This window comes from Grus americana, chromosome 17 (genome assembly GCF_028858705.1).
Source record: "Grus americana isolate bGruAme1 chromosome 17, bGruAme1.mat, whole genome shotgun sequence".
Classification (NCBI taxonomy): Eukaryota; Metazoa; Chordata; class Aves; order Gruiformes; family Gruidae; genus Grus; species Grus americana.
In genome coordinates, this window is record NC_072868.1 from 10,698,665 (window position 1) to 10,842,023 (window position 143,359).

The 143,359-nt window shown below is 45.9% G+C and overlaps 2 protein-coding genes across 3 annotated transcripts in view; both read left to right on the top strand.

The window, feature by feature from the left end:
* Positions 1 to 1,631: 1,631 nt before the first annotated feature.
* KCNQ2 (potassium voltage-gated channel subfamily Q member 2) lies at positions 1,632 to 79,099 on the top strand. 2 transcript variants are annotated; one of them, XM_054845844.1, is made up of 17 exons: positions 1,632 to 1,927; positions 26,372 to 26,462; positions 27,700 to 27,826; positions 28,992 to 29,167; positions 30,331 to 30,456; positions 32,759 to 32,869; positions 33,536 to 33,631; positions 34,338 to 34,432; positions 37,788 to 37,817; positions 42,335 to 42,403; positions 44,367 to 44,396; positions 49,974 to 50,027; positions 57,302 to 57,525; positions 57,962 to 58,070; positions 58,606 to 58,737; positions 67,027 to 67,150; positions 67,834 to 79,099. In XM_054845844.1, the coding sequence occupies exons 1-17, from the start codon at positions 1,632 to 1,634 to the stop codon at positions 68,551 to 68,553; spliced, it is 2,610 nt and encodes an 869-aa protein (XP_054701819.1). In that variant the 3' UTR covers positions 68,554 to 79,099. The 2 variants fall into 2 exon arrangements, with proteins under 2 accessions (XP_054701819.1, XP_054701820.1); XM_054845845.1 differs by lacking the exon at positions 49,974 to 50,027.
* A 45,921-nt stretch (positions 79,100 to 125,020) lies between these two features.
* The window catches only part of CHRNA4 (cholinergic receptor nicotinic alpha 4 subunit), a 22,608-nt gene continuing 4,269 nt past the window's right edge, over positions 125,021 to 143,359 (top strand). The window contains exons 1-5 of the mRNA XM_054845357.1: positions 125,021 to 125,535; positions 126,807 to 126,958; positions 130,172 to 130,216; positions 130,308 to 130,417; positions 139,937 to 141,317. Coding sequence (XP_054701332.1) covers positions 125,475 to 125,535; positions 126,807 to 126,958; positions 130,172 to 130,216; positions 130,308 to 130,417; positions 139,937 to 141,317 — 1,749 coding nt within the window. The 5' untranslated portion in view covers positions 125,021 to 125,474. The remainder of the gene's footprint in view (positions 125,536 to 126,806; positions 126,959 to 130,171; positions 130,217 to 130,307; positions 130,418 to 139,936; positions 141,318 to 143,359) is intronic.

Consider the following 143,359-nt stretch of genomic DNA (forward strand, 5'->3'; position numbering starts at 1 on the left):
GATGACTTCTCTCTTAGCCATGCGTCGGAGAGAATATGGGTCACAGGAAACATACTGTTCAGAAAAATGTAGGGCTGCTCCATGCTGGCTCTTCTCTTAACATCCATGGTAGGATTTGGAGAGTAAGCAGCAACAATTTTAGTCTCAATGCTCCTGTTGTTCATTAGTTGTTGGGATTCTCCTGAGGCATAAAGAGAGGAACAAAAGGCCAGGATTTGGGAAATGCACTCTGGAAGGTTATGTTGATTTTTTCTTTTAAATATGAAATTCAGGAATAGCCTATCAATAATAGAGTGGCAGGACTGGCTTTCCAACTGCTGCCCCTCACAAGAGAGGGAATTGAAACACAGCCCTGCGTGGTTGCTGCACACCATGAAACTTTGGGCAACCATTTTGCTGATTCCCTACTAACAGCTTTTTTGTGACAAGGTACTTTGTGTTGAAAGCAGCAGCTCATCTGAGCTTGCAATTTTATTTACATACAAAAAGCCTTGCACTAAAGCATTGTTTACTCACAACAACAAGCAGAAGTGTGCAGTTCACAGATCATCCATGACTACTTGGGTTGTAAGGGATAGAAAATTCACTGCAGTAGCAGTTGATGGTCCTGGGCTTGATTTTGTTTGGTTGCAGGTCTTCCCATTGCACTACAATGACCCTTTTCTATGGAGAATAATCATGTGGGGCAGGTACCTCTGCCTTATCTCAGGCTTCTGCAGCCTACATGTCTTCTCCAGAGTCTTGTGAAGGTGTGTCAAGAGAAGCAGCCGCCGGCCATGGTCTGTGGGGGGAAATGGTAATGCTGGACCATAACCAATAGGGTGTGTTAAAGAGCTGATTTGAGTGAGCACATCTGGAGATGGACTGATGCTGAGACCTTGGTCTCCGTCCAGCTTGGTGACCATGTCATGGTGGAGTTTCAGTGTGTGAAGTAAGCTGCATTTGGGCTTCCAAGCCTTAAGAGGGCGGGTTGGACCTTGGGGAAGAGTGGACTAAGGGAATGGCTTTGCACAGGGGATCCGTGGTGAGGTTAAGCAGGTCTGGTGGCCGAGTGGACGTGTGGCAATGGAGCATGGACTTGGGTCCTTCCTGTGAACCTGTGGCACTGCCAGGGGGATCATGTCGAAGCCACAGGGATGGGCATCCCATTGCAGGCTGTTACCCTGCCCTTCTCATGGGGCCTTTGCAGAAGAAACCCACCCGTGGTGATTCTGTGAGGGGATGCCAGAGGGGACACTGGACCCTGACCTGGGGCCAGGGGCAAGATGCCAGACCTTGATTTTAGAGCAGGATGCTGGTGCCTTCTTGGGAGGGGATGATGCCAGATCCTGGGGTTTTTTGGGGGAAGAGGCCAGAGCCTGCTTTTTTTTTCTTTCGGATGTGGGGAGAGTGGCAAACCCGGCTTTTTCGGGGTGGGGGGAGTGAGACAGCCTGATGCTGGAGGGGGACGCCGAGGGAGGCCAAGGGTTAAGGGGGCGGGCGGCGGCGGGCGGGGCCGCGCTGGCGGAGCAGATTGCAGCCGGCTCCTGCGGCTTCGCCTGCGCCGGGCGCGGAGCAGCGGCGGGGAGCGCGGGCGGAGCCCCCCGCCGAGCCCCCGGCCCCGCCGCTCCCCCCCCTCCCCGGCCGCCACCATGGTGCAGAAATCCCGCAACGGAGGCGTCTACCCAGGGCCCGCAGCTGAGAAGAAGCTCAAGGTGGGCTTCGTGGGGCTGGACCCGGGCGCCCCGGACTCCAGCCGGGACGGGGCGCTCCTCATCGCCGGCTCCGAGAGCACCAAGCGGGGCAGCATCCTCAGCAAGCCCCGCTCCGGGGTCTCGGGCAGCGGGAAGCCCCCCAAAAGGAATGCTTTTTACCGCAAGCTGCAGAATTTCCTCTACAATGTACTGGAGAGACCGCGGGGCTGGGCTTTCATTTACCACGCATACGTGTGAGTAAAAGGGTGACGGGCAAACCCGACGGGAGAGACCCCCCACCCCCCAACTCGGTCCGGATCTGCCCTTGCTAGCACCCTCCTTCCACCCCCACCCCCCTTTCCCCATCCCTGCCCCCGAAATGCATGCCGAAGAGGAAGGATGCTCCAGCTGCAGAGCGGGTGCAGGGAGGGGGTGCCGGGTGCCAGGGCTGGCTGGGGACCCCCGGGAGGATGCTGCGGGGTGGCGAAGGCTGAGCCGCCCACCCCTCGGAGCAGCCGGGCCGCCGCTGCATCCTCGCCCTGGCCCAGTCGGTGCCCGGTGCAGGGCGGCACGGTGCCCAGGCACACCGCGCCCGGCGACGGGCTGTGTGGCGATGCCGGGCGGGGGTCGGTGGTGAAGGAATCCGGGGCGGGGGTTGGGGAGAGAGAAGCTGCCCCTGCAGAGGTGGAGAGTTCCCGCCGTCACCTTCCCCCCCCCCCCCCGGAGAGGTGCAATGCACCGGCCCCCTGTCCCCCCCTGCCCGCTCCTGCTTGCGGGGGAAGGGGATGCTCATGCGGTCGGTGCAGGGGGCTGGAGCAGCGGGAGTGATGGGTAGGGACTGCTCCTCCGTCTTGCTTGAAATCACCATAGCAATGCTGTGAGCAGAGGAACAAAAAGCTCAGCTCAGGCACTGTCTCTCCTTCCCTCCTCCCCTCCTCCCCCCCCACCCCCCCAGCTCTCCTTCTTCCCCGGCCCCATCTTTGACTGCTGTGTGGCTGCGAAGGGTTTGGGGCCAGTTTTGTGGCTCTGCATTGGGTTCTGGAGGTATTTCTTGTCCCCCTGTGGGAAGCGGCTGAATTGGAGATGTGTCTAGAAAGAAATGCTAATCAGTGTCTGGGGCTTCCTCACTGCACAGCAATGGAGCGGTAAACAAAGGAGCAGTCCCAGGGTGCGCATTTCCCCCCTGCCACCCTGTTTTTTTAGCCAGAAATTGCCACATCTGACCCGCCGTTTGGCAGAAAGATGTCCATATCTGAAGGCATTGCTGCACAGGGAGAGCAGATGACTTCCCGTTGTTCAGAGGATTGCAAAGGGAGGGTCAAGATAAATTGCTGTGTTACTGCAACTCCCTTCCCTCTGGGACTTTCCACAGTCCCACCAGGCTCTTCTGCAGGCCTGGGCTCAGGCTGGGGTGCTCATTGCCTTGGCGCCCATGGTTGGTTTTTTTTTTTTTTTTGTTTGTGTGTTTTTCATCATGGCTAGGGGTTCTGTGAGCCCCGACAAGAGGATTTTTTGGGCCTTTTGTGTTTGTTTTTTTCTTTCTTTCGTGTCCTTTTGTTGTTAATGCTATTCTCACATAAGGTGTTGGGATATGCTTTTTGGTCCTCAGCCATTTTGTACATTGAGGCCTTCTAGGGAGATGTTGGTGAGTCCAGTCGGAGAGTCGGTGAAATGCTGACTGGGTGGAAGGGGGAGCTTTACCATGCACTGCAGCTAGTTGGGGTCCTTGCGGGAAGTGGGAGAGGAGAAGAGGGAGCATCTGTGGAGCTCAGTTGCAGGTATGATGAGCAGCGTGAAGTCCAATGCTGGGAGTCCTGAGCATCCTCTGTGCTCAGGGCCATCCTCTGGAGTTGTAGGTGGTTTGTGTTGCAAAATCTTCCAGAATCGTGTGGAGGGTCCGAGCGTTCACGTTGTGAGCTGGGTGCTTGCCTGTGTGTGCGCCGAGGATGGGGGATGTTATGTGCAACGTGTACTGTATGCTATTAAATACAGGTGAGACCCCAGCTTGGGGGTGCTGGGGTGACAATGACAGAGTTGGAAGGGGCTGAAAGCCAAATGGCAAGTGGCAGGGGTAGCCCTGACTGCGAGGGCTTTATAAGCATCTTTGGCTTAAAGACCGCTGCTCTGTCTTAACTTCTGACTCGTTTGGCTGCGGTGGCATTTGCTTGGGCAACCCGTAATCCTCACAGGGCAGGAGTGGGGGCATCCCAGACGGACCTCCTGCCAGGGTTTGCTTTCCCACATCCCCAGTGTCAGACTGGGATGCCCCTTGTTCTCACCATGTAGCCGCATCCCCCCAGGCACCTCTCACCCCCCAGCCCAAGCAGCTGCATTTCTTGTGGGCTCATAACTCCACTTGTACCTGCCGTGACACCCGCATGGAGTCGTGCCCTCCGATGAGAAACTGCTGGCCTGGGATGTGCTGGGAGCTGGGCAGCCTCCCTGGCTCACCTTGGGGCAGATGCCTGAGCAGCTGGGAGATGGAACCACTGCAAAACCATCCTCTGACCCCCATCCATGCACCCATCAGGAAATGGAGGCTGAATTCAAGGCTGAGGTGGTAATTGCACCAATGTCTGTGAAGCATCATTGATATAATTAGTTTTTGACAGTATATTGGGAAGTTATATGGACTCCAGTCTTCTGAGCTATGTGTATGATGGGTTTAGCCTTGGCAGTCTGCTAATATATTACTTAAAGTGCTGAAGGATATGGTAAGCATCGTACAAAGTCACCAGGATAAGCCCATGCACCAGTTATTGCTCTTTGCTGCCCAGGTGAGCCTGGCATGGCCCGTGCCGGATCTGTATGTGTTTGGGGTGGGGAGGGGGTTTCCTGGGCTTCTGTACCTAGAAGTCTGTAATCCAGACAGACAGGACAGATAAAAAAGCTGAGTGGCTGCTTATTCAAAGATATGGGAGGATGAAGAGACTGGCTCAAGGTCATAAATTTTGTATGGGAGAGCTGGAACTACCCCTGATGTCCCGATGGCTGATGCAGTGCTGTACTCACGCTATTGGGGTCACACTGTCTCCTCCTACCCAAAACCCCATTTTGTGCCAAAGCCTTCTGCACAAAAGCACCTTTAGCCTTTGTACCGCAGGAGTGGGGGAGTGGGAACCCTGTCCTGCTGCTGTCTCAGGCTGTGCACTGCTCAGCCCCTCCACCCCGACCCCATCTGCCAGCACCCCTATTTCTCTGCTCCTGCTACTCGCAGGGACTTTGTTGCACAAAGATTTGGAACCTGTTTCCAGTGTGAATGAGTTTGTGACCCTGCAAGGTTGTATTTTAGCTTGTAGAGATGCTTATAGACCCAGTTGCATTTCAAGGTGTGGGGCTGCTCCAGGGCTGCTGTGTGGCTCAGGCAGCCTCCCTGCACCCAAATGCCAAGACACAAACTATAGAGACTCTTCCAGCATGGAGATGTTTTAATAAATATGAGAGGTGCCTCTGTGAAAGTACTTCTGATAAATGCCTTTCTGCAGAGGCCCATCTCCCAGGCTGGTATTGCACCAAGTGATTGATGCTCTGCCTTGAGATGCCCATGCAAGTTGCATTGATTTCCAATGCTGTATCCTAGATCCAATCCATCTGATTTCTTTCCCCACCTCTTCTTCCTGTTGTCACTTATTCCCCTTTGCAACATTTCATGCATAAGAAACCAGGGAAATTCAGAGCAACTCCCCTCTCCCCCCCAGCCCCAAACTCATTAATGTGGTCTCATCTCAGATGTTGCCTCTGTGAAAGTGCTATGACCTCTGTGAGCAAAAGCACTATTTCATATTTCTGTGTTGTGATTCATTTTTATACTTAATAGCTCTTCCTACACTGACACAACTGGGTGACCTGTTCATGGGAGCTGTGTGTGTATACAGGTTATATAGAATATATATATTTTGCACAGCCCCATAGGCAGCTGAGCCTGATGGGTCCCATTTTTGAGTGTGGCTGGAGGTGGAGTCTGGCTCCTGGACGTCTGAGCCTCCCCTATTTCTCATCTTCTCCCAGTTTTTCTCTTTGCATCTTTTCTATTTTCCCCCTTTTTCCTCTTCCTTTTTTCTTTCTTTTTTTTTTTTTTTTGACAGAGCCGTAGCAATGCAGCATGTGGCCTCATTCTGTTCAAGGTTGAGCTGAAACTTGAAAAGTTGAGCTGTGTCTAAATAGCAGGCCAGGCTTTTTGAGAGAGGCAGTAGCACTTTGATCTTGAGGTAGTTCTCTGCACAGGGAGGCATTTTCCTTCCAGAATTCTTCCATTTTATTTCTTTCAATAGTTTAAGTACCTCCGTTATTGTAACCTGTCCTGTGCTCTGTGGTGCTGAGTTTGAAGGGCTGTAATACTTGAAAGTGATTTTTGTCCCTACCTGCCATCTTATTTCAGCAGAGATCACTGTGTTCTGTGCCAGTGTAAGTAAGGTACTGGCACTGGGCACCCCCGTAGCCTGATGCGTCTGGAGACGCATTTGCTGATCCCCTGGGTGAGTTGCTCATGGTTTAGTCCCTGAGCTGAAGAGGCGGGGGCTGGATTTGGGGCCGGAGCAAGAAAACAGCCTGTATTCAGAGACTATTAAGGCTGTGTTCCCAGGGCCAACATAATTCTTGTATTTTCTACTTTGAATTTACAACCTCAATGCGTCTTTTTAATTGCGTTAGAAATAGTTTGGGTGCATTTTTCATCCGCATACTGTGCACCATACATTCAGTTAATTAAGCAAGTGCACGGACTTAAATTATAATAAAGAACATTTCCTCCCTGTCTAATTCTAATAAAATTTCCTTGTGTCATCCCCATCCCGTTTGTTCTTCCCTTTTAACCCCGCCAGAAGCCACCTCTTTCTCTGGAAAGTCTCCTCTCTGCACTGCCCGCATCCTGGCATGGCCACGGCTGGCACGCTGGGAGGATGGAGAGTTGATGGCAATTGCTTCCTGAAGGTCTAAGATTTCTCAGGTGGCCTCTTTCATGACTCCTTCCACTGATGGACTGGGACTGATGAAAACACAGTTATTTCATGTAGATCCTTTCCCAGATAATCTTTTGCATCAGATTGAACGACTTTGGGAACCCCCAGCAATGTTTCTGCTGCCTGCATTGGGTGTTTAGGCAGCTCTCGTGTTTTGCTTTGTTTCCTACTTACATTTTTTTTATACTTGTTTTATGGCATTTGTTAATTAGGCGTAAATTTAGTTTAACAGTCTCATTTATCCATCCCCAAGCACTGAAGGACGGTGGTTCATGGCAAACCCTCACCTGCAGTCAGGGATATTGCTGGCAGGTACGATGCCACCAAACTCAGCCCATCCACCTGTGACATGAAGGGAACTCCTGGGTTCTCCTCCCCATGTCCTAGTGAGTAAGTGGAATGAAGGGACCAATACAGATCTCCTGTAAGTGCCGAGTTTAATGGACCTGCTGGGCTTTGACCTCCTGCAGTGGTGCTCTCAGCTGCGTGGCTGTGTCTGTCCTGGGGACCAGGGAGACCTCCATGGTGTGATGTCTCACGAGCTGCTCTCCAGCTGCTTAGTCAGAGCTTGGTGGGAGCAACCTGATTTCAGTCGCTTTAATGTGTCACGTTCCAATCATCACGCTCGCCCCACACTGACATTAAGGAAATGAAAAACAAGCTGATCCTCCGGATGACCTCCTTTTTGTGCTGCAACGCACCCCAACCAGACGAGTCTTCCTATGGCTCCACTTTTTCTAAGAGGGAATAACCCCAAAAGCAAGCCCTAAATCCTATACTAAAGGGAAGATAGGCATTGCTTAAAGAGATGCAGTTAGCAAGAATCAGATTTCTTGATTTTTTTTTTTTTTGCATTGCAGCAGAGGGAGGGGATGCTAGCAGGGTGAGACACTGTGCAATTTGTTTGGTGGGGCAGGGTGAGCGGGCAGAGGGTTTGTCTGTCAGGCATCAGTGAGGCTTACCAGGATAAAAAGCACATAAGTTTGGTGTTTGGTTTCTGGGATTTAAGCAACAAATGCTTAGCCCTGCATAATCCCTTTTAAGGTAGCCCAAATGCTTAGCTGGTTTCTTAGTTTGTGAGGGACAGATTGCTCTTTAAATTGTGGTTGCAGGGAGATGTGCCAGGCCCCTTTCCTGCTATGTAATCTCCTGTAGAGTAGATATAGGAGAGCTGAGAAAGATGGAGACTGATTCCTACCAAGGATTAAGTTTTGTCCATGGTGTGCTTCTCAGGCGAACGTGAGCCTGTCCCTGTTTGTGTGAAACATCCCCAGTTCCCAATTCATCAAAGAGAGAGGAGGTCTCCAGCACTGACACAGACGTTTCTACAGGATGATGCAATGGTTTTTAGCCCCCAGTAGTCAAAAAGGAACCACATTTTAAAACGAGTTTATTGTGGTGGTTTAAACTGAGTTTCATGAATGTATTTAGATGGGAGCTGTCTTGCAAGGTGATTTGACGAGTGAGCACACGATGGCAAAACCAGGAAGTGCAGAAGGACACTGGGCACAGTGGTTTGGCTGGTGCAGCCGAGTCCTTCACTACCAGACGTTTCAGTGGCTCCTAATCGGGTTGCAAGCCAAAACCACTCTGGCTACTCTGCCACTCACTTATGGCAAAAGATGGCCCCACCAGGACTGCAGGAGTAGGTATTCAAATGTGGTCCCTTGGTGGGTGTGCCCATCCACCCAGATTAAAAGAAAAATGTCGTTTTTCTCCCGTAAGAATAAGTTGTGTGATATTTGATCTTACTCAGCTCACTGAAGCTGCGGGTGCCCTCAGTTCTCCTGGCCTTGTCCTGGATAAACTGCGAATGCAGCCTCCTATGGCACTTACATTGAAGGTGTTTTGGGGGGCGGGGGTCATGTGTGTTTATTCTAAAGCACTGAATTAATTACATATAGTGTTGTTTGGTACAGCGTATCTCACGCAAGTCACTGGCCGGGATGGCAAGAGCTGCTTTATTGCAGCCTTGGGGCTTCTTGACTGTCTAACTGCCAATAAAAGAGGGAAACTGGAGCGTTCCTCCCGATCTCTCTGATCTGTCTTTGGTATCACTCCAGCCTCTTAACATGCTTTTCAGATGTGTGGAAAGCTTTGGTGTCAGTAAACATCCATCCAGCGACTTTTTTTGAGTGGATTGGATGTCAGGGCAGCCTTTTCCAAGGCATGAGGAGCAGAAGGCCTGCAAGATCTTCTCGCCTCTTGCTCTTGCTGCTGTAGGGAGGTGATTTAAAGCTGCATCAGGGTCGCTGGGACTGCTGGGTGCAGGAGCAGCCTTGTCTGTGCAAGCCCTGTGACTGAGCAGTCACCTGATATTTTCAGGATGTGCAATGTCCAGACATTGCAGGTGGAGTGGGCTTTCAGCTCAAATTTGGTGATGCTCAGATAGCTGCTGGGTTCCTCGCAGAAATCCCGTAGGACACTCAGTGCAGACCTTAGGTGGGCAGGTCTGGCTTCTGGAGATGCCCGTTTCTCTCTGTTGATGCTAGAGGGACCTGAAATTCCCTTGCGTACCTTTGGTGAAAATTGGGTAGGATTAGTCCAGGCAATGAGGAGAGAAGACAGAGCCTGGCACAATTTGCAAACTGAAAACTGGAGTGAGTTGAGGCATCTCCCATCTCCTGACACAACCTATGAGAACTGTGATGTTCAGAACCAGAACTACCCTGTGGACATCCTGCCAGGTAAGGTCAAGATGAGAGATGGGGCTGATCCGCATTGAAATGGGATGACCAGGTTCTGAGATCCACATTTATTCAGTAATATTTGAGAAATGATTTTGAGAAAGGAACCTTTATAGCAAACCCTGATCGACTCATGGACTTGCAAACGAAGACACAGGGGAAATCAGAAGATAATCAAGCCTTATTAATACTGATTACAGTTCATCAGCAGCTACAGTTGTGTTTATGCCCAGTGGTCAGTATTCATTCAGAGATCCTCCTTTTTTAATGCCTCCCCTGGGAGGCAAAGAAACATGGGGACAGGCAAGGTGAGAAGGAACAACTGCCCAGCTTGGGTTAGAGGCAACCGCTCTCCATCTGAGGATCCCAGCAGTCCGTCGTGGCTGGCACTTGTCTCTTCAGGATGAGATTGAAAGAGGCAGAGATTTTTTTGCCTTCTGGAGGGTCTTTCCCAGGGATTCACAAATGCCTCATTAGTAAACAAACCTTGATCTGCCTGGAAGTCCTGCTTTCTCCTTTAGAGCTCTGCCAGCCTGGGGAGGTGACAGTGTCGAAGCAAAACACGGCTGGGGTGATAGCTGAGCTGCTGTAGCACGCTGCAAAGGATGAGCGCAGCAGGGCAGGCAATCCTAATGCAGCTTCCACAGGTATGCTGTCACTCTCTATAAAATTATTATGATGCCCAGCAAAAAAACCCAAAACAACCTAGGAGAAATCCTGACTCAAAGGTGACTCACATACATTCTTCTCTGTCTCTTATGTGAGTGCAGTAGCTTGTGTCTGGGTGCCTGCTGTGTGTGTGTGTTGCAACTTTGGTTTGGTATGGTGGGAAAGACTAATACGCGGTGCAAAAGAAAAACTTCAGTCAAATAGCAGTTAAAATGAATACCAAGGGGAAAACAATACTATATTAATATTAGAGCAGTGTGCAAGCACCCCTGGTGGAAATAGAAGTCTACAAGCTTCTGTTCTGTACGTTGAGCCAAAAAGAGCCAGTCGCTGCCGTAAGGACTTATTGTATTAAACAGACAAGACAGATGAAAGGCATAAAGTAGTTGTCGGGGGACTGCTGGTAAATGTTATCTTTGCTCCATTTTTCTTTTTACGATATTTGCCTGGTTTCTTTCTTGCTTTTGAATTAGTGGGTTGGTTTCCATTCGTGCTCCTTGAGCGTGCAAAAGAAAGCGGGGGGGTGGCTTTGGCTAGAGCAGGCTGTCAGAGACATGGGCCAGCCTGTCGTAGTGGGAAATCACACAGCCTGAGGAGCTCAGGAGAGTTAACTTTGGGCTGGGAGGATGAAGGCACATCTTCCCTGGGAGATGGATCGCCCATACTGGGGCAGTTTGTGGTGATCTTGCTGTGCACTACAAATGCAGCGCGTACGGGGCTGTGAATTGGGCTTATCGGCTTTCTCACTGTTCGAGTGTTATATGTGGCAGCAAAATGACAGCGCTGGGAGACTTTTTCTCCTGCATGTTTATGGGCTTTTGCACAATTCAGAGTCTCGAAGTGGCCATTAATTGAGTTTATGCTTGCCTAGAGATTCGTTACCTGATCTGAAGAATGTAATAAGGGATGTAAGAGCACTCCATTTCTCACTCAAGAGGAGAGCAAAGGAGTTAAATATAAATATCTGTATATTATAGCTGGACAAACAGGGAGTGAGGCCATGTTGCCTCCTGCCACTTCAAGCCATATGGTGGTTAAGCCTGAGTGCTTCCAGGAGGGGCAGTGACAAACAAACCCTGTCCCCAATAACAAGGACTACTCGTTGCTCTTGAAGCAGGTAGGCTGCGCGAAGGGCTTAGGCTGGTGCAGCTGTTGCTTCAGTGTTGGACATTGGTTTAATTCTGTGGTTATTCATCCTTCCTCTTCCTCTATGTCTGGCAAGGCTGGAAATACCATGTCTTGTCCAGTTAACCTCTTGCTAGGCCTTCCTCCAAGTTTTCTGGGGTTTATTAGCAATGATTCGTGCCTTAAGGACTAGTGAGATTCCTGAGTCATCTCCTTAGGCAGGGAGCTATTTATTTCAGTGTGTGTGTTACACTCCCTGGGAGTGGGTGTCTCTCTTCCGCTTTTGGATCCTGCCCTGACTCTATATAAAGACTCCAGGCTTGAATGAGCAGCAAAAGCAACCCTCAAACTGGCTCCATCGTTTGGAAGATTCGTGCTGCTGATCCCATCTCTCCTGGCTGAAGGAACATGGCTGTTTGGAGCATGGGTAGGAGTTTGCATGGGACGTTCGTCCGTCTCGGGATTGCCTAACAGCTAGAACAGCTCGTAGGGACACAGTGTACTGTGTCCATGTCCAGGAGCAAGTCTTGCTCTACAGTGGCTCATGACCAAGCGAGAAGCATGATTTGTACCTCTTTCTCCCCTGAGGTTCATTTGCTGATGCTGTTGGGTTTTTCGTCAGTGGGATTTTTCTTATTTAGGAGAGATGAGGTATTTCTGAGTGGCCGTAATTCTCCGTTGGTATCAGAGCAGGGACTGGAGGTGCCATGGGCAAATGCAGACGGGCTCCTCTGAGACATTGCCAGTGCAGGAGCTGCCAGGTTTGGAGGAATTTCACTGTGTCGTTTCTCCTGGAACGGCCCTTTTCAGACAAATCCCCTGCTTGCTTGGAGGCCTTGCAGAAAGCCGCCTTGCTGCATATGAGTTTGGGGATGCAAGGAGAACCCCTTGCATAACAGGTCTCTGGGGAGCTGCAAAGAAGCCAGCATGCTAATGGCAACGTTCATCCAAAAGCTGACTTCACGCCCAGTTAAGCGTCACCCTGAACCAGAGGGACAAGTCCTCATGTCGTTATGACTTGAACTAAATTGCTGGCACTTCATGAGGGCTCTGTCTCCGTAGCCTGAGGGACGGATGCGTTTAATCTGTATCAGCACTAAAGAAACTTTGTTAATGTGACCTCGTGGTTTGGTCCTTGTGGCCACTGGATGCACGTCGCTGTGGTTGTCTTTTTCTTAGTTATGGCTATTCCTGTAAGGAAGAAAAAAGACCTAGAGAAAGGAGAATTTACTGAGCTCTCTGTAATTTGTCAGGTATGACATGCAGTCACGGAATTTTGCGCTGAATTTTTCTTCATTTCCATGTTTTTCCCTTTAACATCGAGATGTTTTTAATGCTATTTTTATTTAGCAGCTTCTCTCTTACTGTACCAGCTAATGAGGTAGGAGGAATTTCTGCATTGACCTTTTGTTGCTGATGATATTTTTCTTTTCCGCAACAGAAATCAGATATAATTTGAAACCTTCTCTGAGCTGCCCCCCCAGGCCCTGAGCCTGCACTCCCCGTGATGCACGTTTGCGGGTGGTGGGAGCATCTCGAGTCGTGCTAAATGGCACAGGGCGAGCTGCTGAGGCTTAGTCTGTGAATCAGTAGATTTCACATCTGAGCCCGGGATAAATAACACAATGTAGGTCTGAAACTTGGGTTTAAGTTGGTGATGGATTAAACTGCCTTAGTATGGGGGGAGTGATTTGAGGTATTGAGTATAGGGAAAGGTAATGCATGTGCCTGAATAGGGCAAGTGAATGGGACTCTAAAGATGTCTGTCCCACTGTTTCTACCAGGAGATGGGGATGTAGACGTCTACAGGTAGGTGAGACATATCTCAACCTCTGGTCTCCACCCTGTGCTTTGGAATAGCCAAATCTGGGAGACCTGCTAGTAGGACAGGGCTTGACGTTGCCTGGGCTTGACCCATCCATATGCAAGAACTTGGGCACCTGGGGAGCACCTCCATTGAATTTGCCATTTTTGCCACCCCTCTTTGCAAACTCTGCAGAGCAAATAAGCCTGCCGTGGGTGTGTGCTTGGCATTGAGCACCTGCCCAAGCCCCAGCGGGGAAATGGGCTGAACCTCCAAAACAAATTCCAGTCCTACCTAGCCTTGCTCTTTTGGCCCTTCTCCACATGGGAGCCGATAGCTATTAAAAACCCCAGAGAAATTCATTAAGCTAATGGATTGCCATCCCCCCATCTGTGGCTGGGGAGGACCATCTACCCTGCAGCCACATCCCCATGGGACATAAGTTGGGAAGAGTGGCCAGAGCCAAGCCCAGCCGTACGACGACATTCCCTGCCGGCTGCAGTGGGCTGGTGGGATGTGCACCTGGTGTGTGAAACACAGGGTCTGGTAGAGAAGCCCAGGGAGGTATCACAGACCTGATGGAGTGGCTTACTTATTTTTCATTTGTTAAAAGCAGAGCAGAAATTAAATGAAGATTAATTAAACCATTAAACCTTTTTTTTTTTTCTCCTCTCTCCTGCTTCTTCTTGCTCTTTGCTGTTTCTAGGGAAGACTGAAAACATGTGATAGAGAGGAAGCTAAACTCTGAGCATCCTTTCATGAATGCAGCATACAGCTCCCATGGGACTGCAGGGAAAGGCCCTGTAATTATGGGGAACGTCCTGTGAGGTTGGGTTACACAACCAGGACAGACAGCTGCTCTTGCTTCACTTCAGCAGCAGGCTCATGATGCTGTAACTCAAAATACTACCTGGCTATTATCCATTCATTGCTTTTATCACTGTTGGTGTCCTCAACGCACAGCACAGACCACTCACGAGGCTCTGAGCCAAGGAGGTGGGAAGGAGCACGCAGGATCATAAAAGGGCCATTTGATATTTACAGTGCCGTGTGACATAATTCCCAGACAGCCCAAGCATATCTCAGAGCCGGCTGATGAGTCGCCGGAAAGATCTTGCTATGATGCCACCAAGTGAAGGTGACTCCTTCCCAGCTCTGGCAGGAGCAGGATGCCCTGATGGAGAAGTCGTGCTGCGGCGTCTGCTCGTGGGCTCCGCACCGGCTGCTGCCACCTGGGTCAAGAGCCAAGTTAGTGGCTGGGAAAGGGATTTAGGACGGTAGCAACTGCCTCGAGATGTCATATAGGGCAGGCCTAACACCTTGGCAGTGGTGCTGGGCATGTCCTGGTGTCATGTGCTGGAGGACGTTGCTCTTGGATGCGCCCGGGTGGCTTTGTGCTGTCACTTAAGATGCTGTTGTTGGCTCTGGTCCATGTGAGCCTTGGTTTCTGGTGTGCTTTGCAGTGTTTTTGTGCCAGGCTTTATTCTACTCTAGAAGGATTTATTGGTTACTGAGGGCCATGGGCATGTCTTGAGCTATGTGTGGGGTTAACGTCCACTGTGCCTGTATGCTGGGGCGGAATCACTACCCCCATTTTCCAGTTTGGGAGCTGAGGTATGGAGGAATTCAGTGACATGGGATGCCGGCGGTATAATCCAGCATCCCATGCTGTAACCATAGCCTCTCCCTCCTCCAGCAGTAATAAACATTTCCCATACAGACAAGGAGACTTCAGCATGTATACTTGTCCCGTCAGGCCTTCCTAGGCTTTGAATTATTAAATATTGTCTCTGATCTCCATTATAAAGGTTGTTAGAGCACAGCTACTTATCAGAATAGAAAATATTGCGTTTCCGCACTTTTAACAGTTGGCTTCATCTGCTTGTGGGATTTACAATAAATGAGAAGAGTTAAAAAAAAAAAAGGGGGGGGCAAAAAAATCATGAGAGGCTGAGGTTGGAAGTAAACACAGAGAAGTAATATCTTTGCAAGAGGATGTCCAGTTTTCTGTCCTAGTACCCATGTGGTCGCTGGTCTGTATATCTTCAGTCTAGAGCAAAGTCACATGCAAATTCATTAGCATTGATAGGCTGGATTGCCTATCAATTGCTGTGATTTCCACGATGCTGGACTACAGATTGCGCTCTGGGGGTGCCCCTTCCCACACCCCCATCGCCTTCTCCTCCATCATCTGGCAGAGACCCCAGCACACACCGACCTGGCCTGTTTCTGAGCAATGAGACTGTACATTCGGCATAGAGGGAGCAACAAGAAGGGGCAGATGCAAAGGAGGAGACCTGGGGCCAGCTGCAGACTCCAGCCAGCTGCCGAGCTCGGCGATGGGTTTATCCTTGTTTCTGAGAGACTGAAGCCCTGGCTGCTGTTTGCTGTACTTTCCAAGGTCAGACTTTTGCTTGCTACTGCTAAGGAATTGGGTGGTACCTGCTGCTTTGCAAAAGGCTGAGTTTGAGCAGCAGTGACCCAGGCTGTGGTCCTGCTGTTTGTTATTCTCTTGCTCTAGAAGTGTCTTGCCCCACAGCTGGGTACATCCGTGCCCAGCCAGGCACTGCCTGTACTGTGCATCTGCAGCATCCCTGAGCAGAGCTGCTTGATGTGACCCAGGCAGGTGATCCCCTGTATCTCCCAGGGAATGAAACATGGAAACTGGCTTGAGAGTGAGCTGGAAATTGGAAGCAGGGTCAAGGTGCTGTCAGGCTGGGTCTGGTTTCCTCCACACCCCGTGGGAGAGGCACCGTCCCCTCGTCACGCTCCTGAGTTAAGGTGCGACAGCTCTCCCAGGCAGCAGCCAGGCAGCAGTACTGCACGATGCCGCGGGGCTGGGGGACTTGCCAGGGGACTTGGATCGTGCATGAGAAAAGGGGGTTAAAAGCAGGTTTTTGCAAGCCTTTGCCTGCCATTTTAAACGGGAGGGATGTTTCCCTGGCAACGAGATGGATGCTTCCCAGCAGAGCATATGGCTTCCATCGACTTTGATTTACCGGCGTGTTGAAATGGCAGCTAGATAATCTCTTTTCAGCTTTAATGTGTCCATGCTCTGTGTCCCTGTTACTTGTGAGCTTTAAAAGGCCGTGGGTCTGGCCCTTGTGGTGCTGGCCTTGTTCCCAGCCCGTCCCAGGGCTGGAGCTGGCAGGGTCCCATGTCAGCGCTGGGTCTGGGGACCTTCGCAAAGACAGACCCACAAAGAGGACCTGAGCATCACCCAGAGCAAGGAGCTGCAGGGTGGTCAGGAAAAAAGCCTTCCCTGCCTCTGCTGCCTTTCACCAGCCGAACAGCTCCTCCTCCTTGGAGAATATAATCCGCAGCCCTCTCTTCCTATTCTCCTCCCTGCTTTAAATCATTTTTAGATGTTTTCCACCTTTCACCACACAATCATCTGCCTCCTGCAGCTTGCTATTTATTGTTGTGTTTACTGGCGCGGGGAAATAAGGAGAGGGAACAAACCTGTCATTTGCTGAGCGGGGGAGCTGGTTTCTGCGAGCTCGTGGCTCTCCCAGGCTCAGCTGACCCCCCCTGAGCTCACACGGCAGCCTCCTCCGAGGGGCAAAACCAGGGTGTTCTCCTCCTCGTTGCTGCCCATCGCCGACTCTCTGTGTTGTGGCAGATTTGATTAAAATTGGCCAACAGGTCTGAATATTAGGTAGGGACAGTGAGGCAGCCAGACAGGGCAATCGCATGAGCCTCATTGCCTTAGGAACCCGGAGAGCCGGAGGGGTTCATCACGCACCCGAGCGGTGCTGGGGCTGGTTCCCAGCTGCCCGTGCCTGGCCGGTTCGTAGCTGTGAGCACAGGGAACCGGCTGGGTAGCGTGGCCTTAAAGGAGATTAAAGTGTGGTGCTGGCCTGCGAATGGCGGGACTGCAGGGACTGCGGGGACACTCATCATTCCTCCCCTCTTCCACTGATGGAGGTTTTTGGGGACCTGTGGATGAGGCAGTGCCTCCTTCTTTGCAAGTATCCAGGTGTGCTGGCTCTCACACCGCAGCCTTGACTGCAACAAGCCCCCCGAAGCTGCCCAGCCTGAAAGGCTTTAAAAAGGAGGCCCCCTTGTAACAGAGGCTGCTTTTATTTCTTCCAGCAGGACCATCGCTTTCCCCTCCCCTCCGGGCAGCCTCTCCCCTCGCAAAGGGCTCTCGATGATGGGGGGCTGCCCCCTGCTTCCCCCGGTGCTCGGGGCTGAGCCGTGCTCAGCTGCTCTCCCATCTGCACCTGGCCACCCGCTTGCTGCATTCGAGTTACGCAGTAAGATATAATAGAAATAATAGCAAGAGATAATAGAAATGATTAATTGCCTGTTGGTGCTGGGGATTAATTTATCAGGTGCAAGGAGAGGCTGCACCCTGGCAGACCTGGTGCTGTCTGTGCTGGTGGGGCTGCCCTGCTCCCATCGGGGCTGGTGTCATGAGCTGGCTGTTCTCTGCCAGGAGCAAAGGAGACACCGACGTGGGTGGTGGCAGGAGGATCTCCCCATTGCTCCTGGGGAGCAGCATGGCTGGGGCAAATCTGGCTACAGCTCAGGGAAACTTTACTGCTGTAGAGGAGAGATTGGTAGAAAAGGACTTTGAATTCAGAGTTGCAGCTCCTGGAAGACCCAAAATAGTTATTTCAGTGGTGAAGTTAAACGGAGCTTGACTGGAAGCTGTTGTGATGCTCTCTCCTCCCTGTGGCATAACTGGCTGTTTCAGCAAATTTTGAGGGCTAAAGAGCACTGCCTTTTTAAGCCTGAGCTCTGTGGAGATCTGGGCTTGTTTTGCATCCCTTCACCCTGAGCAGCTCCTCTGGGCCTGCCTGTCCGCATGGCCACGGCGCTGTTCCCAGCAGAAATGTTCCCATCCCAACAGGAGCAGCTTCACAGACATGAAAAGCCTCAGGGTTGTATTCTGCCACCCTTGCTGTGGAGGAGCATGCTGTCCTACTGATGTGGGGAAGGGATGCAGGGCTCTAAAACCAGCCACTGGCCTTTTATTTCTTGTTGTTGGACCTTTTCCTGCGTTTTGCTCCGTGCCAGACTGGGGTGTCCCTCAGGCACCACGGGGTTCGGACTTTGCTGAGCCGGACCCTTTCTCATGGCAGTGCAGCCCCCTTGGCTTTCGGGAGGTTATTCCTGATTTGCACCAGCATGAGTGGGGGACAGTTGCAGAGAGGGAACGTGGTCCTGCTGATTGCAGCAATCCTGGTACTCCACTGGGTGCACTTTTTTACCCATTTTGGGGGTCATCATCTTCTGGGGACTAAAATGAGAAGGCTGTGAACCAGCTCTCCTGCTACGTGGCTCTGAGCTCCTTCCTAATCACTAGCAGTGACAAGAGAAGTAAAATTAAACAGATGGTGAAATTACCAACTCTAAGACATATTATATGGGCAGTTTGCAAATACTTCTTTCTTTTCCCTGAGACTCAGTTAATTAAACTGATGAGCAAATGAAATTAGCAGTGCTTTGGTAATGCTTGTGTTTTACGCTTTGGTGTTATCCGTTAGCCTCTGGCTCAGAGAAGCCACATTCTTGTCTTCTGATCATCGAGGCACGAAGCTGGGGATGGACCCCAGGAAGTGGCTGGGGCATCCGTGTGCCTTCGACACTTGCCGAAATCTCAGCTGTCCTTCTTCGCTGTTAGCTGGGAGGGAGCCTGAGAGCACAGCTCTGGGGTCCTGCCTTTACAGAAGCATAAACCATGGGCTGAGGCATGGGGAAAGTGAGATTTTTTTATTTTTTTTTTCAAGTCAACACAAGGATTTTGAGCCATTTAGTTGCCAGCTGTGGGTCTGAGATGGTTCACGAGGCTGATGAGAGCTGCTGCGCCTCTGTGTCGGCAACTCCCTGCGGATGCTCTCAGTGAGGATGCTCGTTGTAGAGGTGCTGTAATTCTTGGTGCCATAAAACTAGTGCAAAGTCAGAGATGGGGAAGCAAAGCTTAAGGAGCTCAGCCAGACAGAGCTTGTCCTTCGTGGGCAGGAAACCTCGGGCTCCAGCTGAATCGCTGCTTCTGGGACAGGCGTTTGAAAAACCGGCTACTATTCCTGTCTGCAGCGGGAACCAGCCCTGCACATTTTGAGACAATCTTCCTATCTGCAATTAGACCAGAGCCTATTTTTGTATATCCCATTCCCTCAAGGAGTGTTTAGATGAGATGCGGCATTACATTTTACAGGGACATCTTGCTTTTAACCCAGTTTTAGAGCTCACTTAAGTTAGGTCAAGTGACTTCCCAGGTCAGTCAAAGGAGCTTGACCTCGGCAGGAAGATTTCCTCATGCTCCAACCATGCAGCATAGCCCTGGGCTTCTTAAATTTATTTAATTTATTTTTCTCGAGGAGTTGCAGAAACGCAGGGCTTTGTCCTTAAGAAACAGAAATTACTTGATCTTCATATGCAGATAAAGGTTAGATTAGGAAGGCTTGTATTCCTGTACTCACTAGTAATCATTTCTCAGAGGTAGGGAGGAATTGGAGGCTCTTTTGGGGGAATACCTTGTGGGATGAAACAGCGGCAGTGCTCAGATTTCAATCTGAATAATACGGGTATTGCATGAGACAGCAACTTTCCCTCACATTAAAATCAATGAACGTGCTCTGAGTAAATGCCTGCGCAGACGTTTTAAGAATTACTTAAATGTCCAATATTTTATACTCTTAATTTACCTCCCAATGCACCGTGATTGCACCGTGGTCTTTAGGATTCTCCCGTGAACCGTTTCTGCAGCTGCATGAATATACTTCTTCCCACCAAGTTTTTAGAAGAAAACCTCAGCCCGGCAGCACTGAATCGCAGCAGAGACAGACCCTTCTGGCAGGTGCATGGGCTTGATTAATACTTTGGGTTTTCCTCCAGACATCTGGCTCCTCTGAGGCTGCGTGCGCAGGCCCGGGAGAGTACACAGACAAGCACTTCCCAGTGATTCATGTTCGATGAGGACAGAGAGGAACATTTGAGCTAGAACTTTGCATGCGGTGATTATTATTAATAAGGCTTTTACTCTGAGTTGAGTAAGTTAAATGATTAGAGCCAGCCTGTAAAACAAACAACCGATTCCTTAAATTTAACCCCTTTCCCACTGTAAATGTTCAGATCTTGATCTCCATTCCCCATCCTTTCCAGACGGCTTTTGTTCTTTGAGGCTGCAGTCCAGGAAAGCTCTTAAGCTCCCTGTTGCTTCTAAGTGTGGAGATACACAATCCTTTGCCAGACTGGGGACAAGATATGTCATGCAAAACTCATTTCTGCTCAAATTCCTGCAGTTTGTGGGTTCCGGTCAGGGCTCTGGCTACTCAGGGTGGATGATGCTGTTAGCGCTCCATGACTCCGTTATAAACAAGAGGGAAGGGCTGGAGGAGCTCTTGGAGTGGGAGCTGATTTCAAAAGTAGTGGGTGTTGAAGGAGAAAATATATGTGAATCCATATCCTGCACTTTTTCTAACTGGGAGATGTGCTGCCTAAATAGAGGGAAGGCAGGGGAAGAGGAGTTTTATGACTTGTGCCCGTACAGTAAAACTATGGACACCTATTCCTTTTGCCTTAGTTTGCTGTGATGGATTTGTGAATAAACCAGAAAGCAACCTTCCCCAAAAACCTGATGCAAAGGAAATCTCATCCCTCCCTACTTCCCTGGGATGTAAATGTGCGGGTGTGTTTCAATAGCTGCGAGGGGAGCGGAAGCCCAGAGCAGGGTGCTGTGCTGAGCCAGCGATGCTCCCGCTCCCAGCCACGTGTCCGGGGAAAACCCCAGAAAGCCTGACCTGCTGGAAAACCCATTTTTGCCACGTTGCTGTCACATGGCAAGGAGAGCAGGTTTGCTGCATCCGTGCACAGGGGCCGAGGGACGTGTCCTGGGGGCTTGCAGGTGGTGGTGGTGCAATAGGGCGGATCAGGAAAGCAAACCCTCTCATTTTCCTTACCATCCCAGTGCCACCGCTATAACACGGTTTGGGGTCTCTAAGACCTGCTTCTCTGTAACCTAATTAATTCCCTGTATTATTACCCATCTTCTGGAGCATCGTTTAATGCAACCTTGCTGTCCACACTGCAGTGTCCTCCGCCGTGCTGCTGTGGTCCTCTGGAGATGCTCCATTTCTCCATTTACACCACCATCCTTAGTACACTTCATGGCTTTGTATGGACAGGGTGCTTCTTATCGGGGCTGTTCAGCCATCATCTCCGTGCACAGAGAAGGCACAGGAGCTATTAACGTTGTCCCAGAGAGGCCTTTGCTAAAGATTTATTAAAAAGTTTATAAACATGAGAATCCCTGCCTTGGGGCCAGCCTGTGTGTTGCCTGTAAACAATGTTTTCTACTCACATGGGTGCCTGGGGAGCCTCCAGGCTCCTCTGAGGAGCAAGATCTCAGGTGAGAGGACAGGGCTGGACATGGCTGAACCTGTGGGGAATGAGACACCATCAGGAGCTATTTTTGGAAAGGAGAGCATTTATTAAGACACAGGACCGAAAGGCAGGACTCCCTACTTCTATTTTCAGCTCTGCTAGTGACAGAAGTCGCCTTGGGAGATGATTTTGGCTGAGACTGAGCGATGTGGAAACCCGGAGTGAGGTATTTAGGCTTGTGTTTAGCCTTGTAAATGAATAGCTGGGTTGCAAATCACAGTGGGATTGCTTACGTGAGTAAAGATGATGGATGCTCCTAGCTAAGGGTAGGCGCAATACGATGACGTTTCTACCCCTAGAAAAGTCATGGTGGTATCAGTGTTATGATTCTGATTCACTGAAGATTTAAACTGAGCTGTAAATAGTTCTGATTATGAGGCGCTCTGAGTGTTAAAAGGCATTTGGCAATCTCTGTTTCTCTTCGGTATGGACGTTCTTTCACCTTGGTTTATTGTCATTGCTGCATTTTCATGGCCTTGGATTTACATTGAAGTTTTAGGATCTCAAACACCAGCATTTTACAAAGACCACAGCAAGTGGATTGCTGGGATTACAGATGGATCGCCCATAAGCATTTTGGTTTTGTTTTAGCACAATTATCAATGCCATGTTTACATCCCCAAAGTAATTTTTAAGTGTTTTGAATGTTTGAAGTTGTTTTCCATTGTGCAGCTCTCAAATGCCTGTAGTAAAATACTTCCTTCCTTTCCAGCTTTGCTCTTTCCAATTAAATAATAATTTCCCTTTCCCAATTCCAGAGAAAGCCAGTAAAGCGTGTAACAAGCACAATGGCTTATTTTACACGCTTGTACCACCTCCTTGTATTGTATCCGTCTCCATCGCATCCAGGAATCCGGTCACTAATTATTGGTGCCCCATCAGAGGAAGCCCAATGTTTTTGCATGTCAGCAAATGTTATTTGAATACAAGTATTTCAGGAATAAATTTAAAGGTGCGGGTTTTTTTTTTTCCTTTTAATTCTTATGTAAATGGCTGTGTAGATTCCAAGGGGGTTTCTTTTGGAAGGCAAATTAGATGATTAACCTGAAAAGCTGTATGATGATTCTGTCATATGCTTTTACTGAGGAAAAAAAAACGACAATCTTTCCTGTTTCAAGTCATTTTAAGTATTTTTTTCTGAGAGGGAGTTCAGTCATTTCTTTTTCTATTGCTAACATGAAGCACAGTGGATATGAAATCTGGATATGCAGATTTTGTGCTGGGGTTTATAAATTCTAATAAGAAGCTTGCACGGGTGTTTTAAGTTAACATAACCTTTGGATGTAAAGCCAGACTTTGGAGGACTTTGGATTTATTAGTATTAGCAGCAGATAGATTTGCACAGCTGAGTCTTGGCTGAGCTTAAAGGTCTGAGCAACAGATGTGGGGGGCGCTGGAACAGCAAAAGGTGCTGGGTGCCCGTTGGAATGAGTGGTGGGTGAGAAGGTGCAGTGACATGAGGTGTCCTTCTCCAGTGGCTCCAGGAGGCTGGACCCAGCTTCCTCTGTGCCATCGCTCTGTGGAAGAGACAGTGGTCCAAAACCACACGCTGCCTTTGGCATCCTGGCCTGGGTTTGAGAGAGGCCGGTGCTGGCTCCAGCTGTGCATTGCGTAGGACCCAGGTCCTGTCTGCTTGGGAGGAGGATATTGTCTTCTCCAAAGCTCTAAGCAGAATTGGCATCTTTAATGTAAGAATCATTAGACGAGACATAATTAACGTTCCTTATTGCACATTAACATTACCCAGAGTCAGGCTGCAGACAGAATTTGCTTTGATTAGATATGTAGCTTTAAAAATTAGATTCATCCCAACCTCTACACTATTTATTGGCCTGTTTCCCTTTCACTAGCTATCCATTATTATCTGGAGCCCTTTCCTGTGCTGTCTGGGTAGATTAGGTGAAATTAAAGCAGAGTCGACCTTCCTGTTCCCCATTGCCCTCCCTCCGTGGGAGCTCAGAGGATACACACCTTCTCCGGTGTGGACATACCTGAGCTTGCTTCTTCCACCTCTTATTCATGAGGGGTCTACAGATCCTTCGAAGCCTCTCAGGAGCCATACACACCCAAACTCCCTGAATTCAGTTTCCTTGCAGAAAGGTTTCATTGTATTAGTCTCCTTTTACAGCCTCCCAGAGGTTTGTGGACCGCAGGGTCAAGCAGAGCAGCTGTGCATCACCATGGAACTATTTTGGGATGCTTGTGCAGCTCACCCTGTGATGAGCCAGTGCCTGCATCCATTGCTGGCAGGACTGTTCCCTACCCAGTGGCTGAACGTCCCCATCAGGACTGAGATGGAGGGGGTAGATTTTGGTCCACATGGGATTTGGCCATGGAGCTCCCATGCTTCACTGAGGAAGCTGGCACCTTCCCCGTTGCCTCCCATGCTCGGCAGTGCCGTAATTACTGCTGGCCCTGCGAGTGGGATCTGCATCAGGTATCCCTGGCAATGAGAGCCCTCGAGAGTGCAGAGCCAAAATTACAGCAGCACCGAGCTGGCCCTGGAGAGATGAGGGGAATGGAGAGACTGGGGACGAGGCTGCAGTGATGTGCTGGGGAAGGGAAGAAGCAGCACCCCGACGTCCCACAGCACCCAGATGTCCCACTGCCCCAGCAGCACCCAGAGCTGCCCTGGCTCTCACCACATAACCACTGCTTGCTCAATCCACCCTTGGGATTCAAAGTGATTCTTTTCCTTTCTTTTTTCTGCCTCATCAATATATGTCTAGTGACAAACTTAACATACAGGAGTCCTCTTTCTCGTGGTGTTTGTGCCTGCCAGGACTCATCTTTTGAGCATGGCTTCATTCTGGATCCATCCAAGGTGGTCACCTTCCCCAACATAGTGTGCAAGTCTGTGTTGATATTGGCACTTTGCTTTCAGCACCTGCCCAGGCATTTTATTGTGAAGTTTGGTTATAAAAATACAACCCACATTCTACTTCTTTAATCAGAAAATGTAGGATCATCTTTTCCCCTGATCCCTTTCCATTATCTTTTTTGTTTTCCTCTTCTCTTTCTTCTTTCATTGATTATTCATTTGTTTCTCGCTCCAACACAGAAGTTTGCAGCAAAATCTGGGCCACCTTGGGAGCGAAGCTGCCTGACCCAGTTGCAGCTCCTTCCCTCCAGCGGTACAGAGCTCTGCTCCCCCCTGGCACGGTGTGGGCAGCAGCAGGGTCCCGTCTCCAGCTCCCAGGGCTTGGCCCAGGCAACCTGGAGGAGGTAGGGATGGATGGAGTCCATCTGGCTGCAGGGCAGGTTGTGCCTGGCATTTTTATGGCATGGGTTTTAAAAGACCAACTTGGGGAGAAAAAACATTTGAAGTGAGACCCAGAGGAGACATTAAGGAACATCACGAGTGGGATTGCAAGGGACGTTTTCTTACTCTCTTGAGGTTGTTTCAAGTCTCTGGGTACCAGATCTGGTGTGAGAAGAGGAAATTTGCAGTGAGAAATCAGACAATTGTCCTCATCTGGTCTGCGCTGAATTCATCTTGCTGCTCACAAAGCTCAGCCTTCTCTGAGATGGCTCTGAAGATCCCTTAACTCCAGCCAGCAGGGACGTTTCAGCCTGTGGTTCGAGTAAATAGTACAAGTCCCCCTATTTTTACTTGTTACTGTGACATTAATGGTCATTGCAAAGCCACAAGCATGACCTGGTGGTGTGAAACTCCTTTTCTTTATACAACAAAAAGGAACAGCACCCACCAGCTGAACCGTACCTTATAAATATTCAATATGCAGTTTGTAGGAATGTGAGACAAAGCCAGACACATGAATTATTTAATGCTTTTAAAGAATGTAGCTTTTAGTTTCTCCCTGCACTGGCCTACTTTATTGTATCAGTAAATCGATCTTTAGTAAATTAATTTCCTTCCTTTCGTTTGAGCGAGCAGTGGGCATCGTGGGCTGGTGGACACCTTCTCCATCCATGAGCTGATGCCAGGACGCCTCCGTAGCTGCGGACTCAGGCGTTGAGTGTCAGAAGAGAGTCAAGCTCCTGTCATTCATTTTGCGCCTTTTGATTTGCATGAGTACATCCAGCGGTCACGAAAAGCGCAGGGCGGTTGTGATGGGACAGATGTGAATGATGGGGTGGTGGGGCACTCCTGAGGCTGCGCTTGGGACAGCACGTGGCAGTAGATGTCAATGAGACCTGGATGCATAGTAAGGAGATTTCGAGAATCTCCCCTATTTCATGGTAAATAAGAGACAGAGAGCTGATATAGAAGCTGGGTCCCCCCCAGCTCCTGGCTGGCTGGGGCTCCTTCGTGTCCCTGCAGGGCTGGGACAGAGAGGCCAGCCCAGCTCCCTGCCCGATGGCAGGGTGTCTCTGGCTTCATACTAAGGTACTAACAGCACCAAGATCACGTTCCTTGGACTGGATGAAACCCCTGCTGTGTCCCGTGTCTGGCCACAGAAGAGCAGAGTAACAACCATCGGCCTCCACCGATAGAACAAATCTAAAAAGTCGCAAGTGTTTCCAGGCAGTGAGGAGTTAATCTGGAGTACCTGCCTAAGAAAGGAACATTAAATCCACCCAAAAATGTCCTACCCTGGCAAGGATGGGAAATGCAGTCCCAACCCTGTGTAAGCTTTTGTGGGTGCAAATGCATAAGCAGAGCATCAGTGGAGTTTTCTTTGGGTTGGTGCTCAGCCTGCGCTCCTGCTCATCAGCAGGTCTGGTCACCTCTTATCACATTAATAAATTTCCCTGCTTGTTTGCATGCTTGTTGAAAGCATGTTGCACTGAGAGCTGACAGTTCCTTGGGGAAATAATGTCAGAAGTGATCAGAGCAGGGAGCTGGATTGACACTGGCCAAACTGGGAATGGTCCACTGGGTCCATCCACACATAACTAAAACCAGGGACTGCACTTTCCCTTTTTATGTGGTGTTGTAGTAGCGGCACAGTAAATACTCCTAGAGAAATATGTCCAAAAATGCTCTCTGGACTAGTATGATGAAATGTGAAAAGTTCCTGCTCTGAAGACTGACATTCTCTCTCTCTCTCTTTTTTTTTTCTTTATTTCTTTCTTTATTTATTTTATGTTATATAGTTTTCTACTAGTTTTCTCCTGCCTGGTGCTGTCTGTCTTTTCAACCATCGATGAGTACCAGAACAGCTCAGAAGGAGCCCTTTACATCCTGGTAAGTGGGGGGGTTGCAAATGAAACTATCAGTGGGACATTAAAACAAAGTCAAAACCACACAAAATACTGAAGTTGGGGGTGTTTAACTGGGGCAAGAATTTAAACCGTCGCTTGTGAGAAGGGAACCACTGGGACCTACAGGTAAGATATAGGAAAAATGTGAAAAGGAGAAATCTGTATCAGGATTTTTAAGGATCCTTTAAACCCTTCTTCCTAAACTTTTTATTTTTTTCTGCATTTATCTTCAATTGCAAAACACAGTAGCAAGACTGATCCCAACTGAAAAGCAGTTTGATGTCCCACAGCTCCCAATATTTAAAGCTGCGGATGCGGTGTGTAGGGAGCAGCCCGTGTAGCTGCCTCCTCTCCCACACTATAACATCCCTGCAACTATTTGATCCGACATCAAGCTGCAGAGTTTTGTTCCTTAAATAGCCTGGCATCCCTCGCACTGACAATGTGGCTTCTGCCGTGAAGAGCCTGCACACACCGCCACGTCGCAGGGCTGCCGGGTTCACGCATCTCCTTTCCTATTGCCTTTCTTCCTCTTCCCCAGTCCCTGTCCCACATTGACATCAAAAGGTGCTGCAGACTAATTAGGGCTTCGTCAGGTTTGGCACATGAGGAAGCTGAGGCAAGTGCCGCTAGTAGAGGAATTGGAGGGAAACAAGTGTGTGCAGCTTATTCGGGTGGCGATGGAAAGAACTGTGATGCACAGCATCGGCGTCCTCGCTTGGCATCAAGGGATAAAGCATCTCCATCCCTCAGCACCAGATAGCCCAGCACGCAGAGACAACCAGTCCGGTTTTCTAGGGAAAAACTCAAATCCTCTGTGAAGAGTCCTAGGATGGAGTAGCTGGTTATTCCCATCTCTAGTTTTCCCCGAGCTGCTCGGCATTATCCTAGTCAAGTCCTGGAGACTGATGGCGGGGAGATAAGCAGGTATTAATCCATCCTGTGATGGGAGACACCGACACAATACCAGAAAGTGTAAAACTCTAGTTCACAGGCTACGATGTGCAGAACATCTCACCAGCCCAGGGAGGGTGAGGGAGGGAAGACACAACAGCAAAGATCCGACAATGTTTCCAGCCTGGGCTCTCCATCCTGGTGCAGACAGCTCTGCAGTGTATTTTCTGAGGTGTGCAGAGTTTAGGTTATGGCTTTGTATTTGATTCTGGAGCGTGCTCCCCATCACACTTCTTTCTCGACTAACAGTGTTGTCTCCCTCGCAGGAAATCGTCACCATCGTGGTGTTTGGGGTCGAATACTTTGTGAGGATCTGGGCGGCCGGCTGCTGCTGCCGATACCGGGGCTGGAGGGGAAGGTTAAAATTTGCTCGCAAGCCTTTCTGCGTCATCGGTAAGACCTGCTTTCCTGCATGGGATTTTCCAAACCAAAATGGCCATTGCAAGCTCTTGCTTGCACAGTGCTCCGGTTTCTTGCATGCATTTTGGGGGTTGATCCTCAGCTGCTTCGTGATCACCTTGAGAAAGGGAAGAGCACAAGGGCAAAAGTCCTAATCCATGGATAAGCTTTTTGTTATTCTGCATGAGGTCCAGGCTGTCTTCTGCAGACCTGGGAGCCATCCCGTTGCCCTGCGTACTCCAGGCATCGCTGACAACTGCCCGCAGCCACAGAAAGGGGGTTTAGCCAGGAGAAGCTGAACGTAGGAGCTGGGATCCTGCGATCCTGTGTCCAACCTCGACACTGAATTACTCACAAGTCATTGAAATTCTCTGTGTCTCACTTTGCCTTCCCTGGTGCTGATGAGCTGCCTCACAAGGGAGTTATGAGACTTAATTAATTCTTGTTTGTAAAGTACTCGGCGATCCTCTTGTGAAAGGGGCCATCTGTGCACAGCAGTTATTTTTAACGGGGTAAGGAGTGGGCAGAGAGGCCGTGCCATTCGCTATGGAGCCTGCTTTCAAATGCCCGGGAGCTGGCAATGGTCATATGAAGGATTTTGGCTTATTCCACAGAAAAGCACTCCGATAAAATTTGCATAGAAAACAGGGAAGAGGGCGGTTTTCAGGATCCTTAAATTTTGAATATATAAAGTAAGGATTTTTTCCTTGGCCTGCCTTTGTTTGTGAGCACCTTTGGATTGCTATGGTGGACCTCTAGGTTTTCATGCCCAATTTAGATGGGGAGCTCACACCTCTGGACAGTGCTGTGTAACAGGCGGCTGTGGCTGATTGAAAAAGGGCATGCATTTTGCAAGGATTTAGTGCAGTTTAGCGTGTTAACACTGCTATCATATCAGAATTCAGGCGTTACCATATTTGACACATTTTCTATGGGAAGGATGAGTGTGGAGAAGGAAACTAGGACACTTCCACAAGGTATGTAGTGGCTCCTTTCATCCAGGTTAAGATTTCTGCTGTGTCCTTCCGGCACAAGATACAACTGATACAAGACCCCTTTCATGCACAACCTTCTGCTGCCAGTGGCGGTGGGAGTGCCATCCCACTTGGTAGTGGGTCAGCAGCATTTCTTCAGCTTTCAATGCCCTCTGTTCGCGCAGACATCATGGTGCTGATCGCCTCCATCGCCGTGCTGGCAGCAGGGTCCCAAGGGAACGTCTTTGCCACCTCGGCGCTCAGGAGTTTGCGGTTCCTTCAGATCCTGCGCATGATCCGCATGGACCGGCGGGGCGGCACCTGGAAGCTCCTGGGCTCTGTGGTCTATGCACACAGTAAGGTGAGCAAGCCCCAAGCAAGGATGTTGAGTCACTGTTTGTGTTCCCCCCTCCAGAGATACCACTTTGGTTCAATTCTCCACCCCAAAGATCTCCCAGGCCTGGGGAGGTTGGAAAGACACCATACGATAACACGGGGAGCAATGCAAAGTCAGAGACACAAGGTCCGATGGAGCCCTCCAACCAGGAGCGGAGAGAAACGAGGGATGTTTAGATGTTTGCAGGGAATATCTTGCACACAGTGACCACCTGCATACTGACACAGCTCATTTCAAAGAGTTAGCAATTAGCCAAGCAGCCTCGTTAAGCATAGGTGTTGCTGTGAGTTCTTTGTCTAGGGTGCATCTCCAAAGCGGATGCATTTCTGAAGGTGCGCCCTGCGAGCAGCAGCCTCTCGCAGGCGTGATTATTGCGCCGAGTTCCTCTTCCCAACGTGAGATCACGGACCAGTCACAGAACCGATCCCTGGTGTAAGGCGCTTTGGCTGTTCTCCTGTTTGGGAAGAGTTTGTTGGTAATTTTTATTTTGTTTCCTGCTGCTAAATTTTTGAATTTAACATTTTTTCCTCTTTCCTGTGCTTTTCCCCTGAAAAACTTAGTCAGCTTATCCAGAACTATGTAAAAATCATAGGGAATTTGTGCATCTCTTTGTCCATACTTGTATTAACTTCATGCAAAAATAATCACTCCTGTGAATTCTGAATTAAAACTTCCCTGAAATTGGGGTGTTGTATCCAGACCCCAGCTTTGTAGCTCCTCCCCAGGAGGCGACCTGCCCTAAGCAGAGTCCCCAGGGATTTGGGGGTTCCCATTTCAGTTTTAATCCTGCTTCCTTGTGTTGACTGGGGAAATAGGTCTTTTTATTTTAGTCTCAGTTCCACATCTTGAATTAGTGGAGCTATTAACACTCCCTTTCCTTCTCCATTTACTGTATGTGTTTAGATGATGGGGTCTTCAGGATGGGGATTGTCCTGTGTACGTGGCAGGGCCACCACTGACATGTGGTCCCATCTCAAAAAGTGGCACTACTGATCTCCAACCGAAGCCCCAAAGCCTAAACAAATGCAGGAAAAGTTCAGATCTGAGGCCAACCGCAAGCAACTCAGCTTTTGGAGATGCAAACCGGGATTGCAATTATTCTCTTCTGTCCCTCAATGATCTTGCAGGAGCTGATTACTGCCTGGTATATTGGCTTCCTGTGCCTCATTCTGGCCTCTTTCCTGGTATACTTGGCCGAGAAAGGAGAAAATGAGCACTTTGATACATACGCGGATGCACTCTGGTGGGGTCTGGTAAGTAATTTTCCTAGAACAGCTGCTGGTTATTAAAATAAAATGTCCATTAACCCTCCATCTCCTATCACTTACGTGAGGAATCGACTGACGGAGTGCTTAGTTAACATTTTTATTAAATGGCTTTGGGCTACTCTGTTTAGCTCCTTTTCTTAAATAAAGCTTGTAGAAAATGTGGAGGGATCGCATTTCTTGAATTAGCTGGAGCTGCAAGGAAAATGGGAACTCACATGCTCTCAATTTTGGGATTTAGCTCCATCGTGACAGTAGAAGCAGGTCAGATTAAAAGACCCCATGCTACGGGGTGCTTTGATCATCATTTTGACAGGTATTGCCACCTTTTAATTATTTAAAATCGTACTTAGGCAATGCGCTGTTAGACACGCTGGAATAAATTTTATAAAATTAATAGGGCCTAAGTACTAGAAAGACTTGAGTGCTGAAAGCACTCCTCTTTCACATCTTCGCTGACAAAGGAGGAAAGGGCAGTACTTGTAGTTTGCTCTGCGTGTGCATGTGAATTATTGGATTACCCGATTAACAAAGAAGGAATTAATGACGTTCTAATCTTCTTGCATTATTGTTCTTCTGCTCTGACACTGTGGCGCTAGTTTGGCCTTGATTACAAAGCATGTAATGAAAATCCTAGATCTGATCAAATCCCAATAACAGGCTTGGGGAGGAATCGGCTGATCAAGCAGCTCCTCTGTTCCAACAAAGGGAAAGAAGCACTAAATTGCTTTTCAAGCCCCTTGGTTATGACAGAAAATAAAAACAAAGCCCAATTTGACATAAGTAGAAAATAAACAATGAGGAAGAAGTGACAGCCCAGATTAGAGCTCAGTCTCGGGAAAACCATGTGCAGATTTATCCCTCCTGCTTCCCAGGCTGTGAGAACCTTTGGCCAAGGATCACCCCTTCCCTTTTTCAGGACATGGAGGTGCACCAGACTGCTTTGCCACTGAGAAGCTCAGAGTAAAATTTGAGCTTCATTAAAATAAATAGGTTTTGTCATTGTCCAACTCCTGGGTCCAGTACAGATGTGTTAAGAGATGGACAAAATAAATCAAATTTCAGGTTCAGAAACTCATCCCTTGGTCTGATCGTAGTGGTTCCAATCCTTGTAGCGTTCTATCTAAATTATAAAAACTTGTAAACCAACTTTGCAGTGATTATGTAGAGAGCATTACTTCGACTTTGTGTTTCAGTAAGGAATAGCCATGCAGATGCATTTTCTAACCGCTTTGTCAGAGTGGCATCTAATTGATAGGGCTTTTAGTGGGTCCAATTAAACAGCGCTTTGGGATCGTACTTCCATTTGTGTAAAAGTGATTTTATTCTAACGCGTGAGGTTTCCAAAGCCACATCAGCACGGTGTCAGCTCCCGTCCCTGGGGCCAGCTCTGTCTGTGGACGCTGCAGGACAGGGACGACTTTCCCCTTGGTGCAGGGACTGTTGGGGTCCATTGAGCAGAAGTCTTGAAGATGATGTTCCCAATCAGACCATCTCTCCCTGCCTTGCCCTGCCAGTCCCAGGCTCTTCAGACCCTCTCGGAAGCCTTGGGGGATACCCAATATTTCCCACTAGTGAGGTCTGTGGACTGAAGTGGGAAAATGCATCTTTTCCTGCAGTTTGGAGTTCAGGAGATTCTTTGTCTCCAAAAAATCTCTCTGCTTCTTTCCCAAAACACGTGCAGCAGCTTGCCAGCACTCTCTTGGTGCATTGCAATAATACTGGGGAGGGGAAAAACATCCCTAAATTAGGTTGTATGAAGCAGCCATAATTCATCCTGGCCGGCTAATGTGCTGGTTTTAAATAGGAAGGGAGACCAGCTAATAGGCACTGCTGGGAAGATTAGGAATAAACAGCATCAGTTCTTTATGCATGCAGATAGCCCTGCCTGCTTTCGTGAGATGCCGAAAGGGAGTTTGGGGGAACTGTGCCGGTTCGCTTCCCCTGCCGAAGGCGCAACCCCGTCTCCCGGGGGAGGCTCCGAGTTGCCGCAAGCCTCTGCACCAGATGGCAGCTCTCTCTGTGTCAGCTAACGGCAAGAAAATGCTCCTGACTGGTGTGAAAACTCCGTGTGTCGAGCAGGGAGGGTGGCAGTGCTGTGCTGGGTGTCGGGGCATCGCTGCTTCCCACGGAGATGCCCATCCCAAGAAGACGGGGTCCTCCCGGGTGCCCGAGCTGCACCTCGACTTGGTCCCTCATGTCCCTCTTCAGTGTTGCGGAAGTTTTGGCCGTGTTGTTTTAGTTTTAAGTCTGTCTGATCGAGGTCTGTGCAATGATCTCCTCCTTGCAGATTACTCTCACCACCATCGGCTACGGGGACAAGTACCCGCAGACCTGGAACGGGCGGCTGCTGGCGGCTACGTTCACGCTCATCGGTGTCTCCTTCTTCGCCCTTCCTGCCGTAAGCAGAGGCGTCAGTGGCTGGCTGGGAGGGGGGCTGAGCTCTGCTGTGCTTTGTCCCCGGCCCCTGGAGCTGGTGGCAACATCCAGTGGTGTGATGCAACCAGAGACTTCCCGACTGCGATTGCTCCATGGTTTTTGAGTCAAAAAAAAAAAGGGGGGGGAGAAGAGGGGGAACCCTGTCTGAATGTCCGCAGCTCGGGCACTATGTGTATGAGTGAACGGGATGGAAACTGTAGCTTTGGCTCTACACAGAGCCAAACCATTTTTTCATGCAAAGGGCTGTTCCTAGGGGTGATTACACCATTTCAGCAAATTACCCCCGTCCTTTTTACAGCGCATTTCAGTGTGTTGCATGGATCTGATTTTCTCCTATGGGGATAATTTGCTGGATGCCAGCGTGGTGGGGTTATTTTGGTTTTATCAGCCAGCTGGAGGTAGTTTGGTAAAAGCAGCAATTCCAGTAAGCGCCAGCAAAGTCTGCTGCCCCTTCACAGGGAGCGTGTCTGCCAGGGCTGCCTCGCACGGAGGCTCCTCCTTCCTCCCCCTGTACGTTTGAAGCAAAAAATGAGCCAGAACAAACCTTTGGAGGGAAAGTTGGCTGCAATTTTTAAGTGAAAGCTTAGCTAACACCCTGCTAACTGCAAATTTTTGTTCTCTTCGCCAGGGCATCTTGGGTTCGGGTTTTGCTCTGAAGGTTCAAGAACAGCATCGACAAAAACACTTTGAGAAGAGGCGAAACCCAGCAGCGGGCCTGATTCAGGTGAGGATTGCATCCAAGGAGCCTTGGGGTTACATCATCCCGATTTTGGGGGTCTTAATAGACTTTTAGAGGCAGAGGAGAAGACAGGAGGAAGGTGAAAAATAGGGCCGTGTGAGTAGGGTGCGAGACAGCAGCTGGTGACTGGTCTTGTCTAGGAATAAATGCCAGGAAACCAGCCATGGGAAAATAGCATATGTGGTAGGCAATCTGGGGGAGAAAAGGAACGAAATCCAGCCCAGCAAGACAAATGCATTAGGACAGTCTGTTTTCACCAAACTTTTTTTTTTTCCCCCTCAAAGAGAATATTTATACTGATATAAAGTTACAGTTGGGAGCATTTTATTCATGATAACAGATGTCTGTGCAGAAGGCTGGCCTTGGTGATTTGAAATTAGTCATTTGACATTCCCCTGCTCCTCACTCTCCCAAATTTTTTGACTCCCTAATGTGCAACAACACCCATTTGATACCTGACCTGACGCTGGCACCGAGTGCCAGGTACCCACAGCACGTTTAGCTGGGCTTATGTGGTCGGAGCATCATGGTAGCACGCCAAATTTGTCATGTATCAAATCAAGGAAGAGGCAAAATGTCGGACCCATCCCACAGAAAACAGAGGGAGGACTCGGTGTTGGCCAAGGTTTATTAAACTGAGGGTGGTGCTGGCTGTGCCCGAGTCCATCATCCCACCGTGTCTCCTCTGCAGGCGGCTTGGAGATTTTATGCCACCAACCTGTCCCGGACGGACCTGCACTCCACCTGGCAGTACTACGAACGCACCGTCACCGTCCCCATGTACAGGTACCTCCTCCTCCACCTCCCTCTTCCACTGTCACCTTCGTGATGCCACTGTCTCCATATTTATTTTTGTTATCTGGATATACAGATTTTTTTATTTACTTTTTTTAATTTGAAAAAGTTGATTTCAAGAGCTCGTAAGGGCTGGTATATGCTTTTTTTTTCTTTTGGAGGTTTTTTGCTTTGTTTTTTGTGTGTTTATTTTTGACTTGATTTTAATTTTCCTGTTGTTTTTTTTTTCTTTTCTTTTTCTTTTTGTGTCTGTGTGTGTACGTGCTCTTCTTTTCACCTTTATTTCTCCACGCCTGCTGGTAGTTGCATTGTGTTGTGACAGTTGCCGTGCCCAGGTGTGAAGACCTCCCTCCCGAGCTGCCCTGGATCGTAGGTAAACGCCACCCTCCTTGCGCCCTTGCTTGGGCTCTCCTTGCTACTCCAGCTGGTCTCTGATGGTCCTTCTGCCTTTCAGCAAACTTCCGTCCCTCCCTTGACTGGCCCGGCACTCTCCCCAGGTGTATTTACCCTGGGTTCCCCTTTCCTTTCCTTTTTTATTTCCTCTAAGAAGAGGAAAAACAAATCAGGATTCAGTGAGCATTTTCCAATTTCTTGCATTTCATTTACCCATCACGATCTGTTGACACGAGTAGGGAAGGACGGCGGAGCCGTGACGGATGACACTGATAAAGCACTGCTGTGTTTTAGCAGCATCCATCTGGCTTGTTTTAAGGAGAGGTAACTCGTCATCATAGCCAGGCAGCTCTTGCAGCTGAAACGACACAGGTCATAGCAGGGCTGCGGGGATTCGCAGCCTCTTGGGACTTGGAGCCTCATGTTGATGGGAACAGAGGCCCCCGCCATGCCTCGCTGCCCCCCGGGACGTGGGGAAGCACCGCGTCCCCTGTGCCGCTCTCGGGGTTGGTGACATTGAGGAGGAGGCTTCCCCAGAAGCTAAACTGCAAGACGCTGCTGTTCATTTTCCACTCCACGCTGCGCTGCGTCCCAGGCAGCGCCATGCATCCCTTTCTGGCGTGTTTTTAGGGGTAGCCAGATGTCTTGGTTTGTAGAGGACTCGGATGTGTTTGTTAGATATTCTTTTTGCTTCGTGGGGTTTTGTCGGGTGTGATGGGGCTCCCTGTGCCCCATCTCTGTGCTCCCAAGCAGGGCTGTGGTCCAGCACCGAGTTGTGCCATTGCAGGTGTGAATCCCTTTGTTTTCCCATGTTACTGGTGCCTTTTAGCCCTTGGGCAGACGTTCTGGATATATTTCCTAGGGTAAGCATTAGCCTGTATCTGAAACGCGGCGGCCAGCCTGTTAATCCATCTTAAAAACCTATTGGAAGTCACGTTGTCATGGTCAGTAAGTTTTCATTGGATTCATTCCCAGTGTGTGTCTGATCGGTTGCTTTTTCCCTAGAGATTTATGAACTGACTTCAAGATTTTGCTTAAAAAACCCCCAAAACAGCAACCCAACAAAACAGAAAAAACCTGTTTTCCAATAGCATTAAACCCACCCATCGAAACTCTCCCTCCCAGTATTTGACCTTCTTGCTGTGCATTTGCAGCACTGGCTGAGATCAGCTACTGGAGAGGATGAGGACCAGATCCTGGTCCAAAGTCCACTGCAAAATGCAGAAAGCCAGGGGCTGATTTCAGTGGACTTTGGCAGGTTTTACTGCTCTTTGAAAGACTGAACTTACTACGCAGCCAGACGTACAGTGACACCCTTTTGCATGAGGACATACTGAGGTAATTACCTGCTACTTAATCTGCTTCTTAAAACCTGTATTTCCCATGGAGCCAGTATGCAGGAAGAAAGCTAAGCTAAAGAGCTCCAGAAGAGGCTAAATAAAAACTTTGGGGAGCAGAAAGTGCGAAAAATGTAGTTTAGTGAAGAACCCAGGTATCTGGAATAAAAAAAACAGGACAAAGTTGTAGCAGGGTCATAGCAGTTTTGCTGGCTGATGCTGTGGGTGCTGGTCCCAACGTCAGCCCCAAGCAGGAGTGTCACCCTGGGCTTCTCTAGCCACAGGTTTCTGCTCTCCCAGCTTCACCCTTAAATCCCAACTCCTGTTTGTGCGCAGGCGAAGTGAACATCACCTGGGAGAGTGAGCTGTGGGTGCACCGATGCATTCAACTCTTAGTCAAATTGGATTTTTTTACCAAGAAATCAGTGAACCTCTTTTGAGTATATTTTGGATGCAGATAAATTAATTGAAAAATAAAAATAATTTAAAAAAAAGGGGGTAACTGTACGTTCTGGCTGCAGCTTCCATCACTCACTGTCCATCTATCCTCGTCTGCCCATTTTGCTAAGCCAGCTGGCAGGTGCTGGCAGCCCTGCGCTGGTGCAGCCTTAGCGGCACGTCAAGCCCAGCGCCGCATTAAGGCGATGGCTGCTGACATGCGGCTGCGACGCACAGCGTGGTTAGGAAGTGGGTTGGAGGAACACGATATCCCAGTCTCCCTCGTGGGTGCCTGGGGGTGATGATCTGCAGTTACCGCTACCTTGGCACCCTTTCTGCTGAACATCGGGCTGCTTATTCCTCATAGCAGGAGCCCAGTGATTTGAGCTTGCCTGTCTTCCCAAGGCATCTCCGAAAAGACTGGCTGCCTGATATGAGAAAATTGTTACACATGCCTTGGAGGAGTTCACGTGTCTCCAGAACATCACTCAAATCACTGCAGTAGAGCTAGTCTCACTCGTTTGGGGAAAATGTGGTGGCCTCTGAGAGTATCTCAGATTTCATCTTGAAGTTCAAAATGTTGTAGAACCAAATTTGAAATATGCACAAGGCTCCTGTGTAGGTACGGTTCGGGCTTGTAATGCACGTGTAGCTGGTGCGTCTGGACATCATAACCTGTTAGGCATCAGCCATTGGATTTGCTGAAAACAAATCTGCTCTTTATTGTCACTTGTAAGAACGAGGCCTCGATCTCATCTATGTTCATATATTGGTCTTTGCTAAAAAAAAAACCGCCGCCAGCACATCATGCCCGAGTTAGCCGAGAAATCCCTGGCTGATGGGACCGAGGGCTGTGTATGTCTCACCTAAGGTCTCTCTGAGGCCCCCCCACTTTCCCCACTCTGTGGTGCCCATTTGCTTTCGGAGCAAGGTCCAGCTGCCTGTCCCCGAGGGTGACACGGGTCCGCAGTGGTTTCTGAGCCGGCTGCAGTGGGAGCGAGCTCAGCCCACGCTCACCTGTAAGCCTGGTCACAGCGCATCTGCTCCCGGGGATACACTTCGTTCATATGCTAATTTTCTCTATTCTGTTTCTTTTCCCCTTTCCTCCACCCCACCTTTCCCCCCTGTTTTTCTTTCTCTTATCCCTTTGGTTTTCTTTGGTGAAAACACTTGAAAAGCACGCAAACGCAAACGTACGGTGCCTCCAGGTATGAAGTGCATGTGACTCTGAAACTGTGTGTCATGTCACTCCTTGTTCTTCGTTTGGGACTGTAACATGCAAAGCCTTTAATTAAAAAAAAAAAAAAAAGAAAAAAAGAAAAAAAGAAACCTCTGAAGATCAGTTTTTTCAAAGGAATGAGTGAAAGCCCAAACCAGACTCCCCATCCTGCTGCCTACAGACTAATTCCATGCACCTCCATGTACATTTTAGCTATTGGTACACACAAGTGTTGGGAAACTGTCGGCCAAAATGATGATTTAAGGAAGGAGAATGGGAGAGCGCTTGATACGCTTGCTTTTTTAAGGATGATTTCTTGATAGTCTTACCAACCTCCTCCAATTCATACAACACTTAACAAGAAAACTTCCCCGTTCATACTTCCATTTTCTCTCTGCCATCACTCCTGTGTGTTCCCCTCTCTCCAGCCCTCTTTGCCCACCTTTCATTGTACCATTTCTCTCACTTCATGCTTTAGGAGCTGCGCCCACTAGGTAACACTAAGGTTTGCTGGATTTGCTGGTGTGGTGGCACCATGGGACGCATCAGTGGTAGCACAGAATAAAACCACAGCAGCGGCCATGCCTGCGTTTGAGGACAGTGTCTGGAGGAGGGAGATCTGGAATGCTAAACTGAAATGATCATTCAGGATTTCCCCTAGTAATCCAGTCTGATTTTTGGAAAAGGGATGTCCCACCGCAGCAGGACTTTTCCATTTCAGTTTTTTTCTTCCAAGACTGACCTAGAACCAAGCAATTATTAGCCCCAGTTATTCAATCCGGGACTTAGCCTTCTGGGATGAATCCAAATGAAAAAACCTGTATGTGGCTGCATAAGATTTAGTATAAATAATATTATCTCAGTTTCTGCATAAAAAAGCAGATTTTCAAATCACAGGCATATTTTATGAGGTGGGCATCTGAAGGTGTAGTCAAGTCAATATTTTAAGATGGGGAATAAATGGCTTGCATTTCAAGACTGTGGGCTCTGTTCTTAGAGCAGTTTAAATTCTCACTAGATGCATTAATGCCATTAGAGCTGATGTGATTTAGTGCCTGAATTCCAAACCTGGTTCCAGTTTTCACAGATGCAAGTTTTACAGCCTTAGTAAATCACACTTACCACTTTGGTTAATTTACAGCAAATCGCTTCAATGAATTGCAAGTACAATATTATGAATGCATTTTCCTGTTGTCCTGAATGACAGCCTGGTTTGAGAATCAGACATTTTTCTGCTGCTGGAAGTGAAGTAAGAATGTGCCACTTCCATCTCATTTCTTATAATAAAACATTTTATAAGTTTCATAAATTTTCTCACTTAAGAAAAATAGCTTAGGCTGGAGACATCAAGTCATGGTTGGGGTAATAATTGGTTCCTCATAGGAACCCCAACACAGCATGGAGACTCATTTACATCCCCATCCTATTCCAGCATCCATCTCCTTGTCACCCTCTTCCTAATCGCTCATACTGGGGCTGTTCAAACAAATCATCATCGTCTCTGTGTGCGTGTGTCGTGGTGTGTGCGCATTTTTGTGTACGCTCCCACCCACTGTTGTTGGTGTGCTGCTGCCCTCCTTGTGTTGTGGGTTTTTGATGATGTCCTGGCCGGAGGCATGATAACCCTACTGTCCCCAGATGCTTGAACGTTATCTGTGCTACCAGGAATAGCAAATTTACCTTCCCTTAGGATGGGGGGAGCCAGCACCTGGAGTTAGGGTGGCGTTTCTCTCTGCTCTACTGGGGGGGGGATGGGAAGCAGCTGCAGGTACCGCTGGGTCCCCTGCAGCAGCCGTTGACTTGGAAGTGTTGCTGTGGTGGGTAGCATGAGCTGTGTGTGTTCCCGTGGCGTGCAGAACATCTCAGCTAGCTCCCCCTTAACCGAAACATGCTTCCCTTGCTAACAAGTGACACACGGACCAGGAGGAGAGAGAGAAAACGTGAGACGCCCCAGCCGGAGGTCCTTTCTCCACGTCTCTGGAGGATACAGTGGCACCTGCGTCACCTGTCCCCTGGGCACACACACCAGTGCAGGGTGCCCTCCATCCAGCGTTTTATAGCAAAGCTCAGTTAAAGTGCTATACAGAGCCCTGCCTTTTCTTTGACGTTCTGGTGAAATCGTGCATTGCAGTAGCTGTTCCCCAAGCAGCTCTTGTAATGACAGGTTAGGCTGAGCATTCAATTCAGATTAAATTTCAAGTCAAGTACACAGCTAAGTTTACACCCATTTTTAATAATTATCAGTAAAATATTATTTTTTCCACCATACATGTAATTGGGCCCATCACCCTACCACAGAAACGGTGAATTTCTGTGTTTGCTTTTGTGTCTTTACCGTTGCATGGAAGCATCTGTGGTGGCCCCAGAGATTGCCACCTTCAGCACAGTGTGAACCTCGTGTTATGGGCTAATTCAAAGGAAGGAGCTCCTTTTGGGATCCTGAATCCTTCAGTCCAGTGAGCTTACGAGCCCTTCAGCTCAGAGAGTTGCATCAGCGGGAGCCCTGGATTTCTGATCCTAGCTGGAGAAAGCAGAGCTGTTGTGCTGTGTTCTGCTGAGTATGAATCTCCCCGAGACACTAACTCACCAAAGGAGAACAGTTGTGTGCCCTTCATTAACTGCTAAGTACACTTTGTGCTTGATTTTATGCACCACCTTCTCCCATCTTAGAACAAATCTGCAAACCCTACGGTGGGTTTAAACAGAGGTGACAGCCCAGCACTCATGCACTGCTCCACTGCACCAAGGTCAGCTTCGTCCTGACGTCTTGAGTGAAGAGGATCATTAATTCATCAGATCAAGATGTGCTCTTCTCTGGATGGAAGTGAACAGAGCTGGACTGGGGAGCCGAGCCAAAATTTTCAGGCCTATTTTTATTCTTTTCTCCATACTTAGGATTGGAAAATTTTCTGATTGCCTCAATCTTGTGAACACCAAATCTGCTCTGCTGAACAACTGTGCTTTTGAGGATGAATTTTGTGCATGCAGAAGAGAGGCTTTTCCAGTTTTGGGGTTTTTTTTCAGTTAGAGGAATCTATTGATTTCATACTGGCTGAAAAATTGTGGGCATAAATATCTCTGCCTTTATTTTACAGTAAGCAACAGCCCCATTTCTTACAGCACCTCAGCCGAGACTACTCTGTTAGGGGAGTGCAAGCACTTGCACCCCTTTCCTTCCAGTCCTAAGTTGCAATTTTGGGAGAGTTTGAGTAGGTCCTTCTCACTTTCATTAAAACCAATGTGGCTCGTTTTCCAGCAAAGCCATAAGTATACGCTGCCTTGGGGTTGTGGCTCCGTGGGCTGTGGCCCCAACCGCACAGACTCGGGCAGCTGCAGGCAGCCTGTCCCCAGCAGCCCCCGTCCTCCCCTTCACCCCTGCCATGATGCACCCTTCCTCTTCTTGTCACAAGCGTGACCGGAGGCGGCTGCTGTGCTGACTTCGCACCGTCTGGGCACTTTGACAGTTTGACAAGGGCACGCTGGTGGCCCAGAAAGGAGTTTGCAGCAGGAAGCCATTGGTTGAGCCCCATTGGCCTTGACCCCAAATGCAGAGTCCCCAAGCGAGCTCTCAAGTAGATGCTGCTCTTCCCAACCGTATGCAGCGTTCTCCATCCTCTTCCCGACAGCTCCAGCTGACATCTTTCTTGGTTGAAAACCTGACTGTGAATGTCAACGTTAAATATTTATGGAGCAAGGCCCAGTCTCCCAGGGTCTGAGGGAAGAAAGCAAAAGTGGATGTGAGAGCTAATTCAATGGCTTTTAGCACAAAAGCAGGATAGGCAACAGAGTGTTCACTGGGTTTTTTTAATTATTAACCGGGATTCCCATTGTCAGGTTCTTTTTCTTCCTGAGAAAGGAAGGAAACCCATGGTTCCTAGGAGGTAGCGATACATGATTTTGCCTCATTTTGGGGTCAAAACCTGACATGGACAGTAGGGAATTGGTTAAACTTGACCCTGGAGCTCACTGCTGTTTCTCCTGGGATGCTCCCTAGCCTCGTGTCCCTATTTCCTCTGCCCCATAAGCTGCTTCTTCCCATGCCTCCCCACATTCCCAAGAGGAGCAGGGTCGAGTTTTCCCATTTGCCTCCAAAACTGGAGCTTCTCTCCACCTAATACACAGCCGAAGCCCTGACCCCCAAACATAGCAATGCCAACCGCTAGACAGGTGGTGAAACAGCTCTCCTGCCAAAACACCGCCGTGCTGCTCAGAAACCCTGGCAGCCGCTTGTTTTTTGGGAGGTTCAAAATCTGGTGGTGCAGACAAGTTTCTCTCTCTCTCTTGCTGTCGCTCTCTCTCTCTTCCCCCACCGCTCTGCCTTAGGACGCTGTTGGAAGCAGCAGCCAAACCCCCCCTCCTTCCTTGCCAAGCTGTCCCCCCAGTTGCAGTTGGTGGCACAAAGCTGGTTCTAGTTGAAGGGATGGGGCAGCGGGGGAAGTTTCCGAGACAGGAGGCTCTGAAATTAGCTCTGCGTGGATATTAATGGTCTTTATTTTCTCCCTGTAGACTCATCCCTCCTCTGAACCAGCTGGAGCTCCTGAGGAACCTGAAGAGCAAATCGGGACTGACATTCAGGTTAGCAGCAGAGTTAAGAGAGCTTGGAAAGCACACACTTTGCAACCTTTTTCTTTTTGTTTTGGGTTGTTTTTTTTTCTTTCTTTTCTTTTGTTTATTTCCTTCCTGCCTTTTGCATATGGACGGCCTTGAAGATGTGAGAGGTTTTGGCAGCTGGTGCCCCATGGGTTGTTCAGTGACCTCCTCCCCATCCCTCTCCCATGTTGTACATTAATTTCTTCAGCCTAACTTGGCTCTGGAGTAATGTTACAATGCTTAGCTGAAAATGCAGAGTTGTATTTTCAAAGGGTCTGATTGAGGTAGTGTTCCCAGTTTTCCTCTGACCACCCTCAGAGGAGATTCAGGCCCACGATGTGTTAATTAATTCCTCATTCCCTCCAGCCTTCCCTCACCTTCCCTGAAAGCAGGCAAGGTCGTCGTAGTGAGAAATTTTTGCTAAATTTGCTGTGGCGAGGTATACGTGATTGCCCCAGAAAACCAGGAGTCCTGCAGCTTAAATGTTTGCTCAGGAGGGGTAATTCTTGGGTTTTTAAGCAGGCAAGGTTGCCCCGTTTGCTGAATGGGGAGTGTGCAGACCCCGGGAGGGATGGAGAGATGCTGGCTGTGCCAGTGGGCATCAGGGGCAGCTGGGGAGGTGTGGGGTGGGACCTGCCCTGGGCTGTGTCTCTGCAGAGAGTAGAGAACTGTAGACCCATGGGTCAGACTGCAAACTTTAAAATGTATTTGAGCTAGTAATTAAGGCTGGGCTTCAAGTTCGTCTGAGCAAGGAGCAGAGGGTGGAGGGGTATTTTTTTTAGTCTCTCCAGGCTGCTGCCTTCAGCCTAAGGGAGAGGGATCGGGGTCTGTGCAGATCTCAGCGGTCACTGCTGGGTGGAGGCAGGACCAGGGCTGGTACAGCATCACGCTCAGAGGGAATCGAGCTCCTCCTGCCCAGGTCTTCTCGCAGTCCGGTTTGTCCCTTAGACTATCTGGTTTTAGGAGAGGCAGACCCGTATCTGCTGAGAAACAGTCTTCTCCCTCTCTTGTGGGGCTGCAGGGGCAAGGCTGCATCAGGGCCCCAGATTAAATGTGATTAAATGTGAAGAAGCTGTGAATCAGAGTAGTTGAAGGCAGAGCAGGTTTTCCTCATTGCTGGAGGGAAATGCCACCCAGATGCCTGGTCAGCGAAGGTGAGATTTTTTTTCGGTGTGGCCTTAGCTTGGCTTGCAGTGTTATGCCTACCCTTCTGCAGGTGTTCAACTCACTTTGTCCTCAGTGTCAATGATTTTTCAGGGCAAGCAAGTGGTTTGGGATCTCAGTAGGAAACCACATACAAAAATTGTGGCATTCCACTCCCTCCATGTAGCCTTAGCCAACTAGTTGGCAAAGTAGCTGCCAAAGGCTTTGGAGGCAGAAATCCCACCTGGGGTGTCAGGACGTTAGGGCAGGGGTCCATGCTCCTTCCCACCAATGTCCCCCTCCCAGCACCATGCGTTAGCACTGCGGAGTGAAGCCATGCATCAAGGGATCTGACATTAGCTCTGTCCCAATGGCCAGGAAGGAAAAACAAATGCACCAGGGTCACAGGAGCCGTTCAAATCCTTCCCTATCTGCAGAAACAACTCAGAGCGGTGCATTTCCAAATGAAGGGGGCCGCTCTCTGAGCCCACAGAAGTCCTCCTGTGCTCACACAAATCACACGACCTTCAGGTGTCTCAGTCATGCGTAGGCACACGGATGGGTTGGGATAAACTCTTCAACCCTGTGCGTTGTATGTGTCTTCTCAGAGGTTGTGTGAGTCTCCAGTGATCTTCTGTCCAGGCCAGAAACTCCAGGAATTAAATGCTCCTTTCCCTTTCTTCTGTCCACAACTTCCACTTAGTTGTACTGTTTGGTATTGTCCTTTCGTTATGTTTTAACAGTGAAGCAGCAACATCTTTTGCCACCTGACACCATGCTAATGTACTATTGCTTCTGTTTAAAGGAAAGAGCAGCAGCCCGAACCATCGCCAAGGTCTGTATCACTGCCAACACGCCATCCCCATGCATTACCTGTAGATTTCTATGTACGTGTGTGCGTGTGTGTACCATGTCGTGGCGCCATCGAGGGAAGCATTCTAGGTATTAACGTGCTTTTTCTGTGCTGTGGCAGTCCAATGTATCTACGTGTATGCTGGACCTTAAATCATATCTTCCTTCCAGTCTGCCTCGGGCCGTAGCTGCGAGGATAGCGAGGCTGTGGGGGCTAGAGAGAGTGGTGGGCAGCACGGGCAGAGCTGGCAGACACTTATCCGGGGTGACGGCAGGGCTTTGGTTTATGCTGCTTTTTTTTTTTTCTTTTTGTTGCTGGAGTCGTAGCTGAAACAGTATAACGCAGGCTCAATGAGTGCCGATGGGTAGGTGATGCTTTGCCTATGTCTCCATCACCCAACACCATGCCAGGCGGAGGTGACATGGAAACACGAAGCCATCACCATGTCACCGAGTTAGCAACTTCTCCTGAGCTCCTCTCGCTGCAGGGTGCTGCACGGGGCTGCGTGGACCTGCTGCTCTGTGGGACACAGGAGGGCTCTCTGACCCGGCACGACGTTGCATGGCAGAGACACCCTTTCTCCACCCCCTTCCTTTTGGCCTCACAACCTCTGGATGAAGCACAGTCCCTGCTCCGTCTTCCCTCCACGCCTCGAGGCCACCATACAGAGTGTGCTCAGCCGGGCGCCCTCTGAGACGTGGCGAGCATCTTCCAAGGCCAGCTGTAAATCTCACCTACAGGAGAGCTTTTCTGTAATCACATGTCCCGGGGAAAGCAACAGGGCTGGTATTTGGGATCCTTTTAGGATACTTTTCATCCCCTTAGAAGTATTTAGTATTTAGTTCTGGGATTTTTTCCCCCCCTATTTTCCCAGTTCTTTTAAGAAGTAACTGTGGTACTGAATCTCATTTTATTTTCTTGGGAGGCAAGATGCAGAGCTGATGATCTGTGGAGATCATCCGCTTGGCTTTCAGATCTTCCATCTCGTATCTCAAGACATAGATTGCAGCCTAAATATTGTAAACGCTTAATATGTTTTTCAGAAGTATAACTAGAGCCTAGCATTTTGCAGATGTAACTTTCTGCTGTGCCTTTTAGCTTGTAAGAGGCCAGAAATGAATTTTTCCTTGGCATAAAATCCAACCAAAGATATCTGGGTAGATATGGTACTGACTAAAGGGAGGAAAATTTCATCTTTCCTTCCTTTTCCCTCCCACCCCCTCTTTTTTCTGTCTTTCATTTGAGCTTTTTTTTTTGCAAGCAAAACCTCCGTAGCACTCCATCCTCTTTCCTGCCAAATAAACCATATCTCCAAGATCATGTTTCAACTATCCAGATTTCTTTTTTCCCCTAGTTAGGGTCTCAGCCTGTGTAGCTAGAGCGAAGACAGCCTCCATCCAGCTTTGTTAAAGCAGGGAGCATTATGTGGGAAGTGCTCTCTGGGAGCAGACCAAGGCTGAAATCTTGGCCACCCACCCGTGGCATCACGAGGGTCAGCGTTTCATCCCTGGGGCCTGGGTGCTCTGCTGCCCTGTCTTGGCCAGTGACATATTTTGGATGCATCAAAGGGTAAATCCACATTTCTCACAGGCAATTGACTGTGCAATGAGACGAAATCTCTGTTCAACCTGATCAGCTCCATAGCCGAGGAAATCTGAGGACTGACGGTCCCTGGTAGGGTCGCACCAGCCAGCAACCCTGCAACTGCAGGCACTAATCTTATTTCTGAGGCACTAGCCTTATTTCTTATTTTTGAATCTCAGTCCTGTCTCGCAGGGTTCATTTTCACCAGTGAAAACACTAGGTTGGATATATTTCTTCATAGAGGTTGCAGGTTTTGCCCTGTTCATTTTCTACATTGCTTCCTTAATCTTATGTCACAGAAAGAAGTAAAAATAGCCTTTCACTGCCCTTTTCCAGAGTATTTTTTACTATATAGAGCTCCTTCATCAGGGTCATTTCCAAATGCTGCTTGCCTGCTCCTGTAGTGTATCTGTCTCTTCTGACACTGGTTGGTTTTGTTGCTCTCTCTCATAAGATGCTAAACCTGGACCCAGGAATGCTTCAGCTGAGGGTCTGCGGCTGCCGTGTATGTGGCATTCGAGTACTTCCCATATTGTTTAGTTCAGCTGCCGTAGCAGAACCAAAGGTCTTTCCTTCTGTGTTTTGTTAGAGCAATGTCAATTCTACCTGCTTCCCCTGCCCTTTTCCGTTTGATAATGTCTCAGACCTCAGGAAGGAATTTTGCACACTAGTCCCTATATTCAGGGGGCCCCAAATCACCTGTTTTTCCAAATAAAAGTTTCTGGATCTTTTACATTCACATCCCAAATCTGCCACCCACTTTAATTTCCAACAGCCTCCCAGCGATGCTCAGCGTGTCATGCTGCCCTTAGAGGAGAAAACTCATCCTGTTTCTCAGCCCACCCGACAGTTAATCAGCCAGACGTGGTCTGTCGCTGATGACTCTTTCCTTAGGAAACTCCTCAGGATGAATCGTCTCTCATAGCAGACCCCAGCACCACACTTTTACTGCTTCAGCTGGTAAAGGATTTGCCACTTTCCATTTCTATCGATGTAAGCAAACAGTCTCTCATCTGGAGATAGCTGGATCTTCCTCCCGTTGTAGTTATGTGTAAGGAGTGGCTGATTTCCTATATCCCTCTTTCCATAACTGATACACCACAAAGTCCTTACAGCAAACAGAACAGAAGCAGCTTTTTCACTATTTTGCATCTTCATATATTTTAAGTTAGAGATGGGAAGCTGGCACGGCTCGTGGGAATGCGCTGTGCAAGACAAACATCACCTTGCAAGGTCAGGGAGCATCCCAAATGCCTCTCCAGTGCGTGGGGCAGCTGTCGGGGTCTTGCCCATGCACTGGAGGCGGTGCTGCCCTCTGACTCCGGTGCTGCTGTTGCCGTACCGATTTCTGCTGAGACAGCACTCAGAGAGCTGCTGCCGGGGGGTGGGAGGACATGGGGAGGTGATGGGGTTAACGTGGCAGAGGCTCGGGGTCGCTGGAATTGCTCGGGTAGCTTTTAATTTGGTCTTGGCATAAAATGGGACAGCCGATCTGAGAGACAGGTTATGTCCTTTATCATTTCTGTTTTCCCACTGCGAGCTTGTCCGCATCCATCTATGACCGTGTGCCAGGAAAGCTATGTGCTGACCGGCTTGGGGGGACAAGGACCTCACCTCCCTGTGACGTGGAGCCCAGGCTGTGATGAGCAGAAAAGATGCTAGCTTTTTTCTACATGCTACATACCTCTTCCCCCTTTTTATTTTCCTCCCTTTTAAAAAAACCTGCTTACAGAGCCTCCTCTGTTGCCCACCCTACCATCTACCTCGGCCAGGAGAAGTGGGCACCTGCCCTTCCCCAGGCTGGCTGCTGCTGCAGGAGCAGTTAGCGCTGCTCACGCCTCCGAGACCACGCTGCTCTCACTCAGGGGCCAAATATGAGTCCTGTCTGCCTCGTAACGCCAGGGAAGGAGGGCTGCTCTGTGGTGGGGCTTTTCTCACCCCTCCTGCTGCAGAAAGCAGCCAAATCAGAGTGGTAACGGGGTTTGATTACTCCTATGTTAACCAGGCTGGAAATTCGCTGTGGCATCTTGTCTCTGTTTGTTTTGTCTTCTGATTGTAATGTCAAAAAGACAAACATATGGTTAGCCAGGACTATGGAGGCTTTTATATGAAATGTGTGCTTCAGATGCTCTTTAACAGATGGTTTGAGAAACATCTGAAGGCATCCATGACCACATTTCTTCCTCTTGTATTTTCCAAAATATAATTGGGTGAAAAGCTAAAAATTAATGAACCAAGTGATGATAATAATACATGAATATCAGAGAAAAAGAAACAGAAGGATTCTGGGGAACTGGGAAGCTGAAACTCAGATTACTTTGTCCAGCATGAGTTCAGTCTTGTAGGTGATGCGAGGAACCTCTTTGGAAGGTTGTGCTCAGCTGTGGTTTGTCCTTGACCCTAATGAACTCAGCAAGACCTTGGCCGTTATATTGAGTGAATGCTGGACTGGGCCACCTTGTAATGTGTATGTATATCTGTGCGTATATCTATCTATATATCAATGTATGTATATGTCTGTCTGAGATACACACAACGTTAATATCTCTGTTCAGGGGTGTGATTAAGGCTTTTGTACGCACTGGAGGATGCCTTTGGTTGACTCAGTGGGCCCCTGCTCATCCAGCCCAGGGTATCCGAGGTTGGCATTTGACCTTCTAACCAATTAAACTGGTGTCAGAGACTCATGCTGGGACTGACAGTAATCTGGAAATAATCGGTTGCCTTTAGGGGAGCGGATTATTTGCACAGAAGGGACTGCATCTTTCTGTAGGGACTGCAGAGGAGACTAAGAGGAGAGTAACCCATGTGTCTCCCTGACGCTCTGCATGCTGAATATCCCACTCCCACGCCGCAATGCTCAGACCCCAGCTCCAGAACAGCCCCGGTAGCACCACTGGTCCCCGGGGCTCCCTGGAGATGTGGGGTCCCGTTGTGGGCACCTGAGGAGTCCCCAGGATGGAGAAGGTGGTGTCGGCTGAGCTTGCATGGGATGCCACGAAGCAGAAGGAATTCCTGCAAATTCCTTCTGTGTGTGCCCGTGAGCTCCTCCGATTGCCGAGTTCAAGTGTGAAACAAGATTGGGATTTTATGCCCTTCAGCTTTTTCAGCCTGTCCATGAACTCAGCAAGTGATGCCCGCTGGTGGCCAGGTGGGGTGATGGGGGCCATCATTACCCTTCCGCAGGTAGAGGGCTGCTCCATGGCGTGGAGAACCCCAGTGGTGGTGGCGATCTCCTGGCAGGGCAGTGCCTGAGCAGCGATTTGGGATGAGCTCCTGGGAGCTGTGGTGGTGCCTCAGCAAAGCCAGTAACTCCCCAGAAGTGGTAGGGCCCGTCTAAAAAGCGTTACGAAAAACAGATGTGTGAACACAGAGATTCAAGTCCCTTCCTATAAGGGACTGCACCACACCCTGGTTTTTATCCTTTTTTTTTTTTTTTTTAATGCCAGGCTTAATATAATGCTATTTCCTATACGAGAAGTGCAAATAATTCACAGATTAACTAGCTCTCTTTGTGAATTTTTTTTGGAAAAAAAAAAAAAAAAAAAAGAAGAAATTTGAACCTTTTTGGATGTTGTTGTTGGACAAAGTAAGTTAAAGTTTTGGCTCTCCATGGCTTAGACAATTAAAAAAATGTCTTTTTTATCTGTTCAGAGGAAGAAAAGAGTACTTTTTGTTTCCAAAGCAGATGAAAAAACCTTCCTGCAGGACTCAGTCAATTGTAGATAAACTGATGCCACCAATTCAATGCAGAATGCGTCATTTCTAATAATAACATTTATTGACCACAGTGAGACAAATTTCAGAAACCCTCTTGATTTTTTTTATTTTTTTCCATTTAACGCTCAAACAGAAAAATCCTGTCATGAACCCGGCCCTCAAAACACCTGTCTTTTAAACCTAGAGTCAGTAATCAAAAGTTTCCTGTCTGGCATTTGCTTCCAGGTCTAATTTTTACTCTCCCCTCATTTCCAGTAAAAGCAAACCGTGCAGAGAGTCACTATGCGGATGCTGCTCAGGAAACTCTAGGTACCACGGGAAATGCGTCGCACGGAACTAATCAAAAGCTGCACGGCTCATTCTCCCTCTACCCTGCTACCACCCGTTCTGATCACTACTCTGCTTAATAGAGGTACTAGATGAGTAAAAAAAGGTGAAAGAGCCTCCCCATTGCCCGCTCAGAAATTAGAGGCTTCCTTGTCTGCTAATCATGCAGAACATGTGAATCAAAGAGACGAGGATGGGGAATTTGGTCTGAGCTAGCAGGCCAGTGTCTGCTCATCAATGAAGGAGGCCAGGAACTGAAGTTTAAGAAATGATGGAAAATTTAAAAAAAATTAAAAATGAAAAAAATATTTTTTTTTTTAAAAAACCACTCCTTCCTCCCTATCGCTCCATCCCTCCTCAAGGTCCAGGAAATCCTTGCAAATTGAATTGCACTGTACAGCAATGTCAAGTTAGTAGCATGAGAAATACCAGCTTCGTACCTCTGCTCAATCACTGTTCCTTTGGCTCTCTGAACACTACAAATTGACCTTTCCTAGTCTTGTGGCCTTTGGAAGCCATGGCTTGCCTATCTAGCACCTCTACTACGCAGCTAGAGAAGGACTAATCTCAGCCTGTCCCACCAGACGTAGGGGATACGGGTTCCCCTTAGCGTTGACATTGGCATTGTGAATGGGTCTGTTTCTAGATCCTGTGGGGAACAGATAGCTAGAGCAGAGGGCTTTGTACGAGCAGTGTTTTCATCTCTTTCAAGTTGACAGTTGTTAGGCGGCTTCAGAGAATTCCCAATGAGCATCCCTTAATGCACCCGTCTAACATCCGTAAGGGTACACAGATACATATATCTTATTTTACTTATGCATAAATATGTCTACTTCCACACTTGCACTGGAAGAGTCTCTTCCCTCGCCCCAGACACTGCTTCTCAGCAGCAAACGTGCACCTTCTTGAATTACCAATGCCCAGAGTTTGCATGCTGTGAATGCTGGTAGGTGAATCCCATCAGCTCTTCCCCCCGCAGCCAGGCAGGTGGAGCGCCCAGGAGTGGCAGGGCACTGAGTGATGCCGCATGTTTGTGAAATCGGATTTTTGCATGCTCTTTTTTGGAGTCCGTTTTAATTCTTAAAATCACCAGTCTCTGTCTCCCTCAGAAAGCCAACAAACTACAGTTTTAAAAGTATATGTATCTCTGATTTTCTCCATTAATTGTTCCAACTTGTATCTTTTCTTTTCTTGCTATTTTTTTTCCCTGCTGGCTATTTTTATTATCTGTCAGTCTAGAGGCCAGGACTCATGCCTGAGAGTTGCGTGTATCAGAAGCTCAGAAGTGGTGCGGTAAATCCCATCTCTGAATGGGTAACAAAGAGGAAGGGGGCATGATCTAGATTTTGTAATAAGCAGTTCTCCATGGTAGGAAATTCCCTGTATCTGGATAAATAGCCTGAATCTTTGAATTAGCCTCCTGATATGTGTTTTGACAGTACTGTGGCCTTCCTTGAAGTTTATCCTTGAAAGGACTGGTTTAAATATTGGGCGATCATCAGTTGCACAGATAGCATTTCAATACATTTCCAAATGGAAAAGATTTGGTCTACAGTTTGGCTGAAAAAATTATCATGATTTCTGTAGTGTTTCTATTTGCCAGGTGAGGCTGTTTTATTCTTGGAGGCAGAGGCGTAGTGCAAGCAGGGACTCCTCCCCAGAGAAAGGTGCCTTGGTTTTGGCAGTGACGAAAACAAGCGGTGATATTTGTAATGCTGTCCTCCCACCTGTCCATGTCCAGTTCTGTTTTCTGGAAAATCAGCCACTCTGATCTTAATGTCTTCCTTGCATGTCTTCCTAGGCATGATTTTTTAATTGGTAAAGCCAGTATAATTTTTTTTTTATTTTCTACTTCCTTCCCACTGTGGTCCTCATTTCATCTCCCCCATCTCGAGTTCTGCAAGGAAAAGGGAGAATGAAACAAATTATTATCTCAAGATCTTCTTAATCCATTGGAGACCCTGAGAAGGAGGGTTGCAGACTGTGGTTCTTCCAGTCAAAAAGGAATCTTGAACTTTGGAGTAGCTACAAGAGCATCTTTGTTACCTGCATCCATTCTGAATGTAGTGTTTTACATGCTGTGCTTTAGTAAAACTATAGGTTAACCTTGAAGGGACATAAAAATAATTCAAATGTCTTGTTTTCCTGGACCCTTGGGCTGCCTGCCTGCAGTCCCCCACTGCACAAACTCTTAGGGGCAGATGCCAGCACTTTGATGCATCTAAAGCTGAGTGCTAAAAGCCTTCATCTAGGATGCATATAACAAAATAACAGAAAATGATGAGGCAATCATGGGAAACTCAATGTAGGCAAATTAATAGAAAACTCCTTAGAAGCCGTGGTTTCTTAATGTACTAACCAATGATCTCTAGTCAATAAATGCAATAACGCACACATTTTTAGGCGGTAATGTAACTATACCAAGCCAGATTATCAGGTCTATCATATTCTGCTTTGTAAGAGATTTTCCTGGCATCTACTCAGAGATATGAAGGCACCACAGAGACCTGACAGTGGGAAGAGATGGCACACAGACCAGTGAAGGAAAAGTGTTTGCAGAGCCCTTGACTGGCCTGAGGATCTGGGTGTAGAATATTTCTTAAAGTTTGTTTAGGAATGATCAGCCAGCTTGAAGATGCAATCTAGCATTTTGCTTTGTTCCTGAAATGCAAAACAGCTGAGCTGGCAAATAGGAAGAGGTTGCTAGAAGATGCAGGATATGTGTGGTGTGGTGTTTGACAGCGCTCAACATCAGTTTGGGAAAAAAAGGCTGTATGTTAGGAAGAGAGGGGTGACAGTATATCAGCAATGCTGCAAAATACCAAAGGCCAAGGTTAAGGACATGTGTCAGGCTCCAGGGTCCCTTCACTCACCCGAGGCCCCATGCTCAGCCAGGTTTATGTGGTGGCTGTGAGGATGGTGCAACTGTGGTCTTTCCCGTTATGATTTCAGTGATTGTTCAACCCAAGTCTAACACCGTGGTTGTGGACAAGGAAGAGGAGAGGGATTACTCACCATGACATTGATCATTGGCTCACCTTTTGTTTTCCTTATGCCCAGGTTGCTCTACTTCTAGAAACTCCATTCTCTGGGCTGAATTCACCTTTGCGATGGCTTTTCTGAAATCACTGGGGGCAAACCAGGCTTGAGCCTGGTCCTCTCTTGGTTTCTGCTCTAGTCATGGCAAGTGTTGCACACACGGATGTGTTTTCCTTTCCTTCATGTCTCCAGTAATTGGTTTCTGCCTCTTAGTCACATCTATGACCAGTCTGGAGCCCAGTGATAGCCACAAAGGTGATCATTCACTCCTGGCACTCCTGCCTGGTTTTAACAAGCTGTTCTCATATGCCATGAGCTCAGCACAAACTCTAGATTAAAAAACAGCCTCATTTCCCAACAGGAGATAGCCCATTCCTCCTGGACCTAGCTTTTCAGAAGAATGAACGCTGTTACTGGTGGAGTTGGTATGCAGAGGTGGATCTGAGTCCATGTTAGTCTAACTTGGTTTGGCTAATGTTTGCTGCCTACAAAATGAAGGGAGAAAATGAAACAATTGCTCAAACATAGTCTAAAATCAATGACAAGAAGTTACAGGTGATACTTTTTATTGATCAAAAATTACTGCTAATGTAATGAGTCCGCATTTTTTAAAAGTGCTGATTTAATACTATGGAGGGCCGTGGGATGAACCCCAAACCAGAGCATTTCAAACGGGAGTTCAAACCCCCAGCATCCTAAAGAGGCTGATGGCAGCTCGTTTGAAGGTTAGTTCAGAGACGTGCTGCTGAGTGCTGGGCTGTTGGACCTAAATGAATCTAAAGGCAAAGCCCACTAATGCAGTGAGCATCTTTCTGTCAGCTGTGTGACCATGGATCAGTCTTTATGTGTTCATCCAGCATGGACTCTCAGTTTTTTGACTGGCAGCAGAGAAATCAACTTAGTTTCTATCCTTTGTTAAATTCAAGTTAAAAGCTGAATGTTTTGTAAACCTTCCCAAAGTCAGCCTGGAAACATTATAATTTTTTGTTATCGAATATGTTTTTAATAGATGCCAACTGAAAGTAATTATGAAGACCTAGGAACTAAAGCACGCCCTGTCATGCTGTTGTGGCTTCCCATAATCTTTGTCTCTGGTTACAAAGCCACATTTTTCTTTCCCTTCCCCCTGGCATGAGCAGGGCACCTGCCCCGTGCTCGCGCTGCTCTTAGCTATCGTGATTGCAAGCTTCGGTTCATGTTGTTGTCTGTGGCTGGGTTACGGCTTTCCTCATGTTCGTGTCACCAACACGTATGCTTTCCACTGAACTGAGGCTCATTTACCATCTACTTGAGTGACATCTAAATACCACTTCTCCGAGGCACTCTGCGTCACTCTGCATGACTTTCTGGTTGAATGAGAACATGATCTTGGATTAGCTGACAACATATATCTCTATATATGTCTGTATTTTTTTTGGACTCTTTCCTACCAGCTCCTGCAGACCCCAACAGTATTCTCCTCTGCAGGGATTGTACTTGCATGTGATTCCAGGTGTCATTTCCAATGAGAGAATTGCATGGCAGAAGGAAAAATGCAATTAATTGTTCATGTTGTCTTGTGTCGTCTATGTGAAAATAAAGAAGTTACATCAGATGTTGGGTTTTATTCTGAGTAGCAAGTACTCAGGAACAAAACCCACCCAGATCTTAATTGTTCATCAAATTTCTACAAGATTGTTTTAATGTCTAGAAGTGTTGCACCTCATGCTATCAGGCTTGAAACTCTTCACTCATATTCCTCACTGAGTTCAACGCTTTCTTTATTGCCTTTAGTGATTCTTGCAAACATTTGCAGCGCATTTATTGTGGGAATGCAAAAGGGGCCCCAAAGAAAAGGCCCCACTTTGCTCAGCGATAGGCAACGGGTTTTATGCTGAGATCGGTGATGGGAGCAGCTCAGCAGAGGATGAGGCACAAAGAGATTGCTTTGAATTCTGAACATTGGTGTGTTGCTGATTCAGTTCTATAAAACTTAGTTTTAAAAAAGACCAGGTAGTTCAAAGTATTAGTACAGTGGATTCCAGGAATATTCTTCTGTAAAATCAACTAAAATAAGAAAGAAAAATCCAATTGGCCTATTTAGGATCAAATGGCAAATATAAAATGTCAATCTGGTTTCTAATCCAAGAAACACGGAATGACAATTGCTTTTAAACATTTGGCTCATTACGTATGATGATTTTGGTAGCATTAGTGACTAAGGCTTACATCCAGAAAGGTGTTTAGGCACATGCTTGTTCCTAGATTCCTGTGTGGATTTGTACTTCTGATCTGATTTTCAGCTGCGCTGAATATCTGTTGGTCCCGTAGCTTTCAGACAGACCCTGCACGTGAACAGCACACTGGACATCAAATCTCCAGTACTTATCTGAATTAAAAATGCATCATTAGTTGGATTCATGCTGCCTTTTCTAACTTGGTTACGAACAAATTTTATTTTCTCTCAAGTGTATCTTTCAGTGTGAAATTGTTGCCCAGCCAATGGCCACAGATAACCCTGCCCCGCAGCCCAGGAGATGTTCTCCCCGTTCCCCGGGCGTTGTATCAGGGCAGCGATGCCTCCCTGGGATCACGCTGTGAGACTCTGGAAAATGCTGCCTAAGCACCTTTCTCTCCCTGTAAACGTTCAACATCTCGCAATGTAAAGTGACTTTGTAAAAATAGCACCTTCTTACTCAACAGATCTGCTCCCTGTGTGTCTTTGAGTCACGTCTTCTTCCTTTACTGACAAAAATGAATGTCTGCTCCCGTCAGCACAGGACAGCTGATATGGCTGGGGAAAAGGGAGCTGCATTTTGCTTTGCTTCAAATATTAGCAGCTAAGTTCTGTCTGAAGAACCTCGTGCCAGTTTTGAAGGCAAAGGAGGACTGTTTGGCTCTGAGTTTTAAGGTGGCATTGCTGAGAGACAGAAAAAAACCAGGTCTTTGGTTGGTGACCTGGAAATCTGATGTGGAAATGAAAATTCCTGCAATGTTCTTCCCGCAAATTAAATCAGAGCATTTGCAGCAAAAAAATAAGTTGCTACTGCAGTGGTACAGGGTATTGGGAATTACATCTGTGGTTTTACTCAGTTTTGCTTTGCTTATATATAAAATATTAGCTACCTGTGGAAGTACCTTGCACTGGTTGTCTAACCTCTATAATCATATTTTAATAATCACTTACTATTCAGGAAATATCAAATTATCCAAAACTATTTGCAGTTTGGCTTCCCCAATGCTGTCTCTAAAAAGTTTGCCCTATCATAAAGATTCACAAAATCTTTTTTGTTTTGCAATTTTCATGTGAAAATTCATCATCTTCATTTGGGTGAAAGTTTTTAATTACAAATTTTGGAATTTGGAAAATAATTAGAGCTGGGTCAGCAGCCTATTTCTCAGTGAGATCATCTCTGTTTCTGGAGACATTTTACTTTCAAACCGCAATTACAAGGTTTTAAAGAAATGAGATTCTAATAGAAAAACAGCAGTGAAATGCCATATTCTGAAGTTGTAAAATTTTGCTTTACAAGTTTATGATACCCGTAGAGACCTGCAGATAGATGTTAGCTAGCTTTGAGATTGAATTTTATAGGATACAAAGGAGTTGCACATGTAAGTGTTCATATTTAAGTATTTAAATATATGGCTGAAAAAAGAGGAACTCTTTGGAATATATAAAAGGGGCAGATCATGTTTTAAAAGGGAGGAAATAGAGGAGCTGAAGAAAGGGAAAGGACAAGTCTGAGCACCAGAAGTGAAGGATTTCCAAGAAAGTTAAAAGTTCAAGATAAAGGCTTTTTTAAATGGTATTTTCTTATTAGATATAGGTTTTTGGAAGGTAGTTGTGAAAGAAAAGCTTCCTCACTCGTGATCGGAGCCGATCAGTGATTTAAGGAATCATAACCTCATTGTTTAACGTCATTCTGTCCCGCCAGCCCTGGCATCCCACGAGGGGCTTCTGTTTAAGTCCTCATTATTTTCTCTCTCTTAATAATCATTCTCATTTCACTCATGGCGGAAACATTTCTACAATGCTTTCTTTAAAAAAAAAAAAAAAAGGAAAGAAAATAAATACATATTTAAAAAAAAAAAAGCCAACAGCAAAACTACATCTCATTGCTGCTTGGAAGTGCTCTTGGTTTCTAATGGCTGGTGGGGAAGGACTGCGTGGTTTCCAGAATGACTCCTCCTGCTGTCTCCTTTTTGTCTTTGTTTCAACGTGTTTCTCTGAACAGTCAGAAGGTCAGTTTGAAAGATCGTGTCTTCTCCAGTCCCCGCGGTGCTGGCACCAAAGGGAAAGGCTCTCCACAGGCTCAGGGCATCCGGAGGTCCCCCAGCGCTGACCAGAGCATCGAGGACAGCCCAAGCAAAGTGCCCAAGAGCTGGAGCTTTGGAGACCGCAGCCGAGCCCGGCAAGCTTTCCGCATCAAGGGAGCGGCGTCGCGGCAAAACTCAGAAGGTGAGGGTTTGGGGCACCAGGTGCGACCTCAAAGCCCCGTGCGACCCCAACATCCTCTCCCTCCCCACCTAAGAAGGGCAGAGCTGCAAGCCAGGCTGCTTACGTAGGTCTCCTTACCCTTCCAGTCCTTTAGCTTGGAGTATAATAAGAGATAAGAAAACCTCTGCTGACGCCCACGATAACACATATATTTATGTATATGGGGTGGGGAAAGGAGGAAGAGTCAGGCATCTAGAGATGGATGAGAGCTGCAGTTGGCATCGCTGGATGTCACCTTAACACATCCTGGGAAATGCTCTCATTTGGATGCTCAGCAAAGACATCTCTGGTGCTTCCCCCGGGGTTGCTGTTTGCGATCTGACTCGTCTTTCCTTGCGTGGCAACAGCACAGGAAATAGTAACACGTTGTCTTTATTCCTCCCTCTCCCAAATCCAGAAGCAAGCCTTCCTGGAGAAGACATTCCCGATGAGAACAAAAGCTGCAACTGCGAGTTTGTGACGGAAGATTTGACGCCAGGACTGAAAGTCAGCATCAGGGCAGTGTGGTAAGAGAGGAAGAAGGGCAAAGCGGTCTAGAAAAATAAATAATAGAAAAAAAAAAAAGAAATTTAAAGTCCAAGCAGAGGTGGCAAATGCTGAAATGTCTGTGCTGCAGGCTGTTTTTCCCCTGGGTGGCCTGCCCTCCTTTACAGAAAATTCTGCCAGAAAGGGCAATTTTTGCTGAGGGAAGGAATAAATGGAGAAACAGGAAAATCCCCTGCAGGGATGCATCCAAATGATCATTCTCACCAGCTTTGAGATTTAATGCTGGCATTTGCAAAAGCAGTGCAGAGAGGACACTTGCACAGCTGATAGTCCAAGAGGCATCAGGGACCCCCCGTCGCAGACAAGGCTTCAGCCACGAGCCCCCGCAATCCCCTTCCCCTCTCCTATTGCTGCATCCTCTCCCAACCCCACAGGGTTGGGATTTATTCCATTTTCCTTCCAAAGCAGCTCCCTGCAATGTTTTTTATTTGCTATTAAGCAGGTCGGGCTGCAGCCCAGAGACTATTTTTTCCCTTTCCTTTCCATCTCCTGCAGCATTATGAGATTTCTCGTCTCCAAGCGCAAGTTTAAGGAGAGCCTTCGGCCCTACGACGTGATGGATGTCATCGAGCAGTATTCAGCCGGTCACCTGGACATGCTCTCCCGGATTAAAAACCTTCAGGCCAGGCAAGCGACCCATCCCTTTGCTTCATTTTTTTCACTGTTTTTTGTTCATCGTGGGGGTACTGCCAGGAGAGAGACGCTTTCCTTTTCAGCTACAACTTAGTCTTTTTCTTCCTAAGAGAAAACCTCAAGGAAAACACCGGTGTTTGTGGCTGGAATCCACGGGGATGAGCAGGACAGGGACTGCAAACAAGGGTGTTATGCCACTAAAACTGCCTTACTGCCCACCCCAGGACATACACACACGAAACACAGCTCATCCTCCTCCAGGCTTTACTTTAAGAGTTTCTGTCATTGTGGTATATCCCATAGGTAACACAGGTGCTTATCTCTGCTCCTCCTGGCAGGATAGCAAAGGTTTGGTGCCCCAGTCTGAAGGCTAATCTGGCTAATTTGGTACCTTTCTGGGAGTGATACAAAATGAAATCTGGGATGCTGGTTGTGACCCTGCTGCTATGGGCAGCGGCTTCCTCCAGCTGTTGGGATGCTAAGCTGTTTTAGGAGGAATCCCTCCTTGTATGGCACAGTCTGCCAAAAATACGTGCAGATGGGGATTTCCCATCTGAGCCCACTGATGTAGGTGTGGTTAAGCTAAGCTGCATTTCAGCCTCTGCTCAAATTTTAGGGGGAGATGAGTTAGTTTTAATAGGGGAAGAAATGTGAAAAAGGGACAAATTGAACCGAGAAGGGCATTTAAAATTTTATTTTCCATTACTATCACTCAATTATTTCTCCTGCAAAAAACCCCAGATTAATTTGGTCCCCTGAACACAGGATGTGAGCTGAACCTTTTTGTCTGATTACTCCTCCCTTAGCCCTGATGTCCCACATTGACAATGAGACCCCAAATCCTCAACACCCCCCAGCTGTGTCATTTCAGCAGAAGTAGGCTCAGTTCTGCTGAGCTCAAAGGACACCCAGAATGGAGGCAGGGCTTGTCCATGGGCTATCTCCAGTCAAAATAATATACCATTTACTTTTACGCTTGGTGAATGAAAGTATTTCCCTTGATGGCTGTGGTAGCCCAGCTTCCTCTAGAAGCCTTTTCAGAAGTTTTGCTTTCATTTCAAACCCATCTAGGTGCCTGGTACAGTCAGCAAATGCACGTAGAAATGTACTTGAATATGCAAACAGCTAATATGAACCCCAAGAATGTCTTCTGGGGTGGTTGGGGTAAGGAATTGCAGCTTTCAAAGACCAAACTGAATTCACCTCTTAGCTGTACCCGTGAGACTGCAAGGCTGAAGTTGCTGAGGCTGGACTAGGCTAGGGCTGCCATCCTCCCCATTGCAGGGAAGTCTGGAGGACCAGGAGCTGCTGTGAAGTACCTGGATTTGGGATCCAGGGCTATCAGGCAACTTCACTGGTTTCACTGTCCCCACCGAGCAGGAGATCAGTGATGGCGACAACAGCAGACCCCCTTGGGGTCATTCTTTGAAGCACATCATCATAGCCAGATGGGCACCAAGAGCTCCCATGGCTGGTCACCTGCTCAGTACAACTGGAAGGGGCACCCCGTAGACAAGGTGTGTGTCTGGGGTGGCCATGGCCAACGTTGGGCCATGACCAGCTGGCGCTAGAAGTACAGTGCACCCATACGGTGGAGCCCAGGGAGGTTGTCACAGGGCAGCTCAGAGGAGAACAGGTATTTTTCTTTCCCTTTCCTTCAGCAATCAAAGCGCTGAGTTCTCCCTGCCACCTCAGCTCGGCAGGGCTGGCTGTGACCTCCCATAGCCAGGGCTTTGGTGAATTAAAGCTGCATTCAAGCAAATTTCTGGGGTGTTTACATGCACTTTCCTCTTTAATCATTAATGCCTCTGTCACTGTGATGTGTCTGTAACGTGCTCTTTTCAGTGTTGTGTTCACACTGTCTCATGTCTCATCCTGACACCCTGCCAACCATGGATGTCTCCCATTCATTGAGTTATTCAATCCCACAGCGTATCTCACCGACTCCAACGGCTCATGCTTTTCTGAACTAGCTGAGGATGTGTTATCTAGCACTGGAACTGAAAGGAGAATGAATATATGTTGTTTCGTATCCAACCACCTCAATGGGATATTGCTACACATATGCAAATACATTCCAGAGGGTAAAGCATGTTGCCGATTATATCTGGGGTGGGGGGATCTCCTAATGATGTTTCAGTGGTACCTAAATCTCCAAATCTTACCCTGGGGTGGGTAAGACTCTGACTTTCACCAACAACCAGGTGGTAGGACAGAGCCTCCTGTTTCCAGAGGAATATATTTTCAACTTCTCTCTCTTTCTCTCTCTGTCGTTCTGTTTTTCAGTTGTTTCTTTCTGCAACTTTTCTGACCAACTTTTCTCTACATGTTGCTTCATTATGCATTTTGCTGGTGTCTTTTTTCTTATTTACTTTGCCAGGATAGATATGATTGTGGGTCCCCCGCCCCCTTCAACTCCCCGGCATAAGAAGTATCCAACCAAAGGACCCATGTATTCTTCCAAAGAATCTCCCCAATATTCGCCTAGGTTAGGATTCACCAAAATGACGCTTTCTCTGGATTTTTCATTTGCTTAATGTCAAACCCCTTTCATGCCAGTTATATGACGGCATTTATCACTTAGCAGTGCAGCTTGCTAAATCATGACTCAGAAGGGCTTGCTACTCTGGATATGCTCTGATTTGCTTTCAGTAATGAGCTTTCACACTAGGCAAGCCAAAGGGAAAAAAAGAAGGGACATTCATACGGTCTTCAATAACCATCAGTTTCTTCAGCTAGCGTATTTTCTATTTTCAGCCTTCTTCTAGGTGTTAGAAAGCAAAAATGTATCTTTTAAAAATCTCGTATTTTATAAGACTTTCTTCAAATGTAAAGGGTGGAATATTTACCCACAAAGCCAATATAAACAATCTACTTTCTAAAAGATTAAACACTACACACACAAGTGAAGGAGCCTCTGCAGCTCTTCGTACTATGAAATGAGTTTATTTCAGTGGGCAAAGTAAGAATGAAGTGTTTCATACCCAATGAACACAGTGGTCTCTTTTTCTTGCTGATGCAACTCTGCCGACCACAGAGGGAAAAAAACATGTTAAAATATTACAACCATGGAACTCATGTTAAAAAAAATTTAAAAAAAATCCTGATTTTGCAAGCAAAAAGAAGAGCAGGAGTCAAACCCAGCCCTCAGTCATGCAGCGAGATTTTTCTCATTGCCCTTATTAAGTTCTCTCCTTAGGTAAAACTGTACCTGAAGCTGATGCCACGAGGAACACATTCTCACTGAAGTTCCCATTTTGAGGGCATTCTGAGGTCTGGTCAGCAGGGCCATGAGCTGAGCTCTATTTTCACCTTGTATTGAGACCACTGGAGCCCAAGGCAGGTATAAATATTTGCAGAAAGTAATTTTCCATGCACAAATAGTAGCATTTTAAATGCAGCAAGCTTAGCCTCAAATATTTTCTTTTCTAAATATACTCGCCCTCCCTAAGAGCTAATACGTGACAAATCTCTTTGATTTTTATTTAAGCTGCTCTGAGTAATCTTCACTAGAGGAATGTGTGTAAAAGGAATATTGAAAGCTTACCTTTTCCCACTCAGCTAGCTCAAAGATTAAAAAAAATAAGAGAATTTTCCAGAAGCCCCAAGCTTTATGCTTAGAAAAAAAGATGCTCTCAGAAAAGCATTTTTCCCCTTTCTCCTCCCCGCCAAATGAGGAGGCCCAAAACTAGTCTTTAAAAATTAAATAGCTCTCTTATCTGCAGAAACATTTTAATTTTAAAATAAAAATACATATTAAAACATATTTTGTTGTATTAAACCTATAAGACTAGGTGTGCAACAAGCCTTCACTAGAGGCAAGATTTTCATGTGAAGGCTTGTGCCTCGCACACAGAAAAGGTGATCAATGGATACTAGGGGAGGAGCCCCATCACCTCACACTGGGATATTTATTTTATTCAATCCAAGTCTGTTGCTATTTCAGCTTAATCTTAATGACTTCCCCCCCCCGGTTTTTACGGTTTCTAATACTGATGGTCAGATTAAAAATCTGTTTGCACATGCCCACTAGGCTCCTGGGACATTAAGCTTTTTTTTAAAATAATTGCTCCCTTTTTTAATGAATTTTCTCATTTCTTCGCTATTGAGCTGTGGCTGAGAGGTTCCAGAAAGCAACAGAGTACAGAAGGCTGCTGAAATCTCTGCTCCCACCCATTCAAAAGCTTATGCTGTGCTTAATTTTCGGCAGCTGCATCCTCCCACAGGCACCAGTGGGACTTGTGTGGTGCTCGAGGTGCCGGATGGATGGGAACCAGAGCTCTGAGCAGCCTCAAGCCCAAATCAAAAAACTGTGGGTCAGGCTCTGCTGCTGCCATGGTCTTCATCATCTCAGCACCATGTGGGTCCATGCTGTGGGGACACGTGCTGTGGGGTCCCCATGGAAAGGCTGCACCAGCCTTTCCTTTTTAGCCTGCACACCGATATTTTAGCCAAATACTGCCCAAAACCGAATGATGTCCCACGAGCTATCGTGACCTCATCGACTGCATTGTGGTGCTCTAGTGACAAGGGCTCAGTTCAGCAAGTAGCTCCCAGCAAAGGCAGAGGGTACTAGTGGACATCCACGGCTGTGGTTTGGCTGAAGGTGTTTGCTCCATGCCGTACACACAGACAATTTGGATTAAATTCCCCTTGATCAACTGATTTAACAGAGAATAGGTGCAACCTCAGCTGTAATTTTTAGACAACAGATATTGGTCAAAATATATCTAGAGCAAACTTTATTGCCAAATGAGGAGGTAAGTAGCCAGTCCTGTGACATGGGTGAAGGGGGTTTGGCTTCAATGCCTGGATTGTGTAAAAAAAATTAAAAGAGATAAAGAAAAAAAAAGAAAATAATTTAATATATATTCCCAAACACTTCATTTTTATCTCATTTGAGCCGTTTGACCTTTTGATGTCTGCTTCTGGCCCGAGGGTGACATATTACACCTCTTTGCATGCACTGTTAGCATGAAGCATAATGAAGCATGAGAAAACCTGCACTGTGGCTGATGCAAGGCTTTACATTTTTTTTGTATCATTAGAAAGAAGGAAAGATATCAAAGTTCACTTTAAAGAGCAACCCCCTTTCTCTGTCCCTCCCAAACTAAGACCCAGCAGAGCCTATCAAGGACAGCAGATGGCACAGTTTGTCATGCATCGTTAGAAATCTCTGAATCCTCTTCTGCCATGAAGGGGAAAATACAGGGCTGATTCTTCCAAAGCCTCAGCTGAATTCTTCCCTCCACACGTGTATTCAACACAGCCAAGATAAGCGTTGGGAAGGCACAAGGCTCCCCGCAGGATGTACTGTGGACGTGGGGTTTGGCATCTCAGAAGATTCACGGTCCCTTGTCATGCAGTAGACACATACACTATCCCCCTCTGCTTGTAAAGGTAGAATATGTTCTCTCTTCTTCATCTTTTGAGGTTTGCTGCCTAGTTCGGACAAAACCTCAAACTCTTTTATAATGGCTAAAAGGACCTTCTGTTCTTTGCAGTGCTGAGCTAGGCACAGGTGGGTTGGGAGCTCACGAGGAAATTCCTCTCTTGTATCACACAAGGCACAAATGAAATCTCTGCGCTTTGCTGAGAGTACGAGCACTTTTTCCTGGTCTAACTTCTGCCATGGCAAGCAAAGAGGTGGGAGACCTCGAGCCTGGTTTCTCCCATCAAGAAGAAGGACTTGGTTGACCTCCTTCTCCCCTCTCTGCACTGAAGTCAGTGGCCCACAGCTGCCCATCACACCATCCTTGGTGCAGACCTTGCCTCCAATGTGAGCTCTGGCGCTCTGGTTTCTCAGAGCTGTGGAAGATGGCCACCTCCAGAGTCAGGACTATGTTAAAGTATAGACACAAAGGGAATTAGTCAAGTAGGAATTCTCCTGGGCTCTGGTATCAATGGTATATGGGCAAGGGCTTCTGCTTTATGAATGAGCTCTATGAAGTGCTTCAGTCCTCCTTTTAAATCACAGCAGGTCTACAGGCATATCCAGCCTGAAGGTGATGGAAGAAGTCAGTGCTTTTCTATATGAAACTAGTGAGCACTCCATCTGTGAAGTGCCAGCTGGCCTCCTGTGCTTCACATGGGTCATGGGAGGTTCATTTAATGGATAACTTCTCTTAAGGACATGGAAGAGAGAAGTCCTTCCTCGAACTCTGCAAGATTAGAAATAAGGTTGCACAAGACTATCTCTGCTATTATGATACTCCGTAGCATGCCAATGTTCAGTTTTCCTCTCTGTGTTACAGTCTGTCCTGCCTCCCTGCTCTACTCAGCAACTGTTGAAGGACGTCTCATTTCCATTAGTGGACACGTTTCAGTGTTAGTGCCGTGCTAGATGGGACACGAGGACAGAACACCCTGACTGTTCTTGGCATTCCGCAATATTCAGTAGCGTTTAGACTTTGGGCCTCTTTAAACGCATGTTCATTGTTTTACTAGTCTACTTGCTTGTGCATACAGGAGAGGAGTTCGTACAGTGGCTGTACTACGCCTTGACTTGTGATTCCAAACCGAGGTAGCCCGAGGTATCCAATTTAATACCTCTTTGCTTACATGGTAACAACATTGTCGTAGGATTTCTTGTGCTGTATGTTATGTCAGTAATTGCATCCCTTGTGGGGAGTTCCTGTACATGTCAATAATTTGCTTCTCCCATTACAAGAGAGAAATAAGGCATGCGTATTCCTCACACTTGTAATTATGGCACTTGGTGCTCCTTGTACTCCTGCGCTTATATTGCTAAGCAAAGGATCAAACATGACTTTTTAAACAGAACGGTATTCTGTCGCATCACTGCCCAAATGAAGTATCTTCTGGGATCAAAGTTATACTCTAAAATAATTGTTGGCTTATATGTTCTGTCTTTGGTGTGATGTGCTCATCCACTTCATCTCTTTGAGCCAGATCTTCTGGTGCTGTAAACTGCTGTAGCTCTAATATAAGCCAAGGGAGCCACGCTGGTCCATACTCACTGATATCTGTCCCTTAATGTCAACAGCCAACATACATACATGACAAGTCCCTGTCAAATATAAAGAAAACAGATGGCTCTTGTGTTGGAAATAGCCTCACATCTCATTCCTTTCCTTGGTTTTTGTTTGTTTGTTTATTTTCCCCTGTCTGTCTGTGTTCAGCTCCTTCCTTTTCCTCCTCCTGGTGCATGGACCCATGGCCCACACGGCAGAACTGCGTAAGAAGCATTTTGAGTTTTCCGCTCAAGATACCTCAACTTGGTTTCAGTCAGATAAATTAACCCTTCTTTTCCCCTGCCACCCTTACGTTTGGTGCATTATGCAAGAGTAAAGTTTGCCTGGCGCAGAATTAGGTTATAAACCAGGCTGCCATTAAGAAGCTATTCCAAAACTGAGTTGCTCCCCTGACTTCTGAGGGATCAAGAAGCTCTGGTGTTTACTTTCTAGAAAATTTATATTTGATGCCTCAAATAAAATTGACTTCCAGCTTCCACACTGGCTCTGCCCTCCTTCTTCCTCTGCCTACAGAACTGTATATCAACCCCGGTGTTTCTGTACTGGGAACGAGGAGTTGCAAATGTAACGTGTGTAAAGAAGTTATTGCCAAACAACGTGCCCAGTAGCTTTAGCTGCTGATTTGGCAGGAGTGTCCTCTGCTGTTACTGGTTTGGAGCCCTGCTAATAGAAAACATCTAATGATACAGGTGTGAATTGCAGTAGCATTGAGATGAAGACAATTTGGGAATCTTTGGTGAGTTATGACCAAATTCAGCCTTGATGTAATTCCACTAAAACAGTCAGCACTACACCTGTTTGTCTGGATCTTAGGACAAGTGGCTCATTTTCACGGACGTGAAAATTACACACTTACATTTGCATTGAGGAGAGGAGAGGAAACTGCTGCAAAGACTGAAAAAAATCCCATTGACATATGCTAAACAGAAAACTTGATCTTCCCCCAAAATAATGATTTCTCAGTACAAATAAGAAGTTAATTGACTTGGAAGAAAGCCAGTTAAAGAAATTCTTTGCAGTGGGTAAATTTACTGTGCATAATGTGCCAGGTTTTATCTGTATAAACAGAAATGGATAATTTCAAACTCTGCTAATACTGCTCTGAATTTTGCATCTGAATTAACACGTCAGTGCCACTGCGTGTCTGTGAGTAATTGGGAGTGTTAGTTGGGAGAGAGGCTGTTGCTTTGTCCCACAGAGGCGCGACAAGCAGAGCCCTCCTCGCCTGCTGCCTCCAACTGACTCCAGGTCCTTTTCCGGGGGCGGGGGAATTTTCTGATCCTGGTAGAGTTGACCAGATCGTTGGGAGAGGATCCTCCATGACCGACAAGGATCGAACCAAAGGGCCAGCGGAGGGAGAGCTGCCTGAAGACCCTAGCATGATGGGCAGGCTTGGAAAAGTTGAAAAACAGGTATATTGGGTCAGGAGGGAGTTCTTATCAGAGCGTGTTGCATGCATTGTGTTGGTTTTTTATTGCCTTGTTTTTCCCCAGGGGGTCATTACCATTTAGAAAAAAAAGTAAGAGCTTGGAAGTACTTTCAAAACATGCACTTTGGAGTGTGTGACATACACACTTTCTTTTTTGGTGAGTCTACCTAAAGTCTACATTATTTTTGAAAACTGCACATTGGTTTCTTTGCCACCATACTAGACATGTTTCAAATGAGCCCATGAGCCTGGCTGCTGTAGCTGCTGGCCTCACTGAAGATGAAAATCTTCCTAGAAGATAAGGCTCAGAAATCCCCATGGCCATCTGCGCCCAGGCAAGTGCCAAATGCAGTAAGGAGCTGAAAGCCACTGGAAGGATGTGAGTGTTCTCCAGCTTTCCTGGAATTGGATGCATGTCAAAAAGATTACAGGAGCTTAAGGAAAACCCCATAAAAAGGTGGAAAATTAAGGGGTTTTTTTCCCGAATAGGACAATTAAATATTTACTAAAAGTTTCAGTTTGGTGTAGGTCAGTGTAGGCAGAGGTCACCTATGAAGTCAAGGCCCACACTTATGCCTAGGTGGGTTGGAAGTTGCTTGTACTCGGGATGTTAATTTGCTTCAGCCTGCGTGCAGTGTGTAGCACTGTAACTGTGGTGTTCCGCAGGTTCAGTCAATGGAAAAGAAGCTGGACTTCCTGGTGAACATTTACATGCAGCGGATGGGCATCCCACCAACAGAGACGGAGGCTTATTTTGGGTCCAAAGAACCAGACCCAGCACCTCCCTACCACAGCCCCGAAGACAGCAGGGAACACATTGACAAGAACGGCTGCATCATCAAGATCATCAGGTCCACCAGCTCCATGGGTCAGAAGAACTTCTCTGCCCCGCCAGCCCCGACCAACACATGCCCGCCCTCGACGTCATGCCAGCAGCAGGTCTACCAGCGGCAAAGCCATGGCTCCTCGCCCGTCGGAGACCCCGGCTCGCTGGTCCGCATCCCACCTCCACCCTCCCACGAGCGTTCCTTGTCAGCGTACAGCGGTGGGCACAGGGCGAGTGCAGAGTACCTGAGGAACGAAGACATTACAACCAAACACCACGAGAGTGCCATGAGAGACAGCGACACGTCCATCTCCATCCCCTCGGTAGACCATGAGGAACTGGAGCGCTCTTTCAGTGGCTTTAGCATCTCCCAGTCCAAAGAGAATTTGGACATCCTTAACAACGGTTGCTATGCAGCCGTGGCCAAAATCAGACCCTACATTGCAGAAGGGGAATCAGACACTGATTCTGACCTCTGCACGCCCTGCGGTCCTCCTCCCAGGTCGGCCACAGGTGAGGGACCCTTCAGTGACATGGGCTGGTCAGCCCCCAGGCAGTGAAGCCTTCTCGCAGCCGCCGAGCCACGTCCAAGTGTTGGCAGCTGCCCGCTCCAGCTGTCCACGCGTTGAACTTCTCAAGGAGATTGACAGCTAAGGTTTTCCTCCATCTAGGACATCCTTAGCTGGAGGATACTTTCTTGCAGCTTACTCTGGGGGGGGTGGAATGAGCAGGTCCGAGCCTGCATTTATGGAAGAGGTCACGGTGGTGAGCAAACTGGAGCTGTGAAGTCCAGATTTCTTTCATACTCTCTTTCTAAGATCATTAGGTGAAATTATTTCATGGTGCAGGGTAGGTAATTTGCATTTCTTGGGAATCTTGAGAAGTGCAGGGCAGGAATAAATCACCTGGCCAGGGCTTTTGGAGGTCACAGTAATTGGTGACTGACAAGTGTTACGTCGGCATTGCCACACCATGGCACCGGTGATTACACCATTAGGTGTTCTGGAGTCACAGAATGAACACATGTCTGTCTCTGGCTTAGATTTCAGGTCACATGTAATTACGGGGGGTTGTTACTCTGGTTCCTCATGAACTGTCAGGAAGGTGGCATAATTCCAATATAATACATGGAAATGTTGCGTAGGCCCCTGGGGGAAAGGGATGGTGGCTGGAGTATTTGCATGAACAGAAGACATGGCCTCAGAGTGGGACAGGTTAGGATACTGCTCTGAACCAGAATGGTTTGGAAATTATCCCATGTTAGGGAATTGAAAAACCGAGAAATATGAGCTTGAGTGCAAGAAGAGAAACAACCCAGAGGGCAGAGAAATGAGACAGAGGAGGACAAGAGACTGTAGGGCTGAAATTTTATGTTTTAAACCATGTATTATATTTAATTATCTCTCCTTCTGTTGACAACGGGCCTGGAGATGCTTTGGAAGCAAAGGCAAACCAAAGCAACCCCTCCGGAGGGCTGTCATGGTGTGAAGCCGTTCTCGTGGCCAACAGTGCTGTTGTGGAGTCACAGCCACACCAGGCCAAAGGGAGAGGGTGCATATGCAACATGCTGTGGTCCCCGTGTTGCTGCGAGTTAAGTGCTGAGCTCCGTCCTTTTGCAGCCCTGTTGGTCAGAGTGGGCACTTTTCTTACAGTTTGCATTGTGCCTGAACACTTTTGCACACACTATGCCCTGTGAAAATCTTCCCTTTCTTCTTCTACCCTGCCAAGAATCTCACACCCATGTTCCCAGGACATCCTTCGGGTTTTTTTGGATCCCTCAAGCGGAGTTAAGAGGTGATTCTTTTCTTCATGGTCTTTCAGAAGCCTCTTACCTGTGCTTGCCCGCAAGTTGTGCCAATCCAAGTCTGACCCATTTCGTTGTTGTTAAAGTACTTTCTCTTGGAAGGATCTTTGTGTCATTACCGGGAACCTCAGCAGCGCATTCAAGCTGGGGGAAAGCAAGGGGAAAAGTGATGCTCAAAGTTTCTTTTGGGACCAAAATGAAGTCACAAAGTGATCCTTTACATGGATAGGTTGTTTGATTTTTTTTTTTTTTTTGCAAGGGGGTGGATCATGAAAAGTGTGTTTGGGATCCATCTCCAGAGTTGGGACACCATGGCTGGCGTTGTGCCTCTGAACCCTCCCATGCATCTACAGCCCAAATCCTGTACGTGTTTTCTGCTGGGGCTGTCTGTGATTTCAAACCCTGTCTCTCCACATTTTCCCCATCTTGTATCAAGAGCCTGTTAAGGATATTTAGGTGACAACTTCATTTCTGTGTGGCCTTCAAGAGGTTGAACATTGACTTGCTTGGGGTGATGGGAGAATCACGGCCTTTTTCTCTCCTCCTGTTTGCTTGACCAGAGGCAGCAAGCAGGAGAGACCCAGGACTATTTTGGCCTTAGGGAAGATGTGGGTGCAGTCTGAGAGCTTGCAGACAGGAAATAAAACCATCCTTTTGCTAGTGCTCAGGACCAACACGAGGTCTTCACATGGGATTGAGGAGTGAGGAAAGGCTCTGCACAATTTTTCCTGCCATTTTTCACCATTCAGGAGAGGAAAACATTTTTCTTAAAGGGAATGTAAGCTTCCAGCCACGCTGATTCCTTTCTTTCCCATTTGATCAATTTTTTTTATTACCTCCCACAATTTTCCCTCTCTGCTTGTGCTCCCAAACTCCTTTTGGCTCCAGATTTCTTTGTGGAAAGTGAACCCAGTGACGCCCTTGACTCTGATTCAGAGAAATCTTTGAGTGCAAAATGGCTGCAAATTGTGCAGACTTGCCCCTGGCATGTTGCAAAATGAGATGCCTTTGGGTAGAGAAAGAAATGTCAGCAGGTCCCAAATCAGACTTGGCATGTGTTTTCCAGTGACTACAAGAATGGAAATTGCAGTGGGTGAGGCAAAACCTGACACTGCTCCAGCCAGCTGTTCGCTGCAAATTTTGTCCAAGTCAGAGATAACAAGGATTTATTATCTTATTTGTTTGCAATTGCTTTTCAAGGCCTGCTGGAAATTTGGCACAGAAGGGTGTGATGCAAAGGCAGGAACTCCGGATGAGGATGATGTCATGTGGTCCTATTGCAGCATAGGTACATGACTGGTCTTTAATATAGGAAGCAAAGTCAACAGGACTTCAAGGCACAATTTTTTGCAGGATGTAACTTTCGTCATGTCTTAATTTTGAAGCCCTATTAGTTCTATTTTCAATGTCCATTTCCTAGTTCTTATTGCAAAATCCCTTTCTCCTGTCCAGATGATGTTACACCCATGAAAACAGATACTGCCAGTGTGTCTCAAGGAGATGCAGTTCCACTGTGTCCTCTTGAGTTTTCCACAGGTTGAAATCTGCAGTCTTTTACCTCCTTTAGGGACTGCATAGGAAGAGCTGTGTTTTCCATCTTCAGGTTACTGCATTAGAATTTGTAAAGATCTTCTGACTTGTAGCATTAAAAGGTGTTGGATTTGTCCCACAATCACTGATTACAGAAAATTGGTTTTATATATATGCAGCACAGATTGTATCTTGCTGCCACAAATTTCACATAGAATTTTTTTTTGGAAGGTGTAAAAAATATTCCACCTTTATCTGTGGCATCATTTCAAAGAAATTCTGGCACATGCTTCCATCCACAGCCATGCCATAAATCATCACTTCTCATTCATCCAGGCAAAAAGGCCTGGATTTTTGGGTTAACTTGCACCAGAATTATCTTCAAATGCTCCTTATTTCCATGAAATGACTTATGCCTACATAATTGATAACAGAGCCTGCTTGTTGCTTATCAGTATCAATAATTTCATTCCTGTCCTAAATCACAGTCCAATACTCTCTGCAAAGTCTTTGCTTTCAATCCCTTAATTCCTCTATGCCTGTATCACACACTCCTGGTGGTAATCTCACACAAGAAGTCTTAACCACTAGATTAAAAGAAAATAAATTTATTTTGTTTTGCTAATAAGGCAGTCTCAATGATAAAGACCTTTAAAACGATGGACAGGCAAACTTTGTCCCTCTGCTGAGCCTCTCTCGAGCTGGTCTTTGCTCCCCTTTTCCTCCCAAGTCTGGTTCTGTATTTTTTGGAGGACAGAAACAAGTTTTAGACAATGCCAAGTGTGGACAGAGGAGACCAAGGAGAGCTGAAGAGGATGTGAAAGTCAAATTTCCAGCAGGCCATCCTGAACTGCTCCGGAGGTGCCTGTGCCTACGTATGGTTCTGTGCACAGAGCCTGGTTTCAAGGTGCATCTGTGCCGAATATGAAGCCATGGCCGTGGTCCCAGGCTCTGGTCTCCAAGAAACTTTATGCCTTTTTTCTTTTTTTTCTTTTTTTTTCTTTTTTTTTTTCTTTTTCTTTTTTTTTTTTCAGAATCTGGATCTAGGTCTGGAGAGAAATACTGCAAATGGCCCCACCTGCGGGATGGAGCAATCCCTAAGACTGGGACCTGAAGCCACAGTCAGTTTTTGGGTGCTTCAGGTCCAAGCGTGAGTTCAAGTTGCCTGAGGAGTTCATGTCTCTGAACAGGAGACGTGGCTGGAGATCTTGCAATCTCTGTGCAGGTGGCCTTCCATAATGTGACCCCAAGACATAGGAACAGATCACTAGCCATAAGTCGAAATTCCCAATATTTGGGAAGGGACTTTAATGTTACTCAAGTGCAGATTTTGTATGTGAATTTCCTTGTTGACTCATTTTCTTATAATAATTTTTAAAACAAAAATGTCAAGGAACTCACTGAAAACAAACCTCTTGTCCAGCTCAGAAAGCCATTATATTTCTTTAGACAGACTATGTGATAGATCAGATTTTCTAAAACTGTATTTTCTTTCAAATGCTGCTTAATAGATCCAAATAAATTCTGCAGGATCATTGCTATTTACAGATAAATAGGTATATTTTTACATTTTAATTGATTTTTAAGATTTTAAATTATGTGAATTTTTAGAACAAGTTTGTATAATCTACCTGAGAAGCCAGAGCATCACCTCCGATACATATGCTCCCCTTCCTAAGTTACCCAAGAGAAAAGAAAACCACATTTACTCATATTTTTCTCAAGAGGGAGCTACTGCAAACCTCATTTCCCTTATGTCCTCAGACCACTACAGTCACAGCAACATTATTGCTAAAAACAAAATGTAAGGATTAATAGAGAAACTGAAATTCCTAAGGAATTTCCCCAAGAATTATCCCATATAAAGACCCTTAACAGTGAGTATATTATTGGGAATGTTAAAAAGCCCAGGAGCAGCTAAGGATTTCTGTTTCTCCATCCACGCTCGTGTGAACCGTCAGGTTGAGCGAGCCCTGAGCCTCCACCCCTTCCCAGCACGCCTGTGGTCCTCCAACCCACGCCCGCACGCCCACATCCTCTCTCAACCCGCTCTCCATCATGGGTCAGCATCTTCTGTTTTCATCAGCTTCCTTTTCATGAACCAGAAACAAGGAAATCAGATACAAAAGCTCCTTCACCTGCAAGTAACATGGAGGCTGCGATGCGGAGGGCCGTGGCACAGGGGTGAGGGCAGGAGCCCCCTCCGAGCCCCGTGCGGGTCACTGCTGCTCAGCAGGGTAGAAGCAAACTCTTGCTTTTAGCACACAAACACCCTGACTTTTCTGCGTCACAGAGCAAAATCGGCTTAGAGCAAGGGTGTGGGTTGTTGGGTTTTTAACAATAACAATAGTTGGGGTTTTTTTTAATAATAAGGATAATAATAATGCATAGGAATCTTCTTTAGTATATCTTAGTGTCTGATGCCCCAGTGACACAATACTGCTTGCCTTATATTAGTGTCTAGAGGGAGAGGGATTACACACCTTTTGATACAGTATTAATCACACTTATAATTTAGGTAGCAGCAAGGAGCGGCTGCTGCAGGAGGAGCAGCCGGGTCCTTTTTAACATATGAATGTGCTTTCCAGACTATCTCACGTGACTGTACTCTCAATTTTGCCTGCTACTGCATGCAGCCTGAGATGAGTAGACAGCAATATGCTCCAGCTGTATCTGCACTCCCAGATTGCTGTAGTACCTGATGAGGTAACCTTGCCAAAAGCATCATTTTTGGGAGAGACCGTCCTCCCAGTGACCCATCACGTAGGATGCTGCGGTGCTTCTGTAGGTAACACTGATATACCAAGTGTCTTTCATGCTGCGACTGATCGTTGCCCCTTCCCTCTGATACAGCATGCACAAACTCCACTTCTACTGCTTGTAACTAAGGGGTAAAGCCCCACGTTTGTACCTGTGGTTCCTTGAAACGTGTACAGGGGGAGGAAAAAGTACGAATTGTGTTGGCTGTGTATAACAACCTCCTTTCCATCCAGATGCCTCTGAAGAAGAGCATCCTGGATACCCCTTTCTGAGGGTTTGGAGGAGCAGGCAGAACAAGGCAGGCAGTGCCAAGGAGGGAGGCCTGGTCTTTACTTAGGAGATGCCGTGTGAACGCACATGTTTGGGACTTGCCATATGTCTCTTTTAATTCCCATAGGGTTCTTTCGCCTGCATCCAACTCTGGTGTACATGTGCATTTGTGCATTTGTGCCTGCAGCCCAGCCCGAGGGGCAGGGGGGGAATGTGGCTCCCAAACTTTGGAAACCCCTCTTTGGAAATTTCATCCACCCTTGTCTACAGCCCATGGGGTCTCGGGGACCCTGCAGCTGTGCCATATCCATTCCTTGTGGAAGCATCTCTTACTCTCCTTACAGAGGGGCACCGAGCTACCTTCCTATCTCCCTAAATGTTTTGCCACAGTTCTCCCCGCTGTAATACCAGACTGTCATGAGGCACCCAGGGTTTGCCAACCTTGCTGGTGTTTGCAGACTCTCATATCTCTTAGCACTGCTGCCATAATCTAGTTTGACATTGGTCCCGTATCCTCACCTTCCTTCTCCAGACTCTATACAACTGAAGATTTAATGCCAGATCTCTGCTCTGAGACTTGCTTCTGACCTGGCAGCACTAGATGCACCAAGGATCCTTCATGTTTTTGTTAGCGTGGCAGTTTTGCTTTTTATTGGCAATTTATTTGCTTCCTCATTGAGCCATTGTGGCCTCAACACATCCCTGGTTTGTTCTGCTGGAGCCTTTCGGCACAGGGATGGAGTCTGTTTTGCCCCTCTGTACAGCACCCTGTAAGGGTTTGTCCCCTTGGCTTTAGCTGAGTGTGGTGAGACAGGGATGAGGGTTCAGTTCTGGTTTTCTTGTCAAGCTGAATGTCTCAGAGAAGAGCTTACAGACTCTTAACACCCTTAATGCTTTTGCTCCCTAAAGCAAGAGCTGCTTCTGAGACCCCAGTCCCCTTCAGCAATCCATGCATGCGGCTTTGCCTGCCAGGATCCAGCTTGATAATGGGGAGAAATGGAAAGCAGCTAGTCCAAGCTGTGCTATTTCCAAAGCTGCCAGTGAACCTGGAAGCATCTTACCCTCTCCTAATTCCTGTAAATACAGCTGCAGATGAATTGTTCAAGCAGCCGCCGTTTGCCTAGTCCTGAGAAACTTGAGCTAACCGCAACCACAAAGCTTTCCAAAACCCAGTGCCAAGCTCAGGCTAGATTTCACCTGCAGCTACGCTTATCATTTTAGGGCAGGGTTAATGGTTTCGGGTAGAGGTCATGCCAAACTCTCCAGTTTGGATGGTTCTGGCCCAAAACCAAGGTTGAATGTCACACTGCCGGTGAAGCTTCCTCTGGAATTTCAGCTTCATTTGACACTGATGACTGTGGACCTGGGGAGATGCTCTTTCCTTCCCACTGCACACAAGAAAAGGTTGGCATAAGCCTTGCAAGCCAAGACAAGAAAATGCCTCCTTATTTTAGCATGCCATAGGCACCTCCCGTTAAAAGTAGAAGCAGCATTTCATGGTAAATCCTTAAACCTGACCAACAGTGTCCATGACCCAGTATTTCACATATGCAGTGATGCTCGTGAAAGGGATTTATTACAGATGTGGATATAGAGGGCTCAGTCCTTTAGCATATCTGTAGACACCGTATTCAGCCTTGCTGATGACCTGAGGAGAAGTCATCGAAGCTGGTGACAGGTCTTTTCTGTCCTGCCTGTTTATTCATGCTGGTCCAACATCTTCCCTGGAGCTGAAGATATCCCGTGCTCCTGTGAGCAGGCAGGATGGGGACCCTTCTGTGTTGGTTATTCTTCCCCACCACCCAAACTCAAACCCTAAAATTTGAAGTTTCTTCACTTTTTCTGAAAAAAATCATGCACAGGGTAGAGAACCTGCAACTGATAAAGCTGATAAATTACAGATTTTGTTCTGGGGTTTTTTATTATTTAAATTGAAAGAGGGAGGAAATTCTTCACTATGAGGGTGGTGAGGCACTGAACAGGTTGCCCAGAGAAGCTGTGGCTGCCCCTGGATCCCTGGCAGTGTTCAAGGCCAGGGTGGATGGGGCTTTGGGCAACCTGGGCTAACGGAGGGTGTCCCTGCCCATGGCAGGGGGTTGGAATTAGATGGGCTTTAACATCCCTTCCAACCCAAACAATTCTGTGATTCTATGATTTTAAATCAAGGGCAGATTTTAAACCTAGTTGCAGTCGCTGCGTGGTATATCAAATGCTTTAGGAGATTCAATAAATTATTCTTATAAATGTTTTATTCTTTTATCAGTAATTCGTATAGGTGGGTGCCACTGTTCTTATACAGCAATGCTCCACACACTAAAACTATATTCTTGTTTCTCCAGTATAGACATTGTATTTATGAAATTTATCTTGCTTAGTGTCACCTTGGCACACTATCCACATATACTGCACACAGATTGCACATTACATGCCAAATGCTGATAGGTATCACTACATGTAATAAGTGTACATGTGTTGAACAGACACCGAACAAAGTGTTACCTGCCTCGTTTGTGAAGTGACTCAACATAATTGGGAAAAGAGGAAAACAAAGATCTTGTTTTGTTAAGAAATCCACTGCATTCAAATGCTACTTCAAACAGATTTTACCAGTAAGCTAAAATAAGTGAGATGATTGCTTCTGCAATGTTACTTAAAAAATACCTGAACAAAACAAACACACAGAGCCCAGAAATCCTTAAAAATTACTGTATTTCTATATAATCTTCATTGCTATTCATCTGAGCTGTAAATTCTGTACAGATTGAATGAAGTTCACGGTTTATCTTTGTCATAACCTGCAAGATAAAAGGACAACACAACTTTGGCTGTAAGTGCGTGTGCATGCTGTATGCATACATGCATATACATATTGCTGTATGTGCATGTGTATACAGATGCATGCACACATGCGCTTTAAAGCAGAAAAAAGCTGCATCTGAGATGCACGAGGCGGGGGGGGGAAGTTCTTTCTTGAAGGTGGGAGAGTGGGTAAAACCAAAACAAAAGACTATTTTGATAACATACTTCTATCAAAAAGGAAGATTTGCAAAGGGGATTGATGTGTAACTGCCATCCCAAGGAGAAATCCCACTTCTGAAGGCAGTGCTGGCCATGGAGCAGAGTGATGCGGTTGCTTTAAATGACATATTGTTTGGCTTTCTTTAAAACGAACTAACAAAAGAATATAGCGGCCGGTGCCAATTCCAAGTTCAACCCATTCCTAGGATGTGTGGCCAAACAGTTGTCCTATGCCATCGGAGAGCCGAGGGCAAAGGCTCTGCTCACTGGGACAGGTAAAGTGGTGCTGGCTGATGGGCAGTGCCACGGTCTCCCCCAAACCCGGCACTGCATCCCCTTCAGTACGGGCTGCTGCCCGGGCAGAGATCCTGCTGCCCTGTCTGTCCTGCTCTTACCTTTGCCTCTGTATTTAAAAAGCCCCTAGTTAAGAGTCATTGAAGAAAAGTGAGATAAATAGTCATCAAAAGCCCATTTTGATCTTAGAGTTATGAAAGAAATGACAAAGTTATAATCAATAAAGCCGATATTCCAAGCTGGTCCACCTCCAAACTCTGATTGCCCCTATACAGAGATTTCACCAATCTCATCAAATGAATCGTCCTCTAGGATTTAATTTTGCCCATATTTTCACCAATATAAGATCTATATTGGGTAGAACTTATCCTTCAGTGTTTAATCTAAATCAAGCAAAGGCACAAAGATCTAAATTTTCCAGTTAAATGCTACTGGATGACATTGAAAAAATAGTAAGCAGATTTTTGCATTGGCCTGAAATTCATCTCTAGATCTGAAGTTATCAATTGTAAGAGCCACTTCATTCCCAAATGTGTTTCTAAGCAAAGGGTACATCCATCGCTTATGTTGCCATTTCCCTGCTATACCATGAAGCTATCACGGTTTATAACGGGATCTGGCTTATTTGGCCTTAACTAGGCTAAAACTGGTTCATGCATTTGCCCTGCCGGTGAGCTAAGAGGTGAATTTCACTCTGGGACGGGCCGTTCTCTCTTGGCGCCAGTGCAGGTGCTGCACGCCCTCGCCTCCCACTCGTAAAAATCTGGGGCTCAGCGGAGCATGAAAGTTTGGTTGTCCTTTAGAAAGCAAAGACAGCTGCTGCTTTGCTTCCTTTAATTTGCTCTGTTGCCTTGGCTTTTTTGCACTTTCGTTTCATCTCCAAAGAATCTCTCATAATGCCTTTGGTACTTACGTACAATTTTAAAACATTTTGTATGTATTGAATGGTACACACTTTCTCTTGTAAAATAGCAATGGGACTTTATTTTTTTTTTTTTTTTTTTTTGGTGAATGTGTAACTTCCTCTGTACATTTCAATCATGACTTTGTGCAATGTACATTTTATAGGGACAGATGCCAAGGGAATGACCTGTAGTTTTCTAAGGGAATAGCTAGAAGCTGAACGACACAGTCACAGATGGTTTTACATTAGCACCGCGGAAGAGCGACGTAGCCCAGACTTTTACACCGAAGCGTTGAGCGTGATACAGTGTGTACCTTCACATGAATGACTGTGGCAGCTGCAAAACTGTATATGTGTGATATTAAAAACAACAGCGATGGTTGCAATTGGAAGGGAAATGGAGGAAAATTGAATAACCACAATCATTAATTTAAGCCTGAAAGCATCAGAATGGAAAATTGCATTCAGTAAAAATACCAGAGATTTAACCTTCATGAGATGAAATACACATTTATTTTTCTTTGCACTTCTTCTGTTCACTTTGTTTGTTTATTTCTGGTGATTTCTTGGTGCTTTGGGGACATATTTAATGGCTGATGAAGAGGAGCGAGATGGTGGCTGAGGGCCTGACCTTTCCTGGTGTTAAACCTTCACACCTTCCTTCCTTATTTCTAATGTTAGATGACATTTTTCTTTCTGATGTATAAAATCAAGCTCAGAAATCTCATGTGCCTTCAGTTACAAGGACACTGTCCCTTCAGGGTCCTTAACAATATTTATTTTCTTAAGGTTAGACGTCAGCCCCATCCTGACGGATAAAGGACGGTTATGGAAGCTCTTCGCCCCCTGTGCCGGCTCCTTATCTCCATGCTAAAAATTGAGGCTGGTGTCACTGAAGTGGGCTCAGAGCCAAGGAATGGCACTGGAAAGGGACCTTTATCTGTCCCACGAGTTATCTTGCTTACCAGGCATCCGTCCTAAATTAAGAAAGCGCATTCTGGGTTTTGGAGAGCTCTCTAGGAGTGAAGTGGATGGACTGGCAGTATTTTCCATAGCAAGGTTGGCTGATGAAACAGCAGTTCCATTTTGCAAGAGAAACGGAAAAAGTAAAATCCCTCCCTCCACACTGATATTTTTTTCTAGAAAGATGAAGTACGAGAATCTAGACGAACCAGTGCCTGGATTTTAAAAAGCCTGCCAGTCATTTGGACAAGGCAGTGAAAGAGGCTTGGCAGAATGAACAGCTTGCTTCAGGCGCAGCAGCCCCCTGGTTGTACCAGATGACTTGGCTCAAAGCCTTCAGCAGCTCCCGTCCTCCCCAAAGCTATGAAAGAAGGCCAGGTGCAAGCATTTCCCAATGGATACAGCACATTAAGGTGCACTTCAATAACATTGTTATATTTTATCTCATTATGTTTCACACCAGTGAGATAAGCAGGAAAATTCTCAGCTCGCTAAATCACATTCCCCTGTCACCTGAGCAGGCTCGGGTGTTGGCGTGTGCTGCATCCAAATGCTGTCCTGCAGCTGCCCCTGCCACCCAAGCAGGGATGCTGCTGGAGCCAGATGTGGTACCTGCTGTGTCGGAGCAGAGTCAGCTGCCCAGCAGACCTGGAGTCCTTGCTCACACGATCACCAAGCCAACAGGAGAGACCATGCAGGAGGAGGCATTGCTTTCTCTTGGCAGTTGGCTCCAGGGCCCTGATAGTCTGGTCCAGAGGAAAAATCAGGACACTTTTCCCTGCAGTGGTAAATGTCCCTTTTTGTGGAGCAGAAGTAAATGCTGGAGCTGTAGAAGAAATTCATATGAATACAAAGCATCTAGAAATGGATCTAAATTCCTTAGGACTGCAGTTTCCCTGGCTATCATAGGAACATATCTACCTGGTCTTCTCACAGCTAAAGCTCCCCAAGGCAAAATTGTTCTCATTCATATTCTTTGGGCAGGGATATTTCACCCTCTGCTTTTTACCACATGATCTATCAGGATGCCAGGAACTGGGTCCTGAGGAGGGGTGATAACAACATTGCCGTAACTTGGGGACATTCCTGTGCAAGTTTACAACCAGCTGGCTCTAACTAAGCAAAAGCAGCTGGTTTAAGAAGTTAAGTAAAAGTTGTTTTCCTGAATGAGCTCAGTTATTTGGGATTGTATATGCAGTGACAGGGTATGAACTTCTGCAGGATTAATTCATTGCCAAAAACTCTGCCAAGCTCTGTTCCTAAGCAGAATCCCAGTCTGGGTATCTGTGCCTTGTTCACTAATTAAACCATATACTATCCTTGAAAATTAAAGAAACATTTCTTCCTTATTCACTGGAGGGGTAAGCAGGAGTTGTTACAAGAGGAGGACTCAGGTTGTAAAATCTCAGTGCTACTTTTGGGGACCCCATTTGAGACACCTGGAACTTCTCAGTCCAAGGTGAAAAAAAGCCAACTCCAGCTTTCGATCCAAATAACGCCTGACTCCAGCATTTGGGTTTCCTTTTTGCTTTTCAAAACTGTGCAATAACTCAATGGCAGAACCGTGAATGAAATCTCTCTGATCCATTTAACACTCCTCCAGCACTGCTCTGGGATATAATTTACCCTTATTACATTCTTGGCAGCTCTCTCCTGTTTCCATCAATAGTAACCTAATGGTGGTTTTGGGCATAAAGTATCTTTCTGGAAAGAGAAACCTTTTTCAGCAAGGTGGTCACTCTTTTTCTGTAAGGAAGTTAATAATACATAGCTAAACAGACAGACATAAAGTGAAGTGGAAGGAAGAGGAAGAGGGCATGGGACACAGTTTAAAAGTTTATAGTTTGGCATGGATAAGGAATTCGGTGAATAATGGAACATGAGATTTTTCACACAAAACTCATGAGCAAATTTTTTTTATCTCCTTGTCCTTGAAGGACTGTTAACAGGGGGCAAGTCAGAGAGAGAGAGAGAGGAGATTTTTGGATACAACTGAAAAGCCAGTAAGGTTACTCTTTAAACCATTGAATTTAGATGCTAAATAAAACAAACAAATGCATCCAAACTCCTTTTTCCACTTTGGCTTTCAGGGATTTCTCAGCTTCTGTAGAATCAATCCCATGTACTCCCCCACGACCAGACCTATCAATTACACATTTTCTGATGATTTATTGAACAAATGTTTTAGCTGCACTGACACACTGTATCACTCCAACTTAGTACCAAAAATGAGTACAAATCCTTGCTGTTTCTTTTTCTCCCTCTGCCGCTGGTCAGCACTGATGGGAGGTTTTTGTTGATCTGGCATTTCTTTAATTTTTTGTAGTTTTCTGCTCAATTCCTTTTTCATCCCAAAAGCAGTGCACAGGTTTGGGGATGGTCCTCCACACTAAGATACAAACACAGTCTCCGTGTCTTTTCAGGTCTTGATTTCTTTACAAGAGAAACGCTGAAATGTGATTTTATTCTTTGCCTTCTTCTGACTCAGCTGAAGCTTTTACTGAAATCAGAGCATGAAGGAGCCAACGAATATAAATCAATTAAGACAGTTTTAATTAAGTGGTTAAACCAAATGGCAGCACACACCGAGGCATGATAGATTAACTAGGAGAGCTGGTGCACCATGTAATCCCAGCTCCCTGCTATGCACAGATGGGGCTTCACTGGAGCAAACACATGAAGGCACATTTTCCTTGGGTTGAAAGGGTTTGAATAGTAGAAAAAAAAAAGTAATCTCAGACAAAACAGCTCCTGCTCAGTAGTGACATGACGAAGGAGGTGGCAATACCTCCAGATCGCCCTGTCCCAGTGAGCCAGGCAGTGGCACCACGTCAAAACCACCTGCGTTAACTCATCCCTGAGCAGCACACTGGTGCACGCGTGTATGGAACGCATTGCATGAAGTCCCCCCAGAAGGGCTCAAAGCTGAAATTTGCTCTCCAGTCCATCCTGCAGAAAAGTCAGAGCTCCTCTTCGTGAGGAAAGCAGGCTTGCTGGAGGAGTGCAGCCCGCCGCGGAGCCTGGACCCTAGATGGCAGAGCGAACACGCTGCTGAGCACCGCGCTGGAAACACGCCTGCTGCTGCAGAGCATCACCTAAATGGGAACAGACTAACCTGTTCCCTTTTCCAGCTGAACTTCTGGGTCCTTCAGAGTCCGGACAGACACCTACCTGCTTGGTAATTATAGTTAAGCACCAATTGGACAAACAGTGGATTTTCTGGGGACCCCCAGGAGAGCATCTCTTATGACCAGCCACTTCAGAGATGTTTTTTCTGGGGAGAAGCAGATTTCTCCCAGAACTGAGCACACACACAGGCTGTGCCCCCATCCCCTGCTCAGCAGTGCGAAGCATCTGGATTTCATTTTCCTAAATAAGGGAAGAACACAGGCAAAGTTTGGGGTCTTCCCCGGTTTCAGAGGTTTCCCTTTGGATGTGTCACCCTTGCTGTCTGTAGAGTGGAAACAGCATTATTGGCAAAAATAAAGGGATTCAGTGAGACTGGTTTCCTAAATGGGGCAAAAGATGTATTCTAGTAACAGATGGGGCATTCTGTGAAGCGTGCAAAGCTGCTGGGTGGGCAACTGCCGAAGACTCGAGTATTAATGTCTCCTGGCCTCTTGCCCTTGAAGCTGGGGGTGGTAGCAGAAGTAAAACATTTTGGTTTTATTCCATCATTTATTGATAGCATTGAATATATTATTCAAAGCTTCCTTCTCATCTGGGGTCTGCAGGCTTTCTAGTTCAGCATGGCAGGAAAGGCTGGGGTGGGGGCAGCTCCTGTCTCATCTGCCCCAGATGAGTTTCATACCTGGCTTTGCTGTGGGTGCCTCTATGCCCCTGATCATGCTGCAGCTCCTGTAGTTACAACTGCACATCCATCAGCGAACTGGGGGGTGCACCAGTTGAAGGAGGGGGTACCAGAGCAGGGACTCAGGTCTGGGGTATGCAGACCCTGCCAGGGCAGCTCAGCCACATCCCTGCTGGTATTTCCCTGGTAAAATAAGCACGTTTAGATTAATCTCCTGTGAAAGGGCAGTGTCCGACCAGGACAGTGTTGACAAGCCAGGCTGTGCAGCCACAACCCTCTCCCCAGCAGAGGGTGCAGGAGCTTCATTTCCAGAGTCGATGGTAGTGCATCACTTCGCTAATTTGGGATATTTATTACTGCAGTGATGGTAATCTGGTCCTACCTTCTCACTTGCATTGAGATTACCGGGGCTGTGCTCATCTCTTCTGTATCAAAAGACCTGTGACAATGTCCTGTGAAAAGGGAATGAAGCTTCCATATAGATTCAGTTGTATTTCAGATGGAGGAAAACGTGTACTCTTTTTCCCCATCTTGCACTATTGCTTGCTTTCCTGTGTTGAGCAGTGCTATTTAGCTAATGGACATACAGCTCTTTGAAGATGTATGGCACTTTGTAAAGTCTTAGTATGATTACTCTGCATTACTCAGAAAAGGCAATGGTGCAATTCATCTTCCACTACAGCATGGGAGCCTTTGGGACCAGCCAGAGAGCTGATTTACTTCGCCTCTTCCTAATGGAGGGAGGGTTGGGAGGCTGAAGCTGGTCTTTGAAGGAGATGCTATGTGATGGATATCGATAGGATGTTTGATATAGAAATGGGATGGCTGAGAGTGGAAAAGAGGTAGGCTTTTTGCATATCAAATTTCTGCAGGTTTCTAGGGTACAAAGTGGGCAATGTGGTTTTATACAAAATGCCAGAGAAGCTGTTTTAACAGGTTGGAGTTTTGCAAAGGCGGGAGTAAATAGCACTGCCTGTGCAGAAATATGAGCTCTTCAGGAATCCCATTTCCCCACTGCATCTCAGACTGCCTCCTCCAACGGCAGAGCACCTCGTGCCCTCGCACCGAGGCACAGGGACACACGGGGACATGGGGAATGCTCCTACTGCTGCCCGGCAGCTGAGGCTTATCTTGGAGAAGGGGGAAACAAAGCAAAGCACTGGATCGCTAGCGCAAAGTTCAGCAGCATTTGGGAATTTTATATGCCACATTATGTTGTGGGGTTTTTTTTAAGAGTAAATCTTAAATAGGGTCTTTACCACGTTGCCTGCAAAATGGGAAGTTTGATCAAACAGGTTCAGTCTCAGAACTGCACGTCAATCATAGCGGGTCAATGAGGCAGGGGGGAAAGAAAAAAAGAAAGCAAGAACCTTTCCCATTCCTTTCATTTCCAAGATTTCCAGTAACCAGAAACCACCTGTTCCAGCTGGTGGGATGAAAGCTCAGTCCTGTGCTGGGCAAGGAGAAAATTCCTTTGAAATATAGGGGAATGGATGTGCCAGGTGCTGAGCTTTATTCACCACTCACTCTCTTGCTGTACTGGGAAGAAATGAGAGACACTGAAAGGAAGGAGTCGGCTGAAGAATAAAAGAGAAGCCAACCTTGGCCTGTGATGATAAATCCTGCTTCTTAATAAAACACTGCTGGGGAGCATCATGTTCTTGCCCTGCTTCCAAGCAGGTAAGGTTTGCTTCCCAAAGTTTGTTTTCTCCTTCAATCTTCACAGATATTGATCTGTTTAAAAATGGATTTTAGAAAAAGGAGGGGAGAAAACAGCCCCATGACCTTCACATAACAGTCAGAGTCACTTGAAAAATATCTTGATTATAGCCTGGCAATTTTCTCTGGCTGCTCTGGAGCAGAAAGGCAGGACAGCTGATGTAGGCAGGAGGGCAACACAAGCAGCAGAACTTGCCTCTGTAATCTGAAGACAGACTTATTCCAGAGGGCATGCAGTGATTTCTTTGTCCTCTTCAGCCCTTTGGACAAAGAGTTCAGATCACTGTTTTTATCTGAACATGGTTCTCAGTTGTGTGCTGGCCAAGGGTGCACCTCCATTGGAGCGGTTTGCATTTATCAGAGCTGATGAGGTCCCCCATTACCCCTGCCCATGTGTGTTCTTCTAATCCACATCATGTGGGATGCCCAGCATCCTCCTCAGGAGCCACACAGCTGGGCTTTGCCCAGGGACACTGTCTTCAATGCCACATGTGGCTTGTGGGACAGCAACCAAGATGCTCCCAAGCACTGGTCACATCCCATTAAGCAAACCAGGTAAATCCTTAGTAGGTAGTGGTACATGAAGGGCATCACAAGACACGTGCATGGACTGGTGAGCTGGTGACCATGGCTGAGCATAAACACAGTTTGTGGGCACATGTCATAGATGTGGTGGCTGATGAGAGTAGTATCTGATTTCTGGAAATTCTTGTTCTTGTGAATCCTTGCATTCTGGTTTTCATTTTTGTGCAAAGCATTATTTGTGCTAAGCAAAGAGAGAAATTTCTACAGAAGAAAAAAGAGGTTCGGGTCTCTTGCCTTTGGCGAGACTATCTTTCGTAATTTTGGCAAAAAAGAAGAAAAAACCCAAGCTTTGTTTTTCATGGACAGGTGGGCAGACAGCCAGGGCTTGTGAAGAAAGCTCCAAACTGACTCATGACCTCTCCCTCCTAGGCACTGAGATTTTCCTCTTGGATGGGGGTTGTTACAAGAACCCGCTTTCTTTGCAAGGGTTTTTAAAAGCATTTAATGAGTTCCCTGTTCAGAAATCAAAAGCCAACAGAACAGCATCACAGCCTGCTCTTCACCTCTGAAGGATACCACCTCCAGTGTATCTCCCTTTTTGGAGCAGTAAAGGGGGGGCACAGAAAGTAAATAAATATCCTAAATATCTGTTATTCCTAGTAGTCCCAGCCACCAGCTGTGTGCACAGTCGAGCAAGCTTTCCTTGGAGTCTACACAGGGACAACCGCAGAAAAATACTTTGCTGGAGACTCATTAATTCCTCATATAGACAAGATATAGAGAAACTCTGATAGCTTCTTCAGAAGTTGAGAGCTCCAGTTTTGTGCCCTCTGTAGAGCTGCAGATGCAGAGCCGTGGCCGATCTCTCTCATGCTATTTGCTGAGTGAATTTAAAGTCTGTGCTTATCGTGAGCACACAAAACAAGTGTTATCTCTGTAATTAGACTGTTAAACCACAGCACAAGCTACAATTTCTCATGGTAATAAAATAGTGCATTAGCATAAGTCAATCGAGAGCAGATTTTAAAAGTAATTGGTTTAGATTTTGAGCTAACATCTGCTTTGGTTATTAGCTCTTGGACACTTTGTTTTTAATTGGACAATTTAAAGAAAATGTTCTCCAGTGCCTCCGGTCTTTCTTCAATAGAAAATTTCTTTTTAAAGAAGAGTTCTGTGAAAGTTTGCCTTTCTGTAAAGAAATGTGTGTGGGTAAAAATGTATGCAATAACAACAGTTACAGACATTATTAACCGTAATGGTGGCCAAGGTACGAAACTAAAAGAAACAGAAACTGAGTAGCAATTTTAAAAGGTTTAATTCCCATCCTCCAGATCTGAGCATGGTGTCTTGGAGGAACCAAGCATCTTGCTTCTCGTAGTTCCTTTGTGTGCTGGAGATGGTGTTCTGCTTGGGGTTGTATGTTTTAAAGTGGCACCCAGGGACCTCCGTCGGGGTCCCAGCCCACGTGCTCAGTGCAGCTGCTATGCAGCAGCCCATGCCGATGGCCCGTGCTGGCAGAGGAAAACCTGTCATCTCCTGCCCAGCCAGGAAACAGAGGGACAGGGAGACAGAGGGAGCTGCTAGAAATGGCCTGTGAAGTTTTCTGTTACAGAAAATGGATCACATGGACAGAACTTCAATTTAGAGAGCTGGAAATACACACCAGATGGAAGAGACCCGTTTGTGCCAGAGCAGAACTTGGCAAGTGACGGCTGAAACTGTTGAGATAACATCAGCTTCTGTTTCATCTGAAAGCTGTGTGTATTTTTCCTTTTAACCTGAAATCCTGTTGCAAAAAAATTGAGAGCAGAACAGATTTTACAGCACGTGAGGAGAAGTATCAGGTCACAGGCTGAGCCAAGACCCTTGAACCTTCCTCTTCAAAAGCAGCGTGAATCCTGGACCATCCCTGGTGCTTGTCCTCTTGTTTTTCAATATGCAGCCTTCCAGCATTGCCAGACATCTTCTCTTCTGCTACTGTTTTTCAGCAAGTCTGTAGCCAGTTCTCAAATCATACTGTCTCAGTTATTACTGTTGCCATAAGCTTGGACCATCCTCTGTCCACTTCTGCCATTGCAGTCCTGCTTTGGGACCCCCTTTCCTCCCAGGCTCCCCGCAGAGGTCTCTCTTGGGAAGTCAGAGCTACCCAGGTCACTGCTCCCGTGGAAATGATTACAGACCCTTTCCAGACAGCTTTTCTCTTCCCAGCCCAGATTTCTGGAAATAGCAGCCTGCCCACATTTGGACACCTTTCCTGAGTTGAGGCAGATGAAGCCTGTAAAACTCTTTCCCTGACATTCAGAGCTGCTAATTTTTAATGCAAACTGTTGCCTTGGTATTTGCATTTGAAATGAGTTTGCATTTCCTTAACTCTCTTGCCACCCCCTCTGCAGCTATATAGACTGTCATTTTACAGGAGATTTCGAGACAGCAGGTTGTCCCTGGGAGCTTTGCCCATGTCCCCAGGATGTGCAGTTCTTGAAACACCTCAGTAAAAGGATGCTGCTGCCCTCCTGAGCGCTGCCAAGTTTCATCCAAACAAGACAAGCCCAGTCCTCGTAAACCAGTGGCTGGGCAAAAGGACCATTTCTGGCATGCTCCGTATTCCTAATATCTTTTTTTTTTTTTTTTTTTTTTGGTTTTGTGGCTTGGGAGCTGTAATCAAACCACTTTGTTTTCTCAAAGGCGTGTAAGAACAGCTGGTCATTCAACATGAATTAGCTTCTACCAAGCATTATATTCTGCAGTAAGAATGAGATATAACATAGATGATCAAAGGGATGTAGTCTCCTTTGCTTGAAAACAGAACACCATGACAATAAAGCAGAAATGAAAGGTGATACATTTGGTCTTCTTCATATCAGATTCTTTTGACATTTTTTAAAAAAATTGGAATTTTAATCAAATTAGTGATGTGTTAAGGAGGGTGAGTGCTGCTATCAGCTAATATAAATGTATGTATGCTGAAAACTCTCATGAGTTTGGGAAGGTTAGGTTAAATCTAGCCAAAAAAGTAGGGAGTCATACACAGTTCAGTGTGGGAAAATCCTGGAGTGTGAAGTTTTCAAAGGGACAACCTGTCTCCAGATTTATATACACTAGCATTTGCCTGAAAGCAGAATTCAGTTTACATGTGAAAATTAGGATTTGATTGCACATAGCCTACCATGTTTGCTCATAGTATGATGATAGATTTGCAAGATGAAAAGCTAAAGGGTATTTCATTATTCTCTTTTGTAAGGGTAGTTACTGCAATAACTCATTGTAGGTACCAGATCCCTCTGTTACTACAAACCTGCACAGAAACTCATGTAAAAAAAAAAAGTTGGAAAAAAATCCAACTTTTGCATGTGGGTGTTCAGTGCGAATTGAAAGAGAAGTGAAAGGATTTAGTGCCAAGCGTGAGCACATTTCTCATGAAAATGAATCAATTCCAATATACTCAGGGTGAAGAAGGAATTTCATGCTTTGATAACTTTTCCTGACATTGTAATTTATATGGGCCCTGTCTGTGTAACCACTGATGTGCTGAAACGAGTGTTTTTCCTGAGGAAAACACAGCTCACTTCCCCCGTGTGACACCACACAGGGTTGCTGAAGCTGGAGGAAACCTCTGAGTGCCTCCAGCTCCCCTCCCGAGCAGGGAGGGCTACAGCGTTAGACCTGCCTTTGAAGTCAGACCAGGTTGCTCAGACCCTTTTGCAATTATTTTTCAAATGTCTCTGGGGATGGAGACTTCACAGCCTCCCTGGGCAGCCTGAGGGCTCTGCAGGAGAAACCTGCAGCTGAACAGCAGAAGGGTAGACATGAAGTTGACTCTCTGCTGATGACCTGGTGGTGGCTGTTCTTATCAAAATAGAGACAGCACTCAGTTATCCGAATGGCATAGACCTATACGCAAGTGCTATACTGTCCCTTTTCAGTTTTTCTGCCAAGTCACATAAACACATAATCAAAGGAAATCAAGTTATGGCATGACAAGTTTAAGCTCACCAGATGAGCAGAGTAGAAAACCTTATACAAGCTTTTATCCCTTTGGATGGCGAAATGTGTTTGCTTAAGCTTCTCTCATTAAGTCAATCTAATGTGATCATATTAGCTGGTAGCCTGGGCCGGTCCATGCCGATGTAGAGGCTAAGATTATGGAAACAAATCAGAGTTCTCCCCTCAGTCCTTCCCTTTTCCTCCCTACACGACATGAGACAGGGCAAATAATGCAAAAGCAAATGCAGTTTTGTCAGGTGTCGGGATGACAGGAAAAGTCAGTGCTATTCCCATTTACAGGGTGATCAGCGCTGAATACGGCAGTAGGAGATAGATAGTCTGTGAGCAGTATCAGTAGTTTGGGAGGTTTAATTTAGCACTTTTTGCAACAGCACAATCCGATACAGAATGATAGCATCTGGACACAAATAATATAATCCAGCCAGACAGCTAGGGGAAGGAGATACTTTTACTGTCCTGAGGACCACAATATGGTGTGATTTCAGGCTATGATAATGAGCATACCGTTATTTTGTCACACCAAGAGTGATTGCACTCAAGTCCTTTTACAGCATTACAGCTGACAGATCTGGTCTCACTGGGAATCCCAAGGAACTGAGTCAAAAGCCAAAATTCAGTCCCTGTGGGTAGAAAAGAAAAGCTTTTGACAGACAAAAAAATTTACCTTGATAATATCTAGCCCTAAAATGTCCAAATATCACCAATGCACTGACATATCAGCCCTGCAGGCACTGGCTGCTGGAATTGACACAGCATCCACAGCGTTACAGCTGACCAAAAGAGTCCAAAAACGTCTTCTTAGATCCTGATTTTTCAGCCTAAAATGCAATGTTGCGACCTCTTCTGCTAACTCAGAACCCTAGACTTAATTTTGAAATTAAAAGAGGAGGCTGTCTAGCCTCCATCTATGAGCTTGTCCCTTGTGAGCTTTCTGGTGCATCCATCCATCCATCCATCCATCCATCCAGTCTTTTCAGACCTTTTAAACAGTACCTTCAGGTGTCAGGTTGCAGAGCTGATTTACAACAGATTAAACAGCAAGGATATTTCTTCCAACGCAGTTCAGACATGAATCTCAGGAGACATAGGTTTATTCACCTAACTGCTCTGTATTAAAACTAGTGAAATTCAGAGTGTGCTTACTTTATTAGTAATTATCACATTATAGTAGTGTTGGCTGGAAAGGGGTTCTGGAAGCGTCTAATCCAACCTCCAGCTTGAAGCAGGACTATTGCCAACACTTGATCAGGCCAGCCATGGCCCAAAATCCCTGACCTCATGGGTTTTATCCCTGCCCTTCACATTGTCCTATTTTCCCATATTTTTCTCTGTTGGTTAGTATTTGTATTATTCCGCATCCAAGAACCCCTAACTGATATCATGCGCCACTGTGCAAAAAGATGCACACATACATAATAGATGTGATTTGCTTGAAAACTAAGTAAGCAAGAACTAGCACTATCTTTATTTTGCAGTTGGAGACACATGGAGGTACAGATCCATACATTATATGCCTTAGGGCAGATGAAGGGCAGAAGGGACACAAAAAGAAGGAAAACTGTGACAAACAGGGGACTGAGCTTGTGTCTCAGGATGCAGACACAGACCCACTGGTGGGTGTGATGGATGGGGAGTGGGCACAGCAAAGTCTCAAGACCTTGGTATCCTGATGCCTGGACCAAGTTGGCTCATCAGAGTTCAAAACGATTGGTGCTGCCCAAGAGTCATTGCTTGCTATCCTTTGTGTTCTAGACTCCAGCCCAACTTTAATCCAAAGCAAGAAAATCTCACTGGTGTCCTACTCATTTCCCACCACAAGAGCATCCTCAGCAGGGGCAGCTCTTGCTGTTCTTCAGATTTCTGTCATCCTGCAGCAGTTCACGATATTCTGCAATGATTTACTCACCAAGAATATCTCAAAATCAGTAGTTGCAGGACCTGGGCTTGTAATCTATTCTGGGTAAGGAATCCATCTTCATTAACTCTGTAAGCAGCCATGCGCATCCAAAGTCCTACGTTAATAATAACCGGTCCCACACTTGATTAAAATGGAGGCACAAGTCCAATGCTCATTAAATGCAAAGGCCCAAATCCCATAAACATTTCTGGTGCCTTAATTACAATAGAACAGAGAATAGATAGCAGATAGTCATGTACTTTTTGACAGACAGTTGCTTTGTATTACAAGGGCATAGGGAATACAAACCTTATTGGAATGCATCAAGAAACAGCAGCCCTCAGAAAAGCCTGAAGAAAATGTCTACCATATTTTAATTATTTTTTCCAGCTAATTTTCCACTTAAACAAGGAAGCAGTATCAGTTCACAATCAGCTGAGACTCTGACTCTAGCTCCCAGTGCTTCCTTATCACATTTACAAGTGCTGTTTCATATGGCTTGGTTGGAATTAGCATTCAGGACCAGCAGCAGTGCAGGCTCCCGAGCCAAGCACCTGTATACGATAGGAAATTAAAATCAGGAGCCAGAACTGAAAGCCAGATCTTGCATACAAGCAACCCAAATCTCCAGAGATGTAGTATAGACTGGAGGATTACATGCTGCATTGAGCATGAATGTAGCCTGATTTCTAAGTCCAAATCTGTTCTTATTAAAGGTATACAGAGCAAGAATAATGCACAAGGTAGGATTCGGGGTTGGGGACTCCGCTTTGCCACGGATTAATCTTGATGAAGCACTTTGCTTCTCTGTCCCTCAGTTCCCTGTAAAATGAAAATGGCAGTTTTTCTCCATCCACTATTCAGACTGTGAGATGCTGAGATCTTCTGGGTGGGAGAGGGCAGAGGAAGCAGGCAGCAGAGTTGCTTGGGTAAGCTGTCCAAATATCAAATACTTATTTGAGTGGAAATTACAAAAATCCCACCAAAAAAAAGGGCAAAAAGCACAGATTCCCTCCTTCACCCATTAAAATGCAAGTTTATGGAAGAGAAAACCTGCTCGCATTGTAAGTCACTGGCTGCGATCTCTGCTTTCTCTGTTTCTGAATGTGCGTTAAGTTACCTGAATACAAAGCCTCTACGCTTATCCTTTAAGCTTTGTCTGGTCACGCAGAGCAATCTAGCAGAACAGTTATCTGTTGCAGACAGGCAGCTCATGACAGCTCCCAGGTCTTTGTGCCTGTTCCTCCCTCTATTTGGAGGAACGATGCTGATCTTGATCAAGCCTCTGGTCACCAACAGCTCCTGTCAACAGCAGCTCCCCCACTGGGGCTCCACTATCACCAGGCTCTAGTTGCAGTTGGTGCCTCTCCATCCTTCCCACCTACAGTGTCCCACCTCAGACACCTGGCTGCTGCCACCACCTTGTAGGCCTTTCCTTAAGCACATGATGAAAACCACAAAAAACCATGGGTTTCTTCATTCACAGCCACTTTTGCAGAGTCATGGGCTATGAAAAAAAATGAAGATCATCTCCACCTTGTAAACAAGTCCAAGGGCAAGGTACCTGCCTTGTTGCACTCTGTCCTGACCCAGGGCGGCTTTCTCTCCTTTTAAAGATAGGGATCACCTGTTCCCAGTGTTTTAGCTGGGCACATCCCTCTGGAAGAGGGGTAGGCTGCAGCTTGTCTCCCAAGGGGGCCAAATCGCTGAGCTGTGGTTTGCTCTGTGCTCTGACAAAGGATCTCACAGGACTTTGTCCAGACAATGTCTTCTTTTTGGCATGCTGTTTTTCTAACCTGACATTACATGCTGTAATAGTAGAGGTTTTCTGTTGAAACCCAGGTCCTAGACAGCAGAGCCTTGCTGGGGAGAAGTTACCTTGCGGATTTGGGCTGTACATCTGAGGTCCCTGCTTCCACCACGCTCACCGCAAACAACAGGAAAGAGGATGGGGCGTGCCTATTGCATTCAAGGCATGGTACTTGCATCCTGACCACTCAAGTTGGCCCAAAGGAAGCCTGCGATGAGCTGGTGGAGGTCAGACTTTCAGATGCTCACAGGTTGCAGTCACTCACTGAGTCGGGAAGCATTTTGTAGCACAAAGACCCAAACCCTGTCTTGGAAAAGTGAGGCACAACCCACCTTAGTGCTGAAAAACAGATGTATTAATCTCCTTCTCACACCTTCCCAAGCAGGGTTGAAATGTTTGCCAATCCTTAGTTTATAAGAGGTAGATAAGAGTCTGGAAAAACAAGATTATATTCGCTGAACACTTCAAAGAGAAGTGGCAATATTTTCATGCAGCAAAACCATCTCTGCGTTCCCTGCGTGTGCAGCCAGAGCCCATCGGGAGGGGAAGCGAGATCTGCCTCAACTGAAAGCATCAAAGGGACTGTCCCCATCCTGAATCTCAGGACAGCCCCGCCTGGCAGTCCCTGCTACTGCACACTCAGCCACCTCCACGAGGCACACTGCAAGCAGCTTTCTCCTTCAGAAATATGAAATATGCATTTCACTTCTCCCTGGCATTTTCTTTTCATTCCAGATGGCACGTGATTAGAATCCTAATTGGCTATTAGCTTATCAACACCTTCCCTAAGTACTGACCAACCCATAATAAGAAAAAGCAAAAGCAAAAAAAAAAAAAAAAAAAAAAGTTTAGTGGATTGGATCATTTAGCTTATAAGGGTTTGCATGAAACAATTAACTGGAATCGTCTTGATTGATATTTTGTATGAAGGATGCCCCTATTGACACCTTGGAGGAAAAATAATTGTGTTAAGGGGAGTTATAATGTGAGGGGAAAAAGTATTGAAAAGAATTTGGGTTCATTCTTTCATCTTAAGCAAAGAAAACAAAGAAAAAGTAAAATTTTATTTGCGCCCAACCGCTATTCCCACCTCCACAGGTTCTGAGTCACTCTGACGTGCACAATCTACGGTGTATCAAAACCTCATTTGGCTCCAGCAAGATCTCTCAGTCTCATCCACAGATTGTCAAAAAGCAGCTGAATTTCATCGTTTTCACTGGAATGATGCTGATTTGTATCCTTTTGATGATCTGGCCTTACCTATGCCACGCATGACACAGAGAAGGGTTGGAGCAATTGAGGTGATCAAAATGATACTTCAAGAAAACTGGAAGCCAGCTAAAGACAGCAAAATACAATGAGAAGCTAATGAAGCATTTAGGGAGAGAGAGGAGAGGGAGAGCATCCTATCCTGAAGGGATACAAAAGAAGGAGCTGAATTACAGAGCTGAAATACAGATATAATCCTGTTTTGGATGTGCCTCATTCAGCACGGGGAAAAACCATCCCATTAAAACAAAATGTAGAAACTTCCTCAATGCTTAGAGCAAGGAGCACCACTGAGCACATGGCATTGGTTATGGTGAGCAGGGCTCCGTCCCCCAAATGTTGCACTGAAGCTAAATTCAGGACTGAGCTCTAGAGACCTTCCAGAAATGGGAACAACCTGCCTTGAGCTATACTTAGCTTGGGAAGTGAAATGGAGAAAATATTCCTCTTTTTTTCATCATGGGTTTGTCCCTTCTTCTCCACCCCACTGTAAATTTGGGACAGTTTGTGTTCCTGAATGTGCTGCAGACTTTTCCCTTGCTCTGCTGCTCCATTGATGTGCTCCAGTGTGACAGTGCTGTGTGTGCCAACACACAGGTTCTCCTTTCTGGAGGCAACTCTGCATGGATAAATACTTTCCCTTACCAATTATTTCCTCCTCATTACAACTTGGAAATTGCTAAATTGTCTATCTTCAGCCAGGCTACATTTAGAATCACTCCCTGCCGCCCTTTCCTAAATATAAAATCACTCCTGCTATAGTTAGAAATGTATTTAATTTTCCTGTATTACAGGAACTAATCTAAAATTCAGTGCAATCTGAGGATTCACCCTATGTCTCCTCTTGCTGGCTCTTGTTAAAATAAAAAAAGAAAGTAAGCCAAATCTCAGGCTACTTTTGAAAGAGATAATTGATTCATGTAACCTAAGTCCTTTGAAGCACCAATGGAAGCTCTTTATTATGCATAGCTGACTGGTTTGTCGGTGTGTCAGACAAATCAGATCAGGCTCCAAAGGTAGAATGAATGTATTCATGTGATATTTTATTCATACATGGCTGCACAGATGCAGCACTGGTAACATGGCATCGCTCAGCAGGCGCCGAAGACGCGGGAGATGACACTGCTCAGCTTAGGTCCCTCTGACAACGTCCGGGGGGGTCAGACTTTTGCACAGCCCCTTCTGGGCAGGCTCTGCCCTCAGCCCTGACCAGGCAGGGTTCACGTTCCATTTTCTACCAGAACAGTCCTATAAATAGGATCCTCGGCTAACCTTTCAGATGATCCTGACCTCTTTCCCAGCCTCTGTAACTGCCCGAGCATCTCTAGATTAGAAATTGGTACTAGCCTGTCCCTGAAGGATGTTGTTGGGCTGGTTTTTCCAGGATAGAAAGTTTAGGGTTGGAGCTATGAGATCTTCCACATTTTGGACAGCCTGGGAAGCTGGTTTCCTCACTCTAGTCTGCTTATTACATGTGATTATATTTATAATGCTGAATTACTTGTAATTAAGAAGAAGGGCAGCGAGGTAGCAAAGTGACTTGCCTTCCCCTGCCCCATTGCCCATGGTCCTTTCAAAGGACAATCTGACACGTCTGCAGACAGAGGTTGTTGCCGCTATGGCTTGGGTTATTTACCCAAAACCAGCTGTTTGGAATTCGAAGGGAGGAGATGTTTGTGAATCTTCTGTGAAAGGAAGAAGACAGTCAAGGGACTGAGGAAGTTTAGCCAACTGTAAAACTTTTTTCTTTCCTAGAGAGAGGATGAAGACTTTCACACATGCTTAGAGTCGCCCCAGGTCTTCCTCTGCTGAAATCAAGAGGAATTGTTAGCACTAAATGGGAGCTTTTCCTGGGGAGGATTCCCTGCTTTTGGAAATCTATTTGGGTTTTTTTGTTTTTTTGGGGTTTTTTTAATTATTATTTTAAATAAAGGTAGTGAGAGATCCCAGTGAGGAACTATCCGAGCTGCTCGACAAGAAGAACTCGACAAAGGAGACTCTGCTCTGTGGGGGGGGTGGTGGTTGTTTGTTTGTTTTAATTATTAAACCTCAGGTGAAGGTCCATGTTTCTCATATTAACAAAACCTGGATTTTCCATCTTGCAGTAAACAGGTATTTAGTTTTGGCTAAGTGAACCGAAATGTCACCAAACCTCCCCCTTTTCCAAGTAACTTCATGGTGAAATTCCACACTGAGCCAATTCCCAGCTCAGTGTGCATTTTGTATTGACAACTCCTGTTAGCAAAAAAGGAGGAAAAAAGGAGTAATCTGAACTGAAACACTTTGTATGAGTCTATTAACATTTGATTGCTGGTGCCCAGGAAGAGGATGATAACAACGTATTATTGCTGAAGGCTCTACGCAGCCTGGAGAGGAGGACATCAGTATGACAACTAAAGTAGTGGGGCACAAGTGTGAGCACCAAAACCGGAGACAACTACCAGTATGTTTCCATCGTACCATTTACTCTTAAAACAAAGTTATGACAGGGACTGTGAAGGTACGTAGTACAACTTAACTTCATGTAGATGTGATGACCTCCTCTATTATGTGCATTTCCTTTACGGAAGGTGACATCTCCAGGGGTACCAAGCAATGCACTGCTATCCCCCATGACTACATTTACGTGTCTAATGCAAATATCACCTTCCAGAAAAGATGGCAAAAAAAACCCTCTCCAAAAAAAAAACCCTTCACAAGCTGGTTGTGTTTGTGATACTCGTTAAACAAGTATTAATGAGCAGGATGAGACAATCTAGCTCAGCCCACCTTGTAAATAAATCCACTCAACATGTCACTGCTACACCAGAAGGAAGTAAGTTTGGATGTTGTTGAGGATAAAGTGCCTGAGATTTCTTAAAAATATTCAGCGTATTTAAGTGTGTTTAATAACTGCCTGTGAAAACTAAAGTAAGAGACCATGAATCTTTCACTGGCTAAAAAGCTAACCAAAATATGAGATTCATTATAGACTTTTAAATGAGAACCACCCAAGGAAAAGCGTATGACCTTAAATTTAAAAATATGTCTAATCAGAGCTAGCTGCTAAGAAGGGCATTATTACACTCTATGAGAAACTGCCAATATCAGTGCATTTTTCTCTTCTCCAGCAAGACTGACAGTGCCTCTGGTCAATGCCATTAGACTAAGGCTCCTGGAAGTCTTTGAAACATTTTTCTTCCAGAATGAAAGGGAATGAGTCAGATCAAAGTTGAATAATGCAGGCTAAACAGCCCCTCTTTTCCTTTTCCACTTCCTAATTAAGATTAGTGTGTAATCTCCATGAAGACGGAGGTTCAGCAAAACCAAGAAATGGAAGTGCTGCAAATACAGGGCCAGAACCTTTCTTCGCTAATTGAAGCTTTTCAAGTCGCTTCCACAAGCCATGAAGAGACAAATTACCCTCTGGGACTGGGTGAGTAGGAAGAGGAGGATTGCTAAAGACAAAAGCAGGAGGAGGAGAAAGGGAAAAGAAAATATTCTGAATCATATTTTTGATGGGATTTCCAATTCCCTTTATCAGCCTGTACATACTTTCCAGCTCTGTGTGGCCCGAGATTGGTGACATTCACCCTAATCACCAGCTTGAACACCAAACCCAGCCATTTCCAGTGCGTGGCTTTAGAGCAGCCTTTAAAGGAAATAACACTGCCATTTTGGGACAGTTTAGGGGATTTGTATACGAATATGAAAATTTCTTCCAGAACAGACTCAGTGCTGTTAAAATTAAGCAGCTGAAGAGGCAGAAGGTCTTTGCTGCTGCCTTTTTTTTGCAGGCAAGATTTAGGGAGTGGAGGCAGTGTTGGGTGCTGCGATCCTGCCCGGCTCTGCCCGAAGGGTTTGCCTGTTTGCTTGCTCTCTTCTGGCTTGGCAGAACAACTTGGCACAGCAAACCAGAGCATCCCAGGGACTGCTCTAAGCTGTGCCAGGGTCAGCCTGGCCTCTGCCTGGCTCAGGGTACAGACAAGCAAGAAAACTGTGGTTTGCAATAGTTTACTTAAGTAGGGATTTAGTCCTTTTGTCCTGCTGTCTCAAATCATGGCTGCTGTGCCATATTGCATCCCTTGCACAAAACCTGACCCCGGCTCCTCTGGTCCTAGCATCTGGCCAGTATTAAACGGTGGCCTCGTGGAAGCGAGGTGAGCCAAGAGGATAAATAATTATCCTTTGGTGTGGTGAGACGGGCTGGGGGAAGGGGGGAAGAGATTAAAATAATCTTTTTTGGAAAATGGATCAAAAAGCTCTAAGAGGAGATTATCCACAACCCAAGCCAGGCCCAACGCTATACATTAAATAAATAAAAAAACCCAAACCACCACTATTAAAATGAAAAGTCAGAAGATTGACATAAACCCCACGGAAATTCACGGCTAGCTCACTCCCTGGCTGTTTAGACCTTGCAGACAGCAGAATGACAACAGACAGATTAGACTCAGCAGGGCGCCTTTTGAATCTGTTCTACTAATCGCCTCCTCCCACGGGCTTATTATTATCTTGTGTGGGTAAAATCAGCTTGTTCCCAGTATATCCCCATACAGGGCTACCAAGAAACTGTAGTAGGGCCTTTCCCCTTTTACCACTGGTGACAGATTAGGGCAATCCATCTTTAAAGGACGCAAAGAGCACAGAAGTTGCACAAAAGATAATGAGTAGATGATTTCGTGATTTTCAAATTCATGACAACAGGGGTTTCTGCTACTTCTTTTAATGTAAGAGAAGAAATCCAGGGAGAAAATGTGCAGTCACCAGCCCTTCTCTGTCTCCAGAACTGATACTGGGGAATCCCAGCAGAGCCAGCAAGTTGTGTGGGGACACAGAGATGGGCAGGGTGAATTTGTGGGACCAGGCAGAAGGTGAGAGGGCTTTTGTGTCACCAGGAACATCATCAGGGGAGACTCCCACACCCTTATCCTGCAAAGAAATCCCAATATCTGTAACGTGAGGCTGCACCTACCACTTCTGGTGACTCTTGAGCAGCTCTCTCATCCCAATGAGAGTGTAGGGGGCAGTTCAGAGACTTGGGGGTAGAAGAGAAACGCAAAAATGTTACATTTTGCCTTCAATTTCTAGTTTCCCCAAAAAAAGATAAATATTTCATGACTCCTTTTGCTTAAAATAAAATGCTGTGAGTCAGAGAGAAACTGGCAGCCAGTTCAAGTGGGCAATGTTGCAAGATGTAGCTGGTTGTCTTCAAGGTAAAGTTCCATGGCATAGAGTGGCTGATAAGGGATGCTGGAGTCAAGGTGGCAAGTGATCACTCAAGAACACTTGGCTGAAAGCTCAAAACACCCCAATTTCTTTTTATAATGGGATTATACTTCAAGTTACACAAAGGGAACGGGCCAGCCCCTAGGAACTTTTTTGCATGCATGTTGTGGGCAAGAGCAATAGAGGCTGTTTGTCATCTGGCCTCTGGTGCATCCAGGCAGAAGGAAACAAAGCCAAAAGTTTATTTTATGTTGTTAGATCATATCTCCTCCTTGTCATGTCCCTGCCTCGCTGCTGTTTTTGTTTGCTAGCATCAGATCGTCTTCTAGGCGCGGATTCAGTCCAAAGCCTGGGCGGCTCTTCTGCATCCCTCTCTCACTTGAGGAGTAAATACGGCCCTTCTCCCCCGGCAGTGCTGAGTCATTATTTTGGTATAAAGGACAGTCTGTTCTGCAAAAGGAAAATGGGTCTCAGAGGGGCATTTTTCTGTGCTTTGTCAGACGCAGAATTTGTATAGACACGCGTGTAAACAGAAAAGGCAGCGTACGTCCCAGCAGGGGTGAGGAGGGAGCAGAACAAAAGCTCAGACGTCAGAAAGGATTTAGAGTGATCGGGAAATGAAAGAAAGGACAATTTGAGGTGGGGAGAGGGAAGGGGAGGTGAGAGGAGGTGGCAAATGTCAGGAAAGATGGAAAAAAAGAAAAGGGAAGAGAGGGGAGGGCAGCCAGGAGAGAGAACACAAGATTGCAAAGTGATTAAGACCAAGCAGGCAAAAGGCTGTGTTGTGAGGGGTGAGAGGACCCAGACTTTCATCAGAGAGAGCCCAACAAGTACGTCTATGGACCCAGGGCAACAGCTATTTTTAATGACCTGTTTCAGGGCTCTGCATTGGGATGCAGAAGCCAGAGTTTAATTCCTACCTGCTTCCCTTTTCCCTACGGAAATCCACAGCCCTCTTGTCTTCCAAAACACCACCTCTGCCCAAAGCAGGGGTGCAGCAGGATGCCCTCCCTCCTTGGGGCTCACAGCAAGGCTGGAAGCAAACCCTTTGGGGCAGCTGAGCCCCCTCTGCCCTCAGAAGTGACGGGAGGCTTATTTTACACAGGACACTTTTTCCCTACATGTTTTCACATCTGTCTTTCATCTCTTGAGACATAAATAAATGGAGGTGTTTCTCCCTCACCTGCATGTTCCCAAGTACCCTGCAATAGCCTTACCACCTGCCTCAGCCCCCGTTACATTATGCAGTAGCACAAAGCTGTTATTTTGTACTGAATTAAAATGAGATTCCTGGTTTATGTATGAAAAGATATCTTAAAGGTAAGAGCCTGGACGAAGAGTGGGGGAACAGGGAAGGCTGTGCGCCACTCACAAGGCGAAGTGTTAGACTCAAGGTCAGTAAATCAATCACCATCCCGGAGACAGAAAAGAAATTGGACAACGCAGAGTCTCTCCGACATGCGGATCCTAAACACAGTCTTTTGGCATGGCTCCAGTGACATAAATAAAGGGTTTCATTCCCTGCGGCACCCTGGATGTTTCTCCTTTCAGTACCTGGGCAATTCTTCTTCCCACAGTCGAGACAGCTTTCATAATCCATCATTACACTTACTTGAACTTCTTGCCCATCCATCACACATGTCAGCACTCACAGTAACGTGGACCTCACACTTCACATCCCTCAAACGCGTCCTTCCCCTCACAGGGCTGACTTACCCTCAGGTTTCTGTCCACGGCATGTCAGCACCATAAATTATTAGTGCCGAACGAAAACTTGGGGCTGCTGAGATCACCCAGCAGCTCTGTCTTCCACCCTTTACCTTCAGCACTCTACAACTCTAACTTTCATCTGACAACTAAAAAAATAATAATCCGCTGCTGCCTTTTGTTTTTTGTCAAGACTAGAGTTGAAATATTTGATTGACATGAATTCTGTCTAACATATGTGTATTTATTTAAAATCCCAGCCTGCCTGCCCTCTGCTAAGAATAGCTGCCGTTGACATCAGCCACACTAATTCAATGTGCAAATGAATCCAAATATCACCAAAATATGTACAAAAATCATCAGGTACAGTGTTTGCAGGAATCTGTAGAGCCAGCCAGGTAAAGTACGTGGGGGATTTATTGTCCAAATGCATGTTGTTATATAAAACTGGTGCAACTCCTTCACATCTCGTGGGAACATGATTCATAAGACCATATCACTGCACCAAGGCTCAAACGTGTCATACAATTAAATGTGATTAACCATCTTCCCCAAACTGATTCAGTCATTTCAACTCATTTTAGCCATTTTTTTAAGTGTAACTGTTGAAAAAAAAAGTTATTTTAAGGAACAGCTAAGCATGGGGGAAGAGGAGGAAACATCTTCATTTGTTGTCCGAACAAATTAGCTGCCCAATAGATGGCAAAGACTCAACTGGGCATTGATGCTGTCTGACACCTGCGGTCAGGACACAGCCAACTCTCCGACTGCTGTGACCAAGTAGATTTTTGCTGGTCACACAGCAGCATTAGAGAAGGCAATGCCAACCTGCCATGAGTGTTGCTTGAAATAAAGCAAAGGGGGTCCTGCTCAGGCCGCTTCAGGGTTTGGTTGGGTTTTACCCTCTCCACTTCTCCTATTAAGTTCATTTCTTTCTGTCCAAAGAGCAAACCTTGTTATCCCACTGACGAGATCACACGTGCAAAGCTTGTGCCAGTCCAGATGACATGGAAAGACTGTTGTTCCAGCATACCCCATGCTGGTTTGCTGCTTCAGGGTGAGAGCCAGAGATTGGACCCAAAAAAATGAAAACTGCAACTGCATTTCCAGCTAGAACATCAGCTTGCTCTGCTTCCCTGTTTTGTTTGTCCTTGATCAAAGTCAAGCTCTTGTTAAGAAAAAAAATCTTGCCAACTGCTAAGACGTGAGTATCTGAGAGCTACCACAGACTTTATTTTCCAAGGTGAATAATGATAAGTGATGAATATTTGACCAGGGGACAACTTACTTCAGAATATCATTTTTTTTTTAAGCTATCAGTCAAAAAGTATAGCTTCACAATGCCCTCCTCTGCAATTCCAGGAGGGAAGCCCTGGAAAAATTTGTGCTGTTAGGTCTAAAAAAGTAACACAAGAGCAATATGAAAATAGGGATCCAGCAGTTCTCTGGGTGTGAGGGAAATCATAAGTGTTGCGGTGCGGAAAAAAAGCTCACTTCTCACCGAGAGCAGTTGCCTGTCCATTCACATGTGCAGATGCTCAGAGGAGCATGGGGGGAGATCGGGGACCTGCACATTGTAATGAAGAGCAGATTTAGGGTTGCTTCCTCATTCCCCATGCACATGCTTGTCTTCTCCATGCATCCCCAAGTGAATCCTTAAGCCTGCAGTAACTTGCCACTGCCCAAATACTGTTAGAAAAGTTTGGAAACAGATAACCCACTGCACTCCCTCCTCCTCTCATCCATTCCCGCACATCTTGAAAGACAACATGGCATAAATTGCAAGCAAAAGTAGCTTGGAGAGCGTGCAAGCCACATCTAATGACACCACTCAGCCCCTAAATGGTTGTCACTCCCGTTACAGAATTAGTCCTGACAAGGAGTCATTATCCCTGCAGTAAACACATGCAGAGCGTGCAGCAGACTGTCGGGGTGAGAGATGCTCCCAACTTTATTCCTTTGATGGTGCTGCTGAAAAGCAGGCTGATGCTTGTCACCTTGATGAGATGCAGTGAAAGCAATGGTATTTTTCCATTTGTGTGAGCAACCCCCCAATTCTAACTTCATGCTGAGCCGCAAGCACAGAGGTTCACAGTCTGTTCTTTCCTGCTGTAAATTCACCCATTTCTTTGAAGTATGACCTATGTTCTTTTGTGCACCCCATCTCTAGAAATTTCTCTGTGGTGCCTGTCCCTCCTCCAGGGCTTCAGGTTGTACTGACCCCACCAGAAAAAAGGCACCTGCAGTAAAGAAAAGGCAGAATCCTCTGACTAGGTACTATCAACTAGGGACTCAGAAAGGAGAAGACCCACAGTGTTATACTTCATCTTTTCATCTTTTTCCTGTCTTCACTTCATATCCTCAAAGCTGCTGTTCTCAATGAAATTTCCATTCTCCAGTTTTATCCTTTCTCTTTTTTTTTTCCTTAACTGAAAAATTAAGAGAAAGAGAATAGAACTAGGTCTAATAAGAAGCTCAGCTTGATCTTTTACCTGACACCTAATATACTGAGTAAAAGAAAATGAATCTATGTTAAGAAAAAATATTGGAGTTTTTAGCTGACATTTACCCTTGCTTATACAGACAGCTTTCCCTAACAGCAACTATTCCCTCCTCCAGCTACCTGTTTTATATTAACCCATGCTCGTTAGGTGTCTTCCTATAGGGGCTCAGTGCCCAGCATGCCTCTGCCCTTTTGCATTGTGCAGGACAAGTTCACCTGATCCTGGAGACATAGCTGTTGTTTTTCTGCCTTTTCCTACCTGGTGAGCGAACAACATTTCAATTATAATTTTTCTTCCTGGTTAACAATAAGAATGAAGTAATTTGATTGCTTCTTTCTTACCTCTGCCATTGAGGAATTAGCAGCCTTCCAGTACCTAAAGGGACTACAGGAAAGCTGGAGAGAGACTATTTAGAAGGGCATGTAGTGATAGGACAAGGGGTAATGGCTTTAAGCTGAAGGAGTGGAGATTTAGATTAGATATTAGGATGAAATTATTTATTATGAGGGTGGTGAGGCACTGGCACAGGGCGCCCAGAGAAGCTGTGGCTGCCCCTGGCTCCCTGGAAGTGTTCAAGGCCAGGTTGGATGGGGCTTTGGGCAACCTGGGCTAGTGGAGGGTGTCCCTGCCCATGGCAGAGGGGTGGAACTAGATGGGCTTTAACATCCCTTCCAACTCAAACCAGTCTGTGATATTTCATAGATGTTCTCTGAACCTGTATGGGTGCTGGGGAAACCTCTCCCTGCTGTAGGCGACTCTTCCTCCTAGTCTGTAGGCTGTGTGTTATTGCAATTTGTCTGTCTCCGCTCTTGTTCTGTGCCCTGTGCTCAGCATTGCTGGTATCGTAAAACCCCACTGCAATGCCCTGGCAGCTCCTGGGGCAGGTCTGGAGGGGCACCCTCAAGATCTCAGCATAGCTACCCCTGACTTCTCTGTGTCTGTGACTAGGTGTAATCAGAGCAGTGTACTTTGTATGTACAGAAGGCTTACATCAAACAAACCAAAATTCCAGTTAAACTTCAAGCATCCTGTCAAACACACAGCTGAGAAGTCCTGTCCAGACTTCAGTACTTACTTAAAAAGCCATGTCACAGACTGACCTAAAACTTGTTTTATAAGGTTAGAAGTGAGGCAGTCCCTGGAATAAAAATACATTATCTTAAAGGAGAGAAAAGGGTGGAAGCAACTCATTGCTGTGCTGTTGTTGCATGTGAGGAAATGGCTGATGAACTATGTAAAATGGCCCATTCCTGCAGGGCAAGGTTATCTCCCTGCTGCACTGACCCGCCAGCCTCAGCAAATTCATCTGCTAAAGGCAGAGCCAATGTACCACACAACAGGAGGAAGAACTAGGAATCTTTGGCTCAGCCTGAATGAGCAGCTCAAGTCTGAGTGTCGTCCTGTCTCTGAAATGCTCCAGGTTTTCCAAACAAATACTAACACGATGCAGAAATTAGTTCTCTGCTGCACAATAATCCCAACCACTTAGCTATTAGGGTTAATAACTCTAAAAAACTCATCCTCTTCACGCACATCTCTATAAGTGTATGAAGCTTTGTTAACCCTACTAACACAGACCTCATAGTTCACATAGGTTCAGTGAATTCCTTCCTGCTAAAGCCTTTCCAGTCTCCTGTTTCCACTTTAAAGAGGTGGAGACTTAGCCTGAAGCTCTGCTCTGCTGCAGATCCCGCACAGAGACGGTCCTCTTATGAGGAAGGTCCCACATTTCTCAAGACTCTAAATCCACTCCAGACTAAGTGTGGATGTGGGATTATTCAGGCAGATGCTGTCAAGTGCACCTGCTAATTATTGCCATTATTATTTGCTTAAGCATCTAGATTTGATACTTGCATCATGCTGCAAAAGTTGAGTAGGTTGGTCATACAGCTGTCAAGGAAGAAACCACCCATTGCTGGTCTCCATGTGCACATCCCGGTGTCCCTGTCCTGCCTGAGTACTTCTAGCTCACTGTACGTTGTATTTAAAAGTATCAAGATAAAGTATTTTCCTCTTCTACGTGGAGAGAGCAGATGACCTCTGTTGCAAGCTGAAAAATTTTCTTTTTGGAATATGTTCTTGGTCACTTGCAGTTTTAAATTTCATGAGGACGGGAGCAGATGAACCAGTTTTCATCCATCACCTGCTGGTTTTAGTGCTGAGCTTGTGGAACAGATCAACCAATCCATCAGAGCCAGCCTTAATCTATTGCTGGTAACTGATTGAAATTTAAGGCTTGGGCTCTGATAAACCATGGGTTAAACTGTTAGCTGTTTTGCAAAATACTGTTTGTGCTGGAATGTCAAAGGAGATTAGCTACAAGTGTGGTTAGCTGGTTTTAGGACCTGGGTTTGGCTATTGCTGCCCAAGTCCTGTTGAATATTCGGGCCGGGCTTTGATTTTTTTTTTTTCCTTGCTAAATCACAGCAAACAGATAATGGAAGCCTGACTTAAAGCCAAGCCTCCAGCAAAAACAAAACCTAATCCTTCATAGCAAGCATGAGGCTGATGAATGACACCTTATATTTCTATTGGGTTGTTCAATCTTTCCTAAGTGAGGGCTGGCATGGGTTACCTCATGCAATTATCTAAATAAATTGTTGAGACTTCTGTTGGGGAAGAAAAGAACAAAGCAATATGTTTATCTCTCTTTTTCACCCATACCAAATAAGCTGGGTGGGTAAAATGGGCTTCCAGTGCCAAAAAGCAACCCTAACAGATCTTAGACAGATTTAACAATTTTCCAGAAATGAAGTCTCCTTAAAGCTATCAGAGCATTCCAGGCTTCTGGAAATTACAGAAACATTAGCATAACACAGCATAGGTCACTTTTTTCCTTGTCTTTCTTCCCCCAGAATGTATGTTACACTGGGGTGCTTTCCAAAGCATGTCTCAATATGGGCAGAAGTCAAGAACTCCTGGGCTCGTAGCTGACTTATCAAGGGGAGTAAGCAACTGCTCTGCCACGATGCCATGATTTGCTAACAAGAGTTTATGCTTTCTTGTTGAGCGTTAAGCCTGTTTTTTATTTCTGGGGTCCAGTTAGTGTGCAATGATGTGCATTCACCATAGGGAAAGGCTAGGGATAATAGCAGGGTAGCTGATGGGTTTTGATGGAAGCCCTTTTCCCTGTGATCAAGCTGAAACGTTGCTGCCTTGTATCCAGTGGGATGTAAGACAATTGAAAGGGATGGAAGAGCTTCCTCGCTGTGAACAGGAGGCTGTGAAGATAGTCTGAGTGGTGAGGTGGGAATATACTTAAGGAGGAGTGGGAGTATGTTGTCTACACTTGAAAAAAAACAGCTGGGAAGCACCTGCTGTGTGGGCTGCATCCCTGGAACAGAGAGGAAGAAATGAACTTCCAGACCTTGGAAGATTGCTTCATCCATTCACCTACCCTAAGGCAAGATCAGTTCTGCTGAAACCATCTGCTTATAGTCCTGCTCATGCAGAGCTGGTAAGAGTCAAACCTCCTGAACAGGCACATACAAATACCCCAGAGTCCTGCTCAAAGCCAGCTTGCTTCATTTTTCTTTTCAAGCAATAGTGGAGCCTGCAAGAGTCTTTATGGACAGAACAAAAAAAAAAAGCCCATATTTTCAGAACAGGCAAAATAAGTAAAATGCACCTTCAAGCTCCTGGAGAATGGAGCAGAAGGGAAACAACAAACCCCAGTGTTCCCCATGGCATCCATTAAATAATGCAACAAACTCCTGAAAGGAGAAAGGGGGAAAATAAACAAACAAACAAGCAAGCAAAAAGCTAGAGTTCATGCAGCAAGGAGCATCTATTGCCAGCACAATTAAGGAGAGGGAACTTTGACTAGTGGTTGTGGAAAAGACAGGACAGCTAGGAGATGAACCTAGGTGAGGTGGTGGATGTGATAAGACTCTTTTGATACAACTCGAGGCAGGTAGTAGCAGTGGTTTGGTTAGTTTTATATGTACAGGACTTTCCACTGTTCTCAGCTGCACCAGGAGGAATCAGTCAGAGAATCTCTTGTTCCTGCCTGGCCAGATGGATGGTGCACAGCTGTAAGCAGCGTTTGGTTCTGGAGGCTCCATTTCCACTTACTGCACCCAAGTTGCAAGAAGAGGGATACTCACGTTATGGGAAGAGTCACCAGATTGTGCTCTCACACATGGTCATAGCAGGTCATTGTCTGCAAATGCTGTAGAAGAGGGCTGGCTTGCTAGTTTGAGCAGTCATGGGAGAAAACTGTTGTTTTGGGTTGCAGCAAAACAGTCACCCCTAAGACATGTAGATCATCCCTCACATGACTGCAAACAGTGGCACTGGATTAAACTGAGAAGTTGTCTCATCTGACCAGATGCATGCTCTGAGTCCATGGCCAAGCTAATTATATGGGATAATATATTTCACCAAGGGCTGGAGGCACATGTAGCTATTTGTTGGGCTTCACTTGGCTGGTGGCTTCTCAGACTGTTACAAACTGTAATTGCCTGATCATATTTGTTATCTCCCGAGACAGTTTCTGGACATGAAATGTGCTTTTGGTACTGGTCAGCTCAGCTTTACTATGGCTATCGTAGGAACCTATAACCAGCACTAAACAGGAATCATTCACCTAGTGCAGAAGAAACAAATTTTACACAGCTTTTGAAGACCTCACGTCATTGACTTCTAACAGGAAACTAGTGTGGGATAATCCAAACCTGTTCCTGTCAGATTGGGCTTTGCAAGCATCTGCAAAGCTGATTTGCACAAGCCAATGCAGGAGTTGTATTGCCTTCTTGAACTCCTCAGAAACCTCTCTAGAAGAGGTGGACTGGACTTCGAAGCTTGATTCCACTTCATTTGTCCCCTGTCCCATTTGGTACCTTTTAAAGGTTCCTCTCACTGTTCCTCAATGCTCAGGCTCCAGTGTCCCTCTCAGTCAGTGAAAATAAAAAATGTATGTATAAAAATATGAAAGTATATATGTGGTGTTTATATTTATATATATAAACATATAGATAAAGTATATTGTGTGCATATATACATATATGTATGCATGGTCTGTATATAAATATATGGGGGTTTTAAGTGAGGCTTTAGTTTCTACTGCCTGCTTAAAAATAAAAAATCTTCAGGGAAAATGCAAAACTATAATTTCTTATGACAGTAAAGTTATGTTTATTTAACCTATTTCCTGTGCTGGCTTTCAAGTCTTATCCTGGAGAAAATGTTATACCAATGCGTTATCATTTTTTCACAACTTGGACTTTAAAGAAAATGATCATCCGTGAGCTGGTTTTTTTTCAGATCTTCAGAAACTTTAAATAGCATTTTTCTGCCTTTATCACAAAACCAGTTAAGCACTAGCTGACTAAATGCATGAGCAGAAATATCTCATTTTGTTCAAGCTTTTAAACTCTCCTTGTCAACAAATGATTTGAGCATCTCTGCAAAGTGTACTGTCACTTTTCTGCCATCTGTCATATGTCACTCTTTCTCTCTTATTCCCCAAGGAGAAATGTCAATCGCTGATTTATATTTCATGTTTTCCTTTGCAAAGGAAAATCCTGTTAGGATACAAATGAATTTTGTGGCTCTTACTTGACTTCACAGAGGATATTAATTGTTCTCTTCCAGGCACGATGTAATTCCTTCCTACTAGCATATTCTGTTTGTGTCTCTCTCTTTTTTTCTTTTTTTTCCTTTTTTTTCCTTTTTTTCTTTTTTTCTTTTTTCTTTTTTTTTTTTTAAAGCCATACCTTCTGTTCATTTTAAAGTAAAGCAAGTGTAAACAAATTTCAGCAAAAGTACTACTTGTTTGTTGATACTGGTGGGAAGATGCTACTGTGGAATCAAAGAACTGTGGATAAGATTAAATTAGAGGGGAGAAACATTATTATAATTACTCAAGTCTAGGACTGCCTCAGACTCACAAGGTTTGCTTTTGGAAAAAAAATATTTTTAAATCATCCATGGCAAACTATTTTCAATTAGCTCTTCCCTTACTGTGGGGTAAGAGCTTGCATATAGGTAGACCAGAACAGCTGTCGTGTTCAGACAGAGCTAGACAGAATTAAGATACCCTTTAGATTTTTTAAATCTAAGGAAGAAGGGAGGGAAGATATCTTTTTACTGCTGCATATCCAGATTGATCCATTTATATAGCCACTGTCTGTCCAGCTAAGGACCTGATTTGTTCGCAGAAGAATAACTAGTAAAATGCTGGTTTTCTACCCATGGAAAATGATTATTAACGTTGAACCAGGGGACATCCTGTTTAGCAGTTTTTGGCTCAAGAAGCATGATAATGGTCTCTGACCTTCCCTTCTCCTTGGATGCTCCTGCTGAGCTTCCCATCATCTGGCTCAGAGCCTTGTGGGATGAGTGTGGCAGAGAAAGAGGCACCATGGTGCTAGAAGGGAAGCATCACAGTGGGTTGTACTGGAGAGGCAGAAAGAGGCCAAATTTAGAGAAATGGTTAGAAACCTGTTTGAAACTTTCCATGCTCTTATTTCCTTGTAAATATGTGGGCACTGGAGGAGTCTCAGATGGAGGCAATGCTTTTGCAGCAAGGGTACCCGACTGCAGTAACCATGGAGGAGGAAAGCAGGGCTGGTGGTGGCCACTGGACTTTCTCTCTTTTTTAGGGGAGGGGAAAAAAGTTTGGGAGCTTCCAGAAATTTTGGTCACAGTCTATACTTCACTCTCAAAGGAAGATTTATGCTTTTGAGAGAAGAAAGCTTTGACTCAGCAAGTAAAGAACCTAATTTGCAAATTTTAATAGTTGCCATGTGTTTATTTCTTTTCCATGTGCATTTGATCACTTCTGCTCTCAAGCTCTGGAGAGTCTTCAAGTGATGTCTAGTATTTTCACTTTAGCTTAGAAAAGATGATGGTTTCAAGATTTTAATTAAAGTAACACTCATTGATTTATGAAGTTTCCTTATTGCACATGGAAGTACCTGCACCAAACTGCTGATGCTGTTCCAGCTTTAGGAAGAGCCTTAACTTGGATCTGCAGCTCTGAATGTGGTTACGAGATGAAATGTGCAACCAGGAGCAATTACTTCCAGCCCTGCTCCCCTGCCCCAAATTTCTTCCTTTCTTGGAAAATTCTAATTAAGCTTCTGTTCGAAATACCATTAAGAGAAGCTCAGTCTGTGGGGAAGCAAACCAATAGCTGGGTAACCTTCAATTGGATGCCCTATGATGAGATTCACTAGCAAAGAGTCACCCAATGCCCCATGACCCTCTGCTGCCCCTCTGTAAACCAGGACTGAAACTCAAAGTAAATTGAGCAATAGGATTTTTGAGCTGAGCCTCTTCAGTGAAAACAGGCGCAATGCTAAGCTAAATAACAAATGAATAAATTTAACAGAAAAATGTAACACATTACCTAGAGGAGTCTTGATGATGTCATTACCTGATTTTCCCTATGCTTGTGATGATGTGCTGTTTCCAACAAAAGGTGAAAGACTAGTCACCCCTCTGGATTCCTGTACATTACAAATTAGATCCAGATGAAGCTGGCTTTGATTTAAACACCCTTGCAGTAAGAACATTGGCAAGCTGTGCTTCAGCTAATTAAACTTTCAGCAGTTCACCTTTGTGAGAGCTTAATTAGCTGAGATACTGCCTTCTCTATATTTATCTTGTGTGTCTTCCAGAGATGTATGTCGAAAGGAGGTTTGATTTGCGGGTTGTGTAACCACGAGTGTGCATAAGCTTTTCTGCTCTTCTCCCTGGAAGGATAGGTGCTGTGTAGGGGTCAATGACTAAGTATTTTTTACATAGAGCCTGAATATTCAAGGCACATGTGTGTTTTCAGAGACACGAGTCCCATAATGTTAACCAGAGATGCACGGTGAGATGTGTCAAACACTTTCAGTGATGAAATTGCAGAAGCAAAGCTGTTGCATGTGCAGAGCCTCATATATCACCTTTGCTGGTGTTTGGATTAGGAGCACAAAAACCAGCTTCGGTAAATGATCTTTACTTCCAGATCCCATCCCCTGTGTTTAAAATTAAGTACAAAAGTCACTGAAATCCCACCCCATCCTTCTGCACAGCACATACTCTGCAGCAACTTTCATTCTTGCCTAGATTTCTCGAGATGTTAAACTTCTCCGCCCTGCCTGTGTTGGTTGTTTAGTCTTTCTCATGTGGCAATGTGGGTTCTGGTTTCCAGTGCAGATGGAGCAGGTCCCGCCTTTACCGGGGGCAACATGTGATGCTGAGTGGGTGGGAGAGGGATGAATGACTTGTGCGTAGTGCCTTTTGTCCAAACCCATGTGTCAATTCCTCCAAAATCCTGAGAAAAGCTTAAAATCGTGAGGCTTTAAAGATTATGCTGAGATTTGTTATGTTTGACTTGCTTGTGATTTTCTAACCTCTTTTTTACTTTAGCTGCAAATATTAGATTTACAAATTTACATTAAAAGAAATATAAAGAAAATAGGATGTTTTTCTGGCTCCACAAGCTGTAATTTTAAAGGAAAGGCATTTCACAAGCAAGCCTCATGGAAGCTGGGCTCAGAAAGCTTTATTTATGTGTAACATTTCTCAGACAGGTATCACTAAAGACCTTCAAAACCCCATCTTGGTAGCCCAGACTAAACCCCAGCAACTCAGCTCTGCCTTCTCTCTTCTCATGGTTTGAGGGCCCATATCCCAAACATGTGAGCATCATTAAATCTGCAGCTGCTGTGACTGTGTGACGCATATCACTGTTTGACTTGCACGCCTCTGGCTCCAGAAACTTTTCCCTCCTCCTGAGATTGATGCGACCAGTAGCTTCCCTGAGCCTGCACGGAATGCCACACGCAGCCCAGGGTGCAAATAACACCTGGATTGCTCAATGGATCTTCAAACTATTGCAGAAATAGCAAGTGAACCACTATTTCTATTACGGTCAGGTCACCTTTCATATATATCCCCAAAAAAGTCATTGTCCTTCCCTGTAAAATTAAGAAAAGATATAGAAGTCATATTAATGCTACAGCACACAGCAATTCTGGAAAAGAATTGCTTTAAAAGTACATATATCACTGCCTTCCCCCCAAAACTACCAGTCCTCTTGGAGAATACCTGTGAACAGTCCCTAACAGGGCGATAAATATTCAGCAGGGCTTTGGTGGATGGCTTTGGAGGCTTCTAATTACCTCTGATTAGGCTTACAAAGCCTCCCTTGTGCACACTTAACTAATTCAGACTTTTCTGGTTGTCATTATTTCCCTCTCCTAAAGGCCAGCTCTCAGCTCTGTTCACACACAGCATCCTCACATGCAGCATCCTCCACTGGGAGAGCAGATCTGGGAAAGGGAGGTGGTAAATTAAAATGGGGTTCCGAGGGAAAGCGCCTGTCCTGCCAGAGGTGGGGGGTGAGTCTGAAGCCTGGGAAATGCAGGGAAATTAAGCTGCTTCCCAGCAGTGTGAGCTGGGAGGAGAGCATGGCCAGTACCATGTAGGTGCAGACCACAGCCTAAAAGCATGGATCCTCATAGAAATCATTGCCCTGCTTGGTGCTGGGTCTGCCAGGATTTGAGTACCCTGGGATTGATGCTGGCCACTTTCTGATTTTTGGATGGTGATTTGGTAGCAGCAGCATCCCAGCTTCCCCAGGAGATGCTGTCAGCCCTGGCTTTCCCAAGCATAGGCTCTTAGTAAGCCCCTCCATGCCATGGAGGACATGGCTTGCGTGGACTGTCTGTGCTCAGCCCATGATTTTTTTTTCTGATTTTTTGAGATCTTTGCACTGGAAAGTATTACCCCATATGGCAACTTGGCCTTTTTAGATGTGAGAAATTCCCCTGTACCTGGCTCTTCCCTATCCAAAGAAGGGCTGAAGTCAGAGTCAAGCATTGAGTCGAGCCTCATTAAGAAAGTCCATGGGTGGCAGTGTCACTCTGAGCACAGATGCTATGGGTAGGGGGTCTTTCCCTTGCTCCCAACTCCAAGCCACCTCCAGGCAACACCTGACCCAGAAATGCCCCTGTTCTTTGCACGGGCACATTGGGAACGTTCCCTGTGGAGCACTATTCTCCAAATTCTATGGCCCAATAAGCATCCCAGCTTCTCTGGGCTTTCTCACCACATCCACCACCATCACCAAACATGGAGCATTTCCCTGTTCCTTTGATTGGCTTTCATGCGGGGCAATTAGCCTCTCCATAGCTTTAATGTGCTGCAATTAGTCAAGCCCCAGCACAGCAATGGACACCTTACCTGCCACTATCTGATTAATGACTATCTGAGAGCCTTGGGGAAAACAAACAACTAAAAAAACATCGAGTGGTCTGATAATGGAACCAGTGCCTGGAGCTAGGTGGGAAGCACTGGGCAAAGCTCCCACTGTCCCAAGACTAAGTCGTACATCGTGCTCCAAAGGGCCAGTGTTGCTGCTGCACACAGCAGGGATGGGATCTCTGTGTGTCTCCAAGCCTTCACAGCCTTTCTGAATATAAGCTGATTTCTGCAGTAGTCATCTTTCTCCCTGAATTCCCCTAACGTTTACATCACTGAATTTTACTTTAAAAGCTGTTTTTAAAAGGACTCAGGCTGGGAGTTTACAAAGGAGCTAGAGAGAGTCCTGTTGATAACAGTCCAGCTGTGTGGAGCCTTCCTTGGCAAGTAAACCTTTTAAAAAATGAAATAAACCTAGGCAAGCAGCTCTGGGCAAGTGTTTGTAGCCCTGTTCCTATTCCCGCAGTCTCTGTTCCCAACTCTTTACTGCTGCAGCTCCAGCCCCGAAGCCTTTGGATGAAGGTCTTCAGAAGTGTGTAGTTCACTTGCTTTGGCTCGAAAGAGCATGTGCCTGATTTCCTCCCAGGTTCACCTTCGGTCAGGGCTGACTGTTCAGGTATGGAGGCAGGTAAATGTCCTGGCACATATTGTCCTGTTCTGGCCTGGAATCTCTAAGCCACCCTGGTGGAAATCAGCATCTTGCCAAGTCAGTCTGAGCAAAATGTGGTTGTACCCTGGACCATGAAACAAGGAGCAGCAGAGCTTGGGGTTGCCACAAATCCTGACATTCATCCCTGCCTACAGCTGATGCCCAAAGCACAACATTGCTCTGGCATAGTTAGCCCTGGGCATAAGGATCTTCCTTGCCGAGTGCAAACACCTTTTCAGTGGCAGCTGAACCTCTTGACACACAGATATTGTCCCATGGTGGACACACTGCTCTGTTCTCCCTTATCAGATGCTGCTCAGTGCTGGTCTGATGGGAACTTTAGCTGCAGCAAACAAAGAAAGGAGGCAGCGCACAGCAGCACTCAAAGACGGGTTAAAATGGCATTGTAAGGCTTGTCTGACTCTCTCAAGATGGTAAAAAGGGAGGTTTTCTATGTAAATGTCTTTTTCTCCAATTGATTTCTCTGTCTCTGTCTCTGATGTGCTTTCACTGCGCTAGGCCTTGGCATTTGTGAATTGCTGACCCTGCCAGCTGTGTGGGAATCTTTACTGTGTCCAGCAGTGCCATGCAGGAGGATGTGGTGGGACAGTTCCTACCCTCATCTACCCTGCGAGGGATGCCCCTAAGCCAGCCAAGGGCCATCTCTAGCCTTGGCTGCATTAAACACCCAACAGCTTCACTGGAGATGGGGTATAAATTTATATTTTTGGTGAAGTGTTTCGCTAAATGATGCTAAAGTCTACACCAAAGACAGCGATGGCATCTGAGGGGCAAGGAGAGCCTTGCCAGGGCTGCACAACTTGATGTGCATAAAGGAAAAGAATGTGCATGGCTCTGAGCACCAGCATTGGGACCAGCGTTGCTGACCCCCTTGGATCTCACCTAAACAGAGATCTTTGCAGGAACCATTTTTGCAGGCATCTGTTTTTCCATTTAATCAATTTTCATGGCTGCCAGCTGGATTGTTTGGGTAAAGATGTTTATATCTTGGATAAACACCAAGAAGTTGAGGTGCTGATCTAGGGTGAACCATCCCCTCGAACATTTGGGGAATTGCTTATAATAAATTGTTGCTATGGCTCTGGACAGATTTTCTTGTATCCTAGCACTGTCAGCCCCTTGCCTGCTCTTGTGCCATCTTTTCCACAGATGATCTCCTGCCCCCCTCCACAAAACTGATAGCTTGCCTCAGGCAACGTTATTCCTTGCAACCTAGCAATTTACACCTTGCTCAAATTATTGCGGTATTAGAATAACATCACTTCTGCATGGGACCTGACTTGATTTTTAATACGCTGCAGGGATGGTGTGATCGGTACTTATGAGTCACTGCCTGTAGCAGAGCTGAGCCGCTCTCTGCCTTCAAAACCAGTTTCAGTGAATCCCCCTTCAGAAGCCTTATTGATTTTTGCCTGCATAATTTATACATTTGTGTTTGCCTTCTGTGAATAAAGGAGCAAACAATGGCTGGGTCTGCTCACAGAGGCAGTCCTTTGAAGCAAATATCCCTCAATGAAACACTTGCATGAATTCCAAAGCTCCTTCACTTCTGGGAGAAGAAAATAAAAAATAGCAAACCCCAGCAAGCAAAAAAAAATGTTACTGTTATGTGGGTTTTCAAATCTAGAAAGTTTTCCACAGTTCCAGCAAACAACTTTTGCCAGAGTAGAACAAGCCATGCCAAAATGTGGCCAGAGATTTGGCTTTTTAAGCTTGCTTCTCCCCTGAAATGATGCAGCAGCGGCAGAGGGCTGCACACTGATGCTGGGGAAAGGGCTGAGAGCCGGGACTGCCAGGTCTCAGGGTCTCCTTGCAGGGCTTGCGACGTCTCATCAGTGGCCTCAGCCACTGAAGTTAAATAAGCATCAAAGTACCTCTGTTTTTCTTACAGTGTAAAAAGTCTTAGTCAAGAAGTGAAGTCTACGCTGTCTGTAGGATGGGGCAAATAAGGATTGAAAAGAACCTCATATTAATCCTAGGATTTTTTTGGAGAAACTCCTGCTTTTTGGAGTATGACTCACATTTGTGGTCTCTTTTGTTTCTATATTGAGTGGTCAGCACTTTTTTTCCTTGCACGAGGCAAAGCTCAGTTCAATGATTTGAGTCTTCATTAAGGACAAAGATGAAAAATCTCTCTTCAGCAGAGAGCACACAGCACAGGAACCTCTTCTGCTGGGGACGTTTGAATACACAGAGAAAAATGGCTCTTAGGTCCCGGCCTTTGATATTTGCTATTATAGTTGATTGACTTTTCACTCTATGCTGTTTGGAGCTGTCTGTCTGATTTCCATTTAAAAACTGTGTTATCTATGTTATATGCACCTACGCCATAGGATCAAACTCAACTACTCCCACATGGGAACAGCTCTGCATCCACTAAATTTTTGTCCCACAAAATGGACATAATCTGTGATTTCAATGTTCTCCTCTGATTTGGTTCCCCTGCCAGTAAGAAGATCATGACAGAGAATATTTGAGGATTGCAAATATTCTGTTATGAGCACTTTCTGGACAGGCAGCGGCAATAATTTGCCCATGCCTGTCTTGTCTTCCTTTACAGAAATTTTACTTCTTGCTGCAGCCCGCAAATTAGTCAGCTCTTCTCTGCACTAAAATGCTTTCATCAGGATTACAAGAAAAATGTTAGCATAAGCCTTGCTGTTAACAAGAGGAGTTTTTGTTATTTCCTGCTCATTTATCCATACCTATTTTTATGTGAAATAGTCCGGGGAGTCCTATTTCATTTCTCTCTAGTCCATAAAGCCAAAATTAGAAAGAAGAGATGTACTTTTACTCCTGATAGTCTGGATGGTCCTGAGGACTTCAAAGAAAGTAAGTAGAATCATGTCACGGTGGTTTTGGAGATGGTGTACAAAAAGAAATATGCCAATGCCCATTCCTACAAATTTCTACCACTAGCTCATTCTCAAGAGTTCGGCTGAGTTTCTATCATCACAGATGAGAGAAGGTACTTTGGGTGTGGGTATCCCACACGAGGGTTTCAAGCCCATTGAGCAGAAGATTGTTCAGGCCAAGGGTTTTGTTTTGTAAAGGAAGGAGCCATTTGATTTTTGAACCTGGAGGCCAGAGCTGAGAATGGATTTCTGTTCCCCCAAGTTCCATTCAGAGCTGAATGTCTGATCTGAAACCCATTTCCAGTTGGAAATATGCTACAGGAGATCAAAAGAGGAATATTTTATCCCCTTAGAGCATAAACTTTTATGTATATTTCTCAGTGTAGAAAATGTCTTCTTCCTGTTGAACAGTGAAATAAAAATGACATGACTACTTCTATTTGCCAAGAGCATTTTCAGCCTGAGCCAGCCCAAAGGCACAACTTGGTATTTTCAAGTGTCAATCAAAGATGCTTTCCCTTCAGCTGGTGCAGGGTCCAACAATAGGCCATATGGGACGTTAATCTATGCCAAATGAAGAAGAATTGAATCAGGAATAAAATACGTCAAAGTATCTTCACACTAATTCCAAGCTCTACAGTCATCATGATGGGAAGGGACTTATAGTAGTCATGCCAGCCCAATCATCTTCAATGGCAAAATAAGAAGCAGGACAGGTATAAATATCCCTACACTTCTGGATATTTAGAGTGGCAAGATGAGGCCTAAAGACATCATGATAAAAATTTTTTGCAAAAAATAACTGTATTCTTAAGTCACAAGAGACTGCTGTGGTTTACTGACAATATTTTGACGGGCATGGTCCATATTGCCAAAGATATTCAGGCACTTGAAATCAAGTTCTTGTGTTTCCCTACTCAGACTGAGCAGTACATAGTGCTGTAAATAACTGTTGTGCAAACACATGTGCTGTACATGAATGTGGGCCCAAGTAAAGGCCAGTGTGTTATTAATATGTAGGATTTCTGCTTTGAAAGCAGGCAAAGAAGCTGTAATTTTAGAGGAAGATAGTATAACTTTTGGAAATCAGTGGGAAATGGGTGCTGTTTTGAAAAACTTCCTCCTTAGTCAACGAAACCCTTGTGATCCAGAAAGCTGTGGGAGTAACAGATGGGTGATGTTTCTTTTAATGTAGGCCAGTCAGCAGGAAAATAATAGAAGCATGTGTCTTAATGAGCTGAAAGAAGATGTGAGCCTGAAGGTACCAGTAATATGGGAGATGAACACAGACAAACTAGGTGCTACCATCCTGGCGATTGTGGCCACAGCTTGTCTGACAGCCATAAAAAGATGATGCTCTGAACCCTCTTTTTTTTTAGTTTTTTAACTTTGAACAAAGACTTTATACTAGGTACCAAAGGTCATTTCAACTGGCTTGATTACAGTCAGTCTACCACAGAGGATGGTAGCATCTCAACAACTCCCAATTCCATAGATTTCCTGAAAAAAATATCTTTTCTCCTCTGGTTGGACAGTACTTCTGAAGATTCACATCCTGAGACTGTCAGCTATATGCAAATGAATCCAGCCAGTAATGAGGAGATGATGGAAAAATAAGAAGCTGGAACAGAACTGTCATTACAACATCTACTGCAGGGAGCTTTTGGACAGAGCTTAAGGAAGCATATTTATTTTTTTTTTCCACCCTATATCTTCCAAACTCAAGGAGGACAAAATGCTGTTGAATTCTGAGAATCACAAGAAATCAGCATTTCAGGGCTGCTTTTGAAGCTGCTGTTATTTCCCGCACAAGCAAGGCAGGACCCCAGTGCCAACGAGTGTGAGCCAGTTACTACTCAACTATAATTGAGATTTAAGAGCTGTCATTTCCTATTGGTTAACCAAGGAAATATTTATGGCCAAATCTTGGTGCCAAGCACAATATTTATGACCAAGTTTTTAGCACTGACTGCGTTTTTTAATGCTGATTTTTGCACAGAGGACACAGATCACATTCACACTGCTGTGGGCATGAAACCGAAGCCTGCAGTCATCAAGACAGAGCTTGGAGCAGGGTCTGTCTCTGGCAAATCTCATCCTTGTCTTCACAGCAACCTTGGTGAGAGCACTTGAAGCAGACATCAGAAGGCCTGGATTGCTCTGGTCTGCTCTCCACACCTGGCTAAGATGCCATCTGCTCACGGTGCTGATGCTTGACATGGGTGTTGTTCTAGATCATGTCTATGCACCGTGATTGAAGACTTCAGATAAGGGTGGCACCTTCTGAGCTCCACCAATTCAACCAGGGGTGGCTGGAGAAGCTCCCAGCTCCTGCTCTCCAGCTGGACAGACAGTACACGCACCACTGAGCCCCTGATGTTCATACTCAGGAGTGTTCAGCAGATTTGTTTCACTTCACATTAATACATCAGGCCAGGAGCTCAGGGCAGGTTGTAACTTATTCAGCCACCTCATCTGGCTAATTACACTGTGGCTCTGATCAAGCCCAACTTCTCATGCAGCACCCTCAGACAGGTTTGTGCTGGTTGGGAAGATGTGATTGGTAGCTGGTGGTCATTATGGAGAGAAAAGGGAAACGATTTGTCAATCAGTCAACTCCAGATTTCTTCAGTAAATAAATTGGGCAGCATTTACCCTCTGGTGAGGACGGACAAGAGCCTAATTTAGATCTACAAAGCTGAGCAGTGAAACCAAAGCTATCCTTGGAGAACAAACTTGTCTGGAGAGACACGCGTCTGTTCTCTAATTTAAAAATCCATCTTCTTGGATCTCAAGAGAAGCTAAAGCTGCCTCCTTGCTCTTTCCAGGCTCTTTACAATGAAGTCTGACATTTACAAATAAGATGTAGAAGTTCATCTGATTTGTAACATGAGGTCTTAAATAGTTGTAGAGCTGGAAGCCTTAATGAGGCCATGACTTGCTGCTTTGCTTCCTTTCCATTTTCAATGGTTGGCTCACTTTGTTTGTTGCTTTGTTTTAGCATTGCTAGAATCACAAATCCTCTTGTTGCTTTATTAATCATGAACCTTATTCAGAAATTCCCAAGATATGTCTGAGTGAGGAACAGGAAGAGGAGAAATCCAAAAAAAAAGAAATGTCTGGATTAGTGCATTTTGTTGACACCATGAGTCAACAGTTGGAGAAAAAGATAATCACCATGATACACTGCTGTGGAGGGGAGAGAGGTGGGAACCAGCCAGGAGAGAAAGGTGATGAGAGAATTCCCCCTTCCCTCCATCAGCACAGCCTATCCAGAGGTTAGTACACCTCCACAGAGCTTCATTATGGATCTAATCCTGCAGGGTGCTGAGCTGCCTTAACTCCCAGCTCAGTAATGCATGAGGATTTCAAGGCAACACAATAGGTTAATGCATTAGGGCTCTTGCGCTTGGATTCAAATCTTAATCAGCTCACAGAGAGGAAGGAGAGATGTTGCATTCGCAATGCTGCCCTGCTGTGAAGTGTATATATTATCTGCTCCACACCTCGTTGAGCATCTCCACATGGCTGGACCCATGGGGGCTGCCCTGGGTCAGGACTGCGGTGCCCTGGCTGGAGGACATGTGCCTGCGGTGGCCCCAAGTACCTGGGGCCAGGCTGCCAGGCAAGGGGCTGCCAGTTTTGTCTGCTCACTGTGTGCACTTTGTGATGGAAACTAGTCTAGAAAGGAATCACGTGGGTGATGCAGCTTTGGAGCATCTCACGTCAGATGTATTGCTCATTGCCAACGGAAAGCTGGTTTCTCGCTGTGGCTGCTGTAGTTGTTGTACAGTCATGACACTGCCTTTGTCCCCAGAGTCTGATCATTGCCGTGAGGATGCTCCAGGAATAAGAGGCTACAGTAGTATTGTATGGTTGGAAACTCCACAGCCAACTTCGAAGAAGAAAAGAAGCCTGGGAGAAGCCTGGGCTTCATAACCATATCTTCTGCTTTGGAAATAATCATTACTACACTTGCTTTTTTTCTGTTGTTTTTAGTCCCGTGCAGGTGTGTCAGCTTCCCTGCATGGCCAAAAGTTTCTTACCCAGTGAAAATGTTTGATTTAGTTAAAAATGTCTTTCAAAGTCTTCTGGTACTTCACAGGCAATCTGAAATAAATATGAATAAATCAGAGTCACTCTTGTGAGGCCAGAGTACCTTGCAGATTTCCCCAGAGACAGAGTGAGCCTGCTCTTCAGAGAAGCTGCCTTGCATGGCCCTCTGCTCTGCTCATTTCAGTGCACACTTCACTGAAAGGAGATCTCTGCCCCTTCAGTGCTGGTTTTCTTCCTACTGCTTTTGCTCCATCTGAAATCTCTGTTGATGACAAAGCAGTTAGGAACAGGAGAGAGAAATCTTTATCACAGGAATGGAGACAAAGAAAAAAAACCATCATAACACTTTTGAATGCAAAAAGTTTCTCAAGCATTCCATTAACTGGCTTTGTCCCCTGTGTCAAGCCCAAACAGGGAACAAGTAAGGAGATATTATCATTATTATGTCCCACTTCTGTAGATTCAAACATGCAGATGACATTTTACAAAATAAACAGAGACCAAGGGCTTGCCCTGGAGAGCTGGCAGTGACATCCAAGACAAGATCATGGAGAGAGAGGGCAAATTCAAAGAAAACATGCAGTCCTAGGATTCCCTGTTAGTGCAGCGTGCCTCTGCCTCCCTGAGCAGTTGAATTTTTTCCATATTGAACTAGCGATGGCTGGCGAGGGGGCTCAGGCACAGTTCCTACGCAGGACCTCTGGATCCCTTCTCTCAGTGCCTTTTATAGGATAAAAGTTATCTGAGAAAGGACTAAAATGAGGAAGAGATTTGCCAGAGTGCAGAATGCAAGACAGTGGATTCAGGAGTTACCAGATCCTTGCAAAATCATGGAATTCTAATAAATGGCCCAAAACACTTGAACCTGAGCTTGTTCCTGGCTTGCCCTTATTCCAAGGACAAGTCTGAGATTTCATTGAGAACCTTGTGGGGAAACACTGCCTTAGTTGTTTAGTTCAATCTATCTTCAATAGCTGGGATGTTTCCATTCAGTTTTTGTGAACATCTGGATTACCCAAATTATCCATGACATTTTCAGACAAAGGGAGATAATAATAATGAGGAGGCTCAGAGCCGGGTGCCTGAGAATCAGGCTGGAGTCACAGCTTTCTCCCACAATAAAAAAATCATTAAAACCTTTAAATGGCATCTTTTGTCCCAGTCAGGCTGAGACCCTTGTGCATGTACCAGTGGAAGACTTTGCCTTCCAAATACACACAGGAGCTGATGGAAATTTTGTTATGGCCCAATGATGCAGAAAGAAACTGGCAGAGAGATTTAACAAGGTCACTTCAAGGCACAGAAACCTCTGTAAAATATGCTCATTCCCCACATCATATAAAAACAGGGCCAGGGAGGTGAGGGATAAATCTTTCATTTATAGGAAATGATGATTTATGATTAATTTCCAAAAGAAGGAAATCCTTTTTTTAATCAAAATTATTTATAGGGTTAATCCAAAGGCAGTATTTGCTCACCAGCTCCTTTGCTCGCCAGCACAGAAACTGAGTCAAGGTGAAGATGGATGGGGTTTGTCCATGGGATTTGAATCAGCTCTGTGCAGGAGGGCCTGTAGTCAAGGATACCTATATTATTCATGGCCAAGGTTTTCAAAAGGGAATAGCTGATCTTGGATCCCTTGGGCTTGGTTGCCCAACGTGTGACCCGTGCAGAGTACCAGCCTCCTTGAAAAATGGCCTTTAGAAATCCTATTTCCCACCGTGAGCCTTTGGGAATTTGTAAGATTTGTTGTATCTGGTGCTTGCGGAACTGCACAGCACTGGACCCAGCAAGGAGCAGAGGAGCATGCAAACTGAGGTGATGTCTCCCTCCCTCCAGATTTCATAGAGGGGCACAAGGCAATGGGGTTTTCTGGTTGCTGCATGGATGTTTGGGAATATGTGGTTGCAGTGTGTGACCGAGTGATGCTGGCTTTACCCTGATGAGTAATGATTGCCCTTCTGCTACCCTATTGCTGGCTGTGGGAAGGAGAAGTGCTCAGTGCTGCACAGGACCTGGCTTTCAGGATGTAATCCATGCTTCAGCTTGAAGTTAATTTGATCTCACATCTGCTCTTTATTAAATTAACTCTGGATGTTTCCCTGGAATGAGCACTACAGATTTTTATAGCATGTCACAGGTGCTCAGGTGCTGCAGTGAGGGTCAGGACACCAAAAGCAAGGCAGGCAAACTGTGCAGGAGTCCATACATCCAGTGGAAAATATGGTGGGGTTTGTCATTCAAAAAGGCTGACAACTGTTGAGGAAGAGATGAGACAAAAAAAGACAAGACAAGTTTGGTACTACACTGATGTTATTTATAATCTCACTACAGACCTAATTTCTCCTGCGGTTTTAATCCTTCCCATTTTCAGCCAGCAATCTATTATATTGGAAGATGTTTGAGATGCTTTGGGAGTAGGGAAATTATTATACATAAAATATGTAGCTAGTATTATTAGAACAGACTTTGATTAATTTTGCAGCTGACAAAATTACCCCTGCCTGAAAATGAAATCCATTTTCTATCCGTGTGGAAGTAATTGTGTTAATATCAAAGCTAGTTTTAAAATGAAACGGAGAGGGCTCTACTCCATGTCTCCTGTGTGAGGAATCAGGGATGCGAGGTGAAGGGCTAGACCTAACACAAAGAATCATCCTTTCCTCCACAAAAAGTCTTTATGACTTCAACAGAGTTATTTATGGTATATTTAAGGTACATTCAAGCATACAGATATATTCAAGTAACCTCTTGCCTCAGTCTCACCTTTGATTTGCATATTGCCTATGGGTAGAGACTAATAATTTGTATTTGTTCTGTGTGTTTGTACAGCACCAAGCACAGCAGAGTCCTGTTCTCATGGGCAGGTTCATCAGCCCAATAACTGTCAACACCAAAGATGCCCAGGCCAGAAATATCTCTCAAGTTAATTACCCTGTTAGTCTACAGGAATGATTTTGACAAGCACTTGGACATGATTAAACAGACAGCTTTTGTTAATTAAGAACTGTTTGGGCTTCAGGTGCTATAAAGATCCCAGATGGCCCCATATTCACCACCTCTGCCTGCAGCTGGGGTCTGGATCTCCCCCTTTATTTCTCATGCTAAAAGTTTTCCTCCCTGCAGCCTGTTTGCTGGAGTGCACAGATTCTCTCCTCCTCCTCCTCCTCCTCAGCAGGAGGTGGGCAGGTCTAACTACATTAAATATACAAACATACTGTGCTCCCTCTCTGCTCCACCAAGGGCTGGTGTGAGCATTGGTGGCCCATCAGCAGCAAAATCTGAGCAAAGGCTGCCCAAAGGGCTGGGGGAAGGGTGAAAGCAGCAGCAGCAGCAACAAATAAGCCGAGCAGCCAAGCCACCCTGTAGGAAAGGGCAGAGGAGTAAGCAGGAGAGCCCAGGCAAGCTGTGCATTTCATGTCTCTGTACAGGAGCTTTCTGCAGCCCTTACGCATCTCTTGCAAGTATATGTGCATCGGTGTCCCGGGGAAGAGCATCCTTCCAGGAGGAAGATCTGCAAATCAGTCAGAAGAGAAAAGAAACAACAAACAATCCACCAGCTATTATCCCTTCCCAGAGGCAGGTGAGAGGCAGAGAAAGAAAGGAGTTTAGGGGAATGAAGCTGGAGGATCCAGAGACTCAGAGAGGAAAAGTTGCCCTGACGGGAGACTCTGCGTACTAGTGCCCAAGCTCTGCTCCACAATGGGATTTCTCGTGTCTAAAGGAAACCTCCTTCTCCTGCTGTGTGCCAGCATCTTCCCCGGTAAGTTTGAGAAAGCTTTTCTTCCCCTGCTCTGCTCTTTAGCTCTTTCCTCCCTTAGCCCTCTCAAAGGCACGCTGCAAAGACCGGTCCCTCTCAGCAAGGAATTTCCCCCACTCCTGCATCCTCCTGCCCCATCTTTGCAGGTCCCCTAAATACCAGCCTCTGCTGAGCAAGGCTTTGCTTTTATTTTCTGCTCCTTGCCTGATTTGATGGGGAAAGGGTTAAAGCCGCGGTGGGGAAGGGGACAGGAGGGACAATACAGGCAGGGGCTCAGCATCCTGCTTCTTGCCTGGGTTTTTCTTCCCTGAGTAAAGTGTGTTAATGTGTCTCCGGGCTACAGCTCCGGCTGGGGAGAGCACAGCCAGCGCTCAGCTAATGCTTCCCTTTGTATAATCCAGGGCAGCTACAGACTAAGTAGGAGCCATATTCCACGAGGGATGCGGGGAGAGCCCCCGGCTCCCTCTCCCCGCCGTCTGTGGTGGAGGATGCATCTGCGTGCAGCCGGCACAGGAGCGCAGCTCCCCCGGCAGCCCCCTGGAAGAAGCGTGGCTTTAATTTTTAATAACCAACAGGCACCTCCGACGGTTCCTGTAGTGTACGTGCAGGGTCAGGGCTGCTCCTTGCAGCCTCCAACTTTTAAAGTCATTATTGAGGGAAACTGCGCTCTTGTTATCCAATTTGTGTTCTCCCCCATCCCCTTCCTCACTCATCATTTTTGTGAAAGACCAGCTATGAAGGTTAGTTTAAAGAGCTGAATTTCAGTCTGCCTTTTTTTTTTTTTCTCTGATGCATTTGATGCCAGTTTTTGTGTGTAAATCGGATCGAAAAATCCCTATCTCCCAGCAGGAAGCTGCTTTTTCCTTTTTGCCTTGCCCTTCTAGCATCCCTTTTTCCTGCCTGCAGACTTCAGTGCTAGAAACTTGCTGTGAAGTGGCCATAAAAATTAAACCAGATTCAGGGGAGAATGACCAGTGTAGTGTTTTTCAAATGGTTTTACTGATGCTCCCACTTTCTGCAGACGAATCCTGCTCTGCAATAGAAACCCCACATTGGGAATTGGCTGCGATGAGTGAACAGAGTGAGAAATACATGGTAATGCTTGGGGGAGCAGGGAGGCAAGTCACCAAGGTGGCATCACCTGCCCATGTGTCCCTACTTACCTGTCACTGGGGTTAGTGCGGGGCTCCCCCCCCAGAGAAGGCTCTAGCTAGACCGGTGCTTGGAGCTGCACATGTTTTTTCACACTGCCATGCCCCATGCCTTCCCTGCAGCCTTTGGCCATGTGGAAACCCGAGCCCACGCAGAGGAGCGTCTCCTGAAGAAACTCTTCTCCGGTTATAACAAGTGGTCCCGCCCCGTTGCCAACATTTCCGATGTTGTCCTCGTCCGCTTTGGCTTGTCCATTGCCCAGCTCATTGACGTTGTAAGTGCAACCTGTTTGTGCAACAAGTGGCCAAGATTAACCAGGTTGGGGCTTGGGGAGAGGCTGCTGGTGCACGTGGGGTTTACTGGCTGATCCAGGGTCGGGTTGGGAAGACTTTGTTCTCAGTAGAGAAGAGTTATCACACAGATAGCTCTGCTGGAACGAGGGATGACTCATGTGAGTAGTTGGTCATCAAAGTGGATCCTTTATTCTTCATTTACTGTAGGCAAACTCCCAAATTCCTTATCAAAACCAGAGGGACCAATCACAGCAGAGCAGTGCAGCAGCTCGTATAAATGCCAGAGAGACCTGGCTAAGGAAGAAAACCAAATAGCTGACTTGGAATTTGAACCATAACTATTAAGGCTAATTTACACAAGCTAACAGAACAGTGGTTTATGCATCTCTGGGAGATAGCTTGCCTGAAGAGCTTTCTGCAGATGAAAGTTTTGAGGGTTGTTAGCTAAGCTAGCAGTTAGTAACAAGAAAATTGTTTCTGAATGTTTGCTCAAACAGAAGTTACACACGTGCAAACTGAATATGCTATGTATAAAACAGTGATTTGCACTCGGGACTGATGTGCACTGAAATGGTATTTAAAGGATTACTCTGTCACGGTGTGTTGGGGTCAAGCGTTGCATCCAAAGGAGATCCCTGCAGGGCTGCAGATGTTAAGCACGCACACAGGCTTTCTAGCTTGTGCAGATCTTGCTCCCACTTCTTCCTCCTGTCCCCGTTTGCATGGAACACTTCAGTGTTCATGAAGATGCACATCTCTTGAACAAGTATCGGCCTCACTTTTGGAGGCTCTCTCTGTCACTTTTACTGTATTCATGTGGCAGAGTAAAAGCGGGTGATAACAGAAAGTGTAAGGCAACTCAAAGACATTACTGGTGTGGGAAAATCATAACAGATGAGTCTCTACAACATTTTATATTTTGAGATAGGAGTTTAGAGATGCAGAGGAAACAGCTGAGGTGATACGAGAGGTGGTAAATTAAAGACACTGGTGGCTAGAGAGTTGCATCGCCTTGTGCACAGGCCATCAGCTTCCAGCTTTGCAGCACAGAAACGGTTTTCCACTCTCCTCCTTTCTCTTACATCAGCCTGAGGGATCCAGGGCTGTTTGCAGTTGCTAATGTTGAAGTTGTACGGTTCTCATCTGAATAATTGATAAGACTAAAGATGAGACATTAGTGACTGTGGAGGCATGAGAGAGACTTTCCATTATGCAGCTGCTGAATCGTGGAAGGGTGGGATCGATACACCTGCTTCATAGTGCTTTTCCCAGTTTACTTAAGAAGAATTAATCTTCTTAAAAATCATGTCAGTGGTTAGAAGTGCAACTAGCAGGCAGTTCTGTGCCGGGGCTGGTGGGTACAGCTGGAGGAGAGCTCTCATCCCCTCCTGCCCCAGTCTGTGTGGCTGGGGACCGATGACACCCCCCACCACCACCACAGCACTTCCACTGTCTCCTCCTTCCCAACAGTGACACTGTTTTGGTGCAAACCCCTGTGCAATTGTTAGACCCGACGACAAGAAGTCTGAAAGAGAAATCAGAGCCGTATTCAAACTCCAGTTCCTGCTGACAAAAGCTGGGAGTGGGGGAACAAAAATCAACGTGGAACTCTACATCCCCACATGTCCTTACGTCACCCTGATGTCCTGAGGGTTTTCTGAGCCCAGAAAAAAGTGGTAAGGGATCAAGCATGTGTCTAGGAGCAGCCACTGAGAAACACATTTGGACACCTAAGTCCATGTCTCTGCAGGACCTTGTGTGCTGCGTGCACCTTGAGAAAAGAGGCCAGGCAGTGCAACACCACTGTTGGCTGCAGAATCACTCGCTGTCCTCTGGGCTGTTTCCGTGCAGGAGAAGTCAGCCGTGCAGGTGGAGGAGGCAGTCAGTCATCAGCACATTGCAAACCCCCTATGAGATAAACCCGTGGAACTAGAGTCATGCTTCGCTTGGGTCAGGGGGATGGCAGACCCCTCAGGAGCAGCGATGGGCAGGAGTTTCCACCAAGGGTCTGCACCCAGCCAGGGAGGAAAATTCCAGTAAAAGGTAGCAGCTGTGAGACTGGGATTCCCAGTGCAGGGACTGTGGTGGAGACCCTCTGATGCTTGAATTACAAAGTGGTAGGAGAAGCAGATGCTCAAGGATTGGTCCAGTTCAGGGCATGGCAGCCTCCTCCAGTGGCATTCCTGATCTCTCGCCTGCAACCGAGGAAGCAGCTGCATTTTTTTCCTTTCTTTGTTGCTCATTTGAATGTTTTTTGTATTCCTCCTTCTTCCATGTGCTTCTGGTCCCTAGCCCTCAGATGAGGGTATCTCTGGTCAGGTTTTACACTTGATGCCGCAACAGCAATGAGGAGGCTCAGCAAGGGAGACGCGTAGCCTTGCCATGAATCTCCTGGCTTTTAATGTTCAGAGTTAATCCTGAACTGCCGCAAGAACAAGGTTATTGATGAGCAGTTTCTTCCAAATGAGCCCTGTCAATTGAGCTGGTTTTGATGCCAGACCAAAGGAAGAGAGGAAAGAAGCAAAGACACAAATAAGCTCTGAGCTCTAGTGTGACACTTAAATCAGGCCAGAACTAGGCTCTGCCCCACATAATTCATCTTAGTTATTTACACAGGGGTTGTAATAAGCATGCAAGGCAAGCAGTAATTAATTCTGCTACAGTATTGCCAGCGTTGTATCTACCTTGCATTATTTAAAAGATAGTTCTGCCTTTCCATACTATTTGTACTTAGAGTTGGGGAAAAAGTCTACCAATTGACAGCATGGGTATACACCAGACTGTCCAAAAGTTAGTGTCAGCAGAGTAGCTTGGGTTTGTTCAGAAAAGCCAATCCATAGTGCTCTAAGTTCATGTATTTGGTAGAAGGAGAAATACTGTGGAGCTCTTTCCTCTGCCTGTCCCCATCATCCTAGGCTGAATCCATCAGCACTGAGGAAAATCCCAATGAATTCAAGTCCGTCTGCTCACAAGATTGCTTAGGTGCAGGCTCAGCTGTTCAGTGGTATCAGGCAGCTGTGCCCTGTCCCATGTTAAACGACAGAAACATCTGCTTTTTATTTCCAAGATGGAACTTACATTTATTGCAGAGGTGATTTATAATTACAGAAATGAAGTACAATTAAGAGAAATTTAATGAGTTCCCTGGGATGCTTCATCTGCTTCTGTAACCAATATCTGATCTTGCATTTCAGGATGAGAAAAATCAAATGATGACCACGAACGTGTGGGTGAAGCAGGTGGGTGCACCACAATATGTGCTTTCCCATGTTCCTTTTCAGTTTTGCAATCTGAACTCTCCCAGCTTTGTAACCACCTCGTTTTTGACAGGAGTGGCATGACTACAAGCTACGCTGGGACCCCCAAGAATATGAAAATGTCACATCCATCCGGATCCCCTCGGAGCTCATCTGGAGGCCAGATATTGTCCTTTACAACAAGTGAGTGTGAGCACTGTGACCAGAGGCCAAAGCCATCCTTGAAAATTTTCTCTGCCTATGGCGTCAAGGTGCTTCTTGAAATTGTCCCCCCTTGTTTTGTTCTCTGTGGTTGAAGTCCATGTAGATTCTCGTAATATCTGTACCAGACGTGCCTTAAATGACGTGACTAACATTCATCACAAGGGCTTTTTTTCTCCTAATGACCCTTTCTTTGGACAGCAAGTTTTGCTGGGGGATGCCAGGTATTGTTTTCTCTTCACATGTCAAAGACACAATTAGGTTGGATTTGAGCTTTCAGTCCTCTTCAATTTATTTTCACCAAGAAGCTCTCCCCTAATTCATCACCATCAAGTGGAAAAGCCAATTACTGAGGATGGGCTTAAATAAGGAAAATATGCTGAAACATGTCAGATTTGTGGGTCTACAAATACAGGTTTCAGGTCAACCCAATACCATCCTAGAATTATTCTTAAATATGTATTTATTCCTGATCCCAAATGCTTGAAATCTGTCTCTTGTATGGGCATTTCCTAGGGAGCAGGTGGTGGTTTTCTTTATGTCCTTCAGAGGCTTTTGATATTCTTAGAAAGACTGTCCAAGTGCCAAGACTCTTTTCTCCTTGGCTTATCATACCAGAGCTCTCCAGTCTCCTACGATGTAGGATATTGCAGTCTCCCTTCCCAGCACAGGCTCCAGACAAAACACTTGCAGCAAGCATCAAACGAAAACATCTTTGTATGTGGCTAACACTCGGAGAAAACACTCACAACAGAAGCCAGGCTCAGTTTTAATAAACAGTTGCCTGGTTCCAGTTTGATATGATTTTGCTTTTATTTTAAAAAAAGAAAATGGCTGAGGGAGGAATCTGTCCAAGGGATTGTGAGCTTTGGCGACTATGAAAATTGTTATCTTTCCCATTAGCTTGTCTCTGACCCTCAGTGCCGTGGAGTGATTGCAAACCTCTTGGAAATCAGTGCATCCTCACATAGCACCTTTCAGAGATTAGACCAGTGGAAATAACTAGTTCATAGGCACTTGGACCTTCCTATCCTACAGGGACATACTCTGAGCATGAATGTTATATTACAAGTGCCTCACATTGCAGCCAAGAAAGGTGTTCACAGCTTCCACTGGAAAAAATGAATGTCCTTGTCCTTCTTATTGCTTAATTAATGACAATAGTAAGGATTATTTTCAGAGCTTCTGGTGGTTGTTGTGGTGGACTATAGTGCCAAAGGAAATAGTGCTACACAAATCTCCATCGTCTATGGGACCTTTGTGCTTTAAATCACCCATTTGCTGGAGCTGCTGGTACACAAAAGCCTGATGTGTCATCTCTGCATCTACTCCCTTGGTTCACCATGCTTACCACAGTTGATGACCCTGGTCCATGCAAGGAGGGCCCTAGCACTACAGAAGGAGGCCTTGGTATCCTTCGGTGTTCTAGACATTTTGGGACTTCATGCTGAAAACAGCCCCCAGAGGTCCGTGGGCACCCAGACTTCTGGGTTGTGGCCCTTGCAGGCTCTGTCCCTCTGCCTCGTTGTCCTAGTTCACTGCTGCTGTCACTTGAGCAGGGGCTCCAGGGAGCAGCTGTCTATCTGCCACAGCAGCTATTCTAGAATGTCCTTATCCTCTTGCGGTGTGCGAGGCCTTCAGCCTGGCCTACCTTACTGCTTGACTCAGTCTGACTTGCAGGGAGGTATGGCAGATAGAAAGTCTAACTGTACTGGTGACCTGCTACCGTGCAAGGAGATCTAGTGCACCAGCTTCCTACATCCAAGCTGCTTCTCTCCGTTTATCCATGCTTACCATTAATAATCGTACATTCCTCTGTTGGTTGTCATGAGTCTATCATGCATTTTTAATTGGTTACTTTATCCATGAATTAAACATGGATGTAGGCGCCAACCACTAGCCAGTCAGTAATGGTTTTCCATTAATTCTATATCTCTACTGCTATATTTGCCTATGCTCTTTCATACAGTCTTGTGCAGACTGTTTTCTACTGTGGGATATAGTTTTCTAGCTGTTTTACCAAACACATCTGAAGCTGCAGTCATTATCTCAGTTGCACTGCTCTAACAATCAGGTTTCGTGGTTTTTAGAGGTTGCAGGACAAGGCAGGGCAAATGCAATGCATGCAAGGCAAAACCTGTAGCATGGTGAGACACCGAGGTGAGGCTCTTCTGCATGGCAGCTCACCAACTGCATAACCAGTATTTCTTTTTGTGGGCATCTCAGCTAGAAATGCTTCAGAAAGGCTTTGCAAAGACAGTGACTAGACACGGATGATGCTAACAAGGACTTCGTCTCATATTTTACATGTATATGTATTTTCAGAGGGAATTTAAAGTACTTGCACAGAAATCTGGGTCCCTAAGAACAAGAGAATTGTGTGCGCAGAGGCCTTGGTGGAAGACAGAGAGAGGTCACACCAGCCTTTTGCACTGTTCAGGCTTTTAATGTGAGTTATTTATTGCTTACCGCGTGCTCTGGCAGAAGTATAGTATTTCTGTTTGGGATGGTATCCTTTGGAAAAAAGACTTTCTGGACAGGAGATTATACAAATGCTTCTTTTGTTTTCATCTTGGGGTAAATATAGAAATGGTGAAATTTAAATTGATTAGAGATTTACATCTTTAAGGAAACCTAACCCCTTGTTGTGAGGTTATTCTCATATCTAAGCTCATTATTGTCAAAAACTTCCATTTATCCACTCTAGAGGCCCAAATTAAATCAGTAAACTCAGCTGGTTCAGCCTAGAGAGTATATGTAGTTGTCAGCATTCATAAGGAATCTAAAACCAAATTAATATTCTACAGGGAAATTAATATGCTGTTGAATTTTCAGGCTTGATGAGATAAGTTCCAAGGCTCTGTAAATAGTTTCTACTAAATGTGACAAAACATATGTATAACAGAGGAATATGAGTTAATAGTGAAGCGACAAAGCCTCTTCTTGTCTACCAAGAAGGCCAGCTGTTCCTTATCTGAGGCTGTAAAGGCTCTTCAGACACCACCAAATCATTTATAAATGAATTATCTAATCCTCTGCATTGACTTATTCTCATTTATGAATGGACTTTAAGCACATTTTAGTTTTCCTTTGTACATTTAAAGTAAAAAATTTTTTTTTGTCTAATCAGGGAATAAGCTCTTGGGGCTGCATTTTTTTCTTTTTTCTTTTTTTTTTTTTTTTCTACTTCACCACCACTGTGTTGAGCCATTTGGACCCCATGCAACATAGAAACTCCAGAGGAGAAAACCCTGAAACCACAGGTTTGCAATCAGGTGCACCAGCTAAAGGCTGCCCAGAGGAATGGGCAAGACCACGTCCTTGATCCTAATGGCTGGGCAGGGAACTTGAAATGTGCGCTTCGCTGGCTAGTTTTCAACTGCATATTCATGAGAGCATCATAGTGTTTGTCTTCTCTAGCCTGATGATTGTAAAACCTGGGGAGAAGCTACTGGGAACATTCAGACTTCAAAATTTTCTTTTTTTTTCAAAGTTTTCTGGTGTTAGGGTGTTAGCTGTTCCAAAAAGTAATCCCTGCCTTAGCCTCCATAGTCACACACACACACACACAAAAAAAAAAAAAAAAAAAAAAAAAGACAAGATCATACATGAAGGGAGTTCAAATACAACTTTCTGTAATTAGGAGAGGAAATATCTTGAGGAATTCACCCAGTCGTAATATGGACACAAAGGATTACTGGACTGGGTTAGAAGATCTTCTGGCAGGCAGCTTTTGAAAACCATGAGAAAGCAAAGAGTTCTTTTGAACTATACTACAGCGGCTTGTTCTTTTGTACTATACTATGATGTTTGCAACCAGTGAGACTTATGGAGTAACACTGGTTTCCTGACTCATCCCAAAGCTGTTTGGAGCAGAAATACCAAAAGATGCCCTAGTCTAACCTTTAAATGATTGGAAACATTCTTGACATTTTTCTTTGTGTGTGTATGTGTGTACGTGCACAGATCTTGTCATTTTGCACCAGATTGTACTTATGATAGGCCCGTAATCGCTACTTCACAGTTAAGCTTTCCTGATTCGTCTGGGAGTTTAAATGACTATGTTTCTAGAGAGGAATTATTTCTCTAGATGCCTCTGAGGTTTGCTGCCAAGCTCTACCCAGTAACACAGGAATTGATAGAAAGAAATCAAGAAAGAGGGGTCTCTCTCATGGGCTGTTGCTGTGTTAGCGTCCAAGGACTTCTCCTACCACTACGCTAAGAACAGAGCTAGAGTTTAGCCTCCAAAGTGCTGACCAGGATGATGCTTGGAAAGGGAAGAATTGAAGCAAAATGCACAAATTCAGGACTGTTAGAGCCTTCTGACAAACTTGTGCTCATTTCATCGGTGTAGCACAGCCATTCCTGAGACAGATGCCTGCTTTACTGAGGAACAATCAAAATATCGGTTACCACTGATTTCTAAACATCTGAAGCAAGCAAAAGCTGGGATGTGATCTAAAGTACACATCAGTGCACAAACACCTCCATCTATGCACCCAAGATGTTTTGTACCCAAGTTGCCGAGACCTTGGAGATATTTAAAACCAACTGGTCAAGGTCCTGATCCTCTTGTAGCTGACCCTACTTTGAGCAGGGAGTTTGGACTTGACAATCTCCAGAGGTCCCTTCCAACCTGTACATTTGTAGTTATCATTTTGGTAGCACAAAACAATTGCTAAACAAAATATTCTCTGGTTTGCCTTGGGAGAGTACTTTAATGTGACCATTACAGAACCATCTCTTTAATGTGTACCAAAAGGGTGCAGGATACATTCTTTAAAGGGGTCTTCAAACTGTAGTTTTTCTTGGTTACTGCTGTTCAATGAAAAATGCTTCAAATGAGGACATTCTAGCTATATCCATATATGTATATAGCTAATTTTCAGGCTTTTAAAGCTCTGTTTGGATTTAAATTGTGTCATCAGAAATTAAAATAAATGTGTGCCTCATTTACATGCATTCTGAAAACATTTAATTTTGAGAGATGATGTATCTCCCAACTGCAAGGAAAATAGAAACTGTCAAAAAAAAAAAAAAAAGGATTCTCCACTAGCAGAGCTTTGTAATGAAATATGGTTGATGGCTTCCAGTAAAAAAATGCCTTTCTTGAACCCTTATAAGCTTAGAAGATTTTAGAAGAGCAGTATTTATTCTCAAAATGAGGAATCAAAGGCTGCAGAACACAGCAGCGCTATTTCCTTTGGCAAAAGAACAAGCGACTGTCTTCTCTCTCTATCGGTGCGCACTGTTGTATTTGACATGAAAATACAAGAGCTCCAGTACTTTGCTACTGACAGATTTTTTAGAGCTGTCAGGTCAGAGTAATCAGGAGAGCCTGACTATCTTAATTCTCAAGTTCTTGTTGTGATGTTTTCCTTGCACTCGCTCCTTCTTCTAAATGGTTTTTCATGACAACTGTCACAACACAGTGGTCTAGACTGAACGAGATGAAAATATACTACCACTATAAGGGAATGACTGCAGATTTTCTCCATCCCACTATATCAGATCTCCCACCTTCCTGTCTATGGAAATATTCACGTTATACAGGCAGGGCTGTCTGCACATCTTGGCCAGGAATGGGTTTTCCCACAGCAGAGCTTTCCACAAGAAAACAGGGTTTCCCCAGTCTCATAACTGCAGCCAGTTTTCTCAACTTCATCCCCTGGAGGAGATTGGGGAAGGGCTTTGGAAAACCGTCAACAGCCAGGTGACCTTGTTTGCTCCCTCCCTCATGTCAAGAGGAGCAGAATGAAAGCCAGGGTGAAAGCATCTCTCTAGGTTCACTCCGCGTTGGCAGGGCACCAACAAGCGTAGCTTCCAATCTAGTAAGCATATGCTTGAAGGTCCAGTGTGGGTGGTAAGTTTGGGGAAGGAGGTAAAAATATATGTACACAGGGAGGGTTAAGACAACTGCAAACACTGCCTTTGCACGATATAGCTGGCTTGGATACAGTCTATGTACAACAGCATGGCTAATTTACCCTGCTTACAAACTGCTCAGGTATCTCTACATTGAACTGCAATGAGATGTTCAAACATGCCCAGTAAAGTCAGGAATTACTTCACAGCCTTGTTAGGTTGGTGAGGGAAAAGCAGGAGGATCCTAGGATGTTTTATGGCTGCTCAGAGTCATTAGCTGACTCTCAAATGCAAGAAACTATTCTGCTCTTGGTTTCACTCCTGCCATGTCTCTGCAGGCAAAATCCAGCTTGGAAGGCAGCGCCGGTGTTATTTGTAATAATGTGTGAGCTGAAGAGGACCCAGGATGAGGCTGGGTTTTTTAGGCAAGCAATTAAAAAATATCTTCCTCATCAAAGCAGCAGATCAGTTATGGAAATAATTGACACACAAAATCTGCGGCATCACACTGGTTACATCTACGCTTACCAGAGAGGCGTGTGGCTAGTCACGCAGTGACTGCAAAACCGCCAGAAAAGACATTTCTGGGAATGAAACACAATTACCTGAATTATTATTGTTCCTGGATGCATTTTTAGCAAAAGTTTCATGCTCTTTTCCAACATTTTTCAGAAAGAAAAACACACACCTGTGTTGTTTACCCAGCCACTTACACATTGCTCTACCTAAGAAATGAAACACTAGTGGATGCTCATTATCCCTTTTCTGTAATATGAGTCCAATTATAAACATATTGTTCCATTAATGAATGATTTAATCATGCCTCAGAGATCTCATTAAATGCAGAATTGGATTCCAAATGCCTACTGAGATTTAGAAAGAAAACCACTGAGAACAGCAAACACTGGACTGTCACTTGCTGTGCATGTTTCACGCCTCAATCTGGCTTTACAGTGCAGGCGAAACCCAGGAGAATAAAAAAGATGGTTTTCATCCAAAGCAAGTGGTCCTACAGTGTAAATTAGATTTAAGAAAGAAGAGGTAAGAAAGGAGTTGAGTGCATGGTACAATGGTATTGCTCGGTTTTATTTGTGTTGGAGTAAAACACAATGGTGGTTTTGCCTTGATCCCTTTGAGATAGCAGTCTGGGTTTGTACATATTTTTAGCTTTCCTGTCTTAAAAAAAAGGGGGCATTTTAAAGCTCTAGAAAAAGTCCAATTCAAAGGTCAAAAAGCACTGGGTCCTTTTGTGTTCTTCTGTTTTTCCAAAATCTGCCACAAAGAGCAAAGACTTTCCATTATAGAAACAGAAGAGTTTAGTAAAAACTCGGTTCTCCACCATAAACAATAATTCTGAGTTTATTTTTCCATGAATTCAACCAACCTGGAAATTTGTCTCAAAAGACAAAGATCTGGGCTGTGATCCTGGGGTTGGGTGTACGTGCCATGTCTGCCCAGATATCGTGTTAGCCAAGACGGCTCACTGAGGGCCAGATCCTGCCACTGTTTCCCAAAACGAGCAATACTACACCAGTCTCACTGGAAGCCAGTGTTGTCATGGACTGACGAGGATGTTTTCCAGGGCAAGAGGAAATACCAAATGTCCTAATTTTTCCCCTTTTGCATGTGAAATAACAGATGGTCTCCTAGAGAAATACATTTAGGGAAGTTCCTCTGCCTTCCGCACCTTGAGGGACCCCACTGGATTGTCCCCATGCTATTTATCGTGCTGCTGGTGAGGAAGAGGAGAGGCGTGACCCCCGTGCACCCCGTCGCTGTACGGCCGCTGTCACGGCACATCTGAGCGCTGAAGCAGCAGAGCGGGGCCGAGGGAGTTTGCCGACTGCTGGGAAAGCGGCTGCAGGCTGGATCGGCTCCAGCCGGGAGGGCTGGGCAGGAGCAGAGAGCTTTCTATCTGTACCAGCCTGAATAATTCATCTCAAGTTTTTAGCAGAAGCTCTCCTTCCCCTGCTCAGCTTCCCCTTTGCTTAGCAGTGTTGCTGTTTCCCACTCAGCATCACACAACAAGTTTCTTCCTCCGTATCCCTGAGCTCTGTGGCGGCTCCAGCCGGGTGTGTAAGACGGTCCCCAATTCCCTCCCTGCTTTTCGGAGGCTCTTTTCTCTATTCCTGTAGCTAGACTCGAGGGCATTGCTCTACAAACAGATTCCACCTGCTTTTTTCAGTTGGGATTTCATCCTTGCAGACATTTGCTCAGAGTGAAAAAAAATTGCAGGTCTACCCAAAGCTCACCCACATTTTAAGGCTGCTTGTACCAGGGTGTTTAATCCAGGCTGCGACTGTCCAAGGACACCAAAACCCTCTGTCTGCAAATAGAAATCAAGGGACAGAGAGGGCTTGAAGTCTCAGCCAGTCATTGCACAAAGAGGGTGGAGATGTAGGGGCTTCGCTCATTTTCAGGTGAAGGTGTAATTTTGTGATTTAAACATCCAGTCTCCATCACGATGATTATTTGAACAACGTGATGTGCTGCTTGTGCTGCTGTGTAGGCTTCAGTTTTGCCTCTTTGTTTAAGCTAAGGCAGGCTGCAGACCCTGCAGACACTGCCTGGAGGAAGGACGTTGCTGTAGAGAAGGTACCTGTGGACTTGGCCCCAGATGTGGAGTTTAAGTGTCACAGTCCACATGTCTCCTCACTGAGAGGGGGGAGGAACAGGGCATGGCATAGCCATGCAGGGCATTAATTACCTGCTGCACTAATTGAATCTATTAATGAGCTAATTTATTTTATGTGGCCTCCACACATGGGGGCAAGGGGCAGGTTCAGTGTTTGATGTGTAGCAGCAGAGCCGTGGGTGTGAGGAAGGAGCGGAGCTGCGGCTGGTGATGCTGAGGCTGGTGGAGGACAGGACCGTCTCCAGGGCTGGGAATCCCATCCCCACAGTTCCTCAGTGTCCCTCCTTTCTCCAGCACTGTTACAGATCGAGTATGCCATTCCCTGGTGGTCTTTCTTCACCCAAATCCCCAGAGCACTTGCGTCTCCTGTTGCCTCTTTTGATCTCCTTCACTTACATCCCAGTCGCCATGATGAGCTGGAAGCAGCCGGTGTCACGGGTGCAAGGCACAATGTGGCGGGAAATCGGTGCGCTGTTCACACACTGCCCAGCTGAGAAAAGCAGATACAAACAAAAAAACAAACAAACAAAAAAGCTGTTCATGCAATAGCTTTTTCACTGCCTGGAAACTGTCTTTCTGCTATAAAATCCTGAGTTGTTACCTCTTTATCTTAGACCAGAACACAGATCCCAACTGAGAGTCCCTGTAAGAAGACACCGTAAAAGACAGCTCTCTTCCTGACTGGGAAAGCAAGAGATTAACTTTCATTATTCCTATTAGCAGGATGTTCTTGCTGTTTTCCATGTAAGAGACTGAATGATTACCCAACACTGTTTCTTTCATAGCAGCTGTCACAATTAATTCTGCAGAGCCCACAGCCACACTCCCTGATAGTGGTTCTTCCCACCTCTCTAAAGCAAACTCAACCCTTCCCAGGGCATTTATGAGACACCTTCAAGGAAAACTTTGTGTACATTCACCTCAAGGGCCTGACTTACAAAAGGTAAGTTGAGAAGTCCCAGAGAAGCCTCAGTCTTTTTTTATCTTCTATCTCTCCCCAGTGCTGATGGTGACTTTGCAGTCACCCACCTGACCAAGGCCCACCTCTTCTATGATGGGAGAATTAAATGGATGCCACCTGCCATCTACAAAAGCTCCTGCAGCATCGATGTTACCTTCTTCCCCTTTGACCAGCAAAACTGCACAATGAAGTTTGGCTCCTGGACCTATGACAAAGCCAAGATAGACTTGGTGAGCATGCACAGTCATGTGGACCAGCTGGACTACTGGGAGAGTGGGGAATGGGTCATCATCAATGCTGTGGGCAATTACAACAGCAAGAAATATGAATGCTGCACAGAGATCTACCCTGATATAACTTATTCCTTCATTATCCGGAGGCTGCCACTGTTCTACACAATCAATCTGATCATCCCCTGCCTGCTGATCTCCTGCCTGACTGTCCTGGTCTTCTACTTGCCCTCTGAGTGTGGAGAGAAGATAACCTTGTGCATCTCTGTGCTACTGTCCCTCACTGTGTTCCTGCTGCTCATCACAGAGATCATCCCATCTACCTCCTTAGTCATCCCCCTGATTGGAGAGTATCTTCTCTTCACCATGATATTCGTTACCTTGTCTATCATCATCACTGTCTTTGTGCTCAATGTGCACCATCGTTCCCCGCGCACCCATACGATGCCTGACTGGGTGAGGAGGATCTTCCTTGACATTGTCCCACGCCTCCTCTTCATGAAACGTCCCTCTGCAGTGAAAGACAATTGCAAAAAGCTCATTGAATCCATGCACAAAATAACCAACACGCCAAGGCTTTGGTCTGAGACTGACGTGGAGCCCAATTTCACTACCTCATCTTCCCCCAGCCCCCAGAGTAATGAGCCATCGCCCACATCTTCCTTCTGTGCCCACCTCGAGGAGCCAACCAAGCCTCAGCCTATCTGCAAATCCCCTTCTGGGCAGTACTCTGTGCTGCACCCAGAGCCTGTACAGGTGCCCTGCTCCTCTCCACAACCCTCACGCCACCCCCTGAGTGACACCCAGACCACCTCCATCCTGAAAGGCCGATCACTAAGTGTTCAGCAGATGTACAGCCCCAATAAGGCAGAAGAGGGAAGCATCCGCTGTAGATCCCGGAGCATCCAGTATTGCTACCTGCAGGAGGACTCTTCCCAGACCAATGGCCAATCCACTGGATCTCCAGCATCGCAGCGGTGCCACCTAAATGAAGAGCAGCCCCAGCACAAGCCCCCTCAGTGCAAGTGTAAATGCAAGAAGAGCGAGGCAGCTGGCACACCAGCTCCAGGCAGCAAGACTCACAGTGCCAAAGAGCAACATCTGGTGTTGATGTCCCCAGCCCTGAAGCTGGCAGTGGAAGGGGTTCACTACATCGCAGACCACCTGCGAGCAGAAGACGCAGATTTCTCAGTAAGTATGCTAACTTAGCCTGCTCTCCTCGGGTAAGTAAAAACTCCTCTGCTAAGGAAGCCCCACTAAATGTGGGGCTATACAGAGAGTATACACGCTGATGCAGGCTCAGCCATCCCTGATATTGTGGCTTTTGAACACATTGGCCACTACAGGCACAGCTGGAGAATTTGTCCTTGGGGTCTTGGCAGGCATGTGGGCCAAGGGTGTAGCACAACCAGAATGTGCTCAGGGCTGCTCTAGAACAATAGGATTCTCCAGCAGAAAAGAGGAGTGAGGTTGTTGTTAGGTAGGAAGAAAGCAGCTAAGATTGTGAAAGAGACCCAACAAGCAGTCATCTGGTGGGAACGTAGCACACATTCTTTATAGAGAAGCCTCTGACAGACGGAATTCATACTCTATTTTCTATTAAGCATTGACTCTGGCTACTGAGCCTGGGAAAGCAAATTCCCAAAATAGGTTGTGGATGTGGGAAGCGCGTAGTAGCGTGGGGATGCTGCAGGGTATGTTTAGCTCTGCGTGATGTGATTCCTCATTAGTGGACTTGCACTGGAGCAGTTGGCTCTGTGCAGGAAGGTGGGTGGACAGACAAATTTCACGCTTACTCTGAAGGGGTAAATATGGCTACAAATAGAGAAGGAAAGTAGAGACTGAAAGAATTTCTTTTAATGGAGATGGTGATGCACATACAAATGCCACATCCTTTCACACCTCTTCCCCTGCAATACTATGGATACAGGGTGCTAGCTAATTATGGCCATAACGAAGGAAGTGACAAGATAACCTGAAGTCAGTATCCTTGTTAAAGAAAAGTCTTATCCAGCTTTTCCTAGAGGGATCCATCAGTAAAAGGTATTTTTTCAGCTGTGCTTGCAGTTTGATTTCTCAAGATTTAGAGTCAATGCAAGTCATAGGGCTTTTATGCAAGACTTCCTGGGCATGAGGAGTGTCTTTATATTTGCATTTTTCACAGCACTGAGCACTCAGCAGCAGCAACAAAAGATTAAGTGCTACTGTCCATTTATATACTCTCTGGTACCTTAGTTTGAGAGGCCTCTAATGTATTTCACTTCACAACATCCCTTTGAGGAAGTAACTGTTTATTCCTCATGTTGAGGAGTGACAGCCAAAATACAGAGAAGAGGTGACCTGTTCAAGGTGACAGAACAAATCTGTGGCAGAGATGGGCTGTGAATCCCCATCTTCATTAGCTGACAGCCCAGCACTCTTTGCCAGGCTAAAGCACTTCACAAGCACATTAGGACTGCCAGAATTAAACTCTTCTCTCTCCTCCTAGCAATAATCACAAGTAAACCCCTGGAAGTCAGTTGATGTTAACTCACTTGTTTCCCCATGGTACAAATGAAAGAATATTACCCCAATAATACTTCCCATTGCAACTGATTGTCTTTCTGCAAAGCTTGTTGCTATCATCAAGAACTGAGTCAATGAATATCTTGGGTTCTTTCCTTTTAATCCATGATTGCAACTTCCTTTAAAATGAAAACTGCTCAGGAGCCATGAATTTTCTTCCTATACCTTCCACTACTCTTCCCTCTTGAAATGAAGCAATTATCCTGAGGAGAAAGCTATTTACAGCACTAAACATCAAAAGCAGAAGAAAAGGAGCAGTTTTGAGGGCTCTAACCAGACCTCCTGCCTCCAGCCTTCAAGCACAAGCGCCAGGAAAACATCCAGCGATGAGCGGAGCAGGGTCACCCCCAGGACCACCAATGCCCCAGGCTCCCCAGGAAGAGCCTGCAAACCTGCCTGCAGTTTTCTGCTCTTTCACAGCAGTTGTGGCTGGCACGGTAGGCAGAGGTTGGGTTTTCAGATCTGGGGGGAATAATTGCTGACCCCAGTCAGAGGTTATTCTATTTTTCTTTTTCTGGGTCCAAGTAATGTCAAATGGGAAAGCGTATTTTTTTCTCCAGGTGGAAATGACAATGAAGAAGGAAACATGATCTTCTGGAATTGAAATTTACTGTAAGGAGCAGAACTGTTCTAATAAAATGAGAATTTATTGGGGAAAAATCAGTACT

Bases quoted from the DNA above. Each gene is read 5' to 3' on its own strand.
- KCNQ2 (XM_054845844.1), top strand. From the start codon at position 1,632: ATGGTGCAGAAATCCCGCAACGGAGGCGTCTACCCAGGGCCCGCAGCT. The intron at 42,404-44,366 runs GTTAGCAGCAGA...TTCTGTTTAAAG, and splicing joins AAATCGGGACTGACATTCAG to GAAAGAGCAGCAGCCCGAAC. The intron at 58,738-67,026 runs GCAAGCGACCCA...TGATCCTGGTAG, and splicing joins ATTAAAAACCTTCAGGCCAG to AGTTGACCAGATCGTTGGGA.